This window comes from Scyliorhinus torazame, chromosome 1 (genome assembly GCF_047496885.1).
Source record: "Scyliorhinus torazame isolate Kashiwa2021f chromosome 1, sScyTor2.1, whole genome shotgun sequence".
Classification (NCBI taxonomy): Eukaryota; Metazoa; Chordata; class Chondrichthyes; order Carcharhiniformes; family Scyliorhinidae; genus Scyliorhinus; species Scyliorhinus torazame.
This window is the reverse complement of record NC_092707.1, coordinates 410,483,582-410,591,319: the sequence shown is the minus strand read 5'-3', so window position 1 is coordinate 410,591,319 and position 107,738 is coordinate 410,483,582. Positions and strand designations below refer to the sequence as shown.

Below are 107,738 nucleotides of genomic sequence, written 5' to 3'. Positions count from 1 at the left end.
CAGTTAGGGCGCTCGAGAGTTACACCCAAGGGCTAGGGTCTGGCAGACGGAATACAATGTTGACAAATGTGAGATTATCCATTTTGGTATGAATAACAGCAAAAGGGATTATTATTTAAATGATCAAATATTAAAACATGCTGCTGTGCAGAGAGACCTGGGTGTGCTAGTGCATGAGTCGCAGAAAGTTGGTTTACAGGTGATTAAGAAGACGTGAGTTCACTTCAGCCATTATCACAGCAGTCTACATCCCACCCCAGGCAGAAGTGAGGAAGGTGCTTGACGAACTATAAACAGTAATAAACAACTACGAAACAGAACACCTGGAGGCCTTGTTCCTCATGGCCGGAGACTTCAACAAAGCCAACCTCAAGAGTGTACTGCCAAAATTCCACCAGCACATCTCCTGTCCCACCAGGGGCAACAACACTCTTGACCACTGCTACTCAAGAATCAAAGGCGCCTACCGTTCCATCCCTCGATCACACGTTGGGAAATCAGACCATAAGACGGTGCTCCTTCTCCCGGCATACAAGCAGATACTCAAGCGGGAGAATCCAGCTAAGAAGGTTGTGCAGTGCTGTTCCGAGGAGACAGAAGAGCTCTTACGTGACTGCTTAGAGACAGTGGACTGGTCCATATTTAAGAACTCAGCGACCAACTTAAATGAGTATGCCACCACCGTCACAGACTTCATCAGCAAATGTGTGGACGGCTGCGTGCCAAAGAAAGCAGTACGTGCATTCCCCAACCGGAAACCATGGCTCAATCGCGAGATTGCCTCCCTACTGAAGGACGGATCTGAGGCCTTCAAGGCAGACGACCCTGACCGAAACAAGTAATCCAGGTACGACCTCCGCAAGGCCATCAGAGATGCCAAGAGAGAATATCAAACCAAGCTAGAGTCACAGACAGACTCTCGGCGGTTGTGGCAAGGACTAAACAACATAACGGGCTAAAAAGTGAAGCCGAACAGTATCTCTGGCAGCAGCGCACCCTTCCCCGATGAACTCAATGCATTCTATGCTCGGTTCGAGCAGGTAACCAACAATCCGCTTTCGAATGCCCCAGCAGCCCATAATTCACCCATACCCACCATCACAGCTTCCGAAGTCAGATTGGCCTTCCTGAAAGTGAACCCTCGGAAGGCGACGGACCCGGACAGGATCTCTGGTCGTGCACTCAGAGCCTGCGCGGACCAGCTGGCAGAGGTATTTGCGGACATCTTTAACCTGTCCTTACTCCACTCCGAGGTCCCCACCTGCTTCAAGAAGACCACCATCATACCGGTACCAAAGAAGAACCAGGCAACGTGCCTCAATGACTACCGACCAGTGGCCCTGACTTCAGTCGTAATTAAGTGCTTCGAGAGGTTGATCATGAAGCGCATCACCTCCATACTCCCAGAAGACCTTGATGCACTGCAATTCGCATACCGCTGCAACCAGTCCACATCAGACACCATTTCCCTGGCCCTACACTCATCCCTAGAGCATCTCGAAAACAAGGACTCCTACATTAGACTCCTATTTATTGACTACAGCTCCGCCTTCAACACCATAATCCCAGCCAAGCTCATATCAAAGCTCCAAAACCTAGGACATGGCGCCGCACTCTGCAACTGGATCCTCGATTTTCTGACCAACAGACCATAATCAGTAAGAATGAACAACAACACCTCCTCCACAATAGTCCTCAACACCGGCGCCCCGCAAAGCTGTGTACTTAGCCCCCTACCCTACTCCCTGTACACACATGACTGCGTGGCAAAACTTGGTTCCAACTCCATCTACAAATTTGCTGACGATACGACCATAGTGGGCCGGATCTCGAATAACAACGAGTCTGAATACAGGAGGGAGATAGAGAACCTAGTGGAGTGGTGTAGCGACAACAATCCCTCCCTCAATGCCAGCAAAACTAAAGAGCTGGTAATTGACTTCAGGAAGCAAAGTACTGTACATACCCCTGTCAGCATCAACGGGGCCGAGGCGGAGATGGTTAGCAGTTTCAAATCCCTAGGGGTGCACATCTCCAAAAACCTGTCCTGGCCCACCCACGTCGACGCTACCACCAAGAAAGCACAACAGCGCCTATACTTCCTCAGGAAACTAAGGAAATTTGGCATGTCCACATTAACCCTTACCAACTTTTACAGATGCACCATAAAAAGCATCCTATCGGGCTGCATCACAGCCTGGTATGGCTACTGCTCGGCCCAGGACCGCAAGAAACTTCAGAGAGTCGTGAACACCGCCCAGTCTATCACACGAACCTGCCTCCCATCCATTGACTCCATTTACACCTCCCGCTGCCTGAGGAAAGCGAGCAGCATAATCAAAGATCCCTCCCACCCGGCTTACTCACTCTTCCAACTTCTTCCATCGGGCAGGAGATACAGAAGTCTGAGAACACGCACGAACAGACTCAAAAACAGCTTCTTCCCCACTGTCACCAGACTCTTAAATGACCCTCTTTCTGACTGACCTCATTAACACTACACCCTGTATGCTTCATCCGATGCCAGTGCTTCTGTAGTTACATTGTAAACCTTGTGTTGTCCTATTATGTATTTTCTTTTATTCCCTTTTCTTCTCATGTACTTAATGATCTGTTGAGCTGCTCGCAGAAAAATACTTTTCACTGTACCTCGGTACACGTGACAATAAACAAATCCAAGCCAATCCAATCCGAATGGAATTTTGTCCTTCATTGCTAGAGGGATGGAGTTTAAGACTAGGGAGGTTATGCTGCAATTGTATCAGGTGTTAGTGTGGTGATACACCACTGTACTTCCCTAGTATTGTACATAGTTATATAATAGTTGTGTGTAATGTGGCCCTGTAGTACTGTGTATTGTACTGTAGCTCTGTAGAGGTTCGGTCACCTGTATGTAACCTGACCTGGCCACGGAGAGCTCCACCTTGGCCACTCCCCCGGGAGTTAGGTATAAGACCCCGCTTCTGAGACCTGACCCATTTTGTCTGGGGTCGTCTGTGTCAGGTAAGCTTCCTTTGTAGTGTATTAAAGCCTTGGTTAAAGTCTCACATGTCTTTGTGGTTCTTTACGCTTAGTGCATCAGTTAGTGAGGCCACACCTGGAGTATTGTGTTCAGTTTTGGTCTCCTTACTTGAGAAAGGACGTACTGGCACTGGAGGGTGTGCAGAGGAGATTCACTAGGTTAATCCCAGAGTTGAAGGGGTTGGATTACGAGGAGAGGTTGAGTAGACTGGGACTGTACTCGTTGGAATTTAGAAGGATGAGGGGGAATCTTATAGAAACATATAATATTATGAAGGGAATAGATAGGATAGATGCGGGCAGGTTGTTTCCACTGGCGAGTGAAAGCAGAACGAGGGGGCATAGCCTCAAAATAAGGGAAAGTAGATTAAGGACTGAGTTTAGGAGGAACTTCTTCACCGAAAGCATTGTGAATCTATGGAATTCCTTGCCCAGTGAAGCAGTAGAGGCTCCTTCATGAAATGTTTTTAAGATAAAGATAGATAGGTAGTTTTTTGAAGAATAAAGGGATTAAAGGTTATGGTGTTCGGGCCGGAAAGTGGAGCTGAGTCCACAAAAGATCAGCCATGATCTCATTGAATGTCGGAGTAGGCTCGAAGGGGCCAGATGGCCGACTCCTGCTCCTAGGAGCAAAAATGCCAATCAAACCAAACAAAAACTTAAACTCTATAACAATGTGAAGTCAAGTCAGTGACAATACATGTCAGTGAAAAGCAAGTTATAACATTTATACATTTTCCAGCTCCCCAATCACAGTCGACGATCTCTCTTCCAGCTCCACTGCTCACTTCTGTCCCAAGCCTTCTGCCTTCATGAACGCCTCAGCCGCCTCCACCGTTTCAAATTAAAGATCTTTGGCGTTGTCCGTCACCCTCAGCTTTGCCGGGTACACCATACCAAATCGCAGTCCCTTGTTGTACAGTGCCGCTTTCACTCGGCTGGACGCCGCTCGTCTCTTTACTAACTCCACCGCCAAGTCCTGGTAAATCCGAACTCTCGCACCATCCCGCTGCACCTCCCGCTTCTGCTTCGCCCAGTTTAACACCTTCTCCTTCATGTGGTATTTATGGAAACAGATAATTACTGCTCTCGGCGGCTCGTTTACTTTGGGTTTCGGCCTTAACGATTGATGAGCTCGGTCCAGTTCATACCGGGAGGGGTCTTCACCATCTCCCATCAACTCCGCCAGCCTCTCAGCAAAGTACTCTGTTGGCCTTGAGCCCTCTGCCCCTTCAGGTAAGCCCACAATTCTCAGATTTTGCCGCCTCGAGCGTTTCTCCAAGTCCTCGAGTTTTGCTCGGAGTCCTCTGTTGGCCTCCACCACCCTCTGTAGTTCGTGTCCCATCGAGGTGAGCTGGTCGCTGTGCTGCGACACGGCCTCCTCCACTTCCTTCATCTTCTCGCCCTGTTCTCTCACCTCGGCCGATGTCTTTGCCACATCCACCCTCACCGGGGCGATTGCCTCCTCCACCAATGATCTCAGTGCGACCGCCATCTCCTTCCTCAATGCCTCCACGTGCCTCGCACACTGCTTCTCCAGCTCCACAGCCATCACCTCGGTCATCCTTTCCACTGTAAGCAGTGCGGCCCCACCACGCGGTCCGGCATCTGCCATCTTGTCAGCGCTGTTACTGGTCCTCTCCTTTGGCGGTGAACCCCCGTTTCCTCCCTTCTTCACAGCTGTTTGTGGCGTCCCTTAACCACTTAATATTTTTATTCTTCTTTCTTCAATCTCGAGATAAATAATAAAATAAATTTTAAAAATTGAAAAACTACATTTAGATTTTTTTTTTAAATTAAGAAAAAACTTTTTAATAAAAAAAATTTTAAATTCCAAAAATCAAAGTTCAAAACATCTCTTCCCCTGGGACCGGACTTCAAACTTCCCAAACATGCATTTTCAGCGGGAGGCCACCCGGTGTGCGCTGCTCCCCCTCTACATTCGGGCTGGATTCAGGCCTCGCCTCAGGCCACGCTCCTCCCCCGCCGCTTGCTTCGGGCTCGATGCCCCTGCTCCGCCGGTCACGGGGGTCCCCACCGGCTCCAAATCTGCCCGACCCGGGACCCGTCCCTCAGGCCCCAACGGCCGAAGAAATCCCGACCGGCGAAACCCCCGGAAAACACCGAAATGCCGCCGACCAGCGGGAGACCCTCTCCAGCATGACCGCTCCGCTCGCACGCGCCACCGGGAGTCGCCAAATGCAATGTTAGCATTCATGTCAAGAGGGCGGGAATACAGGACCAGGGATGGACTTCTGAGGGGGAATCCTATTGAAACGTACAGGATACTGCGAGGCCTGGATAGAGTGGACGTGGAGAGGATGTTTCCACTTGTGGGAAAAACTAGAGCCAGAGGACACAATCTCAGACTAAAGGGACGATCCTTTAAAACAGAGTTGAGGAGGAATTTCTTCATCCGAGGGCAGTGAATCTGCAGAACTATTTGCTGCAGAAGGCTGTGGAGGCCAAATCACTGAGTGTCTTTAACACAGAGATAGATAGGTTCTTGATCAATGTCGGGATCAGGGGTTATGGGGAGAAGGCAGGAGAATGGGGATGAGAAAAATATCAGTCATGATTGAATGGCGGAGCCATCTTGATGGGCCGAGTGGCCTAATTCTACTTCTATGTCTTACGGTCATCCTCCTATTTCTGTCCTCACTTTCATCTGGCACTGGGGGTAATCCAGAGATTATGACATACAGGGTCCTGCTTGATCATTTCCTATGAGCTCCCTAAATTGTGACTGCAGGACCCCATCCCCCTTCCTGTCTAAAGTTATTGGTCCCAGTGTGGACCACAACCTCTGGCTGCTTGTCCATCCCCAGATGAATGTCCTGCAGCCGTTCTGTCACACCCTTGACCCTGGCACCAGAGGGGTAACATACCACCCCCGAGTCACGTCTACGGCGACAGAAACGGCCGTCCATTCCCCTCACTATCGAGTCCCTATCACTATTGCTTTTCCTTTCTTCTTCCTCTCCTGCTGTCCAGCCGAGCCCCTCACGGTGCCACAAACCTGACTCTGACTGTAACCCTCTGAGGTATCAACACCCTCACCAGTGTCTGAAACAGAAACCCATTGGTGAATGGGACCCCAGGGGAGTCCCGCACAACCTGCTTCGTGCTCCTGGACTGCCTGGTGGTTACCCATTCACTCTCTGTTTCCAAACCCTGAAGCTGCGGTGTGACCACCTCTCTGAACGTGCGATCCACGTAGCTCTCAGCCTCGCCGATGTGCCACAGTGACTCCAGCCGGCGCTCCAGCTCTGAAATCCACAGCTCAGGTTTCTGCAGCTGGCAACACTTGCTGCACACACGCTCCTTTAGGACACTGGTAGTGTCCACATTACAGGACACACATTCCACTCCACTGAGCTGTCCTGCCATGTCATACCTTTACTGCTGGAGCATTAACTCTATTCTACGTTGGGACTGGTATTGCCTCAGTATATAGATCCTAACTTTCCCTTATTTCAGTCACTGGATTTCACACACTGCTCCTCACACTGATCTCTGACCAACCAATTAATTCATCAATTTCCTGTGTCCTTGAATTTGTCTTTTTTCCCAAATGCTGCCTCACAGAAGGTGAAATACTCATCAAATAACTCGCCTGCTCTCCTGTAGCAGAATAAGGCAACTTTCTGAAGGGTGAAAAATTTGTCTCTGCACCAAATTCCCGCTTTGATCCAGATTCCTAGAATTTACAATGCAGAGGCCACTCGGCCCATCGAGTCCGCACCAGCTCCTGGAAAGAGCACCCCACTCAAGGCCATACCTCCACCCCATCCCCGCAATCCAGCAACCCCATCCAACCTAAGGGCAATTTATCATGGCCAATCCACCTAACCTGCACATCTTTGGACTGTGGGAGGAAACCGGAGCACCCGGAGGAAACCCACGCCGACACGGGGAGAACGTGCAGACTCCACACAGACAGTGACCCAAGCGGGAATCGAACTTGGGACCCTGGCGCTGTGAAGCCATAATGCTAACCACTATGCTACCGTGCTGCCCAAATATCCTCACTCAGTCTGTACGCTTGAACGTGTCCCTTTCTCACACAGAGCTGTGAAGAGTCGTCACACGGATCTCTCGATTTGTCGACACCTTTTTCAGCATTGTTATTCTTATCTGATTAATCACTTTAACAGTGTCATCCAATCAGCATTCATCTTTCAGGTCGTATTCTCTTATAAGGAATGACCTCCCCTTGTCCCCTTTGCTATTTTCATGCCTGGTGTTGGACATCTCACCCTTGTTGTATTTATATTTCAACAAGGAAACGGGTGGTCTACGTTTCTACAGAAACGTTTGCAACATGTGGTTAGAAAGGTTGACAGCTTGATCAGTGTTAGCTGCTGAAGGAAGCTCGAATCCTAAACTGACCAAATATAATGTCCCAGCAAGCCTCGCGGTTTATCATGGCCATCTTTTTATACTTCTACACTGGGAGCTTCTGCCAGGGCCGGGGGGAGGAGCGGGGGGTGGTCAGGAGGTGGGCTGTGGGGTGGGGTGGACGGGCACGGAACACCATTGCCGCAGGTGGCAAGGCAGCCATGCAGCTAACAGCCCACTGTGAACTTAGGGCCAGGGGATGTAGAGGTCCCTCCCCCAGAGAACCGCCTAGGTGCCCTCTGGCCCCAGCCAACCCATCAGCTGTGTGGGCGCACTCCAGCACAATCAGTGCCATCTTGTTGTCTGGGATGAGTGTGTGTGGGGAGTGCAATGTGTGTGTGCGGCTGGGATGAGTGTGTGTGGGGAGTGTAATGTGTGTGTGCGGCTGGGATGAGTGTATGTGGGGAGTGTAATGTGTGTGTGCGGCTGGGGTGAGTGTGTGTGGGGAGTGTAATGTGTGTGTGCGGCTGGGATGAGTGTGTGTGGGGAGTGTAATGTGTATGTGCGGCTGGGATGAGTGTGTGTGGGGAGTGTAATGTGTGTGTGCGGCTGGGATGAGTGTGTGTGGGGAGTGTAATGTGTGTGTGCGGCTGGGGTGAGTGTGTGTGGGGAGTGTAATGTGTGTGTGCGGCTGGGATGAGTGTGTGTGGGGAGTGTAATGTGTCTGTGCAGCTGGGATGAGTGTGTGTGGGGAGTGTAATGTGTGTGTGCGGCTGGGATGAGTGTGTGTGGGGAGTGTAATGTGTGTGTGCGGCTGGGGTGAGTGTGTGTGGGGAGTGTAATGTGTGTGTGCGGCTGGGATGAGTGTGTGTGGGGAGTGTAATGTGTGTGTGCGGCTGGGATGAGTGTGTGTGGGGAGTGTAATGTGTATGTGCGGCTGGGATGAGTGTGTGTGGGGAGTGTAATGTGTGTGTGCGGCTGGGATGAGTGTGTGTGGGGAGTGTAATGTGTGTGTGCGGCTGGGGTGAGTGTGTGTGGGGAGTGTAATGTGTGTGTGCGGCTGGTATGAGTGTGTGTCGGGAGTGTAATGTGTGTGTGCGGCTGGGGTGAGTGTGTGTCGGGAGTGTAATGTGTGTGTGCGGCTGGGGTGAGTGTGTGTGGGGAGTGTACTGTGTGTGCGGCTGGGATGAGTGTGTGTGGGGAGTGTAATGTGTGTGTGCGGCTGGGATGAGTGTGTGTGGGGAGTGTAATGTGTGTGTGCGGCAGGGATGAGTGTGTGTGGGGAGTGTAATGTGTGTGTGCGGCTGGGATGAGTGTGTGGGGGGAGTGTAATGTGTGTGTGCGGCTGGGATGAGTGTGTGTGGGGAGTGTAATGTGTGTGTGTGGCTGGGATGAGTGTGTGTGGGGAGTGTAATGTGTGTGTGCGGCTGGGATGAGTGTGTGTGGGGAGTGTAATGTGTGTGTGCGGCTGGGATGAGTGTGTGTGGGGAGTGTAATGTGTGTGTGCGGCTGGGATGAGTGTGTGTGGGGAGTGTAATGTGTGTGTGCGGCTGGGATGAGTGTGTGTTGGGAGTGTAATGTGTGTGTGTGGCTGGGATGAGTGTGTGTGGGGAGTGTAATGTGTGTGTGCAGCTGGGATGAGTGTGTGTGGGGAGTGTAATGTGTGTGTGCGGCTGGGATGAGTGTGTGTGGAGAGTGTAATGTGTGTGTGCAGCTGGGATGAGTGTGTGTGGAGAGTTTAATGTGTGTGTGCAGCTGGGATGAGTGTGTGTGGAGAGTGTAATGTGTGTGTGCAGCTGGGATGAGTGTGTGTGGGGAGTGTACTGTGTGTGCGGCTGGGATGAGTGTGTGTGGGGAGTGTAATGTGTGTGTGCGGCTGGGATGAGTGTGTGTGGGGAGTGTAATGTGTGTGTGCGGCAGGGATGAGTGTGTGTGGGGAGTGTAATGTGTGTGTGCGGCTGGGATGAGTGTGTGGGGGGAGTGTAATGTGTGTGTGCGGCTGGGATGAGTGTGTGTGGGGAGTGTAATGTGTGTGTGTGGCTGGGATGAGTGTGTGTGGGGAGTGTAATGTGTGTGTGCGGCTGGGATGAGTGTGTGTGGGGAGTGTAATGTGTGTGTGCGGCTGGGATGAGTGTGTGTGGGGAGTGTAATGTGTGTGTGCGGCTGGGATGAGTGTGTGTGGGGAGTGTAATGTGTGTGTGCGGCTGGGATGAGTGTGTGTTGGGAGTGTAATGTGTGTGTGTGGCTGGGATGAGTGTGTGTGGAGAGTGTAATGTGTGTGTGCAGCTGGGATGAGTGTGTGTGGGGAGTGTAATGTGTGTGTGTGGCTGGGATGAGTGTGTGTGGGGAGTGTAATGTGTGTGTGCGGCTGGGATGAGTGTGTGTTGGGAGTGTAATGTGTGTGTGCGGCTGGGATGAGTGTGTGTGGGGAGTGTAATGTGTCTGTGCAGCTGCAGCTTGTCAGCCTCCTGAGTGTCAATCACGGACCCGGCCAATCCCGCACCATTTCCCATTGGAATTGATTGTGTTCCACGTGGTGTCGGTGCTGCCCCTCCACAGTCACTGAATCGACCCGGGTTCGGCGGCAGTTTTGCTATCGTGAAATTTCACTAATTCTGTGTCGGCGTCAACACTTAGTCTCAGAAACGGAGACTCCAGCCCAGGTCTCCCAAATGTAATTGAATTATTTGAGGAAGTGACTAGGTGTGTAGATGATGCAGTTGATGTAGTCTACATGGACTTTAGTAAGGCTTTTGACAAAGTGCCACACGGGAGGCTGATGAAGAAGGTAAGAGCCCATGGGATCCAGGGCAATTTGTCGAACTGGATCCAAACCTGGCTCAGTGGTAGGAGGCAGAGGGTGATGATTGAAGGTTGTTTTTGTGACTGGAAATCTGTGTCCAGTGATGTTCCACAGGGATCGGTGCTGGGTCCCTTGTTGTCTGTCGTGTACATCAATGATCTGGATGTGAATACATAGAACATAGAAAATACAGCACAGACCAGGCTCTTCGGCCCACGATGTTGCGCCGAACCTTTGACCTAGATTAATCATAGATTATCATTGAATTTACAGTGCAGAAGGAGGCCATTCGGCCCCCTGAGTCTGCGCCGACTCTTGGAAAGAGCACCCTACCCAAACTTAACACCTCCACCCAACACCAATGGCAATTTTGGACACTAAGGGCAATTTATCATGGCCAATCCACCTACCCTGCACATCTTTGGACTGTGGGAGGAAACCGGAGCACCCGGAGGAAAACCACGCAGACACGGGGAGGACGTGCAAACTCCGCACAGACAGTGACACAAGCCGGAATCGAACATGGGACCCTGGAGCTGTGAAGCAATTGTGCTATCCACAATGCTACCGTGCTGCCCTTAAGAACAAATAAATCTACACTATATCATTTCCCGTAATCCATGTACCTATCCAATAGCTGCTTGAAGGTCCCTAATGTTTCCGACTCAACTACTTCCACAGGCAGTGCATTCCATGCCCCCACTACTCTCTGGGTAAAGAACCTACCTCTGATACCCCTCCTATATCTTCCACATTTCACCTTAAATTTATGTCCCCTTGTAATGGTTTGTTCCACCCGGGGAAAAAGTCTCTGACTGTCTACTCTATCTATTCCCCTGATCATCTTATAAACCTCTATCAAGTCGCCCCTCATCCTTCTCCGTTCTAATGAGAAAAGGCCTAGCACCCTCAACCTTTCCTCATAAGACCTACTCTCCATTCCAGGCAACATCCTGGTAAATCTTCTTTGCACCTTTTCCAAAGCTTCCACATCCTTCCTAAAATGAGGTGACCAGAACTGTACACAGTACTTCAAATGTGGCCTTACCAAAGTTTTGTACAGCTGCATCATCACCTCACGGCTCTTAAATTCAATCCCTCTGTTAATGAACGCGAGCACACCATAGGCCTTCTTCACAGCTCTATCCACTTGGGTGGCAACTTTCAAAGATGAATGAACATAGACCCCAAGATCTCTCTGCTCCTCCACATTGCCAAGAACTCTACCGTTAACCCTGTATTCCACATTCATATTTGTCCTTCCAAAATGGACAACCTCACACTTTTCAGGGTGAAACTCCATCTGCAAATTCGCAGCCCTGCTCTGCATCCTATCTATGTCTCTTTGCAGCTGACAACAGCCCTCCTCACTATCCACAACTCCACCAATCTTCGTATCATCTGCAAATTTACTGACCCACCCTTCAACTCCCTCATCCAAGTCATTAATGAAAATCGCAAACAGCAGAGGACCCAGAACTGATCCCTGCGGTACGCCACTGTTAACTGGGATCAAGGCTGTATATTTGCCATCCACCACCACTCTCTGACTTCTATCGGTTAGCCAGTTTGTTATCCAACTGGCCAAATTTCCCACTATCCCATGCCTCCTTACCTTCTGCAGAAGCCTACCATGGGGAACCTTATCAAATGCCTTCCTAAAATCCATGTACACTACATCCACTGCTTTACCTTCATCCACATGCTTGGTCACCTCCTCAAAGAATTCAATAAGATTTGTAAGGCAAGACCTATCCCTCACAAATCCGTGCTGACTATCCCGAATCAAGCAGTGTCTTTCCAGATGCTCAGAAATCCTATCCTTCAGTACTCTTTCCATTACTTTGCCTACCACCGACGTAAGACTAACTGGCCTGTAATTCCCTGGGTTATCCCTAGTCCCTTTTTTGAACAGGGGCACGACATTCGCCACTCTCCAATCCCCTGGTACCACCCCCGTTGACAGTGAGGACAAAATGATCATTGCCAACGGCTCTGCAATTTCATCTCTTGCTTCCCATAGAATCCTTGGATATATCCCGTCAGGCCCGGGGGACTTGTCTATCCTCAAGTTTTTCAAAATGCCCAACACATCTTCCTTCCTAACAAGTATTTCCTCGAGCTTACCAGTCTGTTTCACACTGTCCTCTCCAACAATATCGCCCCTCTCATTTGTAAATACAGAAGAAAAGTACTCGTTCAAGACCTCTCCTATCTCTTCAGACTCAATACACAATCTCCCGCTACTGTCCTTGATCGGACCTACCCTCGCTCTAGTCATTCTCACATTCTCATATTTCTCACATATGTGTAAAAGGCCTTGCCGTTTTTCTTGATCCTACCCGCCAAAGATTGTTCATGCCCTCTCTTAGCTCTCCTAATCCCTTTCTTCAGTTCCCTCCTGGCCATCTTGTATCCCTCCAATGCCCTGTCTGAACCTTGTTTCCTCAGCCTTACATAAGTCTCCTTTTTCCTCTTAACAAGACATTCAACCTCTCTTGTCAACCATGGTTCCCTCACTCGACCATCTCTTCCCTGCCTGACAGGGACATACATATCAAGGACACGTAGTACCTGTTCCTTGAACAAGTTCCACATTTCACTTGTGTCCTTCCCTGACAGCCTATGTTCCCAACTTATGCACTTCAATTCTTGTCTGACAACATCGTATTTACCCTTCCCCCAATTGTAAACCTTGCCCTGTTGCACGCACCTATCCCTCTCCATTACTAAAGTGAAAGTCACAGAATTGTGGTCACTATCTCCAAAATGCTCCCCCACTAACAAATCTATCACTTGCCCTGTTTCATTACCAAGTAAATTGGTTTCATTACCAACTAAATCCAATATTGCCCCTCCTCTGGTCGGACAATCTACATACTGTGTTAGAAAAGCTTCCTGGACACACTGCACAAACACCACCCCATCCAAACTATTTGATCTAATGAGTTTCCACTCAATATTTGGGAAGTTAAAGTCACCCATGACTACTACCCTGTGACTTTTGCACCTTTCCAAAATCTGTTTCCCAATCTGTTCCTCCACATCTCTGCTACTATTGGGGGGCCTATGGAAAACTCCTAACAAGGTGACTGCTCCTTTCCTATTTCCGACTTCAACCCATACCACCTCAGTCGGGTGATACTCCTCGAACTGCCTGTCTGCAGCTGTTATACTATCTCTAATTAACAATGCCACCCCCCCACCTCTTTTACCACCCTCCCTAATCTTATTGAAACATCTATAACCAGGGACCTCCAACAACCATTTCTGCCCCTCTTCTATCCAAGTTTCCGTGATGGCCACCACATCGTAGTCCCAAGTACAGATCCATGCCTTAAGTTCACCCACCTTATTCCTGGTGCTTCTTGCGTTGAAGTCTATACACTTCAACCCATCTCCGTGCCTGCAAGTACTCTCCTTTGTCAGTGTTCCCTTCCCCACTGCCTCATTACACGCTTTGGCGTCCTGAATATCGGCTACCTTAGTTGCTGGACAACAAATCCGGTTCCCATTCCCCTGCCAAATTAGTTTAAACCCTCCCGAAGAGTACCAGAAAACCTCCCTCCCAGGATATTGGTGCCCCTCTGGTTCAGATACAACCCGTCCTGCTTGTACAGGTCCCACCTTCCCCAGAATGCACTCCAGTTATCCAAATACCTGAAGCCCTCCCTCCTACACCATTCCTGCAGCCACGTGTTCAACTGCACTCTCTCCCTATTCCTAGCCTCGCTATCACGTGGCACCGGCAACAAACCAGAGATGACAACTCTGTCTGTCCTGGCTTTTAACTTCCAGCCTAACTCCCTAAACTTGTTTATTACCTCCACACCCCTTTTCCTACCTACGTCGTTGGTACCAATGTGCACCACGACTTCTGGCTGCTCCCCCTCCCCCTTAAGGATCCTGAAGACACGATCCGAGACATCCCTGACCCTGGCACCCGGGAGGCAACATACCTTCCGGGAGTCTCGCTCGCGACCACAGAATCTCCTATCTATTCCCCTAACCATTGAATCTCCTACAACTATTGCTTTTCTATTCTCCCCCCTTCCCTTCTGAGCCCCAGAGCCAGACTCAGTGCCAGAGACCTGGCTGCTCGGGCCTTCCCCCGGGAGGTCATCCCCCCCAACAGCATCCAAAACGGTATACTTGTTTTGAAGGGGAACGGCCACGAGGGATCCCTGCACTGACTGCCTGTTTGTTCCTTTCCCCCTGACTGTAACCCAGCTATTCTTGTCCTGTACCTTGGGTGTGGTTACCTCCCTGTAACTCTTCTCAATCACCCCCTCTGCCTCCCGGATGATCCGAAGTTCATCCATCTTCAGCTCCAGTTCCCTCACACGGTCTTTGAGGAGCTGAAGTTGGGTGCACTTCCCGCAGGTATAGTCAGCGGGGACACCGGTGGTGTCCCTCACCACCCACATCCTACAGGAGGAGCATGCAACTGGCCTAGCCACCATCCCCTCTTACCTGACAGAATATAGCTGCCCTGTGGACTAACTAGATCTCCGCCCTCCGATTCTGCTTCCAGTCAGCTACACTGTCTGTAAACTCCTGCCTCTCTTCTCACTCTTTGCGGAAATGTCGGAAACAAAATGAAAGGAGCACCTTACTCCCTCCTCACCTAACTCCCTCGGTCACCAAACTCTTACTATAGCACTCAAAATGCACCAAATTCAGCACTCAGTGCAAACAAAGTCTGCACTGTAGGGGATCACTTTTATACTGTGAATCTAGCCTCTGAAAACTGGCCTAATCCAATTAACTTTGACCCAGAATGTGGGAGGTATGAAAGTAAATTCACAGATGATAACGAGGGATATTGTGAACCTCGTCAAAAAGAAAAAGGAGGCTTTTGTACGGTCTAGAATGGTGGGAACAGTCAAAACCATTGAGGAGTATAAAGAAAGTAGGAAGATACTTAAGCGGGAAATTAGGAGGGCGAGGAGGGGGTCATGAAACCTCCTTGGCAGGTAGGATTAAGGTGAATCCCAAAGCTTTTTATTCACAAGTAAAAAAGCAAGGGGGTGGCCAGGAAAAGGATTGGACCACTTAAGGACAGTGGGGGGAATCTATGTGTTGAGCCAGAGGAAATGGGCAAGTACTAAATGAATATTTTGCATCAGTGTTCACCAAAAAATAGGAGTTTGTGGAAGATGATTCTTGGGTAGGGTGTGTGGACAGTCTGGGTCATGTGACGTCGAAAAGGAGGAGATATTGAGTCTTTCAAAAGATATTAAGGTCGCTATGTCTCCTGGGTCAGATGGGATTTACCCCAGAATACTGAGGGGAGCAAGGGTGAAAATTGCTGGGGCCTTGACTCACATCTTTGTATCCTCATTGGCTACAGGTGAGATCCCAGAGGACTGGCGAATAGCTAATGTGGTAGCGCTTTTTAAGAAAGGTAGCAGGGATAATCCTGGAAACTATCGGCCGGTGAGCCTCACGTCAGTAGTAGCTAACGTTGGAGGGGATTAGCAGGGATAGATTTATACCCATTTGTAAACAAATGACTCATTAGCGATAGACAGCATGGTTTTGTGAAGGGGAAGTCGTGCCTCACTAACTTGATTGAGTTTTTTGAGGAGGTGACAAAGATGATTGATGAGGGGATGGGGGTGGATGGCCTTTGACAAGGTGCTTCATGGCAGACTGGTACAAAAGGTGAAGTCACATGGGATCAGAGATGAGGTGGTAAGATGGATACAGAACAGGCTCGGTCATAGAAGGCAAAGGTAGCAGTAGAAGGGTGCTTTTCTGAATGGAAGGTTGGGACTAGTGGTGTTCCACAGGGATCTGTGCTGGGACCTCTGTTGTTTGTAGTACACGTAAACGATTTGGAGGAAAATGTCGCTGGTCTGATTCGTAAGTTTGCGGATGACACCAAGGAGTGGCAGATAGTGTTGAGGATTGTCAGAAGATACAGGAGGACATAGATAGGTTGGAGACTTGTGCAGAGAAATGGCAAATGGAGTTTAATCCAGACAAATGTGAGGTAATGCATTTTGGTAGATCTAACATAGAGCGGAAATATACCGTAAATGGATATAGAAAGTTAAAGAGATCTGGGTGTGCTGGTCCACAGATCTTTAAAAGTGGCAACACAAGTGGACAAGGTAGTCAAGAAAGCATATGGAATTCTTGCCTTCATTGGATGGGGCACAGAGTATAAAAACTGGCAAGTCATGCTCCATTTGTATAGAACTTTGGCAAGGCTACGCTTGGAATATTGTGCACAATTCTGGTCGCCTCACTACCAGAAGGATGTGGAGGATTTGGAGAGGGTGCAATGGAGGTTTACCAGGATGTTGCCTGATCTGGAGGGTGTTAGCTATTCGGAGAGGCTGAATTGACTCGGACTGTTTTCATGAGAAGCATGAGGTTGAGGGGTGGCCTGATAGAGATCGACAAGATCATGAGAGGCATGGATAGAGTGGATGGGCAGACACTCTTTCCCAGGGTGGAGGGTTCAGTCGCCAGGAGGCATAGGTTTCAGGTCCGTGTGCAAAGGTTAGAGGAGATGTGAGAGGCAGGGTTTTGTACGCAGAGGGTGGTGAGTGCCTGGAACGCGTTGCCAGAGGAGGTTGTGGAAGCAGATACATTAATGGCGTTCAAAAGGCATCTTGACAAACACATGAATAGGATGGGTATAGAGGAATACGGCACGAGGAAATGCTGATGGTTTTGGCCAAGCTTAGTATCATGAGCGGGACAGGCTGGTTAGATGGGCAGAAGAGTGACAAATGGAATTGAACCATGAAAAGTGTGAGGTGATGCATTTTGGGAGGACTAACAAGGCCCAGGAATATCCAATGAATGGTGGGATCCTGGGAAGTAGAGAGGATCAAAGGGACCTTGGTATGCAGGTTCACAGATCTCAGAAGACAGCAGGAACGGTTGATAAGGTGGTTAAGAAGGCCAATGGGATTCTTGTCTTTATTAACCGAGGCATTGAATAGAAGAGCAGGGAGGTTATGCTGGAGCTGTATAAAACGCTGGTTAGGCCCCAGGAGGAAACTGGAGCACCCGGAGGAAACCTACGCAGAAACGGGGAGAACTTCAGCCAGAGAGTGGTGGTCTGTGGAATTCATTGCCACAGAGGGCGGTGGAGGCCGGGACGTTGAGTGTCTTTAAGACAGAAGTTGATAAATTCTTGATTTCTCGAGGAATTAAGGGCGATGGAGAGAGAGCGGGTAAATGCAGTTTAAATCAGCCATGATTGAATGGTGGAGTGGACTCGATGGGCCGAATGGTCTTACTTCCACTCCTCTGCCTTATGGTCTTATGGTCTAATTTGCAGACTCCGCACAGACAGTGACCCAAGCCTGGAATCGAACCTGGGACCCTGGAGCTGTGAAGCAACAGTGCTAACCACTGTGCTCCCGTGCGCTCCACAGAGTGGGAAAAATGAAGTAAAACGTCTTGGACATTACAACCTGGAATTCACTTGCTGTTGTGAGGAGGTTCTGGTGTAAATGGTGACTTTGTGGTTTCTAGGATGTGGTTTGCTGCTGCCTTTTCTTTACACCCTTGTTTCCTGTCTGACCTGAGGCCTCTGTGTGTGGCCTCTACTGAGGCTGATGACAGCTTCTTATCAGCATCAGTAACAACGTTCTGTGTAGATGTGTGAGCTCGTGGCCAGGGGTTCCTGTGGGTTGAACAGTGTTCAGAATATGTTTCAGACGCATTAGGGACACATTTGAATTAGTAATGAGCAATGAGCCAGAATTCATCAATAATCTGGGTGTAAAAGAAAGAACAATTTGTATTTATGCAGCACTTTACACATCTACTCGACATCTCAACGTGCTTTCCAGCCAATGATGTTCTTTTGAAGTGTAGTCACTGTTTTAATGTGGGAAAGAGCAACCATTTAGATAAACACTTGGAACACCACAATGTACAAGGCTACGGACCAAGTGCTGGAGAATGGGGTTAGAATAGATCGGTGCTGGATGGTCAGCACGGGGATGATGGGCTGAAGAGCCTCTTTCCGTGCTGGAAAAACTCTGGGACTCTGTGAATTTGGATAATGTATATTCGAGGCAGAATATCACACACCGAGATACTCCACAATTCCACAACAAGTACTGGGGAAAGGAGAAAGCTGCAATATTGCTTTTGGAATTGGAGTGTTTTTTATGAATGGATTTAAAGAGCTGTTGGAACTTAGAGCGGAGCCAACAGGACAGACTGATGTTACTGCTGAACACACTGCTCATTACTGAGACTGTATTTCAGGGGGAAATACAACAGGACAGACTGATGTTACTGCTGAACACACTGCTCATTACTGAGACTGTATTTCAGGGGGAAATACAACAGGACAGACTGATGTTACTGCTGAACACACTGCTCATTACTGAGACTGTATTTCAGGGGGAAATACAACAGGACAGACTGATGTTACTGCTGAACACACTGCTCATTACTGAGACTGTATTTCAGGGGGAAATACAACAGGACAGACTGATGTTACTGCTGAACACACTGCTCATTACTGAGACTATATTTCAGGGGGAAATACAACAGGACAGACTGATGTTACTGCAGAACGCACTGCTCATTACTGAGACTGTATTTCACGGGGAAATACAACAGGACAGACTGATGTTACTGCTGAACACACTGCTCATTACTGAGACTGTATTTCACGGGGAAATACAACAGGACAGACTGATGTTACTGCAGAACGCACTGCTCATTACTGAGACTGTATTTCAGGGGGAAATACAACAGGACAGACTGATGTTACTGCTGAACACACTGCTCATCACTGAGACTGTATTTCAGGGAGGGGAAATACAACAGGACAGACTGATGTTACTGCAGAACGCACTGCTCATTACTGAGACTGTATTTCAGGGGGAAATACAACAGGACAGACTGATGTTACTGCTGAACACACTGCTCATTACTGAGACTGTATTTCAGGGGGAAATACAACAGGACAGACTGATGTTACTGCTGAACACACTACTCATTACTGAGACTGTATTTCAGGGAGAAATACAACAGACAAAAGTTCAACTGGTTTCCATATTTTCTTCACTGAAACTAATCTAACCTTCGGTATCCCTGATCTCCCTGTCTGATTGTTTCAAACTGAATTTGGCAATCCAGGATTTCAAGATGAATGGGGTATAGTTTCCATCTGATATTTCTCCTGAGAATATGCAAAATATTTGTACTAAATCCCTCGTGTGCTTTTCTCACACAAAACTGACCTTGTTAAATCAGGCAGAAAAGAACTCCCAATAAGATGAAGATATATTTTCCCACCCCCATCTCTACAGGACACTGTGGAGGGTCCACACTCTGCAATCACCCTTGGATCATCACAATATCACAAGGACAGTGAGGCTCCACTTTGATGCAGAAAATGGTGCTTCCCCTTTCTGGCCCGGTTTGCACTTCTTGTTCTGAGAAGGCAGGACTGAACTCTGGAAGATTAACCAATCCCATTCCCGGCAGAGAGCCTGTCCCTTTGATCGGCAGGTTGGGAGATGATGAGGATGTTCCTGACTGTATTCTGTCTGTGAAACAGATCTGGTGAGAGGACAGGCTGACATTCTACAGCAGCAGTGGAGCTAAGCCCAGAATCACAGATTCACACAGTGCAGAAGAGGCCCTTCGGCCCATCGAGTCTGCACCCACACATGGAAAACACCTGACCTGCCGACCTAATCCCATTGGCCAGCACTTGGCCCATTACCTTGAATGTTATGACGGCTAAGTCCCCATCCAGGTACTTTTTAAAGGATGTGAGGCAACCCGCCTCTCCCACCCTCCCAGGCAGTGCGTTCCAGACCCTCTCCACCCTCCCAGGCAGCGCGTTCCAGACCCTCACAACCCTCCCAGGCAGTGCGTTCCAGACCCTCACCACCCTCCCAGGCAGTGCGTTCCAGACCCTCACCACCCTCCCAGGCAGTGCGTTCCAGACCCTCACCACCCTCCCAGGCAGCGCGTTCCAGACCCTCACCACCCTCCCAGGCAGTGCGTTCCAGACCCTCACCACCCTCCCAGACAGTGCGTTCCAGACCCTCACAACCCTCCCAAGCAGTGCGTTCCAGACCCTCACCACCCTCCCAGGCAGTGCGTTCCAGACCCTCACCACCCTCCCAGGCAGCGCGTTCCAGACCCTCACCACCCTCCCAGGCAGTGCGTTCCAGACCCTCACCACCCTCCCAGACAGTGCGTTCCAGACCCTCACAACCCTCCCAAGCAGTGCGTTCCAGACCCTCACCACCCTCCAGGCAGTGCGTTCCAGACCCTCACCACCCTCCCAGGCAGTGCGTTCCAGACCCTCACCACCCTCCCAGGCAGTGCGTTCCAGACGCTCACAACCCTCCCAAGCAGTGCGTTCCAGAACCTCACCACCCTCCCAGGCAGCGCGTTCCAGACCCTCACCACCCTCCCAGGCAGTGCGTTCCAGACCCTCACCACCCTCCCAGGCAGCGCGTTCCAGACCATCACCACCCTCCCAGGCAGTGCGTTCCAGACCCTCACCACCCTCCCAGGCAGCGCGTTCCAGACCCTCGCCACCCTCCCAGGCAGCGCGTTCCAGACCCTCACCACCCTCCCAGGCAGTGCGTTCCAGTCCCTCACCACCCTCCCAGGCGTTGAGTTCCAGACCCTCACCACCCTCCCAGGCAGTGCGTTCCAGACCCTCACCACCCTCCCAGGCAGTGCGTTCCAGACCCTCACCACCCTCCCAGGCAGTGCGTTCCAGACCCTCACCACCCTCCCAGGCAGTGCGTTCCAGACCCTCTACCACCCTCCCAGGCAGTGCGTTCCAGACCCTCACCACCCTCTGGGTAAACAGGTTTTTCCTCAAACCCCCCCTAAACCTCCTGCCCCTCACCTTGAACTTATCTCTCCTCATAACTGACCCTTCAACAAAGGGGAACAGCTGCTCCCTGTCCACACTGTCCATGCCCCTCATAGTCCTGTGCACCTCGATCAGGTCACCCTCAGTCTTATCTGCTTTAGCGAAAACAACCCAATCCTATCCAACCTCTCTCCATAACTTAAACGTTCCACCCCAGGCGAGAGCCTGTTGAATCTCCTCTGCAGCTCCTCCAGTTCAATCATCATTCCTGCAATGTGGCGATCAGAATTACACACAGTACTCCAGCTGTGGCCTCACCAAAGTTCGATACAACTCCAACACGACCTCCCTGCCTTTGTATCTATGCCTCGATTGATAAAGGCAAGTGTCCCATATGCATTTTTTACCACCCGATTAGCCTGCGCGTCTGCCTTCAGAGATCTATGGACAAACACGGCCAGGTCCCTTTGTTCCTCGGAACGTCCCAGTGTCAGGCCATTCATTTAATACTTCTTTGTCACATTACTCCTTCCAAAGTGGATCACCTCACACTTTTCAGGGTGAATTCCATCTGCTGCTTTTTTGCCCATTTGACCATCCCGAATATATCTTCCTGTAACCCAAGTAGCTCAAACTCACTGTTAAACACCCGACCAATCTTTGTGTCATCCACTTAATGTGAAGGTTAATTCAACCACCCCAAATACATCCACTTAATGTGAAAGTTAATTCAACCACCCCAAATACACCCACTTAATGTGAAGGTTAATTCAACCACCCCAAATACACCCACTTAATGTGAAGGTTAATTCAATCCTTCCTAAATACACCCACTTAATGTGCAGATTAATTCAATCCTTCCTAAATACACCCACTTAATGTGCAGATTAATTCAATCCTTCCTAAATACACCCACTTAATGTGCAGATTAATTCAATCCTTCCTAAATACACCCACTTAATGTGAAGGTTAATTCAACCACCCCAAATACATCCACTCAATGTACAGATTAATTCAATCCACCCCAAACACACCCACTTAATGTCCAGACTGTCACTCAAACCCATTGTCACATTAAATGAGTAACAGAGAGGAATGGGAAAACCGAGTTTTCTGACCCGTGTTCCCAGTCTGTGTAACTCTGTGTCAGGTGCACTGAACATTCTCAATGTGGTGATAAATTCTGCTGAAACTCTCATGTCCAGTTTGAATGTTCTAACTCTAGAATTCACACAAGTTACAGGTGCAGAGACACCGCAGCACAAACCAGGGAGAGTTCTTTTAGAACAAGTTAAACTTCTCCAAACCAAACTAAAACTTGTACTTACCCCCAGAAACACAGAGTGACAGAGTCACAACAAAAAGAGTTTTACTGATCATCTCAACAGAATAACAATCCTCTTTATCCACACCGTTTATTGCAGGTCCAGTAAATACATTGAAACACAAAGTGTCCCAGCCGACAGAAGCTGCTTTAATCTCCTTTTTCACAGGAGGTAACGAAGTTAAAGAGGAAGCAGCGACAATGAGCCAATAGCTGCTCCCCTTCTGGGTGGATTTTGATAAGTGACGTTTCTGATTCACTGAGTGCAAGTTGCCCACATTAAGTTGGTTTAACATGAAGAGTTCACACAGCGAGGGACACATTTGCTGCAAAAATGTAAATGGTGGAAACATTTATTGAAAATCATTGAAACCAAATTCTCCTCCCTTTGGGAACAACAAGAGCTAGAATGGACCGCCGCGATGCTGCGGAACTGAGTTATAGAGACCCTGAGCCACTCTGCACACCCTGTCCAGATCCGAGAGGTACCAACTCCTCCCCCGGCGAGGAGTGTGGATGTCAGGGTCTCTGAGGCCACCAAGGCCGCCGAGGCTGCCGGCAGCGTGATGGACAACGCCCTGACCGCCCGGGATGAGTTAGGTGCAGCCCCGTATTGAAGAGGCTGGAGACAAGTTGGAAGTGTAGCTGAAGTGTGTGGCTGCACCAAGGGTGGCACCGATTCACATCCCTGTGCCGATCAATGGACATTGAATCCAAATGGAGTTGGATACAGGTGCTGCTGTCTCAGTGGTGCCGCGTGTTTTCGGGCTGGGCCTTGGGCGAACGAAGGGGGACGTGGTGAAAATCCAAGTGGATCCGCAGGCCCAGCCCTGTTTTTTCAGGGTTTGGCCAGTCCCTCATGCTATTGTTGGGAAGGTCGAGGGTGAACTGCAGCGATTGGAGAGCCTACGTATAATTCAGCCACTTTGTTTTAGCAACTATGCGGGGCCGGTGGTTCCGGTGATGAAACCGGATCGGATGTCAGGGTCGCTGAGGCCTACAAGGCTGCCAAGACTTGTCCATTCTAGTTGTTGAAGGGTGGAGCTCTCTCACACAGATCCTCTTCTTACATCTTATATAACCACTTATCTCTTAAAACATCATTCTCCCACTACATTGTGTGCCTTGTGTTGACCTGTTACGTATTCTCTTTTCATGTACTAAATGATATAGAGGCTTTGAAGAAGGTGCAAAGAGGATTTACAAGGTTCACACCAGGACTGGAAACTATTCCAATTGGGAAAAGATAATTAGGCTGGGGCCCTTTCTCTTCAAAAGAGAAGACAAATGAGTGATCAACATCTTTAAAATGATGGCAGGTGTTGAAAGAGTAAACAGAGAATGTCTGCATTTGTGGTGAAGAGTGAAAATAGAGGCCATCGATATCAGGCTGTCACTAATAAATCCAATGGGTAATTCAGAGGGCAGCCTTTACCCAGAGAGTGATGGGAATGTGGAACTCGCTCCCACGTTGAGTGGTTCCAATGTTACGATGCCAGCTGATGTTAGTGCATCTAATCAGACGCTAGAGTGGAACCCAGCTTGAGAGATACTGGGCGGGATTCTCCGTTTCAGAGACTAAGTGCTGACGCCGGGACAGAACCGATGGAATTCTACGACAGCAAGACTGGCGCCGCTCCCGGAGAAATTAATCAACCGTTAATCTGAGAATCGTAGAATTTCAAGTGCAGAAGGAGACCATTCGGCCCATCGAGTCTGCACAGCCCCTTTGCCAGAGGACCCTACCTAAGCCCGCACCTCCACCCTATCCCCGTAACCCAGAAACCACACTTATTATTTTTGGATACTAAGGGCAATTTACCACGAGCAACCACCTAACCTGCACATCTTTGGGTTGTGGGAGGAAACCGGAGCACCCGGAGGAAACCCACGCACACACGGGGAGGATGTGCAGACTCCGCACAGACAGTGACCCAAGCCGGAATCGAACCTGGGACCCTGGAGCTGTGAAGCAAGTGTGCTAACCACTGTGCTACCGTGCTGGTATCAGAGTGGTTACCTTCTTCCACCTGAACTGACTGTGCTCCGGGGCTAGCGCGGCACCCTGTGGAACACGAGCGATTCCAATGGGAAACGGTGTTGGATATGCCGGAGTCGGGATTGACACTCGAGAGGCTGACAAGCTGTAGCTGCATATCCGCACTCCACTCCCCACACACACTCATCCCAGCCAATAGGATGGCACCGGTTGTGCTGGAGCGCGCCCATCCCGCTGCTGGGTCAGCTGCGGCCAGAGGATACTTGGGGGGGGGGGGTAGGTGGCCTGGTGAGTCCTGTGGCACTAAGTTCACAGTGAGCAGTCGGCAGCGTGCACAGCCGTGTGGCTGCCTTGCCGGCTGCGGCAATGGTGTTCCGTGCCCGTCCAGCCCGGCCCCACCTCTTGGCTGCCCCCCGCTACTCCCCCGAGACCCTGGCAGAAGTTCCCCGGCCGGCGGCACAACTATCAGCACACTATAGCGATATTGGACACTTTTCGTGCCCCCTCTCCCTCCCTCAGCAGCCACGGAGCCTGTTTCCCGATTGTTGAAACCACAAGTGAAACACGCCGTCGGTAATTCCTCCCGGTGGAGGCGGAGCATCGCGGAAGCCCGGGTGAATACCGGCTCAGGCCGCTAATGATATGTGAACGGCGTTTACTGTACGTGCAGAGTAGAACGCATTGACACCGCGGTTGAGGCACCGGAGCACGGCATTCTGTCGGGCAGCCAGCAACGGCCACCATTTTTGCCTCACGACCGTTTCTCCGCCCAATCGCCTTTCCTGGTTCCAGCGTCGGCCGACAGAGAATCCCGCTATTTCTGTTTCGATACTTCATTGGCAGATTACAGAACAGAGTCACAGGACTGCCCATGAACTTTTAACTAAAGAATAAAACATTGATTAATCTCTGCCAACTCCACCAACCCACCGATATAATTTTGGTGCTGACAGCTATCCTCTACACCATCGACTGCGTGGACAATTTGTGTGTTGTCTGCAAATTTCCCAATCTTGCCCCCATCACCCCATGTTCAAGTCCAAATTGTTAATATATAAAACGAACAGCAGGGGTGCCAACACCAAGCCCTGCGGAACACCAATTGAAACAGCTTCCCATTCGCAAGGGCAGCCATTGGCCATTCCCCTTTGTTTCCTGTTCCTGAGCCAACTTTGGATCTGTGTTCTCACCAAGGATTCACCTCCAGGGTTCCAAACTCTCCTTCAGGTATTCCCCTGCCCTGGATTGTCATGTGCCTTCAAGCTTTCACACAATTCCCCAGGTTCCAAGCTGTGCCAACAGAATGCCACTTTTTCACAGGCTGTATAAGTTGTTACCAACCATCTCGCAAGCCGCCATGCCCCAGGTCTGTACCTTAACTGGGAGCCTTTCTCTCTGCTCCTGACTTCACTGAACAGAACCTTTTTCCAGATTCCTCTTCATCTTTCCTTTGCCTTCACAGTTTTCCTGGAACTCTGTTCTTTCCCAATCCCTGGTTTCTAGGACTTGCTGTTCTTTATCTTGGGAGTGTCTTTCTGTCCCTGTGTATGGTGCTGTCTGTTCCAGCAGTTTCTGTGAAATCTGCTTACTCCCCGTTTACCTTCTTTCTCCTGAACTAACTGCTCTCACTGTCTTTGTCTGGGCTCCTGGTTACTAAGCAACAGCCTAGTTTTTGTTCACTGTTTTGTAAAACCATCATTACAATGCAGGCATCGAAACCAACCGACAGATTTTCAGGCAACTTTTAAGAAATGAGATTAAAATTGAAGTTTTATTTCATTTTTAGCACACAAATACAGAAACACAAAATTCAGCTTATTTGAAACTATAACTTACTTTGTATCCCCACAAATACAAATAACTTGGAACCCTCTCTATTTCCGAATTGAAGCAAGTGGCAGAGAAACAGTTTTGGGGAAGTGAAGTAAACAAATAAGGATGAGGCAGGATATGTTGATGGTTTGATGGGAAAGGATTGCAGGAGGTTCAAATCGAGCATAAATACCGGCATGGACTGTTATTTAAATACTTTCACACCATGTGGGTGTTGCTGACTAGGCCAGCATTTATTGCCCATCCCTAACTTCCCCTTGTGAAGGTGGGGGTGAGCTGCCTTCTCAAACGCTGCAGTCCATGTGAAGTAGGTACACCCACCGTGCTGTTAGGGAGGGAGTTCCAGGATTTTGACCCAGCGACAGTGAAGGAACAGCGATATATTTCCAAGTCAGGATGGTGAGTGACTTGGAGGGGAATTTGCAGATGGTGGTGATCCCAGGTATCTGCTGCTCTTGTCATTCTAGATTGTAGAGGTCACAGGTTTGAAACATGCTGTCAAAGGAGCCTTGGTGAGTTGCTGCTGTGCATCTTGTGGATGGTACAGACGGCTGCGACTGTGTGTCCGTGCTGGGGAAAGACAATGTTGAGGCTGGTGGCTGGGGTGTAAATCAAGCGTGCTGCTTTGTCTTGGAAGGTCTTCGGTTTGCTCAGTGTTGTTGGAGCTGCTCTCATCCAGGAAAGTGTAAAGTATTCCATCACACTCCTGACTTGTACCTTGTGGATGAAAGACAAGGTTTGGGGAGCCAGGAGGTGGGTTTCTCGCTGCTGAATTCAGTCTCTGACCTGCTCTGGTAGCCACAGTATTTATATGGCTGATCCAGTTCAGTTTCTGGTCAATGGTAACCCCCAGGATGTTGATAGTGGGGATCAGTGATGGTGATGCCATTGACTGTAAAGGGGCGATGGTTAGATTCTCTCTTGTTGGAGATGTTGATTGACTGGCACTTGTGTGGTATAAATGTAACTTGCCACTTGTCAGTCCAAGCCTGGATATTGTCCAGGTCTTGCTGCATTTGGACATGGACTGCATGGGCTCATTGTGCTGAATGATCTGTTTCTGGGCCTTATATTCGACACAACATGATGTAATCAGACGTACACTGCACACTTGGATCTTCCCCTCACAATCTGGTACAAACTGACTGAAAAATCTAAAATAAACTGAAAAACTATGGACTGAGAATGAGGAGGCCTAAAAACTGAACTTTACTGTAATAAACAGCACCTAGAATTTCTTAAATTTCCACACAAACCTCCGCTATCCTATTGACCATCTGACCACACTTCTGGTGTCAGTAATTCCACACCCTTCCGATCTCTTCCCACTCAATGAATCATTTGGATGTAGTCATGCCAGGTCACTCAGTTACTCTGAGCCACAACTGGCAGTGCTCAAGGAGTCAGAATTAGGAGCAGGAAAGGATCGCCTGGCAGATTATTTTTGAGCTAAACCAGAATAGAAAGTGGAATGAAGTGTAGAGAGTGTGGGGGACAGGCACGAGCTGGGGTTAATGTGCAGAAATCATTGAAAGTGGCAGGACAGGTGGAGAGAGCAGTTACTGAAGCACAGGAGAAAGCTTTTCACACAGCGAGTGGTTAGGATCCGGAATGTTCTGTCTGAGAGTGTGGTGGAGACAGATTCACACAGCGAGTGGTTAGGATCCGGAATGTTCCATCTGAGAGTGTGGTGGAGGCAGATTCACACAGCGAGTGGTTAGGATCCGGAATGTTCTGTCTGAGAGTGTGGTGGAGACAGATCCACACAGCGAGTAGTTAGTATCTGGAATGTTCTGTCTGATAGTGTGGTGGAGACAGATTCACACAGCGAGTGGTTAGGATCTGGAATGTTCTGACTGAGAGTGTGGTGGAGACAGATACACACAGCGAGTGGTTAGGATCCGGAATGTTCTGTCTGAGAGTGTGGTGGTGGCAGATTCACACAGCGAGTGGTTAGGATCCGGAATGTTCTGACTGAGAGTGTGGTGGAGACAGATTCACACAGCGAGTGGTTAGGATCCGGAATGTTCTGACTGAGAGTGTGGTGGAGACAGATTCATACAGCGAGTGGTTCGGATCCGGAATGTTCAGTCTGAGAGTGTGGTGGAGACAGATTCACACAGCGAGTGGTTAGGATCCGGAATGTACTGTCTGAGAGTGTGGTGGAGGCAGATTCACACAGCGAGTGGTTAGGATCTGGAATGTTCTGTCTGAGAGTGTGGTGGAGACAGATTCACACAGCGAGTGGTTAGGATCCGGAATGTTCTATCTGAGAGTGTGGTGGAGACAGATTCACATAGCGAGTGGTTAGGATCCGGAATGTTCTGTCTGAGAGTGTGGTGGAGGCAGATTCACACAGCGAGTGGTTAGGATCCGGAATGTACTGTCTGAGAGTGTGGTGGAGGCAGATTCACACAGCGAGTGGTTAGGATCCGGAATGTTCTGTCTGAGAGTGTGGTGGAGACAGATTCACACAGCGAGTGGTTAGGATCCGTAATGTTCTGTCTGAGAGTGTGGTGGAGACAGATTCACACAGCGAGTGGTTAGGATCCGGAATGTTCTGTCTGAGAGTGTGGTGGAGACAGATTCACACAGTGAGTGGTTAGGATCCGGAATGTTCTGCCTGAGAGTGTGGTGGTGGCAGATTCACACAGCGAGTGGTTAGGATCCGGAATGTTCTATCTGAGTGTGTGGTGGAGGCAGATTCACACAGCGAGTGGTTAGGATCCGGAATGTTCTGTCTGAGAGTGTGGTGGAGGCAGAGCCACACAGCGAGTGGTTAGGGTCTGGAATGTTCTGTCTAATTTTATGGGCCAGGGCTTAGAAACTCCAAAGTATATTATGAAGTCCACCTGACCTACAATCGTTCTGTTGAATTTGGCAAGGTTGAGCACAAGACCCTTCGGGTGTGATTCATCAGTCTTCCCAGACACTTTAATCAAAACAAGCTTTGTTCCAAGAACTTAGTTAACATTTATATATAAACACACAGCAAGAATTTTTATCAATTACAAACATAAAGACACCACACAGTGACAGTAATCTATGTATAACCCTGAATGAATTCCCCCTTAACTGTTCCAATTCAAAAACACAATCCAATAACCCAAAAAACCCTTTTCAAGAGCGTGGCCCAGCACTCTGCATTCTCACTTGAATAAGACTGGGTTTTCCTGAGATTCTGACCCCATCTCTCCTGCAGTTTTCAACTCCTTGCGGAAAGCTGGCTATATCTTTTAAATTACCAAAGGGACAGGGATAAAGGGAGATAGATTGGGGAGAAGCTGATAGTGCAGCCTGGGGAAATGGAAAAAGGTGGTGGGTAGAATTGGGGATGTGGGAAGAATGTGAGTGTAAGGAGTTGATCTCTGATATAAGGACACTGTTTTGATCATGTTCCTAATCGTCCTTATGCTCCTGGCCTCGGAATGGTGTCATATCGAAGGATATTTTCTGTAGTTCAGGAGCCGGGAGCTTGTCTGTTGCCTGTTCAAACAAAATTAAAAATAGATTAGTTTCCAAAACTCAAGCTGCAGCCAACGTGAGAATAAAGGATAATTTCAGCTCCTCTGAGGAGTTTGTCCAGATTGTAACTCTGTTCTTAATGACGGGAAACTCCCAGACTCCATCTCCAGCCTGCACAGAGTGAGCTGATCCCAGATGGAATGACAGTCGGGGCTACAGTTGGTCTGAACACCGAGTGGATATGAAAGGAAAATAGTTCAGTATTCCCACTCCATACACTGGGAATCATGGCTGGAAATGTGTGTGTACACGTTATTGAATATCTGTGTGTAAGTATATGTGAACGTGTACACGTGTCTGTATGTCTATGTGTCGATGTACACTTGGGAATGTGTGTCTGTTTGTAGACATTTAGGTCTATCTTTGTACCTGTGAATATGTGTGTATCGATTGGTGAGATATGACGGATAAATGTGAGGTAATGCATTTTGGAAGGTCTGATCCAGGTGGGAATAACACAGTAAATGGCAGAGCCCTTCAGAGCATTGCCAGGCAGAGGGATCTGGGCGTACAGGTCCACAGGTCACTGAAAGTGGCAACACAGGGGGATAGGGTAGTCAAGAAGGCACACGGCATGCTTGCCTTTATCCATCGGGGCATTGAGTATAAGAAATGGCAAGTCATGCTGCAGCTGTACAGAACCTCAGTTAGGCCGCATTTGGAATATTGTGTACAATTCTGGTCACCACACTACCAGAAGGATGTGGATGCTTTGGAGAGAGGACAGAAGAGGTTTACCAGGTTGTTGCCTGGTCTGGAGGGTATTGAACTTGATGATCAGCAATGATCAGAATGAATGGGGGAGCAGGCTCGAAGGGCCGAATGGCCTCCTCCTGCTTCTATTTTCTCTGTTTCTATGTATTCGTTATGAGGGGAGGTTGGATAAACTCGGATTGTTTTCATTGGAATGACGGAGGCGGAGGGGCGACCTGACAGAGATTTATAAAATTATGAGGAGCATGGAGAGAGTGAAACGTCAGACGCTTTTGCCCAGGGTGGGAAAGTCACTGACCCAGGGTCACAGGTGCGAGGGGCAAAGTTCAGAGGAGATGTGCGAGGCAGGTTTTTGACACAGAAGGTGGTGAGTGTCTGGAACGCGCTGCGGGAGGAGGTGGTGGAAGCAGATACGATAGCGATGTTTAAGAGGCATCTTGACAAATACATGAATAGGATGGGAATAGAGGGATATGGACCCCGGAATTGCAGAAGGTTTTAGTTCAGACAGGCATCACGATCGGTGCAGGCTCGGAGGGTCGAAGGGCCTGTCCCTGTGCTGTACTGTCCTTTGTTCTTTGAACACACAACATTACATATATTACCACACGGGGCTAATAATGGTCCATTCCACGCTGGACTCACTGCTCTCTGTCCATTCTCTGCAGTGTTGCTGATATGGGTCCATTTTGAGTCAGGCTTTCCCACAGTTTCACCATTTATACAGAACGTGACAGAATCCACCTGCTTTTCCTGAACCTCTGTTCAGTGCGATAGAAACATACCTTTAATCTCACTGTATACAGATGAAGTTGGTTGCTGTAATGCCTGAGGGAAAATAGAGACATGTTAGAAATTGTGATTGTGTAACACGTGCACAATGAGAGGCTTATTTGAAAATGTTCTACATTCTAATCATAGCGGCTTCTGGGAAAAAGGGATTTATTTTACTCTATGTCGAAAGAGGAAACTTTGATCCTGTGGTGAATGTTGATCACCAGACATATCCCAGTTTGTTGTAGTGAGAGATATTTACCATGTACGTTGGGTCAGAATCTGCTGGGGAATCTTTCAAATTCTGTAACAAAATGTAAACAGTGAAGATTGGGTTTAGTAGCTGTTGTGAAAATGAGAATTTACTAAAACCTGATTCTAAAGTGTCAGGAATTATAGTCTGGGAAGGTTTATATTTCCATGACGGTGCCCGATTTCTGAAACAGTTTAATTCAGCAGGAGGTAAAGTACATTCCACTCAGAATCTTTCACACAATCTTCCCAGTGCAGAAAGAGGCCCCTCGGCCCATCAGGTCTGCACTGGCCCTCTGGAAGAACATTAGACCGAGACCCACACCCCTGCCTTATCCCCGGAACCTTGCACAGTCTCACTTTCCAGAGAACAATCCAATTCCCTTTTGAATACCTCGATTTCACCTCCCTCCACCACCCTCACAGGAAGTTCATTCAACCTCTGGCTCACTTCTCCTTTTGCTCATTATTGTGAATGTGTGCCCTCTAGTTCTTGATGTACGTTTGAGTGGGAATAGTTTCTCCTGTACCTCCATATTTACAGACAATACAAAGTTGGGTGGGAGGCTGAGCTGTGAGGAGGATGCAGAGATGTTTCAGCAGGATTTGGACAGGCTGAGTGCGTGGGCACATGCATGGCAGATGCAGTATAACGTGGATAAATGTGAGGTTATCCACTTCAGCAGCAAAAATAGGAAGGGAATTATTATTTGAGTGGGTGTAAATTGAGAGAGGTGAATACTCAGTGAGACCTTGGTGTCCTCGTGCGTCAGTCGCTGAAAGTAAGCGCGCAGGAACAACAGGCAGGAAAGACGGCAAATGGTAGGTTGGCCTTCATAGCGAGAGGATTTGAATATAGGAATAGAGATGTTTCACTACAATTGTATGGGGAATTGGTGAGGCCACACCTGGAGTATTGTGTGCAGTTTTGATGTCCTTATCTGAGGAATGATGTTCTTGTGGGTGTAGAAATCAGGGAGAAGGACTGTAATAAAATTTAAGAGATTAATACAGACAGAGAGGAGGTTCGGAGTGGTCTGGCAGGCTTAAAGGTAGATAAATCTCCAGGGAGAAGGACTTTGATAAATATAGAAGGACTTACAAGAGAGGGTTCTTGGTAAACGGCAGAACCCTGGGAAGCACCGAGTTTCCGAGGAATTTTGGTGTGCATGTACACCCATCCCTTAATGTAGCAGAGCAGGTGGATACAGTGGTTAAGAAGGCCTCTGGTATACTTGCCTTTATTAACTGAGGCATAGAGTTTAGAGCAGGAAGGTTCAGTTGGAACTGTGTAAAACATTTGTTTGGCCACAGCTTTACGAGGGATGTGATAGCTCTGGAAAGGGTGCAGAGGAGGTTTACCAGGATGTTGCCTGGGCTGGAGAGTTTTAGTTATGAAGAGAGATGGGATTGACTGGGATTGTTTTCCTTTGAGTAGAGGAGACTGAGGGGCACATGATTGAGATTTGTAAAATTATGAGGGGCATGGATAAAGTAGACAGGAAGAAACTTTTCCCCTTGGTGGAGGGATCAATGACCAGGGGGCATAGGTTCAATTTAAAAAAAAAATATTTATTAGTGTCACAAGTGGGCTTCCATTAACACTGCAATGAAGTTACTGTGAAAAGCCCCAGTCGCCACATTCCGGCACCTGTTCAGGTACAGAGACCGAGAATTCAGAATGTCCAATTTACCGAAGAAGGATGTCTTTCGGGACTTGTGGGAGGAAACGGGAGCACCCGGAGGAAACCCACGCAGACACGGGGAGAATATGTGGACTCCACACAGTGACCCAAGCCGGGAATCGAATCCGGGACCCTGGCGCTGTGAAGCAACAGTGCGAACCACTGTGCTACCGTGCTGCCCAGGTTAGGGGCAGGAGGTTCAGAGGGGATGTGAGGAAAACCCTTTTCACCCAGAGGGGAATGGGAGTCTGGAACTCACTGCCTGAAAGGGAGGTGGAGGCAGAGACCCTCAGAATATTTAAGAAGTATTTAGATGTGCCTTCCCGATCCCAGGGCAGACAAGGCTCTGGGCCAAATGCTGGGGAATGGGATTGGAATAGTCCAGTGGTTGTTTTTGACTAGCAGAGATGCGATGGACCGAAGGGCATTTTCTCTGCTGTATGAGCCTATGACTCTAACAGCACTGTGGGTGTACCTACACCTCATTAACTGCAGCGGTTCAAGAATGCAGTTCACCACCACCTTACCAAAGGCAATTAGGGATGGGCAATAATTCCTGATGGAGCCAGCGACACACACATCCCAAGAAAGATTTGAATAAATCTGGGGCTGGATTCTCCGCTTCCCCAGCCGTGTGTTTCCCGGCGGAGCGCCGTTCGCTGGCAGCCGGATTCTCTACTCTCGCCAATTGTTAATGGGAATTTCCATCGAAGCCCCCCCACACCACCGGGAAACCGTGGCGATGGCACACAGCCAGCGGGAACTGAGAATGCCGTCAGCCGGAGAATTCCCACCCTCATTTCCCTTTCACACATTCCAAATTCCCGCTGGGATACAATGGGAGGGAGAGAGCCTTCCCTACACTGAGGAGGCATTGTGGGTGGCAGTAGAGTTCCCTGAGAGACAGAAATGGTTGTAGCAACATTCACAAAGCAAATAATGTCTTATTCGACAAATTACAGACTTCATTCCATGAACAATGTTCTGAGCACAGTGTCACATTTGGGCAATTTCAGTCTCTCCAGTAATATCAGGGTGTGAGTGTCCAGTAATATCAGGGTCTGAGTGTCCAGTAATATCAGGGTGTGAGTGTCCAGTAATATCAGCGTGTGAGTGTCCAGTAATATCAGGGTGTGAGTGTCCAGTGATATCAGGGTCTGAGTGTCCAGTAATATCAGGGTGTGAGTGTCCAGTAATATCAGGGTGTGAGTGTCCAGTAATATCAGGGTGTGAGTGTCCAGTAATATCAGGGTGTGAGTGTCCAGTAATATCAGGGTGTGAGTGTCCAGTAATATCAGGGTGTGAGTGTCCAGTAATATCAGGGACTGAGTGTCCAGTAATATCAGGGTGTGAGTGTCCAGTAATATCAGGGTGTGAGTGTCCAGTAATATCAGGGTCTGAGTGTCCAGTAATATCAGGGTGTGAGTGTCCAGTAATATCAGGGTCTGAGTGTCCAGTAATACCAGGGTCTGGGAGGGTCTGAGTGTCCAGTAAAACCAGGGTCTGGGAGGGTCTGAGTGTCCAGTAATATCAGGGTGTGAGTGTCCAGTAATATCAGGGTGTGAGTGTCCAGTAATATCAGGCTGTGAGTGTCCAGTAATACCAGGGTCTGACTGCCCAGTAATATCAGGGTCTGAGTGTCCAGTAATATCAGGGTGTGAGTGTCCAGTAATATCAGGGTGTGAGTGTCCAGTAATATCAGGGTCTGAGTGTCCAGTAATATCAGGGTCTGAGTGTCCAGTAATGTCAGGGTCTGGGAGGGCCTGAGTGTCCAGTAATATCAGGGTCTGAGTGTCCAGTAATATCAGGGTCTGAGTGTCCAGTAACATCAGGGTCTGAGTGTCCAGTAATATCAGGGTCTGAGTGTCCAGTAATATCAGGGTCTTGGAGGGTCTGAGTGTCCAGTAATATCAGGGTGTGAGTGTCCAGTAATATCAGGGTGTGAGTGTCCAGTAATATCAGGGTCTGAGTGTCCAGTAATATCAGGGTCTGAGTGTCCAGTAATATCAGTGTCTGGGAGGGCCTGAGTGTCCAGTAATATCAGGGTCTGAGTGTCCAGTAATATCAGGGTCTGAGTGTCCAGTAATATCAGGGTCTGAGTGTCCAGTAATATCAGGGTGTGAGTGTCCAGTAATATCAGCGTGTGAGTGTCCAGTAATATCAGGGTGTGAGTGTCCAGTGATATCAGGGTCTGAGTGTCCAGTAATATCAGGGTGTAAGTGTCCAGTAATATCAGGGTGTGAGTGTCCAGTAATATCAGGGTGTGAGTGTCCAGTAATATCAGGGTGTGAGTGTCCAGTAATATCAGGGTGTGAGTGTCCAGTAATATCAGGGTGTGAGTGTCCAGTAATATCAGGGTCTGAGTGTCCAGTAATATCAGGGTGTGAGTGTCCAGTAATATCAGGGTGTGAGTGTCCAGTAATATCAGGGTGTGAGTGTCCAGTAATATCAGGGTGTGAGTGTCCAGTAATATCAGGGTCTGAGTGTCCAGTAATACCAGGGTCTGGGAGGGTCTGAGTGTCCAGTAAAACCAGGGTCTGGGAGGGTCTGAGTGTCCAGTAATGTCAGGGTGTGAGTGTCCAGTAATATCAGGGTGTGAGTGTCCAATAATATCAGGCTGTGAGTGTCCAGTAATACCAGGGTCTGAGTGCCCAGTAATATCAGGGTCTGAGTGTCCAGTAATATCAGGGTGTGAGTGTCCAGTAATATCAGGGTGTGAGTGTCCAGTAATATCAGGGTCTGAGTGTCCAGTAATATCAGGGTCTGAGTGTCCAGTAATGTCAGGGTCTGGGAGGGCCTGAGTGTCCAGTAATATCAGGGTCTGAGTGTCCAGTAATATCAGGGTCTGAGTGTCCAGTAACATCAGGGTCTGAGTGTCCAGTAATATCAGGGTCTGAGTGTCCAGTAATATCAGGGTCTTGGAGGGTCTGAGTGTCCAGTAATATCAGGGTGTGAGTGTCCAGTAATATCAGGGTGTGAGTGTCCAGTAATATCAGGGTGTGAGTGTCCAGTAATATCAGGGTGTGAGTGTCCAGTAATATCAGGGTCTGAGTGTCCAGTAATATCAGGGTCTGAGTGTCCAGTAATATCAGTGTCTGGGAGGGCCTGAGTGTCCAGTAATATCAGGGTCTGAGTGTCCAGTAATATCAGGGTCTGAGTGTCCAGTAATATCAGGGTCTGAGTGTCCAGTAATATCAGGGTCTGAGTGTCCAGTAATATCAGTGTCTGAGTGTCCAGTAATATCAGGGTGTGAGTGTCCAGTAATATCAGGGTCTTGGAGGCTCTGAATGTCCAGTAATATCAGGGTCTGAGTGTCCAGTAATATCAGCATCTGGGAGGGTCTGAGTGTCCAGTAATATCAGGGTCTGAGTGTCCAGTAATATCAGTGGCTGGGAGGGTCTGAGTGTCCAGTTATATCAGGGTCTGAGTGTCCAGTAATATCAGGGTCTGAGTGTCCAGTAATATCAGGGTCTGAGTGTCCAGTAATATCAGGGTCTGGGAGGGTCTGAGTGTCCAGTAATATCAGGGTCTGAGTGTCCAGTAATATCAGGGTCTGAGTGTCCAGTAATATCAGGGTCTGTGTGTCCAGTAATATCAGGGTCTGACTGTCCAGCAATATCAGGGTCTGAGTGTCCAGTAATATCAGGGTCGAGTGTCCAGTAATATCAGGGTCTGAGTGTCCAGTAATATCAGGGTCTGAGTGTCCAATAATATCAGGGTCTGGGAGGGTCTGAGTGTCCAGTAATATCAGGGTCTGAGTGTCCAGTAATATCAGGATCTGAGTGTCCAGTAATATCAGGGTCTGAGTGTCCAGAAATATCAGTATCTGAGTGTCCAGTAATATCAGGGTCTGAGTGACCAGTAATATCAGGGTCTGAGAGTCCAGAAATATCAGTGCCTGAGTGTCCAGTAATATCAGGGTCTGGGAGGGTCTGAGTGTCCAGTAATATCAGGGTCTGAGTGTCCAGTAATATCAGGGTCTGAGTGTCCAGTAATATCAGGGTCTGAGTGTCCAGTAATATCAGGGTCTGGGAGGGTCTGAGTGTCCAGTATTATCAGGGTCTGAGTGTCCAGTAATATCAGGGTCTGAGTGTCCAGTAATATCAGGGTCTGGGAGGGTCTGAGTGTCCAGTAATATCAGGGTCTGAGTGTCCAGTAATATCAGGGTCTGGGAGGGTCTGAGTGTCCAGTATTATCAGGGTCTGAGTGTCCAGTAATATCAGGGTCTGAGTGTCCAGTAATATCAGGGTCTGAGTGTCCAGTAATATCAGGGTGTGAGTGTCCAGTAATATCAGGGTGTGAGTGTCCAGTAATATCAGGGTGTGAGTGTCCAGTAATATCAGGGTGTGAGTGTCCAGTAATATCAGGGTCTGAGTGTCCTGTAATACCAGGGTCTGGGAGGGTCTGAGTGTCCAGTAAAACCAGGGTCTGGGAGGGTGTGAGTGTCCAGTAATATCAGGGTGTGAGTGTCCAGTAATATCAGGGTGTGAGTGTCCAGTAATATCAGGGTGTGAGTGTCCAGTAATACCAGGGTCTGAGTGCCCAGTAATATCAGGGTCTGAGTGTCCAGTAATATCAGGGTGTGAGTGTCCATTAATATCAGGGTGTGAGTGTCCAGTAATATCAGGGTCTGAGCGTCCAGTAATATCAGGGTCTGAGTGTCCAGTAATATCAGGGTCTGGGAGGGCCTGAGTGTCCAGTAATATCAGGGTCTGAGTGTCCAGTAATATCAGGGTCTGAGTGTCCAGTAATATCAGGGTCTGAGTGTCCAGTAATATCAGGGTCTTGGAGGGTCTGAGTGTCCAGTAATATCAGGGTGTGAGTGTCCAGTAATATCAGGGTGTGAGTGTCCAGTAATATCAGGGTCTGAGTGTCCAGTAATATCAGGGTCTGAGTGTCCAGTAATATCAGTGTCTGTGAGGGCCTGAGTGTCCAGTAATATCAGGGTCTGAGTGTCCAGTAATATCAGGGTCTGAGTGTCCAGTAATATCAGTGTCTGAGTGTCCAGTAATATCAGGGTGTGAATGTCCAGTAATATCAGGGTCTTGGAGGCTCTGAGTGTCCAGTAATATCAGGGTCTGAGTGTCCAGTAATATCAGCATCTGGGAGGGTCTGAGTGTCCAGTAATATCAGGGTCTGAGTGTCCAGTAATATCAGGGTCTGGGAGGGTCTGAGTGTCCAGTTATATCAGGGTCTGAGTGTCCAGTAATATCAGGGTCTGAGTGTCCAGTAATATCAGGGTCTGAGTGTCCAGTAATATCAGGGTCTGGGAGGGTCTGAGTGTCCAGTAATATAAAGGGTCTGAGTGTCCAGTAATATCAGGGTCTGAGTGTCCAGTAATATTAGGGTCTGTGTGTCCAGTAATATCAGGGTCTGACTGTCCAGCAATATCAGGGTCTGAGTGTCCAGTAATATCAGGGTCGAGTGTCCAGTAATATCAGGGTCTGAGTGTCCAGTAATATCAGGGTCTGAGTGTCCAGTAATATCAGGGTCTGGGAGGGTCTGAGTGTCCAGTAATATCAGGGTCTGAGTGTCCAGTAATATCAGGATCTGAGTGTCCAGTAATATCAGGGTCTGAGTGTCCAGAAATATCAGTGTCTGAGTGTCCAGTAATATCAGGGTCTGAGTGACCAGTAATATCAGGGTCTGAGAGTCCAGAAATATCAGTGTCTGAGTGTCCAGTAATATCAGGGTCTGGGAGGGTCTGAGTGTCCAGTAATATCAGGGTCTGAGTGTCCAGTAATATCAGAGTCTGAGTGTCCAGTAATATCAGGGTCTGAGTGTCCAGTAATATCAGGGTCTGGGAGGGTCTGAGTGTCCAGTATTATCAGGGTCTGAGTGTCCAGTACTATCAGGGTCTGAGTGTCCAGTAATATCAGGGTCTGGGAGGGTCTGAGTGTCCAGTAATATCAGGGTCTGAGTGTCCAGTAATATCAGGGTCTGAGTGTCCAGTAATATCAGGGTCTGGGAGGGTCTGAGTGTCCAGTATTATCAGGGTCTGAGTGTCCAGTAATATCAGGGTCTGAGTGTCCAGTAATATCAGGGTCTGAGTGTCCAGTAATATCAGGGTCTGGGATTTACAATCTCGCTCTGATATTGTTGAGAGATTGAAGCCGTTGAAATGTGCAGGAAAGGCAGAGGTGATTGTGATTGGGTGAGGTTTTGGTGACTGCTGCTTGTCCCACTGGTTAATTGTTGCTGGTTTTGAGGTTTAAGAACGATGAACAACAGCATACTCCGCTGTGCTTTCAGTCAGTGATACTGCCGGCTGCCTGGTGCCTGGGCAATGGAATCGAAGCTCAGCATATTTGCATTCCCCTTCACCTGACTGTAATCCAGTAGAAATATTGATCAGTATTTATTTCCACACAGAATGAAAGAATGTCTGTCAACAGATCAAATGGTGTTATTATTAATAACTGAATGGTTTCTTCTTCTTTGCCTTTCTCACTGGAAGATGCTGACAGGCCGCTGGGATGTGCTTTTTATTGACTCTGGTCGCTCTGCTACAGCTGTGAATTTGTCCACAGCAAGATCCCAGAAATAACAATGTGACAATGACCAATCAGTTCTCATTTTTTTAGGGGGATAAATATAACCCGGGACATTAAAGGATGATTCCTTTGCCCATCTTCCAAATAGTCCCAGGGAATATTTTACATTTCATTTCCTCATACCTCAGGGACTGCAGCGGTTCAAGAAGGCAGCTCACCCCCACCTCGTCAATGATAGAATCCCGCTGCCAGCGAACAGCGCGCGGCCGAGGAACACGTGTCTGGGGGGCCCGAGAATCCAGTCCCCAGTGTTGGAATGTCAGTTATTGTTTTTAATGGCATGGTCTGTCTTAATGGCTGCCAAAGAACCCCCCTGGAATTGACAATTAACCGACATGTCTCATTCATTCAGCTTTTCATTATTGTTGGAGATTTGGAAAAAATTATTTTCAGAAATTTCTTTTTCACTTTTTCTCTCAGTCTCTTTGTCCCTCCTCTCTCTCTTTCTTTTCTCCTTCACTTTATTTGGAATCCTGCACCTGACTTGTTGTGGAATTAAATATTCTTCACAGGCTCTTCTAGATTCCGAGCCTCCAATGTGGTCAGTCTCAACGGGAAAAACGGTGTGAATCCTCATGGAATCTTGTGCCTCTCAGAAATAAAAGTGATTGGTGTAGTTACCGGCGTCACTCTGGTGAGGTGGAGACTCTGAGACTGCCTCACGCCCGGCCAGCCTTGGTGTAAATGATGCTGGCGGGACGTCACGCTGAGTCAAGATTCCGTGAGGGAGGGGGTAAGGTCTGGAGAGAGTGCTGGGTAATGGTGTGCTGATGTATTACAGTGAGGTTCCTGATCTCGCACCGTGTGATTCTCACTCCTCCCCCGGCGGGGTGGGGGCGGGGGGGGGGGGGGGGGGGAGATTCCAAACAACAATCACGCCGGAGAGAATCACATTTTTCACTTCACTCCAGAGTTTGGGTCCACGGTGACTTTCTCACGGACGGAGAGGCTCAAAAAATCACCCCTCAAAAAATCACCCCTCAAAAAATCACCCCTCAAAAAATCACAACTCAAAAGATGACAGCTCAAGTTTCAGGTTGGAAACCCACAGAAACTCTGTCCCCAACTTTAACCTGGTCACATAGAAGGTGCTAGCAACTTTTCAAAAAATGTCTGAAAATATAAATAAGCAGTGATGATGCAAGTCAGTGTTTGAGAGAGAGAGAGAGAGGAAGAAAGAGAAATAAAGAGCTTGCGACAGAATGAAGGAGAGAGGGTGGTGGCACGCGTGAGGGAGAGAGCAGTGATGCAAGAGTGTGTGTGTGTGAGAGGGTTTGTGAGGGTTTGTGTGTGTGAGGGTGTGTGAGGGTGTATGCGTGTGAGTGTGTGTGAGGGTGTGTGTGTGTGTGAGGCGGTGTGTGTGTGTGTGGGATAGAGGGTGTGTGTGTGAGAGATGGTGTGTGTGTGAGATAGAGGGTGTGTGTGTGTGGGATAGAGGGTGTATGTGTGAGATGGTGTGTGTGTGAGATAGAGTGTGTGTGTGGGATAGAGGGTGTGTGTGTGAGATAGAGGGTGTGTGTGAGAGACGGTGTGTGTGTGAGATAGAGGGTGTGTGTGTGAGATAGAGGGTGTGTGTGAGTGACGGTGTGTGTGTGAGATAGAGGGTGTGTGTGTGAGATAGAGGGTGTGTGTGTGAGATAGAGGGTGTGTGTGAGTGTGTGTGTGTGTGAGATAGAGGGTGTGTGTGTGAGATAGAGGGTGTGTGTGTGAGATAGAGGGTGTGTGTGAGAGACGGTGTGTGTGAGAGACGGTATGTGTGTGTGGGATAGAGGGTGTGTGTGTGAGAGACGGTGTGTGTCTGAGATAGAGGGTGTGTGTGTGTGGGATAGAGGGTGTGTGTGAGAGACGGTGTGTGTGAGAGACGGTGTGTGTGTGTGGGATAGAGGGTGTGTGTGTGAGATAGAGGGTGTGTGAGACGGTGTGTGTGTGAGAGACGGTGTGTGTGTGTGTGGGGGATAGAGGGTGTGTGTGTGAGATAGAGGGTGTGTGTGTGGGATAGAGGGTGTGTGTGTGAGATAGAGGGTGTGTGTGTGTAGGGATTGGATTGGATTTGTTTATTGTCACGTGGACCGAGGAACAGTGAAAAGTATTTTTCTGCGAGCAGCACAAACAGATCATTTAGTACAAGAAACAAAAATACATAATAGGGCAACACAAGGCCCACAATGTGAATACATAGACACCGGCATCGAGTGAAGCAGACAGCAGTATTAATCAGATCAGTACATAAGAGGGTCGTTCGGCGTCTGATAACAGTGGAGAAGAAGCTGTTTGTGTTCTCAGACTTTTGTATCTTCTGCCCGATGCCCGATGTGTGTGTGTGTGTGTGTGTGTGTGTATGAGAGAGAGAAAGTGTGTATGGATTTGGATTTTGTTTTTTGTCACGTGTACTGAGGCAGGGTGAAAAGTATTTTTCTGCGAGCAGCTCAGCAGATCATTAAGTACATGAAAATAAAAGAAAAGAAAATACGTATTGGGCAACACAAGGTACGCAATGTAACGACATAAACACCGGCATTGGGTGAAGCATACAGGGATGTAGTGTTAATCAGGTCAGTGTGTGCGTGCGCATGCACGTGTGCATGTGCGTGTGTTTGGAGTGGGAAGTTGTGAAACTTCCTCCCCAGGTTTAAACTAACCTTCTGAGTTATTGTTAACTCCATATTTCTGCAGTTTAATAGTGTGCGGCTGTTTGAGGGTGTATGAGGGTGTATGAGAGGGTTGTGCATGAGGGTGTGTGCGATGTAGTGGGAAGTTATGAAACTGCCTCCCCAGATTTGAACTAACCTTCTGAGTTACTGTTAATTCCAGTTTTCTGCAGTTTATCAGTAAATTGGTTCACAGAACCCATGGATTTGAAAAATATGCCACCACCAACTTTAAAAATAATTGAAAACACGTTGTGCAGACAGACAGGTGGAGCGGGGAAATCAGAGCATGTTGTCTATCACTCTCCTGTCTGGAACAGAAGGATTGATTTGTAAACTTACAGTAACATTCAAACTCCTCCTTTTTAATTGATGTGGTGCCTATTTTGGGAAACGGCAGCAAATCGAAAATGCAGCAAAGAACAGCAGCTAAGCCCCATTTCCATTTCCTTACCAAAGGAGCAGAAGGAGCTTCTTCAACCTCTTGATTGCTGCTCCGTGTTTTATCTGAAAGAAAAGACAAAGATGTTTCTTCAGAATAAATCCATGTAAAGGTCGAGCTCTGGAAACTTGGAATGACAGCAAATGAAAATTCCGGAGTGACTTGGGCAGTTTTCCCGGGAGACATGAGGCCTCCTCTCCATTATAAAGTTCATCAGAGAAATCAGCAACTCACAGAACAGGAGGAGGCCATTCGGCCCATTGAACCTGTGCTGGTTCTTTAAAGGGCCATTGTGCCCAATCCCACATTCCTGCTTTTCATCCGGAATCCTGTAAATTTCTGAGACATACACAGAAACATGGAAAATAGAAGCAGGAGGAGGCCATTCGGCCCTTCGAGCCTGCTCCCCCATTCATTATGATCATGGCTGATCATCAAGTTCAATACCCTGATCCCACCTTCCCCCCATATCCCTGGATTCCTTTAGCCCCAAGAGCAAAATCTAATTCCTTCTTTAAATTACACAATGTTTTGACCTCAACTATGTTAGCCGGTTAGCTGCTGTTGTATAAAGAGTCAAAAGTTCTGCTCCTTTTCCACAAACACCTTTAATTTACTTCAACAGACTCTGCTCAAAACTCTAACATCACATCACCTGACACAAAGGCCACCTGAAGCCTCTTTACATAATCAGTGTCAATTATTGGATACTTAACATAAGACAACTAATAGGAATGTCTCTTAACCCATTACTTAACAAACGACTTTCTGTGGTAGCGAATTCCACAGATTCACCACTCTCTGGGTGAAGAAATTTCTCCTCACCTCAGTCCTAAAAGGTTTACTCCTTATCCTCAAACTATAACCCCTAGTTCCGGACTCCCCCACCATCGGGAACATTCTTTCTGAATCTACCCTGTCTAATCCTGTTAGAATGTTGTAAGTTTCTGAGAGATTCCCTCTCACTCTTCTAAACTCCAATGAATATAATCCTAACCCACTTAGTCTCTCCTCATAGGACAGTCCCACCATCCAGGATACAGCCTGGTAAACCTTCGCTGCTCTCCCTCCATAGCAAGTACCTGCCCAACTCTCTTTTAAGATGATTTCTGGAATCAGCTTCCTCCACATTTTCAGGGCGAGCGTTTCAGATCCCGACAATTCTCTGAGTGAAAAACATTTCTCTCCATCTCCCCTCTCGATCTTTACCCAACGATTTTAAATCTCTGATCTCTAGTTGTTAACCCACTCGCCAGAGCAAATAGTTTTTCTCTCTCGATTCAATCAAAAACTCTCATATCAAACTAATCGGTCAACTCTTAACCATCTCTATTGCCAGGAATTGCTCTGAGAACTGACAATGTGATCACTCTACAAGGAGATTCCAGACGCTGGTGAAATATAGGAGGCCGTTCCGTGGACTTTCTATGTCTGAAAGTTTATCTTTTTGGGGTCACTCGCTGTAACATTGCCACCCTGAGGGTATGTCTCACACTCTGCAGCTACAGGGCTGGGGACAGCCTCCAACCATCTTCATTCTGTCCGATGTAGCTTTACAGCATTTAATAGTAAACTTTGCAAATCAGACAAATAAATTGGTCAAATTATTAGCATGTTAATTACATCCCAAAACTAACAGCATCAAAGGGGTATCTGGGATCGAGAGTAATTCCCGGTGAGCGTTGCAACAATGGTTGAATTAGTTTACTCACCGTCCACTGTTGCATACACAGGGTTCTGGTCTTCATCAGGGATCCTAAAGAAATGCCACACATTAGCTTCATTGCAGCGTTACTGCAGAACAACAGGTCACATTCTTGGCGGAGACGGATTTTAGGTTTTCCAACATGCGCCTTTGATTCCAGTTTTTAAGGACAATGACACGGATGAGCCGGATATCCGGAATCATTTCCTAAATAAGCAGAATTGGCTCCACAATGTGACCCAAATCAGAAGGCATGCTGGGAAGTTTGATCAAGCTCATGCATCTTATTCTAATTTCAGACTTTGGAAGTGAAAGAGTTGTTTGAGAAACTTCTCATTTTGCAATGATTTCACATCCGGGACAAGAAGCAGCTGTAACATCAGAGAAATGAACGATTAACCTTTGGTCTCCCGGAGGGAGCGAAGACCCTTGTTTCCAATTTCCACGCCTGGATAAGTTTAGAAACATCTTGGGTGGGATTCTCCGAGCCTCCACGCTTAAATCGTGATTGGCGCGGGGGCGAAGAACGCCCGCGATCGGGTCTGACGCCGAGACGTGATTCTCCGCCGGCTGGAGAATCGGCACCCGTAGCGCGCGCAGTCGATGCGGCGCCGGCCGGGGCCGTTGAAAGAGGCCCCACGGCGATTCTCTGCGGTCGACCGGCCGAGTTCCGTCGACATGGTTCCCGTATGGTTTCACCCGGCGGGCGCTCGGTGTCGCGGCTGCAGTAGCCGTCCTGGTTGTGGGGGGGGGGGTTGTGGGGGATCAGACTCCGGGGGGGCATTTCTTCTTCAGTGCCGGGCCACTAAAGGGCTCCGCCATGTTGTGCAGGGGCCGGCGTGAATACGGCAGCCGCGCGCGTGCTGCCGCCGTATGCATGCGCGGATCCGCAGTCGGATGTGCTGGGGCCCGTATCGGAAGCCGGAGCTGCGTTAAGCACTCCAGCGCCGTGCTGGGCCCCTGTGGGGTGCAGATTTGCTGGGCCAAGAGGCCCATTGATGCCAGCGTGAAACACTCTGGTGTTTACTCCGGCGGCAACACTTTGCCGCGATTTGGGGGAATCCCTGCCCTTGTGTCTTAATATCAATAAACCGATCATTTAGAAAATATTTCAGCCCTGATTGATTTATTTTGCCTCCCGTATCCCAGAGAGTGAGAGAGAAAGGCCAGAGCGAGGAGCAGTGGACACAGGGAGTTTGAGATGGGGACAAGGTGACAGCACCTGTCTCAGTCTCTTCCCTTTCTCCTGGGAGCTCAGGATTGGTGACGTTAATCTTTATATCACCGAATCACACAGATTCTGCAGAAGAGGCCCTTCGGTCCATCGAGTCTGCACCGATCCCTGACAAACACCTGACCCGCCGACCTAATCCCATTGACCAGCACTTGGTCCATAACCTTGAATATTATGACGGCTAAGTGCTCATCCAGGTACGTTTTAAAGGATGTGAGGCAACCCGCCTCTACCACCCTCCCAGGCCGTGCGTTCCAGACCCTCACCACCCTCGCAGGCAGTGCGTTCCAGACCCTCACCACCCTCCCAGGCAGCGCGTTCCAGACCCTCACCACCCTCCCAGGCAGTGCGTTCCAGACCCTCACCACCCTCGCAGGCAGTGCGTTCCAGACCCTCACCACCCTCCCAGGCAGTGCGTTCCAGACCCTCACCACCCTCCCAGGCAGTGCGTTCCAGACCCTCACCACCCTCCCAGGCAGCGCGTTCCAGACCGTCACCACCCTCCCACGCAGTGCGTTCCAGACCCTCACCCCCCTCCCAGGCAGTGCGTTCCAGACCCTCACCCCCCTCCCAGGCAGTGCGTTCCAGATCCTCACCACCCTCCCAGGCAGTGCGCTCCAGACCCTCACCATCCTCCCAGGCAGTGGGTTTCAGACCCTCACCGCCGAATCTCCGGTGCCAGAGATTTTCCTCTAATCCCCTTGAAACTGCCTGCCCCTCACCTTGAACTTGTGTCCCCTTGTAACCGACCTTTCATCTCAGGGGTACAGCTGCTCCCTATCCACCCAGTCCATGTCCCTCATAATCTTGTCCACCTCGATCAGGTCACCCCTCAGTCTTCTCTGCTTCAGAGTAAACAACCCAAATCCATTCAATCTTTCTCCATAACTTCAACGTTCCATCCCAGGCAACATCCTGGTGAATCTCCTCTGCACCCCCTCCAGTGCGATCACACCCTTCCTATAATGTGGTTACCAGGGGCAAAATTCTCCAGAAACGGCGCAATGTCCGCTGACTGGCGCCCAAAACGGCACAAATCAGACGGGCATATCGCCACCCCAAAGGTGCGGAATGCTCCGCATCTTTGGGGGCCGAGCCCCAACATTGAGGGGCTAGGCCGGCGCCGGAGGAATTTCCGCCCCGCCAGCTGGCGGAAAAGGCCTTTGGTGCCCCGCCAGCTGGCGCGGAATGACATCTCCGGGCGGCGCATGCGCGGGAGCGTCAGCGGCCGCTGACAGCATTCCCGCGCATGCGCAGTGGAGTGAGTCACTTCCGCTTCCGCCATGGTGGAGACCCTGGCGGAGGCGGAAGGGAAAGAGTGCCCCCACGGCACAGGCCCCCCTGCGGATCGGTGGGCGCCGATCGCGAGCCAGGCCACCGTGGGGGCACCCCCTGGGTCAGATCGCCCCGCGCCCCCCCCAGGACCCCGGAGCCCGCCCGCGCCACCTTGTCCCGCCGGTAAGGTAGGTGAATTAATTTACGCGGCGGGACAGGCATTTTAGCGGCGGGACTTCAGCCCATCCGGGCCGGAGAATCGAACGGGGGGGCCCGCCAACTGTCGCGTCGCGATTCCCGCCCCCGCCGAATCTCCGGTGCCAGAGACTTCGGCAACCAGCGGGGGCGGGATTCACGCCAGCCCCCGGCGATTCTCCGACCCGGCGGGGGGTCGGAGAATTTTGCCCCAGAACTGCACACAGTGCTCCAGCTGTGGCCTCACCAAAGTTCTATAAAACTCCAACATAACCTCCCTGCTTTTGTAATCGATGCCCCGATTGATAAAGGCAAGTGTCCCATCTGCCTTTTTCACCCCCCTATTAACCTCCCAACTCAATAAACACAAAGCATGTCACACTTTGAGAAAGGGCTGGAAACAGTGCGGACTTCTCCTGGGAAATCTGATCCATCTCATTTCTATCAAAGCAATGCAAACTGTGCAGATGTCCATGGTCACACCACCCAAACCAGACTGGTCAGGATTCCCCTGGGCTCCCAGTGAATCCACAATGAATACTGGGATTTTCCGCTATCTGGGCCATGCACTCACTGCTGTCTCGTTACAACCTGGAAATTTCAACACCCATTTTGCACAATATTCCCTGGAACATTTTAATGTTTTGAATGTTAGTTACGAAACACCGAGAGTGTCTGTTGTTCACTGACAGTGAAAGTTATATCAGTTTTTGAAGACATGCTAGAGAGCTCTCCACTCCAAGCTGATTAAGCTGTCAGGCGTTAGTGAGGAAACAGGAGAGATTCACTGGGATTGGGTCTGGTGTCAGCAAAACAAATACAAAGAAAGACGGGAGACATTTTTTATCATTAGCAGAACCCAGATTGCAGAGCAATATGATCAAAGGTCTTCAAAATTCTTTAAACTTGGGATAGAAGAGATAGAAGCAGACTTTTACAGGGAGGGTGAAGATTGAGGAGCTCTGGATACAAGCTTATGGAAGAGACTAGAATAGGGCAGATAAATATCTTGACACAGAGTCGGGAGGATGTGGGATTCACCCAGACTAGTGGGTGAGGCAGAAATAATGTCATAATTTGAGATTAGATTGGAGAGGGAGGTGATGAAAAAGAACGCTGAAGAGATTTGGGAACATAGTGTGAATATGATTAGAACTATTTCCTTGTGGGGAGGATAAAGGCCGACATGGGCTGTTTGGACAGAGCACATGAACACTTGTTTGTTCTAACCACCATGAGGGACTGTGCAGCCAGCGAGACACGGGCACTGAACCAGCACGCAGGGCGAGGGGGGCAATTATCCAGCACGAATGTCCGAAGGGCGAGGTTTAGTGCGTCAACTGTTAAAACCACCCTGGCTCTCAGCAGCAGCAGTTAGGTGCCTGTTGGTCAATACTGGGGTGGTTGTGATGCCAGGACAGTTGGAGATGACTGGCACCAGTCAAGCACTGGCACATGTGTTGGTCTCAACAGTAGCAGGTCACACACTTGAACGATAGGCTGCAAGGAGAATGTGGCTCCTCACTAAATGCAGCAAGTTATAAAATAATCACCCTGTGCAGTAACAGTATCAGACACAAGACGAGTCATATTTACCCTTGTGTGGAGTTCTTTGCAGAGTGCAACCTCTTTTTTACAAGATAACGTGTGAGCAGAGCGAAGCAGAACAAGACAACAAAGGCCAGGATTATACCCGTGCTTAAAACAATCGCATCTGCTGTCCCGGGATTCTGGTCGGATGATTGTTCTGTAAAGTATCAGAATGTTACACACACGGCAGCTTCAGTATATTCAGCTTCAGATATTAGTTCAGCCTCAATCAGAATATTACATCCAGTTCTGGGTATCGCACATTAGGAAGGATGTGAAGGTATCGGAGAGAGAGCAGCAAAGATTCAAAACAATGGATCCAGGGATGAGGAACTTCAGTTCCGGGGATATATTGGAGAAGTTGGACCATTCTCCTTGGAGGGAAGAAGGATCAGAGGCGATTTGATAGAGATGTTCAAAATCACTGGAGTTCTGACCAGAGCAGACTGGGAGAAACTGTTCCCCTTTCTGAAAAGATTGAGACAGAGGGCAAAAAAATAATTTGCAAAAAAGGCAAATGCGAAATGAAGAAAAAACTTCTTCACACAGCGAGTGGTTAGGATTCGGAATGTTCTGTCTGCGGGTGTGGTGGAGACAGATTCACATAGCGAGTGGTTAGGATCCGGAATGTTCTGTCTGAGAGTGTGGTGGAGACAGATTCACACAGCGAGTGGTTAGGATCTGGAATGTTCTGTCTGAGAGTGTGGTGGAGACAGATTCACACAGCGAGTGGTTAGGATCCGGAATGTTCTGCCTGAGAGTGTGGTGGAGGCAGATTCACGCAGTGAGTGGTTAGGATCTGGAATGTACTGTCTGTGAGTGTGGTGGAGGCAGATTCACACAGCGAGTGGTTAGGATCCGGAATGTACTGTCTGAGAGTGTGGTGGAGGCAGATTCATGCAGTGAGTGGTTAGGATCTGGAATGTTCTGTCTGTGAGTGTGGTGGAGGCAGATTCACACAGCAAGTGGTTAGTATCTGGAATGTTCTGTCTGAGAGTGTGGTGGAGACAGATTCACACAGCGAGCGGTAAAGATCTGGAATGTTCTGTCTGAGAGTGTGGTGGAGACAGATTTACACAGCGAGTGGTTAGGATCTGGAATGTTCTGTCTGAGAGTGTGGTGGAGACAGATTCACACAGCGAGTGGTTAGGATCCGGAATGTTCTGCCTGAGAGTGTGGTGGAGGCAGATTCACGCAGTGAGTGGTTAGGATCTGGAATGTACTGTCTGTGAGTGTGGTGGAGGCAGATTCACACAGCGAGTGGTTAGGATCCGGAATGTACTGTCTGAGAGTGTGGTGGAGGCAGATTCATGCAGTGAGTGGTTAGGATCTGGAATGTTCTGTCTGTGAGTGTGGTGGAGGCAGATTCACACAGCAAGTGGTTAGTATCTGGAATGTTCTGTCTGAGAGTGTGGTGGAGACAGATTCACACAGCGAGCGGTAAAGATCTGGAATGTTCTGTCTGAGAGTGTGGTGGAGACAGATTTACACAGCGAGTGGTTAGGATCTGGAATGTACTGTCTGTGAGTGTGGTGGAGACAGATTCACACAGCGAGCGGTAAAGATCTGGAATGTTCTGTCTGAGAGTGTGGTGGAGACAGATTTACACAGTAAGTGGTTAGGATCTGGAATGTACTGTCTGAGAGTGTGATGTAGACAGTTTCGCACAGCGAGTGGTGAGGGACAGACAGAGTCAGGTATTGAGAAGGTGCCAAGGAGTGTTGACCAGGTTGGAGGGAAGTACCAGGGGGCAGCCTGTTAACCACCCATGGTGGGGACTTCAAACCTGTTCAACCACCAAAACCACCTCCTTCTTAACTAATCCCTCAGATTCTGTCTCAGTTAGAGACTGGGGGACAATGCATGTTGGCCATGTTACAGAAACACGTAAAACTGTTGTGGCCCACGGAATGCCAAGGAGAGTGTGGGCGGAGAATTCTCCGGCCGTGTTGGAGGACGAATCGGTGCCGGCCAACCCAGATTTTTCCAAACTGCAGAGCTGAGCAGAATCCTCTTGAATCTCTCCCCCAGAAGAGGGGGATTCTCTCTCAAATCTCAGCTTGAACCCCCTTCAGGTACACAGAGCAGTTAGTGAGTACTCAAAACCTGAATACAGAGCTGGGGAGGGGGATCTTTCCGGTTCCTCTTCCATTAAAAGTACCAGGCCTCTCAAAGGCCTCAGGAAAATGCTGCTCTAATATTCTGTGTAACTGAGACAAGTTGTTGGTGAGTCTGCTGAAGCTGACCACATATCAGAAACTCAGCAGGTTTGAAGTTCTCTGTCCATGGGTAAGGCTCAGCTCAACACAAGTTGAAGCCTGTCTCCAGAGGGGATCCCACAGCCTGAGAATCCGGCCTGAATGGTCCAGCTTGAGGGCCCAAGCCAACCGATGGTTCAATACCTTGCACACTGATTAACTACTTACTTACCTTGCAGGTCAGCTGTTTAGTTCGGGAGAGAGAGCCGGGATCTTAGAAACAGCGCGGGAATTTGAAAAAGCGCGGGAGCTGCGAGGCAGAGGGGACCGTTTAAAAGGTCGCTGCCTGGGTGAGGTAAGTACTGATTAACTACTTACTTACCTTGCAGGTCAGCTGTTTAGTTCGGGAGAGAGAGCCGGGACCTTAGAAACAGCGCGGGAATTTGAAAAAGCGCGGGAGCTGCGAGGCAGAGGGGACCGTTTAAAAGGTCGCTGCCTGGGTGAGGTAAGTACTGATTAACTACTTACTTACCTTGCAGGCCCAGTCGATTTCAGCAGGAGTGGAGCAGGCTAGTCCATTTCAGCCCCCCGAAAAAAATAAAAATAAAAAATAAAAATAAAAAATAAAAATTTAAAGGAGAGACTTACCTCACAGAAATCACTTCCTCACTGCCCCCCAGTGCGGAAGTGATTTCTGGGCGGTAAGTCTCTCCTTTAAATTTTTATTTTTTATTTTTATTTTTTTAAATTTTAGTGTTTAAGGTGGGAACAGGAAGTCGACCCGCAGACTTCTGGGAAGACCCTCACCAATAAATTCTGGCGGAGAGGAAACCCGAGACACTACACGTGTAGTGTCTCCCACCCGCCCTCCTCCTCTAACATAATAATAAAACCCATTGGTGTGAGGTAAGTACCATATTTTATTATTGTTATTAATATTTTTTTTGTTTTTAAAATTTAATTTAGTTGTTAGCCAGATCTTGGTAGAAAGTTAAGACCCATTGGTGTAAGGTAAGTGCCATATTATATTATTGTATTATTAGCATTGTGCAGGTCAAGGATTGGAGGTGGAGGAGCAGTCTCTGTCAGCGAGAGAACCTGAGAACATCTCAGAAGGTAAGCAAGTGATTTTTACTTTTATACCTGTTTTTCAAATTGTGTGTGTCGGGGGGAAACTGAAGTGACATCACAGAAAAGCTGTGACCTGAGTGGCTGGTTGGGATTCTAACCTAAATTTTTTTGAGTATTTGGGAACTAATTAAACATAATAACTTAATTATAATTTAGAGGATATCAAAGCCAGAGATCGGAGAATATTATAGTTAGCGATCGCATTTCTATTAGAAATCTAGTGCTAGGAAACAGATAGTTGACAGTAACTTTGAAATTTGAAAAAAAAAGTATTTATAAAAAAAAAAAGACAAATTTTAATTTTAATTAATTGACGCAATGTCAGTTAGAGGGGTGCTGTGCTCTGACTGTGAGATGTGGCAGGTCCGGGAGGCTTCCAGCGTCCCGGATGGCTTCATCTGCAGAAAGTGCACCCAACTGCAGCTCCTCACAGACCGCATGGTTCGGTTGGAGCAGCAATTGGATGCACTTAGGAGCATGCAGGTGGCGGAAAGCGTCATAGATCGCAGTTATGTAAGTGTGGTCACACCCAAGGTGCAGGCAGAGAAATGGGTGACCACCAGAAAGGGCAGGCAGTCAGTGCAGGAATCCCCTGTGGTTGTCCCCCTCTCGAACAGATATACCCCTTTGGATACTGTCGGGGGGGATAGCCTATCAGGGGAAAACAGCAGCAGCCAGAGCAGTGGCACCACGGCTGGCTCTGATGTTCAGAAGGGAGGGTCAAAGCGCAGAAGAGTAATAGTTATAGGGGACTCTATAGTCAGGGGCACAGATAGGCGCTTCTGTGGACGTGAAAGAGACTCCAGGATGGTATGTTGCCTCCCTGGTGCCAGGGTCCAGGATGTCTCCGAACGGGTAGAGGGAATCCTGAAGGGGGAGGGCAAACAGGCAGAGGTCGTTGTACATATTGGTACTAACGACATAGGCAGGAAGGGGCATGAGGTCCTGCAGCAGGAGTTCAGGGAGCTAGGCAGAAAGTTAAAAGACAGGACCTCGAGGGTTGTAATCTCGGGATTACTCCCTGTGCCACGTGCCAGTGAGGCTAGAAATAGGAAGATAGAGCAGACAAACACGTGGCTAAACAGCTGGTGTAGGAGGGAGGGTTTCTGTTATCTGGACCACTGGGAGCTCTTCCGGGGCAGGTGTGACCTGTATAAGATGGACGGGTTGCATCTAAACCGGAGAGGCATAAATATCCTGGCCGCGAGGTTTGCTAGTGTCACACGGGAGGGTTTAAACTAGTATGGCAGGGGGGTGGGCACGGGAGCAATAGGTCAGAAGGTGAGAGCATTGAGGGAGAACTAGGGAATAGGGACAGTGTGGCTCTGAGGCAACGCAGACGGGGAGAAGTTGCTGAACACAGCGGGTCTGGTGGCCTGAAGTGCATATGTTTTAATGCAAGGAGCATTACGGGTAAGGCAGATGAACTTAGAGCTTGGATTAGTACTTGGAACTATGATGTTGTTGCCATTACAGAGACCTGGTTGAGGGAAGGGCAGGATTGGCAGCTAAACGTTCCAGGATTTAGATGTTTCAGGCGGGATAGAGGGGGATGTAAAAGGGGAGGCGGAGTTGCGCTACTTGTTCAGGAGAGTATCACAGCTATACAGCGAGAGGACACCTCAGAGGGCAGTGAGGCTATATGGGTAGAGATCAGGAATAAGAAGGGTGCAGTCACAATGTTGGGGGTATACTACAGGCCTCCCAACAGCCAGCGGGAGATAGAGGAGCAGATAGGTAGACAGATTTTGGAAAAGAGTAAAAACAACAGGGTTGTGGTGATGGGAGACTTCAACTTCCCCAATATTGACTGGGACTCACTTCGTGCTAGGGGCTTAGACGGGGCAGAGTTTGTAAGGAGCATCCAGGAGGGCTTCTTAAAACAATATGTAAACAGTCCAACTAGGGAAGGGGCGGTACTGGACCTGGTATTGGGGAATGAGCCCGGCCAGGTGGTAGATGTTTCAGTAGGGGAGCATTTCGGTAACAGTGACCACAATTCAGTAAGTTTTAAAGTACTGGTGGACAAGGATAAGAGTGGTCCGAGGATGAATGTGCTAAATTGGGGGAAGGCTAATTATAACAATATTAGGCGGGAACTGAAGAACATAGATTGGGGGCGGATGTTTGAGGGCAAATCAACATCTGACATGTGGGAGGCTTTCAAGTGTCAGTTGAAAGGAATACAGGACAGGCATGTTCCTGTGAGGAAGAAAGATAAATACGGCAATTTTCGGGAACCTTGGATGACGAGTGATATTGTAGGCCTCGTCAAAAATAAAAAGGAGGCATTTGTCAGGGCTAAAAGGCTGGGAACAGACGAAGCCTGTGTGGCATATAAGGAAAGTAGGAAGGAACTTAAGCAAGGAGTCAGGAGGGCTAGAAGGGGTCATGAAAAGTCATTGGCAAATAGGGTTAAGGAAAATCCCAAGGCTTTTTACACTTACATAAAAAGCAAGAGGGTAGCCAGGGAAAGGGTTGGCCCACTGAAGGATAGGCAAGGGAATCTATGTGTGGAGCCAGAGGAAATGGGCGAGGTACTAAATGAATACTTTGCATCAGTATTCACCAAAGAGAAGGAATTGGTAGATGTTGAGTCTGGAGAAGGGGGTGTAGATAGCCTGGGTCACATTGTGATCCAAAAAGACGAGGTGTTGGGTGTCTTAAAAAATATTAAGGTAGATAAGTCCCCAGGGCCGGATGGGATCTACCCCAGAATACTGAAGGAGGCTGGAGAGGAAATTGCTGAGGCCTTGACAGAAATCTTTGGATCCTCGCTGTCTTCAGGGGATGTCCCGGAGGACTGGAGAATAGCCAATGTTGTTCCTCTGTTTAAGAAGGGTGGCAGGGATAATCCCGGGAACTACAGGCCGGTGAGCCTTACTTCAGTGGTAGGGAAATTACTGGAGAGAATTCTTCGAGACAGGATCTACTCCCATTTGGAAGCAAATGGACGTATTAGTGAGAGGCAGCACGGTTTTGTGAAGGGGAGGTCGTGTCTCACTAACTTGATAGAGTTTTTCGAGGAGGTCACTAAGATGATTGATGCAGGTAGGGCAGTAGATGTTGTCTATATGGACTTCAGTAAGGCCTTTGACAAGGTCCCTCATGGTAGACTAGTACAAAAGGTGAAGTCACACGGGATCAGGGGTGAGCTGGCAAGGTGGATACAGAACTGGCTAGGCCATAGAAGGCAGAGGGTAGCAATGGAGGGATGCTTTTCTAATTGGAGGGCTGTGACCAGTGGTGTTCCACAGGGATCAGTGCTGGGACCTTTGCTCTTTGTAGTATATATAAATGATTTGGAGGAAAATGTAACTGGTCTGATTAGTAAGTTTGCAGACGACACAAAGGTTGGTGGAATTGCGGATAGCGATGAGGACTGTCTGAGGATACAGCAGGATTTAGATTGTCTGGAGACTTGGGCGGAGAGATGGCAGATGGAGTTTAACCTGGACAAATGTGAGGTAATGCATTTTGGAAGGGCTAATGCAGGTAGGGAATATACAGTGAATGGTAGAACCCTCAAGAGTATTGAAAGTCAAAGAGATCTAGGAGTACAGGTCCACAGATCACTGAAAGGGGCCACACAGGTGGAGAAGGTAGTCAAGAAGGCATACGGCATGCTTGCCTTCATTGGCCGGGGCATTGAGTATAAGAATTGGCAAGTCATGTTGCAGCTGTATAGAACCTTAGTTAGGCCACACTTGGAGTATAGTGTTCAATTCTGGTCGACACACTACCAGAAGGATGTGGAGGCTTTAGAGAGGGTGCAGAAGAGATTTACCAGAATGTTGCCTGGTATGGAGGGCATAAGCTATGAGGAGCGATTGAATAAACTCGGTTTGTTCTCACTGGAACGAAGGAGGTTGAGGGGCGACCTGATAGAGGTATACAAAATCATGAGGGGCATAGACAGAGTGGATAGTCAGAGGCTTTTCCCCAGGGTAGAGGGGTCAATTACTAGGGGGCATAGGTTTAAGGTGAGAGGGGCAAAGTTTAGAGTAGATGTACGAGGCAAGTTTTTTACGCAGAGGGTAGTGGGTGCCTGGAACTCACTACCGGAGGAGGTAGTGGAGGCAGGGACGATAGGGACATTTAAGGGGCATCTTGACAAATATATGAATAGGATGGGAATAGAAGGATACGGACCCAGGAAGTGTAGAAGATTGTAGTTTAGTCGGGCAGTATGGTCGGCACGGGCTTGGAGGGCCGAAGGGCCTGTTCCTGTGCTGTACATTTCTTTGTTCTTTGTATTTCTTGAATGGCAGGGAAGGGAGTGCAATGTTCCTCCTGCAGGATGTTTGAGGTGAGGGATGCCGTTAGTGTCCCTACTGATTTTACCTGCAGGAAGTGCTGCCATCTCCAGCTCCTCCAAGACCGAGTTAGGGAACTGGAGCTGGAGTTGGAAGAACTTCAGGTCATTCGGGAGGCAGAGGGGGTCATAGATAGCAGCTTCAGGGAATTAGTTACACCAAAGATTGGAGATAGATGGGTAACTGTAAGAGGGACTGGGAAAAAGCAGTCAGTGCAGGGATCCCCTGCGGTCGTTCCCCTGAGAAACAAGTATACCGCTTTGGATACTTGTGGGGGGGACGACTTACCGGGGTAAGCCATGGGGTACGGGCCTCTGGCACGGAGTCTGTCCCTGTTGCTCAGAAGGGAAGGGGGGAGAGGAGCAGAGCATTAGTAATTGGGGACTCGATAGTCAGGGGCACAGATAGGAGATTTTGTGGGAGCGTGAGAGACTCACGTTTGGTATGTTGCCTCCCAGGTGCAAGGGTACGTGATGTCTCGGATCGTGTTTTCCGGGTCCTTAAGGGGGAGCAGCCCCAAGTCGTGGTCCACATTGGCACTAACGACATAGGTAGGAAAGGGGATAAGGATGTCAGGCAGGCTTTCAGGGAGCTAGGATGGAAGCTCAGAACTAGAACAAACAGAGTTGTTATCTCTGGGTTGTTGCCCGTGCCACGTGATAGTGAGATGAGGAATAGGGAGAGAGAGCAATTAAACACGTGGCTACAGGGATGGTGCAGGCGGGAGGGATTCAGATTTCTGGATAACTGGGGCTCTTTCTGGGGAAGGTGGGACCTCTACAGACAGGATGGTCTACATCTGAACCTGAGGGGCACAAATATCCTGGGGGGGAGATTTGTTAGTGCTCTTTGGGGGGGTTTAAACTAATGCAGCAGGGGCATGGTAACCTGGATTGTAGTTTTAGGGTAAGGGAGAATGAGAGTATAGAGGTCAGGAGCACAGATTTGACGTCGCAGAAGGGGGCCAGTGTTCAGGTAGGTGGTTTGAAGTGTGTCTACTTCAATGCCAGGAGTATACGAAATAAGGTAGGGGAACTGGCAGCATGGGTTGGTACCTGGGACTTCGATGTTGTGGCCATTTCGGAGACATGGATAGAGCAGGGACAGGAATGGATGTTGCAGGTTCCGGGGTTTAGGTGTTTTAGTAAGCTCAGAGAAGGAGGCAAAAGAGGGGGAGGTGTGGCGCTGCTAGTCAAGAGCAGTATTACGGTGGCGGAGAGGATGCTAGATGGGGACTCATCTTCCGAGGTAGTATGGGCTGAGGTTAGAAACATGAAAGGAGAGGTCAGACTGTTGGGAGCCTTCTATAGGCCTCCAAATAGTTCTAGGGATGTAGAGGAAAGGATGGCGAGGATGATCCTGGATAAGAGCGAAAGTAACAGGGTAGTTATTATGGGAGACTTTAACTTTCCAAATATTGACTGGAAAAGATAGTTCGAGTACATTAGATGGGTCGTTTTTTGTACAGTGTGTGCAGGAGGGTTACCTGACACAGTTTGTTGACAGGCCAACAAGAGGCGAGGCCACATTGGATTTGGTTTTGGGTAATGAACCAGGCCTGGTGTTGGATTTGGAGGTAGGTGAGCACTTTGGGGACAGTGACCACAATTCGGTGACGTTTACGTGAAGGATGGAAAGGGATAAGTATACACCGCAGGGCAAGAATTATAGCTGGGGGAAGGGAAATTATGATGCCATTAGACGTGACTTGGGGGGGGGATAAGGTGGAGAAGTAGGCTGCAAGTGTTGGACACACTGGATAAGTGGAGCTTGTTCAAGGATCAGCTACTGCGTGTTCTTGATAAGTATGTACCGGTCAGGCAGGGAGGAAGGTGCCGAGCGAGGGAACCGTGCTTTACCAAAGAAGTGGAATCTCTTGTTAAGAGGAAGAAGGAGGCCTATGTGAAGATGAGGTGTGAAGTTTCAGTTGGGGCGATGGATAGTTACAAGGTCGCGAGGAAGGATCTAAAGAGAGAGCTAAGACGAGCAAGGAGGGGACATGAGAAGTATTTGGCAGGAAGGATCAAGGAAAACCCTTTCTATAGGTATGTTAGGAATAAGCGAATGACTAGGGAAAGAGTAGGACCAGTCAAGGACAGGGATGGGAAGTTGTGTGCAGAGTCTGAAGAGATAGGCGAGATACTCAATGAATATCTTTCGGCAGTATTCACTCAGGAAAAAGACAATGTTGTGGAGGAGAATGCTGAGCTCCAGGTAAATAGATTAGATGGCATTGAGGTACGTAGGGAAGAGGTGTTGGCAATTCTGGACAGGCTGAAAATAGATAAGTCCCCGGGACCTGATGGGATTTATCCTAGGATTCTCTGGGAGGCCAGGGAAGAGATTGCTGGACCATTGGCTTTGATTTTTATGTCATCATTGGCTACAGGAATAGTGCCAGAGGACTGGAGGATAGCAAATGTGGTCCCTTTGTTCAAAAAGGGGAGCAGAGACAACCCCGGCAACTATAGACCGGTGAGCCTCACGTCTGTAGTGGGTAAAGTCTTGGAGGGGATTATAAGAGACAAGATTTATAATCATCTAGATAGGAATAATATGATCAGGGATAGTCAGCATGGCTTTGTGAAGGGTAGGTCATGCCTCACAAACCTTATCGAGTTCTTTGAGAAGGTGACTGAACAGGTAGACGAGGGTAGACCAGTTGATGTGGTGTATATGGATTTCAGCAAAGCGTTTGATAAGGTTCCCTACAGTAGGCTATTGCAGAAAATACGGAGGCTGGGGATTGAGGGTGATTTAGAGATGTGGATCAGAAATTGGCGAGCTGAAAGAAGACAGAGGGTGGTTGTTGATGGGAAATGTTCAGAATGGAGTTCAGTCACAAGTGGAGTACCACAAGGATCTGTTCTGGGGCCGTTGCTGTTTGTCATTTTTATCAATGACCTAGAGGAAGGCGCAGAAGGGTGGGTGAGTAAATTTGCTGACGATACTAAAGTCGGTGGTGTTGTCGATAGTGTGGAAGGATGTAGCAGGTTACAGAGGGATATAGATAAGCTGCAGAGCTGGGCTGAGAGGTGGCAAATGGAGTTTAATGTAGAGAAGTGTGAGGTGATTCACTTTGGAAGGAATAACAGGAATGTGGAATATTTTGCTCATGGTAAAGTACTTGAAAGTGTGGATGAGCAGAGGGATCTAGGTGTCCATGTACATAGATCCCTGAAAGTTGCCACCCAGGTTGATAGGGTGGTGAAGAAGGCCTATGGAGTGTTGGCCTTTATTGGTAGAGGGATTGAGTTCCGGAGTCAGGAGGTCATGTTGCAGCTGTACAGAACTCTGGTACGGCCGCATTTGGAGTATTGCGTGCAGTTCTGGTCACCGCATTATAGGAAGGACGTGGAGGCTTTGGAGCGGGTGCAGAGGAGATTTACCAGGATGTTGCCTGGTATGGATGGAAAATCTTATGAGGAAAGGCTGATGGACTTGAGGTTGTTTTCGTTGGAGAGTAGAAGGTTAAGAGGAGACTTAATAGAGGCATACAAAATGATCAGGGGGTTGGATAGGGTGGACAGTGAGAGCCTTCTCCTGCGGATGGAAATGGCTGGCACGAGGGGACATAGCTTTAAACTGAGGGGTAATAGATATAGGACAGAGGTCAGAGGTAGGTTCTTTACGCAAAGAGTAGTGAGGCCGTGGAATGCCCTACCTGCTACAGTAGTGAACTCGCCAACATTGAGGGCATTTAAAAGTTTATTGGATAAACATAAGGATGATAATGGTATAGTGTAGGTTAGATGGCTTTTGTTTCGGTGCAACATCGTGGGCCGAAGGGCCTGTATTGCGCTGTATTGTTCTATGTTCTATGTTCTATCACTGCCTACAAAGGCCTCAACCTCAGCAGCAAAGATCCTCAAATATCTCACACCCAGTTTAATCCCCATCATTTTGATTCTTTCCCTTCCCCCTGTGTGTCTGTCTTGTGTGCATGTGGGTGGAGGGTGGGACAGTGTTTGGGGAATAGTTAGACAAGTAGATCAGTGTTACATTATTTCCATGATATGTTCATCTTTTACCCTTTTTATAAAGAAACAGTTCTAATGTTTTACTTTCAAATCTGGTGCCTGTAACTCATTGGAGAAGTCAAGGGTCAAAGATCTCAGGAAAATACTCAATTACTGATTAATTCACTTATGTTGGGACTCTGGGATCTGTGTGGCTGGAACTGACCGTGCGCTGGCCCAGGGTGTCGTAGCAAAATGTATCGCCGTCCGTTCACTGACGCTGGGTCACAATCCTGGATCTCCCTCCCTAACAGCAGTACCTACACCACATGGAGTGCAGCGGTTCAAGTAGGCAGCTCACCACCACCTTCTCCAGGGCAGTTAGGGATGGCATCTTGCCAATAAAGTATGAATATAAAACAAAACAGCTCGAGGCACCACATTGGCAAAAACCCGAGCAAACAAAGGAATCAAAGAATTAAGGTTCTGGAAGATAACTTCAAGAAGGTTCTATCTGTGAGTAAAACCACATGAGACTCATGGAAACTGTACTTACTGGTTACACACAGCTGTGATCCATTCCCACTGATATCTCCCCACACGGAGCAGTAATAGACGGCAGTGTCATTGGGCTGCACGTTGCTGATTGTCAGGATGAAGGTTTCATTGGACGTGTCTCGGGAAGGATGGAAACGCTCAGTGAAACCTGGACTCCGTTGTGTGCTGTTCTTTATATCATGGGTTAAAACCCTCTCCGTATCTTTCCCTGGCAGCTCCCGGTTCCAGTGAACATCGGTGTGTGTCACTGCGGCGTTCCGCATGGTGCAGTGTAACCGTGCAGTCTGACCCTCTGGGACACGTTCCAGACTCGGAGACTGGATAAGGACTGGAGTATTCGCACCTTTAAGAGAAAAATATCAACAAGTTAAACACCAGTCTGAAGGTTCCAAAGTGTTTAAAGGGAATGTTCGGTGTTAAAAAGCGAGAACCAGATTCTAAGACTGAACCGATGGACTGATTCATTCAAATAAAGTAAAATATATTTGTGTGAGTAAATTAAAAATCAGTTGCTTGGTTGTTGAGGATTGAATCTTGTCAAATAGAGAAACATTGTTCAATTTTTTCATTTTGTACTCATCGAGAAAAACACAGGAATGTTAAATGAAAAAGAATCACAATTTATTCTACAGCGGAAATGGTGGCAATGGGCGGCACTGTAGAGCAGTGGTTGGCACTGTTGCTTCACTGCTCTCGGGTCCCAGGTTTGATTCCCGGCTTGGGTCACTGTCTGTCGGAGTCTGCACATTCTCCCCGTGTCTGCGTGGATTTCCTCCGGGCGCTCCGGTTTCCTCCCACAAGTCCCGAAAGACGCATTGTTAGGTAATTTGAACATTCTGAATTCTCCCTCTGTGTACCCGAACAGGTGCTGGAATGTGTCGACTAGGGGCTTTTTACAGTAACTTCATTACAGTGTTAATGTAAGCCTATTTGTGACAATAAAGATTATTAAAAAAGAAAGTCAACTCTGATTGGCTGAAACGTTGCCATGGAGAATTACCTCGAATTAGAGGCTCCCAAAGCTCCTGTTGAATTGAAAGAAAGGAGCACGGCTTGAAGATATTCCTTCTGTTTGCAGACAGCCGGTATCTGTCTCGCTTTGAGCGAGTCACACATCAGCTCATGTTTAAAAGTATCTGAGTTAAATGTCAATTAGTTGAAACATATTGTTACAACTCCCTGGGCCAGTGCGCGGTCAATTCCAGCCCCACTTGACCCGGAGTCACAACATGGTTGATGTTAACTTTTATTTTACAATACCCGAGGTCTTCAGCTGCCCAATAATTACAGTCATCAGGTTTGTAAATTTAAACATAATTAACTTCTTATTAAAAATAACTAATTAAACAAGCAACAAATACAACTGGTTAACTATTATGGAATATCTATGTAATATCTAGCACCCCCACCCTTGTGTTCCTCACTCCTGCTCAAATTAAAGGTCATGGACCAAAAAAGATAGAGACCAAATAATAGAAATAGGAACTGAGGGAACAACAGGAATGCCGCTGGGAATGTGAAGAGGAATAGCTACGTCAGTGGGCAGAGTGATGTGCGTCTGGATGGACGGCAGCTCCTGATTACACCTCCCAGTCTCAGGCTCTCCCCACACCCTGTCCCCACTCACGGAGCCACACATCTCCCAATCCCTCCTCTCACATTCCAGCTCCTCTGCTTCTCTGCTCTGTGCTCCGGTGCACCAGAAATGTTGCCGGAAAATCCCTAATCCCCTCCCCATCCTGCTCACTGCTTCCCTCGGAATGATCACTTTCCCTGACAGTGAATCCTCATAATCATTCTGCTGCTGTGTACAGTCAGCCTCCCCCCACCCCCAACTCACCCCCAACCTCACCCCTCATGCACCCACCCCTCCCAACCTCACCCCCAAACTGAGTGTATCCCATTCTCCAATCACGGTCCCACAGCTGCCTCAGCTGTACGGCGTGGGGGGGGGGGGGCATCGCTGGGATGCCCCAGATCCAGGGGGGAATAGATCGCACACATGTTCACTTGCACACACCGGGGTACCACGGAGTTCCCTTCACCAACAAAAAGGGATTCCACTCTCTGAACCTCCAACTTGTGAGCGACCGGCACATGGAGATCGTGTTCGTGTGTGCACACTTCCCCGGGAGTGTGCACAACAGCTGCATCCTGGGGCAGTTAGACATCCCCGACATCTTCGAGGGACACCCCAGGGTGAAGGGGTACCTGCTGAGGACCTTTGCTGTTTGGAGGACAGTGTTAATAAGTTTGCAGATGACATAAAGGTTGGTGGAATTGTGGATAGCGATGAGGACTGTCAGAGGATACGGCAGGATATAGATCGTTTGGAGACTTGCGCAGAGAGATGGCAGATTGACTATAATCCGGCTAAATGTGAGGTTATGCTTTTTGGAAATTCTACAATATTTGGGAAATATACATTAAATGCCAGAGCCCTTGAGAATATTGATAGGCAGAGGGATCTGGGTGTACAGGTACACAGGTCAGTGGAAGTGGCAAAACAGGTGAAGGAGGTTGTCAAGAAGTCATACGGACTGCTTGCCTTCATCGGTCCGGCAATTGAGCATAAAAATTGGCACGTCATGCTCTAGTTGTATAGAACCTTAGTTAGGCCACTTGGAATACAGTGTTTAATTCTGGTCACCACACGACCAGAAGGATGTGGAGGGTTTGGAGAGGGTATAGCAGAGGTTTACCAGGATGTTGCCTGGTATGGAGGGCATTAACTATGAGGAGAGGTTGGAGAAACATGGTTTGTTCTCACGAGAGCGGCGGAGTTTGAGGGATATGCTGATAAAAGTCTCCAAAATTATGAGGGGCATGGACAGCGTAGACAGGCAAAAGCTTTGTCCCAGGGTGGGAGAGTGAATTACTGGGGGACACAGGTTTAAGGTGCAAGGGGCAAAGTTTAGAGGCGATGTGCAAGGGAAGTTTTTTTACACAGAGGGTAGCGGGTGCCTGGAACTCGCTGTCGGAGGAGATGGTGAACTCAGCTACGAAAGTGACGTTTATGGGGCACCTTGACAAATCCATAAATAGGATGGGAATAGAGGGATAAGTTCTCCGGAAGTATTGAGGGTTTTCAGTTAGATGGGCAATATGGACGGCGCAGGCTTGGAGCTGAAGGAGCCAGTCCTGTGCTGTACTTTTCTTTGTTCTTAAAGCTGCGATTCAGGAGTAGTCAATGTGAGGTCATCGTTGAATTTAACCATTTATTTGTTTACAGAGAGATGGCCAATGGGATATAGTTTCTGTTTTGGAAGGTCACTGGAGTGTAGATAATTGGTGAGGGATGGTGTTTAGTCCTCGCTGGGCAGGTCATGGGATATCACATTGGGATGTTTGAAATAAGATTTGTTTTACCATAAAAGATGCCTATTGGTCAGACTCACCACTCCTGGAGTGAAATATCCTTTCCTCACAGTTTTATTAATTGTAAATTGTTTGGGGTTTCCTGTCCGAGATCCTAACAAAAGTTGGGGTCTGGTCCGGGAACCTTCACAACTCCCCACTATCATTCATGACTGGATGTGAAAAGACAGCTGTGCTTAGATCTGACCGTCTGTCCACTCCTCCCCACACAATCCATGCTCATTTCACACACACATTCTCAGCAACGGAGCCATTTCTTTGTCTCCACAATCAAACCATCCATTCGACTGACTCTTGCTGCTCGCAATTGAGAGCCACCTCCTGCCCACTCCCAGCTCCTGATCCGGCAATCAGTCTTCACTCTCACCCACAACACTGGCACTCCACTGATCAACATCATAACTGATATCTGTGTGAATGTGATGGCCACTGTCTATCCCTCCTCAGAATCTTTCACCTCTCCACTCTGTTTAACACCACTGAGCACAGGTTCCTGTTTAAAAGTCTCCGATCCACATTCCAGCCTCTGGCACTGCTCTCTCACGGTCCCACTCCTGCTGCTCACATCATCCACATTGTATCAGCACCAAAGGATTTCTCCTCCAGTGTCTGAATGAACGCCTCTGCTGTGTCCCCAGGGCACCATCCCTGGCTCCCTCCTCATCCTCATTTCACCCTCAGAAACCTGGTCAACATTCCCATCTACACCATCACTCAGATCAGTCTCTCCACCTCCCCCATTGATCCCAATGTTCTTTCCACTCTCTCCAAATGTCTGTCCAACATACGGACTCGGCTCAAAGTTTCTCTGCAGCTCAGTAAACAGCCACACGGCACTAACCTCCCCAGACACCCCCTCAGGATAAAGCCAGAGATGTGGAACTTTGGGGAATTGCTGAAGCTGAGCTCAGCTTCTTCCCCACAGTGAACCCATCAGTAGGATCACTTTACATCACCTCCTAGCTCTTCATCATCACAAACCCATCTCCAATTCACTCATCTGGAAGAGGTTATTGCTGTGGGTAATTGGAATGAAAACTCTACTTTCTGGTTACATTCAGCAGGCTTCCATTCCCATAGACGCTTCCCCACACTGAGCAGTAATTAGGTCCAGTGGTTAGGATCTAGAAAGTACTGTCTGAGAGTGTGGTGGAGACAGATTCACACAGCGAGTGGTTAGGATCTGGAATGTTCTGTCTGAGAGTGTGGTGGAGGCAGATTCACACAGCGAGTGGTTAGGATCTGGAATATACTGTCTGAGAGTGTGGTGGAGGCAGATTCACACAGCGAGTGGTTAGGATCTGGAATGTTCTGTCTGAGAGTGTGGTGGAGACAGATTCACTCAGCGAGTGGTTAGGATCTGGAATGTTCTGTCTGTGAGTGTGGTGGAGACAGATTCACTCAGCGAGTGGTTAGGATGTGGAATGTACTGTCTGAGAGTGTGGTGGAGACAGATTCACACAGCGAGTGGTTAGGATCTGGAATGTACTGTCTGAGAGTGTGGTGGAGACAGATTCACACAGCGAGTGGTTAGGATCTAGAATGTTCTGCCTGAGAGTGTGGTGGAGACAGATTCACACAGCGAGTGGTTAGGATCTGGAATTATTTGTCTGAGAGTGTGATGTAGACAGGTTCACATGGCGAGTGGTGAGGGACAGACAGAGTCAGGTATAGAGAAGGTGTCAAGGAGTGTCGACCAAGTTGGAGGGAAGTACCAGGGGCAGTCTGTTAACCACCCATGGTGGGGACTTCAAACCTGTTCAACCACCAAAACCACCTCCTTCTCAACTAAACCCTTAGATTCTGTCTCAGTTAGAGACTGGGGGACAATGCATGTTGGCCATGTTACAGAAACACGTAAAACTGTTGTGGCCCACGGAATGCCAAGGAGAGTGTGAGCTGAGAAGTCTCCGGCCGTGTTGGAGGATGAATCGGTACCGGCCAACCCAGATTTTTCCAAACTGCAGAGCTGAGCAGAATCCTTTTGAATCTCTCCCCCAGAAGAGGGGGATTCTCTCTCAAATCTCAGTTTGAACCCCCTTCAGGAACACAGAGCAGTTAGTGAGTACTCAAAACCTGAATACAGAGCTGGGGAGGGGGATCTTTCCGGTTCCTCTCCCATTAAAAGTACCAGACCTCTCAAAGGCCTCAGGAAAATGCTGCTCTAATATTCTGTGTAACTGAGACAAGTTGTTGGTGAGTCTGCTGAAGCTGACCACATATCAGAAACTCAGCAGGTTTGAAGTGCATCTTCCGTGGGTAACGCTCAGCTCAACACAAGTTGAAGCCTGTCCCCAGAGGGGATCCTACGGCCTGAGAATCCGGCCTGAATGGCCCAGTTTGAGGTTCCAAACCCTCCGATGGTTCAACACCTCGTATTCTGAAGAGATCACGGCCTACAAGGACCTCAAACTCAGCAGCAAATATCCTCAAATATCTCACACCCATTTTAATCCCCATCATTTTGATCCTTTCCCTTCTCCCCTGTGTGTCTGTCTTGTGTGCATGTGGGTGGCGGGTGGGACGGTGTTTGGGGAATAGTTAGACTAGTAGATCAGTGTTACATTATTTCCATTATCTGTTCATCTTTTACTCCTTTTATAAATAAACAGTTCGAATGTTTTAATTTCAAATCTGGTGCCTGTAACTCATTGGAGAAGTCAAGGGTCAAAGATCTGAGGAAAATACACAAATTACTGGTTAATTCACTTATGTTGGGACTCTGGGATCTGTGGGGCTGGAACTGACCGTGCGCTGGCCCAGGGTGTCGTAACAAAATGTATCGCCGTCCCTTCACTGTCGCTGGGTCACAATCCTGGAACTCCCTCCCTAACAGCAGTACCTACACCACATGGAGTGCAGCGGTTCAAGAAGGCAGCTCACCACCACCTTCTCCAGGGCAGTTAGGGATGGCATCTTGTTAATAAAGTATGAATATAAAACAAAACAGCTCGAGGCACCACATTGGCAAAAACCCGAGTAAACAAAGGAGTCAAAGAATTAAGGTTCTCGAAGATAAGTTCAAGAAGATTCTATCTGTGAGTAAAACCACATGAGACTCATGGAAACTGTACTTACTGGTTACATTCAGCTGTGATCCATTCCCACTGATATCTTCCCACACGGAGCAGTAATAGACGGCAGTGTCACTGGGCTGCATGTTGCTGATTGTCAGGATGAAGGTTTTATTGGACGTGTCTCGGGAAGGATAGAAACGCTCAGTGAAACCTGGACTCCATCGTGTGTTGTTCTTTATATCATGTGTTAAAACCCTCTCCGTATCTTTCCCTGGCAGCTCCCGGTACCAGTGAACATCGGTGTGTGTCACTGCGGCGTTCCGCATGGTGCACTGTAACCGTGCAGTCTGACCCTCTGGGACACGTTCCAGACTCGGAGACTGGATAAGGACTGGAGCATTCGAACCTTTAAGGGAAAAATATCAACAAGTTAAACATCAGTCTGAAGGTTCCAAAGTGTTTAAAGGGAATGTTCGGTGTTAAAAAGCGAGAACCAGATTCTAAGACTGAAACGATGGGCTGATTCATTCAAATAAAGCAAAATATATTTGTGTGAGTAAATTAAAAATCAGTTGCTTGGTTGTTGAGGACTGAATCTTGTCAAAAAGAGACACATTGTTGAACGTTTTCATTTTGTCCTCATCGAGAAAAACACAGGAATGTTAAATTTCAAAGATTCACAATTTATTCTACAGGGGAAATGGTGCCAATGGGCGGCACTGTAGCGCAGTGGTTGGCACTGTTGCTTCACTGCTCTCGGGTCCCAGGTTCGATTCCCGGTTTGGGTCACTGTCTGTCGGAGTCTGCACATTCTCCCCGTGTCTGCGTGGATTTCCTCCGGGCGCTCCGGTTTCCTCCCACAAGTCCCGAAAGACGCGTTGTTAGGTAATTTGAACATTCTGAATTCTCCCTCTGTGTACCCGAACAGGCGCCGGAATGTGGCGACTAGGGGCTTTTTACAGTAACTTCATGACAGTGTTAATGTAAGCCTATTTGTGACAATAAAGATTATTAAAAAAGAAAGTCAACTCTGATTGACTGAAACGTTGCCATGGAGAATTACCTCGAATTAGAGGCTCCCAAAGCTCCTGTTGAATTGAAAGAAAGGAGCACGGCTTGAACATATTCCTTTTGTTTGCAGACAGCCGGTATCTGTCTCGCTTTGAGCAAGTCACACATCAGCTCATGTTTAAAAGTATCTGAGTTAAATGTCAATTAGTTGAAACATATTGTTACAACACCCTGGGCCAGTGCGCGGTCAATTCCAGCCCCACTTGACCCGGAGTCTCAACATGGTTGATGTTAACTTTTATTTTACAATACCCGAGGTCTTCAGCTGCCCAATAATTACAGTCACCAGGTTTGTACATTTAAACATAATTAACTTCTTATTAAAAATAACTAATTAAACAAGCAACAAATACAACTGGTTAACTATTATGGAATATCTATGTAATATCTAGCACCCCCACCCTTGTGTTCCTCACTTCTGCTCAAATTAAAGGTCATGGACAAAAAGAGATAGAGACCAAATAATAGAAATAGGAACTGAGGGAACAACAGAAAAGCCGCTGGGAATGTGAAGAGGAATAGCAACGTCAGTGAGCAGAGTGATGTGTGTTTGGATGGACGGCAGCTCCTGATTACACCTCCCAGCCTCAGGCTCTCCCCACACCCTGTCCCCACTCATGGAGCCACACATCTCTCAATCCCTCCTCTCACATTCCAGCTCCTCTGCTTCTCTGCTCTGTGCTCCGGTGCTGCAGAAATGTTGCCGGAAAATCCCTAATCCCCTCCCCATCCTGCTCACTGCTTCCCTCGGAATGATCACTTTCCCTGACAGTGAATCCTCACAATCATTCTGCTGCTGTGTACAGTCAACCTCCCCCCCACCCGCACCTCACCCCTCCACCCTCACGTCACCCCCCACCCCCACCTCACCCCCCCAGCCGAGTGTATCCTGTTCTCCAATCACGGCCCCATTGCTGCCTCAGCTGTACGGGGCGGTGGGGGGGGGGGGGGGAGGGGGGGGCATCACTGGGATGCCCGAGATCCAGGGGGTAATAGATCGCACACATGTTCACTTGCACACACCGGGGTACCACGGTGTTCCCTTCACCAACAAAAAGGGATTCCACTTTCTGAACCTCCAACTTGTGAGCGACCACCACATGGAGATCGTGCTCGTGTGTGCACACTTCCCCGGGAGTGTGCACGACAGCTGCATCCTGGGGCAGTCAGAGATCCCCGACATCTTCGAGGGACACCCCAGGGTGAAGGGATACCTGCTGAGGACCTTTGCTGTTTGGTGGACAGTGTTAATAAGTTTGCAGATGACATGAAGGTTGGTGGAATTGTGGATAGCGATGAGGACTGTCAGAGGATACGGCAGGATATAGATCGTTTGGAGACTTGCGCAGAGAGATGGCAGATTGACTATAATCCGGCTAAATGTGAGGTTATGCTTTTTGGAAGGTCTAAAATCTTTGGGAAATATACAGTAAATGCCAGAACCCTTGAGAATATTGACAGGCAGAGGGATCTGGGTGTACAGGTACACAGGTCAGTGGAAGTGGCAAAACAGGTGGAGAATGTTGTCCAGAAGACATACGGAATGCTTGCCTTCGTCGGTCCGGCAATTGAGCATAAAAATTGGCAAGTCATGCTCTAGTTGTATAGAACTTAGTTAGGCTACTTGGAATACAATGTTTAATTCTGGTCGCCACACTACCAAAAGGATGTGGAGGGTTTGGATAGGGTTTAGCAGAGGTTTACCAGCATGTTGCCTGGTATGGAGGGCATTAACTATGAGGAGAGGTTGGAGAAACATGGTTTGTTCTCACTAGAGCGGCGGAGGTTGAGGGGCATCCTGATAAAAGTCTCCAAAATTATGAGGGGCATGGACAGAGTAGACAGGCAAAAGCTTTGTCCCAGGATGGGAGAGTCAATTACTGAGGGACACAGGTTTAAGATGCAAGGGGCAAAGTTTAGAGGACATGGGCAAGGGAAGTTTTATTACACAGAGGGTAGCGGGTGCCTGGAACCCGCTGTCGGAGGAGATGGTGAACTCAGCTACGAAAGTGACGTTTGTGGGGCACCTTGACAAATCCATAAATAGGATGGGAATAGAGGGATAAGTACCCCGGAAGTATAGAAGGTTTTCAGTTAGATGGGCAATATGGACGGCGCAGGCTTGGAGCTGAAGGAGCCGGTCCTGTGCTGTACTTTTCTTTGTTCTTAAAGCTGCGATTCAGGAGTCATCAATGTGAGGTCATCGTTGAATTTAACCATTTATTTGTTTACAGAGAGATGGCCAATGGGATATAGTTTCTGTTTTGGAAGGTCACTGGAGTGTAGATAATTGGTGAGTGATGGTGTTTAGTCTTCGCTGGGCAGGTCATGGGATATCACATTGGGATACAGATTATGTAATTAATGGGAGGAGCCAGGTCTGCCAGTGGTTTTCACAGGTTTGTCAGAGGATTTGAGTCTGACAAGACAGAAGGATTTTCAGGTTGTTCTTGAAAGGGCCTCTCTCGCCAAAGGTCTGCACAGAGAACATGGAGTAACCCTGATTGTCAACTTTATTTATGATTTTGAACTGGAGCGGTTTGATTATTTGGAATATATATATTGGTCGGAGTAGAGCACGAGGTAAGTTTTTTTCCTTTTATTTATGAACTGTTTCACTGATAAATGTAAAGTTATTTCTTTGCTGTCAATGTGGTTAAAGGGGCCGGGTTAGCTCAATGGGCCAGACAGCTAGCTTGTGATGCAGAGCGAGGCCAGCAGTGTGGGTTCAATTCCCGTACAGTCGGAGGTTATTCATGAAGGCCCCGCCTTCTCAACCTTGTCTCTCGCCTGAGGTGTGGTGACCCTCAGGTTAAATCACCACCAGTCAGCTCTCCCCCTCAAAGGGAAAACAGCCTGTGGTCATCTGGGACTGTGGTAACTTTACAATTACTCACTGATGCACGATCAATGACCACTAAAGCGAGGTTGTAGTCCAACTGAAGGCTTTAATAAGCTAGATGTTACCCCCAGCAGCTCAGGTACAGAGTGAAGGCTGCTGGGGCGGCAGGGGCTCTAATACCCCGCCTTGCAGGGTGGAGCTACCATACAGCTTGACCAATAGGAAACATACAATATCTACCAATGGTGTTCCAGCATTACCAGGTACCGTAATACCGCTACACAGACTACCAGACTTACAATGTGGTTCATTTTGTGTTTAAATTAAAGTTTGTTTCACTATAAAAGATACCTATTGGTCAGACTCACCACTCCTGGGGTGAAATATCCTTTCCTCACAGTTTTATGAATTGTAAATTGTTTGGGGTTTCCTGTCCGGGATCCTAACAAAAGTTGGGGTCTGGTCCGGGACCGTCACAGCTCCCCACCATCATTCATGACAGGATGTGAAAAGACAGCTGTGCTTAGATCTGACCGTCTGTCCACTCCTCCCCACACAATCCATGCTCATTTCACACACACATGCTCAGCAACGGAGCCATTTCTTTGTCTCCACAATCAAACCATCCATTCGACTGACTCTTGCTGTTTGCAATTGGGAGCCACCTCCTGCCCACTCCCAGCTCCTGATCCTGCAATCAGTCTTCACTCTCACCCACAACACTGGCACTCCACTGATCAACATCATAACTGATATCTGTGTGAATGTGATGGCCACTGTCTATCCCTCCTCAGAATCTTTCACCGCTCCACTCAGTTTAACATCACTGAGCACAGGTTCCTGTTTAAAAGTCTCGGATCCACATTCCAGCCCCTGGCACTGCTCTCTCACGGTCCCACTCCTGCTGCTCACATCATCCACATTGTATCAGCACCAAAGGATTTCTCCTCCAGTGTCTGAATGATCGCCTCTGCTGTGTCCCCAGGGCACCATCCCTGGCTCCCTCCTCATCCTCATTTCACCCTCAGAAACCTGGTCAACATTCCCATCTTCACCATCACACAGATCAGTCTCTCCACCTCCTCCATTGATCCCAATGTTCTTTCCACTCTCTCCAAATGTCTGTCCAACATTCGGACTCGGCTCAGACAAAGTTTCTCTGCAGCTCAGTAAACAGCCACACGGCACTAACCTCCCCGACACCCCCTCAGGATAAAGCCAGAGATGTGGAACTTTGGGGAATTGCTGAAGCTGAGCTCAGCTTCTTCCCCACAGTAAACCCATCAGTAAGATCACTTTACATCACCTCCTAGCTCTTCATCATCACAAACTCATCTCCAATTCACTCATCTGGAAGAGGCTATTGCTGTGGGTAATTGGAATGAAAACTCTACTTACTGGTTACATTCAGCCGGCTTCCACTCCCATAGACCCTTCCCCACACTGAGCAGTAATAGACGGCAGTGTCACTGGGCTGCACGTTGCTGATTGTCAGGATGTATCTGTTGGAGTCGATGTGTCTGGAAGGCAGGAAACGCTCAGAGAAACCTGGAGACCGGTCTATGTCATTATATGCATAATGTGTTAAAATGCTCTCCCACTGTTTCCCTGGCCGCTCCCGGTACCAATCAACCTTGTAGTCTCTCACTGCGTATTTCCGCATGGTGCACTGGAACCGTGCAGTCTGACCCTCTGGGACACGTTCCAGACTCGGAGACTGGATAAGGACTGGAGCATTCGCACCTTTAAGAGAAAAACAAAATCAGTGAGTTAAATTCTGAGCTGAAAGTTTCCTGTGAGTATTTAAAGGGACTGTCCAGGCAGTAGAAGTTCTGTGTTGAAGAGAGGAAACAGCTTCTGAGACTGATCTAGTTGTGTTAGTTTGTGAATGATTTCTATCCTGGGGGTTACTCTGTGCTGATCTCAGCAGTACAGATGTGTTGATATAATTGTGAAATGCAATATTGTTCTCACACTGTGGAACAGCTCTCTCAAACACACTGACCTCTCCCAGTTAGTGTCTCAATGAATTCCTGGCATGTGGGTGTCGCTGGCTCGGCCAGCTTTTATTACCCATCCCTAATTGCCCTGAAGGAGGCGGTGGTGAGCTGCCTTCTTGAACTGCTGCAGTCCATGGAGATTGGAGTTATCTTTACTGAACCAATAGTGGGAGAGTGTTTCTCACAATAGGAAGTAGGTTTGGGAATTAGAATGGGAAGTGTCTGCAACATTCGAAGAGGCTGTCAGATATTTAAAGGGACAGGACCGCCCCACGGATCAACAGAGCCACAGCCTATTGGGTTTGTGAAAACTGAGGCCTCTCCCCAGGTTAGGGTCCGGGGGGTCAGATTGGGAGAATGGCGTCTCTATCCCTCCATTCCTCAGGTACAGGATCTTTACCAGCTGCTACTGCCATCTTCAACACAGAGGGCATGGGAGTGGGGGTAACTGAGAGAGACTGGATATAAACCTGAGGGAGCCAAACCCTGTCCCTCCAACTGACATTTTTAATATTGGTAAAGGGCACGGAGCCAGTGGTGGTCCCAGGAGAGGCAAATTGAGGGAAATACAGCTCAGGTAGTGAGTGAACCAGTGGATCGCTCTGGAAGGTGTTGGGTGGTACAGTGGTTAGCACTGCTGCTTCACAGCTCCAGGGACCCGGGATCAATTCTGGCCTCAGGTGGCTGTCTGTGAGGAGTTTGTACATTGTCCCCGTGTCTGCGTGGGTTTCCTCCGGGAGCTCCGGGTTCCTCCCACAGTCCAGAGATGTGCAGGTTAGGTGGCTTGGCCATGTGCGGGGATACCGGGATAGGACAGGGATAGGACAGGGGAGTGAGCCTGGCTGCAGTGCTCTGCCACTGCAGACTCTGATGGGCCGAATGGCCTCCTTCTGCACTGTAGGGATTCTATGATCCCTCTCCCATCCCAACCGGGGAGAGTTTGGTGACGGGAGGGAGCAGAGAATCCAGCAGGAGAGGAAAAGCCGGAAACCCCCGGGTATAAAAAAGTTTGTAATTCCCCTGAAGGCGGATTATTCGTGGCTCAGTTATCCTGCTGCCTGGTGGTGTGATTGCAATTTGCATTCATTTGCATCTCATGAATATTCAATTTAACAGCAGCTCGTCAATATCCCATCAGGCCTTCCTATCGTGCATCACACCAGCGGGAAATCATGTCGGACTCGAACCCGATTGCAAAAGAGAAGCATGAACGAGATGGACCTCAGTCATCGTGTTTTCGGGATCCTTAAGTGGGAGGGGGAGCAGCCCCAAGTCGTGGTCCATATAGGTACAACGACAGAGGTAGGAAAAGGGATAGGGATGTAAGGCAGGAATTCAGGGAGCTAGGGTGGAAACTTAGATCTAGGACAAACAAAATTATTATCTCTGGGTTGTTACCCGTGCCAAGTGCTAGCGAGACGAGGAATACGGAGAGAGAGGAGTTGAACACGTGGCTACAGGGTTGGTGCAGGAGGGAGGGTTTCAGATTTCTGGATAATTGGGGCTCATTCTGGGGTCGGTGCGACCTCTACAAACGGGATGGTCTACACCTGGACCAGAGGGGTACCAATCTACTGGGGGGGAAATTTTCTAATGCTCTTCGGGAGGGTTTAAACTAGTTCAGCTGGGGCTTGAGAACCTGAATTGTAGCTCCAGTATACAGGAGGTTGAGAGTAGTGAGGTCATGAGTAAGGTTTCAAAGTTGCAGGAGTGTACCGGCAGGCAGGAAGGGGGTTTAAAGTGTGTCTACTTCAATGCCAGGAGCATCCGGAATAAGGTGGGTGAACTTGCGGCATGGGTTGGTACCTGGGACTTTGATGTTGTGGCCATTTCGGAGACATGGATAGAGCAGGGACAGGAATGGTTGTTGCAGGTGCCGGGGTTTAGATATTTCAGTAAGCTCAGGGAAGGTGGTAAAAGAGGGGAGAGGTGACGTTGTTAGTCAAGAACAGTATTACGGTGGCAGAAAGGACGTTTGATGAGGACTCGTCTACTGAGGTAGTATGGGCTGAGGTAAGAAACCGGAAAGGAGAGGTCACCCTGTTAGGGGTTTTCTATAGGCCTCCGAAAAGTTCCAGAGATATAGAGGAAAAGATTGCAAAGATGATTCTGGATAGGAGCGAAAGCAACAGGGTTGTAGTTCTGGGGGACTTTAACTTTCCAAATATTGACTGGAAACGCTATAGTTTGAATACCTTAGATGGGTCCGTTTTTGTCCAATGTGTGCAGGAGGGTTTCCTGACGCAGTATGTAGATATGCCAATGAGAGGCGAGGACATATTTGGTACTGGGTAATGAACCAGGACAGGTGTTAGATTTGGAGGTAGTGAGCACTTTGTGATAGGGACCAAAATTTGATTATGTTTACTTTAAAGATGGAAAGGGATAGGTATATACCGCAGGGCAAGAGTTATATCTGGGGGAAAGGCAATTATGATGCGATGAGGCAAGACTTAGGATGCATCGGATGGAGAGGAAAACTTCAGGGGATGGTCGCAATGGAAATGTGGAGCTTGTTCAAGGAACAGCTACTGCGTGTCCTTGATAAGTATGTACCTGTCAGGCAGGGAGGAAATGGTTGAGCGAGGGAACTGTGGTTTACTAAAGCAGTCGAATCACTTGTCAAGAGGAAGAAGGATGTTTATGTAAAGATGAGACATGAAGGTTCAGTTAGGGCGCTCGAGAGTTACAAGTTAGCTAGGAAGGATCTAAAGAGAGAGCTAAGAAGAGCCAGGAGGGGACATGAGAAGTCTTTGGCAGGTAGGATCAAGGATAACCCTGAAGCTTTCTATAGATATGTCAGGAATAAAAGAATGACTAGGGTAAGATTAGGGCCAGTCAAGGACAGTTGTGGGAAGTTGTGCGTGGAGTCTGAGGAGATAGGAGAGGTGCTAAATGAATATTTGTCGTCAGTATTTACACAGGAAAAAGACAATGTTGTCGAGAATAATACTGAGATTCAGGCTACTTGACTAGAAGGGCTTGAGGTTCATAAGGACGAGGTGTTAGCAATTCTGGAAAGTGTGAAAATAGATAAGTCCCCTGGGTCGGATGTGATTTATCCTAGGATTCTCTGGGAAGCTAGGGAGGAGATTGCTGAGCCTTTGGCTTTGATCTTTAAGTCATCTTTGTCTGCAGGTAGAGTGCCAGAAGACTGGAAGATAGCAAATGTTATCCCCTTGTTCAAGAAGGGGAGTAGCGACAACCCCGGTAATTATAGACCAGTGAACCTTACTTCTGTTGTGGGCAAAGTCTTGGAAAGATTTATAAGAGATAGGATGTATAATCATCTGGAAAGGAATAATTTGATTAGAGATAGTCAACGCGGTTTTGTGAAGGGTAGGTCGTGCCTCACAAACCTTATTGAGTTCTTTGAGAAGGTGACCAAACAGGTGGATGAGGGTAAAGCAGTTGATGTGGTGTATGTGGATTTCAGTAAAGCGTTTGATAAGGTTCCCCACGGTAGGCTACTGCAGAAAATACGGAGGCATGGGATTCAGGGTGATTTAGCAGTTTGGATCAGAAATTGCCCAGCTGGAAGAAGGCAAAGGGTGGTGGTTGATGGAAAATGTTCAGACTGGAGTCCAGTTACTAGTGGTGTACCCCAAGGGTCTGTTTTGGGGCCACTGCTGTTTGTCATTTTTATAAATGACCTGGAGGAGTGCGTAGACGGATGGGTGAGTAAATTTGCAGATGACATTAAAGTCGGTGGAGTTGTGGACAGTGCGGAAGGATGTTACAAGTTCGAGAGGGACATAGATAAGCTACAGCGTTGGGCTGAGAGGTGGCAAATGGAGTTTAATGAAGAAAAGTGTGAGGTGATTCATTTTGGAAGGAATAACAGGAAGACTGTGCTAATGGTAAGATTCTTGGCAATGTGGATGAGCAGAGAGATCTTGGTGTCCATGTACATAGATCCCTGAAAGTTGCCACCCAGGTTGAGAGGGTTGTTAAGAAGGCGTACGGTGTGTTAGCTTTTATTGGTAGAGGGATTGAGTTTCGGAGCCACGAGGTCATGTTGCAGCTGTACAAAACTCTGGTGCGGCCGCATTTGGAGTATTGCGTGCAATTCTGGCCGCCGCATTATAGGAAGGATGTGGAAGCATTGGAAAGGGTGCAGAGGAGATTTACCAGGATGTTCCCTGGTATGGAGGGAAGATCTTATGAGGAAAGGCTGAGGGACTTGACGCTGTTTTCGTTAGAGAGAAGAAGGTTAAGAGGTGACTTTATTGAGGCATACATGAGGATCAGAGGATTAGATAGGGTGGACAGTGAGAGCCTTTTTCCTCGGATGGTGACGTCTAGCACGAGGGGACATAGCTTTAAATTGAGGGGAGATAGAAATAGGACAGATGTCAGAGGTAGGTCCTTTACTCAGAGAGTAGTAAGGGCGTGGAATGCCCTGCCTGCAACAGTAGTGGACTCACCAACACTAAGGGCATTCAAATGGTCATTGGATAGACATATGGATGATAAGGGAAAAGTGTAGATGGGCTTCAGAGTGGTTTCAGAGGTCGGTGCAACATCGAGGGCCAAAGGGCCTGTACTGCGCTGTAATGTTCTATGTTCCATGTTCACTCGAGATGTTGAGGTGAGTAACACACAGATCCTGCCCACCATCGCGCTGCGTCACTCCTGTTACACTCAGCACCTCTCTGCTGGGGCCACTAGTTTGTGCCCTTCAGCTCCAAGCAGAGCTGGTCTTTTTGGACAGAATGTGCTGCGGGACCCATGGACCATCCACTCCAATGGTCCTACGTTCCCCCAGAGGTGTGGTGCGTGGTGAACGGGTTGCTGAGGAAGACAAGTGGGACAATGAGGAAGGAGGTTTGTGCAAGTGCGGGTGGGGAGGAGGGGATGGGGCAGGGTGGGAATGTCCATCACCATAGCAACTGGATCCACAACATCTGCTGCGATGGTTGCTGGGGGTTCAGGGCTGCCCACTTTAACATTGGCTGATGACTCTGGTGCATCACCCTCAGACTCGAGCTGAGGAGAGGTACAACGCTGCTCACACCTCCACACCCTCCCTCATAGAGCAGACCATCGTACCTCTGAAGATGCGACAGGAAGGAAAATAAGAAAAGTGATAGGCAGAGAAATCAAGGCCCTTTGTCTGATAATGAAGTTGTAAAAAAGTGTAGGGATGGAACAAGGAACGTTAAAAGGACTAACCTTAAGGTTTTATACCTGAACGTGCAGATCATTTGAAATAATGGATGAATTAGTTGTGCAGATAGATGTAAAGGGATTGGACCACTGAAAAATGAGGCTGAAGAAGTAATAATAGGAAACAAAGAAATGGCCAAGGAACTGAATAGTTACTTTGCATCAGAATTCATGGTGGAAGACACCAGTGGGATGCCAGAGCTCCAGGAGAATCAGGGGGCAGAGGTGAGTGTCATGGCCATCGCTAAGGAGAAGGTTCTGGGGAAACTGGAAGGTCTGAAGGTGGATAAATCCCCTGGACCGGATGGACTACACCCCAGGATTCTGAAAGAGAAGCTGAGGAGATTGCAGAGGCATTGCTGATGATCTTTCAGGAATCATTGGAGGCAGGGAGGGCCCCAGTGAACTGGAAAGTGGCTAATGTAATACAGCTGTTTCAGAAGGGAGGGAAGCAGAAGACGGGAATTTATAGGCCGATAGCTTGACTTCGGTCATTGGTAAGCTTTTCGAGTGCATTATTAAAGATGAGATCGCGGAGTACTTGGAAGTGCATCGTGAAATTGGACTGAGTCACACGGCGTCGTCAAGGGGAGGTCATGTCTGACAAATCTGTTAGAGTTCTTTGAGGAGGTAACAAGGAAGTTAGACAAAGGAGAACCAGTGGATATGATTTATTTAGATTTCCAGAAGGCGTTTGACAAGGTGCCACATAGGGGACTGTTAAATAAGTTAAGGTGTTAAGGGTAAGATCCTGGTGTGGATAGAGGATTGGCTGACTGGCAGAAGGCAGAGAGTGGGGGTAAAGGGATCTTTTTCAGGATGGCAGCTGGTGACAAGTGGTGTGCCTCAGGGGTCTGTGCTGGGACCACAGCTTTTCACAATATACATTAATGATCTGGAAGAAGGAACTGAAGGCACTGTTACTAAGTTTGCAGATGAAACAAAGATGTGTCGAGGGACGGGTACTATTGAGGAAGCGGGGGGCTGCAGAAGGACTTGGACAGGCTGGGAGAGTGGGCAAAGAAGTGGGATACAATGTGGAAAAGTGTGAGGTTCTGTACTTTGGAAGGAGGAATGGAGGCATGGACTATTTTCTAAATGGGAAAATGCTTAGGAAATCAGAAGCAGAAAGGGACTTGGAAGTCCTTGTTCACGATTCTCTTAAGGTTAACTTGCAGGTTCAGTCGGCAGTTAGGAAGGCAGGAATGTTTTTTGAAAATATTTTTTATTCTCCTCCGTTTTCACATTTTCTCCCAAATTTACACCCACAATAAACAATAATCAGTAACGAATGTAATGTCAATCCCCATATCAATAACAACGATCCCACCCTCCCACCAAACCCCAGACATTGGCCCACATGTTAACATAAAAAAATGACAAAAAGGAATCAGGAATCACCCATAGTCAGCATTAACACGCACAGTCGCCCTCGCCCCCACCCTCCCAGCCCCCAACCCCACTAATGTTCGATGTAATTCAATTCTCGAAAGTGCATAATGCATGCAGCACGGTAACATAGTGGTTAGCACAATTGCTTCACAGATCCAGGGTCCCAGGTTCGATTCCCCGCTGGGTCACTGTCTATGCGGAGTCTACACCTTCTCCCAGTGTGTGCGTGGGTTTCCTCCGGGTGCTCCGATTTCCTACCACAGTCCAAAGATGTGCAGTTTAGGTGGATTGGCCAGGATAAATTGCCCTTAATGTCCAAAATTGCCCTTAGTGTTGGGTGGGGTTACTGTATTATGGGGATAGGGTGGAGATGTGGGCTTCGGTAGGGTGCTCTTTCCAAGAGCCGGTGCAGACTCGATGGGCCGAATGGCCTCCTTCTGTACTGTAACTTCTATGAATAACGCCCATGAATTGTAGAACCACTCCATCCTTCCCTTCAGTTCAAATTTGACCTTTTCAAGCGTTACGAATTCCAGCAGGTCCCCCCGCCACTCCAGGGCACAGGGTGGAGAGGTTGATCTGCACCCTAACAGGATCAACAAGACGAAGGCTACAACATCTGCCTCAGCGCCCGTTTCCATCCCCGGTTGGTCCGACATTCGGAATATGGCCTCCCGAGGGCCCGGGTCCAGTTTCACGTGCACCACTTTAGAGATTACCCGAAACACCTCCTTCCAGTAATCCTCCAGCTTTGGACAGGACCAAAACATATCAACGTGGTTTGCGGGGCCTCCCCTGCAATGTTCACACACATCTTCTACCCCCTCAAAGAGCTGGCTCATCCTCGCCCTTGTACGGTGCGCTCTATACACCACCTTCAGCTGTATCAGCCCCAACCTCGCACATGAGGTGGAGGCGTTCACCCTCCGGAGCACCTCACACCAGAACCCCTCCTCCATACCCTCTCCCAACTCTTCCTCCCACTTTGCCTTGATCCCTTCTAGTGGCGCCTTCTCCTCCTCCAAAATAGCCCCGTAAACCGCCGACACTACCCCCTTCTCCAGTCTCCGTGTCGTTAGCACCTCCTCCAGCAATGTGGAGGCCGACTCCACTGGGAAGTTCTGTATTTCCTTTCTGGAAAAGTGTCAAACCTGCATGTATCGAAATATTTCCCCCTGCTGCAGCCCATACTTCGCTCCCAGCTCCTTCAATCCTGCAAAACAATCCCCAAGAAATAAATCTTTTAGTGTTCTAATTCCTTTCTCCTCCCATCTCCGAAAATGTCCATCCTACTTCCCTGGCTCAAATCTATGGTTCCCCCGATTTGGCATTTCACTTGCCCCTGCCCCCAACCCGAAGCGCTGTCGAAACTGCCTCCAAATTCTCAACAAAGCTATTACTACCGGACTCCCTGAGTATCCCCCTCGAGGCCGTCGGGAGCGACGCTGTCGCCCGCACCTTCAATCCCGAACCCCTATACAAACTCTCCTCCATTCTGACCCATTCTGATTCAAGCCCTCTGACCCAGCTCCGTACCTTCTCCACATTCGCCGCCCAGTAATAATCCATCAGGTTCGGAAGACCCAAACCCCCTGCCTGCCTTCCTCTCTGTAGTAGCACCTTTCTAATTCTGGCCACCTTCCCTCCCCATATGAACGAGGTAATCATCCCTTCAAACCCTTCTAGCCTGTCAAAGGCTTTCTCGGCGTCCAATGCCACAACCACCTGTTTCCTTCCCCTCTGCCGGTACCATAACCACATTCAATATCCTCCTAATGTTCGAAAAGAGCTTCCTCACACTCACAAACCCGGTCTGATCTTCACCTATCACCTTTGGGAGGCACTCCTCCAGCCGACCTTCCAGTACATTCGCCAATACCTTTGCGTCCACGTTAAAACGTGATCTGGGCCTATACGACCCACATTCTGTCGGATCCTTATCTTTCTTAAGTAACAGAGGAATCGATGCCTGCCCCAAGGTTTGTGGTAACACCCCCTTCCCTATCGCCTCCTCAAACATCCCCACCATCAGCGGTACCAGCTTATTTTTGAATTTTTTATAATATTCCACCGGAAACCCATCCGGCCCTGCCACCTTCCCCGACTGCATCCTCCCAATCGCACCTTTTATCTCCTGCTCCATTTTCGCCCCCTCTAATGTAGCCCTGTCCCCCTCCCCTAACCTCGGGTACTCCAGCCCATCTAGAAATTCCTGCATCTCCCGGCCTCCCCCAGGTGGCTCTGACCTGTACAATCTCTCATAGAATTCCTTAAAGACCGTGTTAATCTGATCTGGAGCTACCACCAACTTCCCTGCCCTGCCCCGCACCTGCACAATTTCCCTTGCTACAGCCTCCCTACGGAGCTGACCCGCCATCATATGGCCCGCCTTCTCTCCATGCTCGGAAACTGCCTCCATTGGCGTACCGCCTTCCTGGTAGATAGTCGGTCAAAGCTCGCCTGGAGTTCCTTCCTCTTTTCCAACTGTGCTGGGTCCCTATCTTCTGCATCCCTCCTGTCTACCTCCAGCATCTCATCTATTACCCTCTGACGTTCCAACCCCTCCTCTTTGTCTAGCCTCGCCTTGAACGAGATCACCTCACCCCTCACCACCGCCTTTAAAGCCTCCCAGACAACCGCCTTTGACACCTCACCCGTGCAGTTAAAACGTAGATATTCCTCCAATCCTTTTTCAATTTTGTCACAGAACCCTCTGTCCCCAACAGTCCCACATCTAACTTCCACCCTGGTCTCTGTACCATCCCCTTCTCCGGTACCATATCCACCCAATGCGGAGCATGGTCTGATATTGCAATTGCCGAATACTCCGACCCTTTAACCCCAGCCAGCAGCGCATTCCCCACCATGAAAAGGTCAATCCGCGAGGACACCTTATGGACCGCTGAGGAAAACGAGTACTCCCGCTCCCTCGGGTGCAGTAACCTCCAAGGGTCCACCCCTCCCATTTCCACCATTCGCCCAGCCAGCGCCTTCGCCCCCCTGATGGGGCCAGCGAGCACGGCTGTGACCTGTCCAATTCTGGCTCCTGCACCAAGTTCCGGTCCCGACCCACTATCAGTTTGTGTCCAAGTCAGGGATGGCCCCACACACCTTCGCGAATCCCACACCGTCCCAATTGGGACCATATTCACTTACCAGCGCCACTAGCCTCCCCTCCAGCGCCCATGTCACAATCACATACCTACCCCCTGATCTGCCACCACCTTCTCCATCTGGAACCGTACCCTTTTGCTGACCATTACCGCTACCCCTCGAGCTCTTCCGTCAAATCCAGAATGAAACACCTGACTAACCCAGCCCCTTTTTGGTCTCACTTGGTCCTTCACCCTCAGATGAGTCTCCTGCAGCATTGCTACAACGGCCTTCGAATTTTCGAGATGCGCAAGCACCCTTGACCTCTTGACTGGGCCTCCGAACCCCCTCACGTTCCACGTGACTATCCTAACTGGAGGTCTCTCACGCCCTTCTTATCCACCATCATCTTCCCACTGGGTCCTGCCCCGTGAGCCTGATCCGTCCCTTTCCAAAAAAATGGGAAGTAAAAACATTAATGGTAAGCAACGCGGCAGATTGTTACATGAAGATATGGGTTCAACGACAAGGAAAATTAGGAGAAACGTTAAGAGGAAATATAACTTAGGAGAGGTTACTGATCGAGGTGTTAAGATTCAGAACAGAGGTAAAAAAGCCTCCATAAGTGTACTTTACCTGAATGCTCGTAGTATTCGGAATAAGGTAAATGAGTTGATGGCACAAATCATCGTGAATGACTATGATTTAGTGGCCATTACTGAAACATGGTTAAAGGATGGTCACGACTGGGAGTTAAATATCCGAGGGTATCAAACTATTCGGAGGGACAGAGTGGATCGTAAGGGAGGTGGTGTAGCTCTGTTATTTAAGGATGACATCTGGGCAATAGTAAGGGATGACATCGGTGCTATGGAGGATAAGGTTGAATTCATTTAGGTGGAAATCAGGAATAGTAAGGCAGAAAAGTCACTGATAGGAGTAGTCTATAGGCCACCAAATAGTAACATTATGGTGGGGCAGGCAATAAACAAAGAAATAACAGATGCATGTAGAAATTGTACAGCAGTTATCATGGGGGATTTTAATCTACATGTCGATTGGTTTAACCAGGTCGGTCAAGGCAGCCTTGAGGAGGAGTTTATAGAATGTATCCGCAATAGTTCCCTAGAACAGTATGTAATGGAACCTACGAGGGAACAAGTGGTCCTCGATCTGGTCCTGTGTAATGAGACAGGATTGATTCATGATCTCATAGTTAGGGATCCTCTCGGAAGGAGCAATCACAATATGGTGGAATTTAAAATACAGATGGAGGGTGAGAAGGCAAAATCAAACACTAGTGTTTTGTGCTTAAACAAAGGAGATTACAATGGCATGAGAGAAGAAATAGCTAAGTAGACTAGGAGAAAAGACTTGATGGTGAAACAGTTGAGGAACAGTGGAGAACCTTCCAAGCGATTTTTCACAGTGCCCAGCAAAGGTTTATACCAACAAAAAGGAAGGACGTAGAAAGAGGGAAAATCAACCGTGGATATCGAAGGAAATAAGGGAGAGTATCAAATTGAAGGAAAAAGCATACAAAGTCGCAAAGATTAGTGGGAGACTAGAGGACTGGGAAATCTTTAGGGTGCAACAGAAAGCTACTAAAAAAGCTATAAAGAAGAGTAAGATAGATTATGAGAGTAAACTTGCTCAGAATATAAAAACAGATAGTAAAAGTTTCTCCAAATTTATAAAACAAAAAAGAGTGGCTAAGGTAAATATTGGTCCTTGAGAGAATGAGAAGGGAGATTTAATAATGGGAGATGAGGAAATGGCCGAGGAACTGAACAGATTTTTTGGGTCGGTCTTCACAGTGGAAGACACAAATAACATGCCAGTGACTGATATAAATGAGGTTATGACAGATGAGGACCTTGAGAGGATTATTATCTCTCAGGAGGTAGTGATGGGATTGGGATTGGGAACCTGAATTGTAGCTCCAGTATACAGGAGGTTGAGAGTAGTGAGGTCATGAGTAAGGTTTCAAAGTTGCAGGAGTGTACCGGCAGGCAGGAAGGTGGTTTAAAGTGTGTCTTCTTCAATGCCAGGAGCATCCGGAATAAGGTGGGTGAACTTGCGGCATGGGTTGGTACCTGGGACTTCGATGTTTTGGCCATTTCGGAGACATGGATAGAGCAGGGACAGGAATGGTTGTTGCAGGTTCCAGGGTTTAGATATTTCAGTAAGCTCAGGGAAGGTGGTAAAAGAGTGGGGGGGGGGGGGGGGCTGGCATTGTTAGTCAAGGACAGTATAACGGTGGCAGAAACCACGTTTGATGAGGACTCGTCTACTGAGGTCATATGGGCTGAGGTTAGAAACCGGAAAGGAGAGGTCACCCAGTTAGGGGTTTTCTATAGGCCTCCGAAAAGTTCCAGAGATGTAGAGGAAAGGATTGCAAAGATGATTCTGGATCGGAGCGAAAGCAACAGGGTAGTTGTTATGGGGGACTTTAACTTTCAAAATATTGACTGGAAACGCTATAGTCCGAGTACTTTAGATGGGTCTGTTTTTGTCCAATGTGTGCAGGAGGGTTTACTGACACAGTATGTAGATAGGCCAACGAGAGGCGAGGCCATATTGGACAGGTGTTAGATTTGGAGGTAGGTGAGCACTTTGGTGATAGTGACCACAATTCGATTACGTTTACTTTAGTGATGGAAAGGGATAGGTATATACCGCAGGGCAAGAGTTATATCTGGGGGAAAGGCAGCAAGGTAGCATTGTGGATAGCACAATTGCTTCACAGCTCCAAGGTCCCAGGTTCGAATCCGGCTTGGGTCACTGTCTGTGCGGAGTCTGCACATCCTCCCCGTGTGTGCGTGGGTTTCCTCCGGGTGCTCCGGTTTCCTCGCACAGTCCAAAGATGCGCAGTTTAGGTGGATTGGCCACGATAAATTGCCCTTAGTGTCCAAAATTGCCCTTAGTGTTGGGTGGGGTTACTGGGTTATGGGGATAGGGTGGAGGTGTTGACCTTGGGTAGGGTGCTCTTTCCAAGAGCCGGGGCAGACTCGATGGGCCGAATGGCCTCCTTCTGCACTGTAAATTCTATGATAGTTATGATGCGATGAGGCAAGACTTAGGATGCATCGGATGGAGAGGAAAACTGCAGGGGATGGGCACAATGGAAATGTGGAGCTTGTTCAAGGAACAGCTACTGCGCGTCCTTGATAAGTATGTACCTGTTAGGCAGGGAGAAAGTGGTCGAGCGAGGGAACCGTGGTTTACTAAAGCAGTTGAAACACTTGTCTCGAGGAAGGAGGAGGCTTATGTAAAGATGAGACATGAAGGTTCAGTTAGGGCGCTCGAGAGTTACACCCAAGGGCTAGGGTCTGGCAGACGGAATACAATGTTGACAAATGTGAGATTATCCATTTTGGTATGAATAACAGCAAAAGGGATTATTATTTAAATGATCAAATATTAAAACATGCTGCTGTGCAGAGAGACCTGGGTGTGCTAGTGCATGAGTCGCAGAAAGTTGGTTTACAGGTGATTAAGAAGACGTGAGTTCACTTCAGCCATTATCACAGCAGCCTACATCCCACCCCAGGCAGAAGTGAGGAAGGTGCTTGACGAACTATACACAGTAATAAACAACTACGAAACAGAACACCTGGAGGCCTTGTTCCTCATGGCCGGAGACTTCAACAAAGCCAACCTCAAGAGTGTACTGCCAAAATTCCACCAGCACATCTCCTGTCCCACCAGGGGCGACAACACTCTTGACCACTGCTACTCAAGAATCAAAGGCGCCTACCGTTCCATCCCCCGATCACACATTGGGAAATCAGACCATAAGACGGTGCTCCTTCTCCCGGCATACAAGCAGGAACTCAAGCGGGAGAATCCAGCTAAGAAGGTTGTGCAGTGCTGTTCCGAGGAGACAGAAGAGCTCTTACGTGACTGCTTAGAGACAGTGGACTGGTCCATATTTAAGAACTCAGCGACCAACTTAAATGAGTATGCCACCACCGTCACAGACTTCATCAGCAAATGTGTGGACGACTGGTGCCAAAGAAAGCAGTGCGTGCATTCCCCAACCGGAAACCATGGCTCAATCGCGAGATTGACTCCCTACTGAAGGACGGATCTGAGGCCTTCAAGGCAGACGACCCTGACCGAAACAAGAAATCCAGGTACGACCTCCGCAAGGCCATCAGAGATGCCAAGAGAGAATATCAAACCAAGCTAGAGTCACAGACAGACTCTCGGCGGTTGTGGCAAGGACTAAACAACATAACGGGCTAAAAAGTGAAGCCGAACAGTATCTCTGGCAGCAGCGCACCCTTCCCCGATGAACTCAATGCATTCTATGCTCGGTTCGAGCAGGTAACCAACAATCCGCTTTCGAATGCCCCAGCAGCCCATAATTCACCCATACCCACCATCACAGCTTCCGAAGTCAGATTGGCCTTCCTGAAAGTGAACCCTCGGAAGGCGACGGACCCGGACAGGATCTCTGGTCGTGCACTCAGAGTCTGCGCGGACCAGCTGGCAGAGGTATTTGCGGACATCTTTAACCTGTCCTTACTCTACGCCGAGGTCCCCACCTGCTTCAAGAAGACCACCATCATACCGGTACCAAAGAAGAACCAGGCAACGTGCCTCAATGACTACCGACCAGTGGCCCTGACTTCAGTCGTAATTAAGTGCTTCGAGAGGTTGATCATGAAGCGCATCACCTCCATACTCCCAGAACACCTTGATGCACTGCAATTCGCATACCGCTGCAACCAGTCCACATCAGACACCATTTCCCTGGCCCTACTCTCATCCCTAGAGCATCTCGAAAACAAGGACTCCTACATTAGACTCCTATTTATTGACTACAGCTCCGCCTTCAACACCATAATCCCAGCCAAGCTCATATCAAAGCTCCAAAACCTAGGACATGGCGCCGCACTCTGCAACTGGATCCTCGATTTTCTGACCAACAGACCATAATCAGTAAGAATGAACAACAACACCTCCTCCACAATAGTCCTCAACACCGGCGCCCCGCAAGGCTGTGTACTTAGCCCCCTACTCTACTCCCTGTACACACACGACTGCGTGGCAAAACTTGGTTCCAACTCCATCTACAAATTTGCTGACGATACGACCATAGTGGGCCGGATCTCGAATAACGACGAGTCTGAATGCAGGAGGGAGATAGAGAACCTAGTGGAGTGGTGTAGCGACAACAATCCCTCCCTCAATGCCAGCAAAACTAAAGAGCTGGTAATTGACTTCAGGAAGCAAAGTACTGTACATACCCCTGTCAGCATCAACGGGGCCGAGGCGGAGATGGTTAGCAGTTTCAAATCCCTAGGGGTGCACATCTCCAAAAACCTGTCCTGGTCCACCCACGTCGACGCTACCACCAAGAAAGCACAACAGCGCCTATACTTCCTCAGGAAACTAAGGAAATTTGGCATGTCCACATTAACCCTTACCAACTTTTACAGGTGCACCATAAAAAGCATCCTATCGGGCTGCATCACAGCCTGGTATGGCTACTGCTCGGCCCAGGACCGCAAGAAACTTCAGAGAGCCGTGAACACCGCCCAGTCTATCACACGAACCTGCCTCCCATCCATTGACTCCATTTACACCTCCCGCTGCCTGAGGAAAGCGAGCAGCATAATCAAAGATCCCTCCCACCCGGCTTACTCACTCTTCCAACTTCTTCCATCGGGCAGGAGATACAGAAGTCTGAGAACATGCACGAACAGACTCAAAAATAGCTTCTTCCCCACTGTCACCAGACTCTTAAATGACCCTCTTTCTGACTGACCTCATTAACACTACACCCCGTGTGCTTCATCCGATGCCAGTGCTTATGTAGTTACATTGTAAATCTTGTGTTGCCCTATTATGTATTTTCTTTTATTCCCTTTTCTTCTCATGTACTTAATGATCTGTTGAGCTGCTCGCAGAAAAATACTTTTCACTGTACCTCGGTACACGTGACAATAAACAAATCCAAGCCAATCCAATCCGAATGGAATTCTGTCCTTCATTGCTAGAGGGATGGAGTTTAAGACTAGGGAGGTTATGCTGCAATTGTATAAGGTGTTAGTGTGGTGATACACCACTGTACTTCCCTCGCATTGTACATAGTTGTATAATATTTGTGTGTAACGTGGCCCTGTAATCCTGTGTATTGTACTGTGTATTGTACTGCAGCTCTGTAGAGGTTCGGTCACCTGTATGTAACCTGACCTGGCCACGGAGAGCTCCACCTTGGCCACTCCCCTGGGAGTTAGGTATAAGACCCCGCTTCTGAGACCTGACCCATTTTGTCTGGGGTCGTCTGTGTCGGGTAAGCTTCCTTTGTAGTGTATTAAAGCCTTGGTTAAAGTCTCACATGTCTTTGTGGTTCTTTACGCTTAGTGCATCAGTTAGTGAGGCCACACCTGGAGTATTGTGTTCAGTTTTGGTCTCCTTACTTGAGAAAGGACGTACTGGCGCTGGAGGGTGTGCAGAGGAGATTCACTAGGTTAATCCCAGAGCTGAAGGGGTTGGATTACGAGGAGAGGTTGAGTAGACTGGGACTGTACTCGTTGGAATTTAGAAGGATGAGGGGGAATCTTATAGAAACATATAATATTATGAAGGGAATAGATAGGATAGATGCGGGCAGGTTGTTTCCACTGGCGGGTGAAAGCAGAACGAGGGGGCATAGCCTCAAAATAAGGGAAAGTAGATTAAGGACTGAGTTTAGGAGGAACTTCTTCACCGAAAGCATTGTGAATCTATGGAATTCCTTGCCCAGTGAAGCAGTAGAGGCTCCTTCATGAAATGTTTTTAAGATAAAGATAGATAGGTCGTTTTTTGAAGAATAAAGGGATTAAAGGTTATGGTGTTCGGGCCGGAAAGTGGAGCTGAGTCCACAAAAGATCAGCCATGATCTCATTGAATGTCGGAGTAGGCTCGAAGGGGCCAGATGGCCTACTCCTGCTCCTAGGAGCAAAAATGCCAATCAAACCAAACAAAAACTTAAACTCTATAACAATGTGAAGTCAAGTCAGTGACAATACATGTCAGTGAAAAGCAAGTTATAACATTTGTACATTTTCCAGCTCCCCAATCACAGTCGACGATCTCTCTTCCAGCTCCACTGCTCACTTCTGTCCCAAGCCTTCTGCCTTCATGAACGCCTCAGCCGCCTCCACCGTTTCAAATTAAAGATCTTTGGCGTTGTCCGTCACACTCAGCTTTGCCGGGTACACCATACCAAATCGCAGTCCCTTGTTGTACAGTGCCGCTTTCACTCGGCTGAACGCCGCTCGTCTCTTTACTAACTCCACCGCCAAGTCCTGGTAAATCCAAACTCTCGCACCATCCCGCTGCACCTCCCGCTTCTGCTTCGCCCAGTTTAACACCTTCTCCTTCATGTGGTATTTATGGAAACAGATAATTACTGCTCTCGGCGGCTCGTTTACTTTGGGTTTCGGCCTTAACGATTGATGAGCTCGGTCCAGTTCATACCGGGAGGGGTCTTCACCATCTCCCATCAACTCCGCCAGCCTCTCAGCAAAGTACTCTGTTGGCCTTGAGCCCTCTGCCCCTTCAGGTAAGCCCACAATTCTCAGATTTTGCCGCCTCGAGCGTTTCTCCAAGTCCTCGAGTTTTGCTCGGAGTCCTCTGTTGGCCTCCACCACCCTCTGTAGTTTGTGTCCCATCGAGGTGAGCTGGTCGCTGTGCTGCGACACGGCCTCCTCCACTTCCTTCATCTTCTCGCCCTGTTCTCTCACCTCGGCCGATGTCGTTGCCACATCCACCCTCACCGGGGCGATTGCCTCCTCCACCAATGATCTCAGTGCGACCGCCATCTCCTTCTTCAACGCCTCCACGTGCCTCGCACACTGCTTCTCCAGCTCCACAGCCATCACCTCGGTCATCCTTTCCACTGTAAGCAGTGCGGCCCCACCACGCGGTCCGGCATCTGCCATCTTGTCAGCGCTGTTACTGGTCCTCTCCTTTGGCGGTGAACCCCCGTTTCCTCCCTTCGTCACAGCTGTTTGTGGCGTCCCTTAACCACTTAATATTTTTATTCTTCTCTCTTCAATCTCGAGATAAATAATAAAATAAATTTTAAAAATTGAAAAACTACATTTAGATTTTTTTTTTAAATTAAGAAAAAACTTTTTAATAAAAAAAATTTTAAATTCCAAAAATCAAAGTTCAAAACATCTCTTCCCCTGGGACCGGACTTCAAACTTCCCAAACATGCATTTTCAGCGGGAGGCCACCCAGTGTGCGCTGCTCCCCCTCTACATTCGGGCTGGATTCAGGCCTCGCCTCAGGCCACGCTCCTCCCCCGCCGCTTGCTTCGGGCTCGATGCCCCTGCTCCGCCGGTCACGCGGGTCCCCACCGGCTCCAAATCTGCCCGACCCGGGACCCGTCCCTCAGGCCCCAACGGCCGAAGAAATCCCGACCGGCGAAACCCCCGGAAAACACCGAAATGCCGCCGACCAGCGGGAGACCCTCTCCAGCATGACCGCTCCGCTCGCACGCGCCACCGGGAGTCGCCAAATGCAATGTTAGCATTCATGTCAAGAGGGCGGGAATACAGGACCAGGGATGGACTTCTGAGGGGGAATCCTATTGAAACGTACAGGATACTGCGAGGCCTGGATAGAGTGGACGTGGAGAGGATGTTTCCACTTGTGGGAAAAACTAGAGCCAGAGGACACAATCTCAGACTAAAGGGACGATCCTTTAAAACAGAGATGAGGAGGAATTTCTTCAGCCAGAGGGGGGTGAATCGGTGGGACTCTTTGCCGCAGAAGGCTGTGGAGGCCAAATCACTGAGTGTCTTTAACACAGAGATAGATAGGTTCTTGATCAATGTCGGGATCAGGGGTTATGGGGAGAAGGCAGGAGAATGGGGATGAGAAAAATATCAGTCATGATTGAATGGCGGAGCCATCTTGATGGGCCGAGTGGCCTAATTCTACTTCTATGTCTTACGGTCATCCTCCTATTTCTGTCCTCACTTTCATCTGGCACTGGGGGTAATCCAGAGATTATGACATACAAGGTCCTGCTTGATCATTTCCTACGAGCTCCCTAAATTGTGACTGCAGGACCCCATCCCCCTTCCTGTTTAAAGTCATTGGTCCCAGTGTGGACCACAACCTCTGGCTGCTTGTCCATCCCCAGATGAATGTCCTGCAGCCGTTCTGTCACACCCTTGACCCTGGCACCAGAGGGGTAACATACCACCCCCGAGTCACGTCTACGGCGACAGAAACGGCCGTCTATTCCCCTCACTATCGAGTCCCTATCACTATTGCTTTTCCTTTCTTCTTCCTCTCCTGCTGTCCAGCCGAGCCCCTCACGGTGCCACAAACCTGACTCTGACTGTAATCCTCTGAGGTATCAACACCCTCACCAGTGTCTGAAACAGAACCCCATTGGTGAATGGGACCCCAGGGGAGTCCCGTACAACCTGCTTCGTGCTCCTGGACTGCCTGGTGGTTACCCATTCACTCTCTGTTTCCAAACCCTGAAGCTGCGGTGTGACCACCTCTCTGAACGTGCGATCCACGTAGCTCTCAGCCTCGCCGATGTGCCACAGTGACTCCAGCCGGCGCTCCAGCTCTGAAATCCACAGCTCAGGTTTCTGCAGCTGGCAACACTTGCTGCACACACGCTCCTTTAGGAAATTGGTAGCGTCCACATTACAGGACACACATTCCACTCCACTGAGCTGTCCTGCCATGTCTTACCTTTACTGCTGGAGCATTAACTCTATTCTACGTTGGGACTGGTATTGCCTCAGTATATAGATCCTAACTTTCCCTTATTTCAGTCACTGGATTTCACACACTGCTCCTCACACTGATCTCTGACCAACCAATCAATTCATCAATTTCCTGTGTCCTTGAATTTGTCTTTTTTCCCAAATGCTGCCTCACAGAAGGTGAAATACTCATCAAATAACTCGCCGGCTCTCCTGTATCAGAATAAGGCAACTTTCTGAAGGGTGAAAAATTTGTCTCTGCACCAAATTCCCGCTTTGATCCAGATTCCTAGAATTTACAATGCAGAAGGAGGCCACTCGGCCCATCGAGTCCGCACCAGCTCCTGGAAAGAGCACCCCACTCAAGGCCATACCTCCACCCCATCCCCGCAATCCAGCAACCCCATCCAACCTAAGGGCAATTTATCATGGCCAATCCACCTAACCTGCACATCTTTGGACTGTGGGAGGAAACCGGAGCACCCGGAGGAAACCCACGCCGACACGGGGAGAACGTGCAGACTCCACACAGACAGTGACCCAAGCGGGAATCGAACTTGGGACCCTGGCGCTGTGAAGTCATAATGCTAACCACTATGCTACCGTGCTGCCCAAATCTCCTCACTCAGTCTGTACGCTTGAACGTGTCCCTTTCTCACACAGAGCTGTGAAGAGTCGTCACACGGAGCTCTCGATTTGTCGACACCTTTTTCAGCATTGTTATTCTTATCTGATTAATCACTTTAACAGTGCCATCCAATCAGCATTCATCTTTAAAGCCTTATTCCCTTATAAGGAATGACCTCCCCTTGTCCCCTTTGCTATTTTCATGCCTGGTGTTGGACATCTCACCCTTGTTGTATTTATATTTCAACAAGGAAACGGGTGGTCTACGTTTCTACAGAAACGTTTGCAACATGTGGTTAGAAAGGTTGACAGCTTGATCAGTGTTAGCTGCTGAAGGAAGCTCGAATCCTAAACTGACCAAATATAATGTCCCAGCAAGCCTCGCGGTTTATCATGGCCATCTTTTTATACTTCTACACCGGGAGCTTCTGCCAGGGCCGGGGGGAGGAGCGGGGGGTGGTCAGGAGGTGGGCTGTGGGGTCGGGGTGGACGGGCACGGAACACCATTGCCGCAGGTGGCAAGGCAGCCATGCAGCTAACAGCCCACTGTGAACTTAGGGCCAGGGGATGTAGAGGTCCCTCCCCCAGAGAACCGCCTAGGTGCCCTCTGGCCCCAGCCAACCCATCAGCTGTGTGGGCGCACTCCAGCACAATCAGTGCCATTTTGGTGTCTGTGATGAGTGTGTGTGGGGAGTGCAATGTGTGTGTGCGGCTGGGATGAGTGTGTGTGGGGAGTGTAATGTGTGTGTGCGGCTGGGATGAGTGTGTGTGGGGAGTGTAATGTGTGTGTGCGGCTGGGGTGAGTGTGTGTGGGGAGTGTAATGTGTGTGTGCGGCTGGGATGAGTGTGTGTGGGGAGTGTAATGTGTCTGTGCAGCTGGGATGAGTGTGTGTGGGGAGTGTAATGTGTGTGTGCGGCTGGGATGAGTGTGTGTGGGGAGTGTAATGTGTGTGTGCGGCTGGGATGAGTGTGTGTGGGGAGTGTAATATGTGTGTGCGGCTGGGGTGAGTGTGTGTGGGGAGTGTAATGTGTGTGTGTGGCTGGGATGAGTGTGTGTGGGGAGTGTAATGTGTGTGTGTGGCTGGGATGAGTGTGTGTGGAGAGTGTAATGTGTGTGTGCAGCTGGGATGAGTGTGTGTGGGGAGTGTAATGTGTGTGTGCGGCTGGGGTGAGTGTGTGTGGGGAGTGTAATGTGTGTGTGCGGCTGGGATGAGTGTGTGTGGGGAGTGTAATGTGTGTGTGTGGCTGGGATGAGTGTGTGTGGAGAGTGTAATGTGTGTGTGCGGCTGGAGTGAGTGTGTGTGGGGAGTGTAATGTGTGTGTGCAGCTGGGATGAGTGTGTGTGGGGAGTGTAATGTGTGTGTGCGGCTGGGATGAGTGTGTGTGGGGAGTGTAAATTGTGTGTGCGGCTGGGATGAGTGTGTGTGCGGAGTGTAATGTGTGTGTGCGGCTGGGATGAGTGTGTGTGGAGAGTGTAATGTGTGTGTGCAGCTGGGATGAGTGTGTATGGAGAGTGTAATGTGTGTGTGCAGCTGGGATGAGTGTGTGTGGAGAGTGTAATGTGTGTGTGCAGCTGGGATGAGTGTGTGTGGAGAGTGTAATGTGTGTGTGCAGCTGGGATGAGTGTGTGTGGGAGTGTACTGTGCGTGTGCGGCTGGGATGAGTGTGTGTGGGGAGTGTAATGTGTGTGTGCAGCTGGGATGAGTGTGTGTGGGGAGTGTAATGTGTGTGTGCGGCTGGGATGAGTGTGTGTGGGGAGTGTAATGTGTGTGTGCGGCTGGAGTGAGTGTGTGTCGGGAGTGTAATGTGTGTGTGCGGCTGGGATGAGTGTGTGTGGGGAGTGTAATGTGTGTGTGCGGCTGGGATGAGTGTGTGTGGAGAGTGTAATGTGTGTGTGTGGCTGGGATGAGTGTGTGTGGGGAGTGTAATGTGTGTGTGCGGCTGGGATGAATGTGTGTGGAGAGTGTAATGTGTGTGTGCAGCTGGGATGAGTGTGTGTGGGGAGTGTAATGTGTGTGTGCGCTGGGATGAGTGTGTGGGGGGAGTGTAATGTGTGTGTGCGGCTGGGATGAGTGTGTGTGGGGAGTGTAATGTGTGTGTGCGGCTGGGATGAGTGTGTTTGGGGAGTGTAATGTGTGTGTGCGGCTGGGATGAGTGTGTGTGGGGAATGTAATGTGTGTGTGCGGCTGGGATGAGTGCGTGTGGGGAGTGTAATGTGTGTGTGTGGCTGGGGTGAGTGTGTGTGGGGAGTGTAATGTGTGTGTGCGGCTGGGATGAGTGTGTGTTGGGAGTGTAATGTGTGTGTGTGGCTGGGATGAGTGTGTGTGGGGAGTGTAATGTGTGTGTGTGGCTGGGATGAGTGTGTGTTGGGAGTGTAATGTGTGTGTGTGGCTGGGATGAGTGTGTGTGGGGAATGTAATGTGTGTGTGTGGCTGGGATGAGTGTGTGTGGGGAGTGTAATGTGTGTGTGCGGCTGGGATGGGTGTGTGTGGGGAGTGTAATGTGTGTGTGTGGCTGGGATGAGTGTGTGTGGGGAGTGTACTGTGTCTGTGCAGCTGCAGCTTGTCAGCCTCCTGAGTGTCAATCACGGACCCGGCCAATCCCGCACCATTTCCCATTGGAATTGATTGTGTTCCACGTGGTGTCGGTGCTGCCCCTCCACAGGAGCTGAATCGACCCGGGTTCGGCGGCAGTTTTGCTGTCGTGAAATTTCACTAATTCTGTGTCGGCGTCAACACTTAGTCTCAGAAACGGAGACTCCAGCCCAGGTCTCCCAAATGTAATTGAATTATTTGAGGAAGTGACTAGGTGTGTAGATGATGCAGTTGATGTAGTCTACATGGACTTTAGTAAGGCTTTTGACAAAGTGCCACACGGGAGGCTGTTGAAGAAGGTAAGAGCCCATGGGATCCAGGGCAATTTGTCGAACTGGATCCAAACCTGGCTCAGTGGTAGGAGGCAGAGGGTGATGATTGAAGGTTGTTTTTGTGACTGGAAATCTGTGTCCAGTGATGTTCCACAGGGATCGGTGCTGGGTCCCTTGTTGTCTGTCGTGTACATCAATGATCTGGATGTGAATACATAGAAAATACAGCACAGAACAGGCCCTTCGGCCCACGATGTTGTGCCGAACCTTTGACCTAGATTAATCATAGATTATCATTGAATTTACAGTGCAGAAGGAGGCCATTCGGCCCCCTGAGTCTGCGCCGACTCTTGGAAAGAGCACCCTACCCAAACTTAACACCTCCACCCAACACCAATGGCAATTTTGGACACTAAGGGCAATTTATCATGGCCAATCCACCTACCCTGCACATCTTTGGACTGTGGGAGGAAACCGGAGCACCCGGAGGAAAACCACGCAGACACGGGGAGGACGTGCAAACTCCGCACAGACAGTGACACAAGCCGGAATCGAACATGGGACCCTGGAGCTGTGAAGCAATTGTGCTATCCACAATGCTACCGTGCTGCCCTTAAGAACAAATAAATCTACACTATATCATTTCCCGTAATCCATGTACCTATCCAATAGCTGCTTGAAGGTCCCTAATGTTTCCGACTCAACTACTTCCACAGGCAGTGCATTCCATGCCCCCACTACTCTCTGGGTAAAGAACCTACCTCTGATACCCCTCCTATATCTTCCACATTTCACCTTAAATTTATGTCCCCTTGTAATGGTTTGTTCCACCCGGGGAAAAAGTCTCTGACTGTCTACTCTATCTATTCCCCTGATCATCTTATAAACCTCTATCAAGTCGCCCCTCATCCTTCTCCGTTCTAATGAGAAAAGGCCTAGCACCCTCAACCTTTCCTCATAAGACCTACTCTCCATTCCAGGCAACATCCTGGTAAATCTTCTTTGCACCTTTTCCAAAGCTTCCACATCCTTCCTAAAATGAGGTGACCAGAACTGTACACAGTACTTCAAATGTGGCCTTACCAAAGTTTTGTACAGCTGCATCATCACCTCACGGCTCTTAAATTCAATCCCTCTGTTAATGAACGCGAGCACACCATAGGCCTTCTTCACAGCTCTATCCACTTGAGTGGCAACTTTCAAAGATGAATGAACATAGACCCCAAGATCTCTCTGCTCCTCCACATTGCCAAGAACTCTACCGTTAACCCTGTATTCCACATTCATATTTGTCCTTCCAAAATGGACAACCTCACACTTTTCAGGGTGAAACTCCATCTGCAAATTCGCAGCCCTGCTCTGCATCCTATCTATGTCTCTTTGCAGCCGACAACAGCCCTCCTCACTATCCACAACTCCACCAATCTTCGTATCATCTGCAAATTTACTGACCCACCCTTCAACTCCCTCATCCAAGTCATTAATGAAAATCGCAAACAGCAGAGGACCCAGAACTGATCCCTGCGGTACGCCACTGTTAACTGGGATCAAGGCTGTATATTTGCCATCCACCACCACTCTCTGACTTCTATCGGTTAGCCAGTTTGTTATCCAACTGGCCAAATTTCCCACTATCCCATGCCTCCTTACCTTCTGCAGAAGCCTACCATGGGGAACCTTATCAAATGCCTTCCTAAAATCCATGTACACTACATCCACTGCTTTACCTTCATCCACATGCTTGGTCACCTCCTCAAAGAATTCAATAAGATTTGTAAGGCAAGACCTACCCCTCACAAATCCGTGCTGACTATCCCGAATCAAGCAGTGTCTTTCCAGATGCTCAGAAATCCTATCCTTCAGTACCCTTTCCATTACTTTGCCTACCACCGACGTAAGACTAACTGGCCTGTAATTCCCTGGGTTATCCCTAGTCCCTTTTTTGAACAGGGGCACGACATTCGCCACTCTCCAATCCCCTGGTACCACCCCCGTTGACAGTGAGGACAAAATGATCATTGCCAACGGCTCTGCAATTTCATCTCTTGCTTCCCATAGAATCCTTGGATATATCCCGTCAGGCCCGGGGGACTTGTCTATCCTCAAGTTTTTCAAAATGCCCAACACATCTTCCTTCCTAACAAGTATTTCCTCGAGCTTACCAGTCTGTTTCACACTGTCCTCTCCAACAATATCGCCCCTCTCATTTGTAAATACAGAAGAAAAGTACTCGTTCAAGACCTCTCCTATCTCTTCAGACTCAATACACAATCTCCCGCTACTGTCCTTGATCGGACCTACCCTCGCTCTAGTCATTCTCACATTCTCATATTTCTCACATATGTGTAAAAGGCCTTGCCGTTTTTCTTGATCCTACCCGCCAAAGATTGTTCATGCCCTCTCTTAGCTCTCCTAATCCCTTTCTTCAGTTCCCTCCTGGCCATCTTGTATCCCTCCAATGCCCTGTCTGAACCTTGTTTCCTCAGCCTTACATAAGTCTCCTTTTTCCTCTTAACAAGACATTCAACCTCTCTTGTCAACCATGGTTCCCTCACTCGACCATCTCTTCCCTGCCTGACAGGGACATACATATCAAGGACACGTAGTACCTGTTCCTTGAACAAGTTCCACATTTCACTTGTGTCCTTCCCTGACAGCCTATGTTCCCAACTTATGCACTTCAATTCTTGTCTGACAACATCGTATTTACCCTTCCCCCAATTGTAAACCTTGCCCTGTTGCACGCACCTATCCCTCTCCATTACTAAAGTGAAAGTCACAGAATTGTGGTCACTATCTCCAAAATGCTCCCCCACTAACAAATCTATCACTTGCCCTGTTTCATTACCAAGTAAATTGGTTTCATTACCAACTAAATCCAATATTGCCCCTCCTCTGGTCGGACAATCTACATACTGTGTTAGAAAAGCTTCCTGGACACACTGCACAAACACCACCCCATCCAAACTATTTGATCTAATGAGTTTCCACTCAATATTTGGGAAGTTAAAGTCACCCATGACTACTACCTTGTGACTTTTGCACCTTTCCAAAATCTGTTTCCCAATCTGTTCCTCCACATCTCTGCTACTATTGGGGGGCCTATGGAAAACTCCTAACAAGGTGACTGCTCCTTTCCTATTTCTGACTTCAACCCATACCACCTCAGTCGGGTGATACTCCTCGAACTGCCTTTCTGCAGCTGTTATACTATCTCTAATTAACAATGCCACCCCCCCACCTCTTTTACCACCCTCCCTAATCTTATTGAAACATCTATAACCAGGGACCTCCAACAACCATTTCTGCCCCTCTTCTAACCAAGTTTCCGTGATGGCCACCACATCGTAGTCCCAAGTACAGATCCATGCCTTAAGTTCACCCACCTTATTCCTGGTGCTTCTTGCGTTGAAGTCTATACACTTCAACCCATCTCCGTGCCTGCAAGTACTCTCCTTTGTCAGTGTTCCCTTCCCCACTGCCTCATTACACGCTTTGGCGTCCTGAATATCGGCTACCTTAGTTGCTGGACTACAAATCCGGTTCCCATTCCCCTGCCAAATTAGTTTAAACCCTCCCGAAGAGTACCAGAAAACCTCCCTCCCAGGATATTGGTGCCCCTCTGGTTCAGATACAACCCGTCCTGCTTGTACAGGTCCCACCTTCCCCAGAATGCACTCCAATTATCCAAATACCTGAAGCCCTCCCTCCTACACCATTCCTGCAGCCACGTGTTCAACTGCACTCTCTCCCTATTCCTAGCCTCGCTATCACGTGGCACCGGCAACAAACCAGAGATGACAACTCTGTCTGTCCTGGCTTTTAACTTCCAGCCTAACTCCCTAAACTTGTTTATTACCTCCACACCCCTTTTCCTACCTACGCCGTTGGTACCAATGTGCACCACGACTTCTGGCTGCTCCCCCTCCCCCTTAAGGATCCTGAAGACACGATCCGAGACATCCCTGACCCTGGCACCCGGGAGGCAACATACCTTCCGGGAGTCTCGCTCGCGACCACAGAATCTCCTATCTATTCCCCTAACCATTGAATCTCCTACAACTATTGCTTTTCTATTCTCCCCCCTTCCCTTCTGAGCCCCAGAGCCAGACTCAGTGCCAGAGACCTGGCTGCTCGGGCCTTCCCCCGGGAGGTCATCCCCCCCAACAGCATCCAAAACGGTATACTTGTTTTGAAGGGGAACGGCCACGAGGGATCCCTGCACTGACTGCCTGTTTGTTCCTTTCCCCCTGACTGTAACCCAGCTATTCTTGTCCTGTACCTTGGGTGTGGTTACCTCCCTGTAACTCTTCTCAATCACCCCCTCTGCCTCCCGGATGATCCGAAGTTCATCCATCTTCAGCTCCAGTTCCCTCACACGGTCTTTGAGGAGCTGAAGTTGGGTGCACTTCCCGCAGGTATAGTCAGCGGGGACACCGGTGGTGTCCCTCACCACCCACATCCTACAGGAGGAGCATGCAACTGGCCTAGCCTCCATCCCCTCTTACCTGACAGAATATAGCTGCCCTGTGGACTAACTAGATCTCCGCCCTCCGATTCTGCTTCCAGTCAGCTACACTGTCTGTAAACTCCTGGCTCTCTTCTCACTCTTTGCGGAAATGTCGGAAACAAAATGAAAGGAGCACCTTACTCCCTCCTCACCTAACTCCCTCGGTCACCAAACTCTTACTATAGCACTCAAAATGCACCAAATTCAGCACTCAGTGCAAACAAAGTCTGCACTGTGGGGGATCACTTTTATACTGTGAATCTAGCCTCTGAAAACTGGCCTAATCCAATTAACTTTGACCCAGAATGTGGGAGGTATGAAAGTAAATTCACAGATGATAACGAGGGATATTGTGAACCTCGTCAAAAAGAAAAAGGAGGCTTTTGTACGGTCTAGAATGGTGGGAACAGTCAAAACCATTGAGGAGGAAAAAGAAAGTAGGAAGATACTTAAGCGGGAAATTAGGAGGGCGAGGAGGGGGTCATGAAACCTCCTTGGCAGGTAGGATTAAGGTGAATCCCAAAGCTTTTTATTCACAAGTAAAAAAGCAAGGGGGTGGCCAGGAAAAGGATTGGACCACTTAAGGACAGTGGGGGGAATCTATGTGTTGAGCCAGAGGAAATGGGCAAGTACTAAATGAATATTTTGCATCAGTGTTCACCAAAAAATAGGAGTTTGTGGAAGATGATTCTTGGGTAGGGTGTGTGGACAGTCTGGGTCATGTGACATCGAAAAGGAGGAGATATTGAGTCTTTCAAAAGATATTAAGGTCGCTATGTCTCCTGGGTCAGATGGGATTTACCCCAGAATACTGAGGGGAGCAAGGGTGAAAATTGCTGGGGCCTTGACTCACATCTTTGTATCCTCATTGGCTACAGGTGAGATCCCAGAGGACTGGCGAATAGCTAATGTGGTAGCGCTTTTTAAGAAAGGTAGCAGGGATAATCCTGGAAACTATCGGCCGGTGAGCCTCACGTCAGTAGTAGCTAACGTTGGAGGGGATTAGCAGGGATAGATTTATACCCATTTGTAAACAAATGACTCATTAGCGATAGACAGCATGGTTTTGTGAAGGGGAAGTCGTGCCTCACTAACTTGATTGAGTTTTTTGAGGAGGTGACAAAGATGATTGATGAGGGGATGGGGGTGGATGGCCTTTGACAAGGTGCTTCATGGCAGACTGGTACAAAAGGTGAAGTCACACGGGATCAGAGATGAGGTGGTAAGATGGATACAGAACAGGCTCGGTCATAGAAGGCAAAGGTAGCAGTAGAAGGGTGCTTTTCTGAATGGAAGGTTGGGACTAGTGGTGTTCCACAGGGATCTGTGCTGGGGCCTCTGTTGTTTGTAGTACACGTAAACGATTTGGAGGAAAATGTCGCTGGTCTGATTCGTAAGTTTGCGGATGACACCAAGGAGTGGCAGATAGTGTTGAGGATTGTCAGAAGATACAGGAGGACATAGATAGGTTGGAGACTTGTGCAGAGAAATGGCAAATGGAGTTTAATCCAGACAAATGTGAGGTAATGCATTTTGGTAGATCTAACATAGAGCGGAAATATACCGTAAATGGATATAGAAAGTTAAAGAGATCTGGGTGTGCTGGTCCACAGATCTTTAAAAGTGGCAACACAAGTGGACAAGGTAGTCAAGAAAGCATATGGAATTCTTGCCTTCATTGGATGGGGCACAGAGTATAAAAACTGGCAAGTCATGCTCCATTTGTATAGAACTTTGGCAAGGCTACGCTTGGAATATTGTGCACAATTCTGGTCGCCTCACTACCAGAAGGATGTGGAGGATTTGGAGAGGGTGCAATGGAGGTTTACCAGGATGTTGCCTGATCTGGAGGGTGTTAGCTATTCGAAGAGGCTGAATTGACTCGGACTGTTTTCATGAGAAGCATGAGGTTGAGGGGTGGCCTGATAGAGATCGACAAGATCATGAGAGGCATGGATAGAGTGGATGGGCAGACACTCTTTCCCAGGGTGGAGGGTTCAGTCGCCAGGAGGCATAGGTTTCAGGTCCGTGTGCAAAGGTTAGAGGAGATGTGAGAGGCAGGGTTTTGTACGCAGAGGGTGGTGAGTGCCTGGAACGCGTTGCCAGAGGAGGTTGTGGAAGCAGATACATTAATGGCGTTCAAAAGGCATCTTGACAAACACATGAATAGGATGGGTATAGAGGAATACGGCACGAGGAAATGCTGATGGTTTTGGCCAAGCTTAGTATCATGAGCGGGACAGGCTGGTTAGATGGGCAGAAGAGTGACAAATGGAATTGAACCATGAAAAGTGTGAGGTGATGCATTTTGGGAGGACTAACAAGGCCCAGGAATATCCAATGACTGGTCGGATCCTGGGAAGTAGAGAGGATCAAAGGGACCTTGGTATGCAGGTTCACAGATCTCAGAAGACAGCAGGAACGGTTGATAAGGTGGTTAAGAAGGCCAATGGGATTCTTGTCTTTATTAACCGAGGCATTGAATAGAAGAGCAGGGAGGTTATGCTGGAGCTGTATAAAACGCTGGTTAGGCCCCAGGAGGAAACTGGAGCACCCGGAGGAAACCTACGCAGAAACGGGGAGAACTTCAGCCAGAGAGTGGTGGTCTGTGGAATTCATTGCCACAGAGGGCGGTGGAGGCCGGGACGTTGAGTGTCTTTAAGACAGAAGTTGATAAATTCTTGATTTCTCGAGGAATTAAGGGCTATGGAGAGAGAGCGGGTAAATGGAGTTTAAATCAGCCATGATTGAATGGTGGAGTGGACTCGATGGGCCGAATGGCCTTACTTCCACTCCTCTGCCTTATGGTCTTATGGTCTAATTTGCAGACTCCGCACAGACAGTGACCCAAGCCTGGAATCGAACCTGGGACCCTGGAGCTGTGAAGCAACAGTGCTAACCACTGTGCTCCCGTGCGCTCCACAGAGTGGGAAAAATGAAGTAAAACGTCTTGGACATTACAACCTGGAATTCACTTGCTGTTGTGAGGAGGTTCTGGTGTAAATGGTGACTTTGTGGTTTCTAGGATGTGGTTTGCTGCTGCCTTTTCTTTACACCCTTGTTTCCTGTCTGACCTGAGGCCTCTGTGTGTGGCCTCTACTGAGGCTGATGACAGCTTCTTATCAGCATCAGTAACAACGTTCTGTGTAGATGTGTGAGCTCGTGGCCAGGGGTTCCTGTGGGTTGAACAGTGTTCAGAATATGTTTCAGACGCATTAGGGACACATTTGAATTAGTAATGAGCAATGAGCCAGAATTCATCAATAATCTGGGTGTAAAAGAAAGAACAATTTGTATTTATGCAGCACTTTACACATCTACTCGACATCTCAACGTGATTTCCAGCCAATGATGTTCTTTTGAAGTGTAGTCACTGTTTTAATGTGGGAAAGAGCAACCATTTAGATAAACACTTGGAACACCACAACGTACAAGGCTACGGACCAAGTGCTGGAGAATGGGGTTAGAATAGATCGGTGCTGGATGGTCAGCACGGGGATGATGGGCTGAAGAGCCTCTTTCCGTGCTGGAAAAACTCTGGGACTCTGTGAATTTGGATAATGTATATTCGAGGCAGAATATCACACACCGAGATACTCCACAATTCCACAACAAGTACTGGGGAAAGGAGAAAGCTGCAATATTGCTTTTGGAATTGGACTGTTTTTTATGAATGGATTTAAAGAGCTGTTGGAACTTAGAGCGGAGCCAACAGGACAGACTGATGTTACTGCTGAACACACTGCTCATTACTGAGACTGTATTTCAGGGGGGGAAATACAACAGGACAGACTGATGTTACTGCAGAACACACTGCTCATTACTGAGACTGTATTTCAGGGGGAAATATAACAGGACAGACTGATGTTACTGCAGAACACACTGCTCATTACTGAGACTGTATTTCAGGGGGAAATACAACAGGACAGACTGATGTTACTGCTGAACACACTGCTCATTACTGAGACTGTATTTCACGGGGAAATACAACAGGACAGACTGATGTTACTGCTGAACACACTGCTCATTACTGAGACTGTATTTCAGGGGGGGATATACAACAGGACAGACTGATGTTACTGCTGAACACACTGCTCATTACTGAGACTGTATTTCAGGGGGGGAAATACAACAGGACAGACTGATGTTACTGCAGAACGCACTGCTCATTACTGAGACTGTATTTCAGGGGGAAATACAACAGGACAGACTGATGTTACTGCTGAACACACTGCTCATTACTGAGACTGTATATCAGGGGGAAATACAACAGGACAGACTGATGTTACTGCAGAACGCACTGCTCATTACTGAGACTGTATTTCAGGGGGAAATACAACAGGACAGACTGATGTTACTGCAGAACGCACTGTTCATTACTGAGACTGTATTTCAGGGGGAAGTACAACAGGACAGACTGATGTTACTGCAGAACGCACTGCTCATTACTGAGACTGTATTTCAGGGGGAAGTACAACAGGACAGACTGATGTTACTGCTGAACACACTGCTCATTACTGAGACTGTATATCAGGGGGAAATACAACAGGACAGACTGATGTTACTGCAGAACACACTGCTCATTACTGAGACTGTATTTCAGGGGGAAATACAACAGGAAAGACTGATGTTACTGCTGAACACACTGCTCATTACTGAGACTGTATATCAGCGGGAAATACAACAGGACAGACTGATGTTACTGCAGAACACACTGCTCATTACTGAGACTGTATTTCAGGGGGAAATACAACAGGACAGACTGATGTTACTGCTGAACACACTGCTCATTACTGAGACTGTATTTCAGGGGGAAATACAACAGGACAGACTGATGTTACTGCTGAACACACTGCTCATTACTGAGACTGTATATCAGGGGGAAATACAACAGGACAGACTGATGTTACTGCTGAACACACTGCTCATCACTGAGACTGTATTTCAGGGGGAAATACAACAGGACAGACTGATGTTACTGCTGAACACACTGCTCATCACTGAGACTGTATTTCAGGGGGAAATACAACAGGACAGACTGATGTTGCTGCTGAACACACTGCTCATTACTGAGACTGTATTTCAGGGGGAAATACAACAGGACAGACTGATGTTGCTGCTGAACACACTGCTCATTACTGAGACTGTATTTCAGGGGGAAATACAACAGGACAGACTGATGTTACTGCAGAACACACTGCTCATTACTGAGACTGTATTTCAGGGGGAAATACAACAGGACAGACTGATGTTACTGCAGAACACACTGCTCATTACTGAGACTGTATTTCAGGGGGAAATACAACAGGACAGACTGATGTTACTGCAGAACACACTGCTCATTACTGAGACTGTATTTCAGGGGGGGAAATACAACAGGACAGACTGATGTTGCTGCTGAACACACTGCTCATTACTGAGACTGTATATCAGGGGGAAATACAACAGGACAGACTGATGTTACTGCAGAACACACTGCTCATTACTGAGACTGTATTTCAGGGGGAAATACAACAGGACAGACTGATGTTACTGCTGAACACACTGCTCATCACTGAGACTGTATTTCAGGGGGAAATACAACAGGACAGACTGATGTTGCTGCAGAACGCACTGCTCATTACTGAGACTGTATTTCAGGGGCAAATACAACAGGACAGACTGATGTTACTGCTGAACACACTGCTCATTACTGAGACTGTATTTCAGGGGGGGATATACAACAGGACAGACTGATGTTACTGCTGAACACACTGCTCATTACTGAGGCTGTATTTCAGGGGCAAATACAACAGGACAGACTGATGTTACTGCTGAACACACTGCTCATTACTGAGACTGTATTTCAGGGGCAAATACAACAGGACAGACTGATGTTACTGCTGAACACACTGCTCATTACTGAGACTGTATTTCAGGGAGAAATACAACAGGACAGACTGATGTTGCTGCTGAACACACTGCTCATTACTGAGACTGTATTTCAGGGGGAAATACAACAGGACAGACTGATGTTACTGCAGAACACACTGCTCATTACTGAGATTGTATTTCAGGGGGAAATACAACAGGACAGACTGATGTTGCTGCTGAACACACTGCTCATTACTGAGACTGTATATCAGGGGGAAATACAACAGGACAGACTGATGTTACTGCTGAACACACTGCTCATTACTGAGACTGTATTTCAGGGGGAAATACAACAGGACAGACTGATGTTACTGCTGAACACACTGCTCATTACTGAGACTGTATTTCAGGGGGAAATACAACAGGACAGACTGATGTTACTGCAGAACTTCCTGCTCATTACTGAGACTGTATTTCAGGGGGAAATACAACAGGACAGACTGATGTTACTGCTGAACACACTGCTCATTACTGAGACTGTATTTCAGGGGGAAATACAACAGGACAGACTGATGTTACTGCAGAACACACTGCTCATTACTGAGACTGTATTTCAGGGGGAAATACAACAGGACAGACTGATGTTGCTGCTGAACACACTGCTCATTACTGAGACTGTATATCAGGGGGAAATACAACAGGACAGACTGATGTTACTGCTGAACACACTGCTCATTACTGAGACTGTATTTCAGGGGGGGAAATACAACAGGACAGACTGATGTTACTGCTGAACACACTGCTCATTACTGAGACTGTATTTCAGGGGGAAATACAACAGGACAGACTGATGTTACTGCTGAACACACTGCTCATTACTGAGACTGTATTTCAGGGGGAAATACAACAGGACAGACTGATATTACTGCTGAACACACTGCTCATTACTGAGACTGTATTTCAGGGGGAAATACAACAGGACAGACTGATGTTACTGCAGAACTTCCTGCTCATTACTGAGACTGTATTTCAGGGGGAAATACAACAGGACAGACTGATGTTACTGCTGAACACACTGCTCATTACTGAGACTGTATTTCAGGGGGAAATACAACAGGACAGACTGATGTTACTGCTGAACACACTGCTCATTACTGAGACTGTATTTCAGGGGGGGATATACAACAGGACAGACTGATGTTACTGCAGAACGCACTGCTCATTACTGAGACTGTATTTCAGGGGGGATATACAACAGGACAGACTGATGTTA

General features: G+C 48.5%; 1 protein-coding gene across 2 annotated transcripts; it reads right to left on the bottom strand.

The window, feature by feature from the left end:
* Nucleotides 1-26,074: 26,074 nt before the first annotated feature.
* Nucleotides 26,075-72,976, bottom strand: LOC140428372 (uncharacterized). Of its 2 annotated transcripts, XM_072514775.1 has the most exons (8): nucleotides 72,617-72,976; nucleotides 60,909-61,253; nucleotides 48,755-48,905; nucleotides 44,462-44,505; nucleotides 42,762-42,814; nucleotides 31,431-31,472; nucleotides 31,180-31,222; nucleotides 26,075-29,641 (listed from the first exon to the last, which is right to left on the bottom strand). In XM_072514775.1, the coding sequence occupies exons 1-8, from the start codon at nucleotides 72,879-72,881 to the stop codon at nucleotides 29,616-29,618; spliced, it is 969 nt and encodes a 322-aa protein (XP_072370876.1). In that variant the 5' UTR covers nucleotides 72,882-72,976; the 3' UTR covers nucleotides 26,075-29,615. The 2 variants fall into 2 exon arrangements, with proteins under 2 accessions (XP_072370876.1, XP_072370868.1); XM_072514767.1 differs by lacking the exons at nucleotides 26,075-29,641; nucleotides 31,180-31,222; nucleotides 31,431-31,472 and adding an exon at nucleotides 38,716-39,433.
* Nucleotides 72,977-107,738: the final 34,762 nt, after the last annotated feature.

Excerpts from the sequence above, each read along its gene's own strand:
- LOC140428372 (XM_072514767.1), bottom strand. The coding sequence starts at position 72,881 with ATGCGGAAATACGCAGTGAGAGACTACAAGGTTGATTGGTACCGGGAG. Across the intron at positions 44,506-48,754 it reads GCAAAGAACTCCACACAAGG|GATCCCTGATGAAGACCAGA; the intron begins GTAAATATGACT and ends GCATTTCTTTAG. Across the intron at positions 42,815-44,461 it reads TGTGTATGCAACAGTGGACG|ATAAAACACGGAGCAGCAAT; the intron begins GTGAGTAAACTA and ends CTTTTCTTTCAG.